The sequence below is a fragment of the Azolla caroliniana genome, unplaced genomic scaffold (assembly GCF_043228905.1).
Source record: "Azolla caroliniana isolate FFs.n. ecotype wild unplaced genomic scaffold, voAzoCaro1.0.p SCAF_20, whole genome shotgun sequence".
In the NCBI taxonomy this organism is placed as follows: Eukaryota; Viridiplantae; Streptophyta; class Polypodiopsida; order Salviniales; family Salviniaceae; genus Azolla; species Azolla caroliniana.
The window spans coordinates 902,285-1,046,463 of record NW_028230455.1 but is presented as its reverse complement, the minus strand read 5'-3'; the positions used below and the strand labels follow the sequence as shown (position 1 = coordinate 1,046,463).

At 38.0% G+C, this 144,179-nt stretch overlaps 46 non-coding genes across 46 annotated transcripts; all 46 read right to left on the bottom strand.

The window, feature by feature from the left end:
- Positions 1–15,324: 15,324 nt before the first annotated feature.
- Positions 15,325–15,396, bottom strand: TRNAG-UCC (transfer RNA glycine (anticodon UCC)). Its single transcript has one exon. It is a non-coding gene; the product is annotated as a tRNA-Gly (tRNA).
- Positions 15,397–30,128: 14,732 nt separating this feature from the next.
- On the bottom strand, positions 30,129–30,200 carry TRNAG-UCC (transfer RNA glycine (anticodon UCC)). The gene has a single exon. It is a non-coding gene; the product is annotated as a tRNA-Gly (tRNA).
- A 1,052-nt stretch (positions 30,201–31,252) lies between these two features.
- Positions 31,253–31,324, bottom strand: TRNAG-UCC (transfer RNA glycine (anticodon UCC)). The gene has a single exon. It is a non-coding gene; the product is annotated as a tRNA-Gly (tRNA).
- Positions 31,325–47,636: 16,312 nt separating this feature from the next.
- On the bottom strand, positions 47,637–47,708 carry TRNAG-UCC (transfer RNA glycine (anticodon UCC)). Its single transcript has one exon. It is a non-coding gene; the product is annotated as a tRNA-Gly (tRNA).
- Positions 47,709–49,061: 1,353 nt separating this feature from the next.
- On the bottom strand, positions 49,062–49,133 carry TRNAG-UCC (transfer RNA glycine (anticodon UCC)). The gene has a single exon. It is a non-coding gene; the product is annotated as a tRNA-Gly (tRNA).
- Positions 49,134–51,199: 2,066 nt separating this feature from the next.
- On the bottom strand, positions 51,200–51,271 carry TRNAG-UCC (transfer RNA glycine (anticodon UCC)). The gene has a single exon. It is a non-coding gene; the product is annotated as a tRNA-Gly (tRNA).
- Positions 51,272–52,051: 780 nt separating this feature from the next.
- On the bottom strand, positions 52,052–52,123 carry TRNAG-UCC (transfer RNA glycine (anticodon UCC)). The gene has a single exon. It is a non-coding gene; the product is annotated as a tRNA-Gly (tRNA).
- A 641-nt stretch (positions 52,124–52,764) lies between these two features.
- TRNAG-UCC (transfer RNA glycine (anticodon UCC)) lies at positions 52,765–52,836 on the bottom strand. The gene has a single exon. It is a non-coding gene; the product is annotated as a tRNA-Gly (tRNA).
- A 641-nt stretch (positions 52,837–53,477) lies between these two features.
- Positions 53,478–53,549, bottom strand: TRNAG-UCC (transfer RNA glycine (anticodon UCC)). Its single transcript has one exon. It is a non-coding gene; the product is annotated as a tRNA-Gly (tRNA).
- A 624-nt stretch (positions 53,550–54,173) lies between these two features.
- On the bottom strand, positions 54,174–54,245 carry TRNAG-UCC (transfer RNA glycine (anticodon UCC)). The gene has a single exon. It is a non-coding gene; the product is annotated as a tRNA-Gly (tRNA).
- Positions 54,246–56,705: 2,460 nt separating this feature from the next.
- TRNAG-UCC (transfer RNA glycine (anticodon UCC)) lies at positions 56,706–56,777 on the bottom strand. The gene has a single exon. It is a non-coding gene; the product is annotated as a tRNA-Gly (tRNA).
- Positions 56,778–57,829: 1,052 nt separating this feature from the next.
- Positions 57,830–57,901, bottom strand: TRNAG-UCC (transfer RNA glycine (anticodon UCC)). The gene has a single exon. It is a non-coding gene; the product is annotated as a tRNA-Gly (tRNA).
- Positions 57,902–74,213: 16,312 nt separating this feature from the next.
- TRNAG-UCC (transfer RNA glycine (anticodon UCC)) lies at positions 74,214–74,285 on the bottom strand. Its single transcript has one exon. It is a non-coding gene; the product is annotated as a tRNA-Gly (tRNA).
- A 640-nt stretch (positions 74,286–74,925) lies between these two features.
- TRNAG-UCC (transfer RNA glycine (anticodon UCC)) lies at positions 74,926–74,997 on the bottom strand. Its single transcript has one exon. It is a non-coding gene; the product is annotated as a tRNA-Gly (tRNA).
- Positions 74,998–75,638: 641 nt separating this feature from the next.
- On the bottom strand, positions 75,639–75,710 carry TRNAG-UCC (transfer RNA glycine (anticodon UCC)). Its single transcript has one exon. It is a non-coding gene; the product is annotated as a tRNA-Gly (tRNA).
- A 2,066-nt stretch (positions 75,711–77,776) lies between these two features.
- Positions 77,777–77,848, bottom strand: TRNAG-UCC (transfer RNA glycine (anticodon UCC)). Its single transcript has one exon. It is a non-coding gene; the product is annotated as a tRNA-Gly (tRNA).
- Positions 77,849–78,628: 780 nt separating this feature from the next.
- On the bottom strand, positions 78,629–78,700 carry TRNAG-UCC (transfer RNA glycine (anticodon UCC)). The gene has a single exon. It is a non-coding gene; the product is annotated as a tRNA-Gly (tRNA).
- A 641-nt stretch (positions 78,701–79,341) lies between these two features.
- TRNAG-UCC (transfer RNA glycine (anticodon UCC)) lies at positions 79,342–79,413 on the bottom strand. The gene has a single exon. It is a non-coding gene; the product is annotated as a tRNA-Gly (tRNA).
- A 641-nt stretch (positions 79,414–80,054) lies between these two features.
- Positions 80,055–80,126, bottom strand: TRNAG-UCC (transfer RNA glycine (anticodon UCC)). Its single transcript has one exon. It is a non-coding gene; the product is annotated as a tRNA-Gly (tRNA).
- Positions 80,127–80,750: 624 nt separating this feature from the next.
- Positions 80,751–80,822, bottom strand: TRNAG-UCC (transfer RNA glycine (anticodon UCC)). Its single transcript has one exon. It is a non-coding gene; the product is annotated as a tRNA-Gly (tRNA).
- Positions 80,823–81,463: 641 nt separating this feature from the next.
- On the bottom strand, positions 81,464–81,535 carry TRNAG-UCC (transfer RNA glycine (anticodon UCC)). The gene has a single exon. It is a non-coding gene; the product is annotated as a tRNA-Gly (tRNA).
- A 624-nt stretch (positions 81,536–82,159) lies between these two features.
- On the bottom strand, positions 82,160–82,231 carry TRNAG-UCC (transfer RNA glycine (anticodon UCC)). Its single transcript has one exon. It is a non-coding gene; the product is annotated as a tRNA-Gly (tRNA).
- A 641-nt stretch (positions 82,232–82,872) lies between these two features.
- Positions 82,873–82,944, bottom strand: TRNAG-UCC (transfer RNA glycine (anticodon UCC)). The gene has a single exon. It is a non-coding gene; the product is annotated as a tRNA-Gly (tRNA).
- Positions 82,945–83,568: 624 nt separating this feature from the next.
- TRNAG-UCC (transfer RNA glycine (anticodon UCC)) lies at positions 83,569–83,640 on the bottom strand. The gene has a single exon. It is a non-coding gene; the product is annotated as a tRNA-Gly (tRNA).
- A 641-nt stretch (positions 83,641–84,281) lies between these two features.
- Positions 84,282–84,353, bottom strand: TRNAG-UCC (transfer RNA glycine (anticodon UCC)). Its single transcript has one exon. It is a non-coding gene; the product is annotated as a tRNA-Gly (tRNA).
- Positions 84,354–84,977: 624 nt separating this feature from the next.
- Positions 84,978–85,049, bottom strand: TRNAG-UCC (transfer RNA glycine (anticodon UCC)). Its single transcript has one exon. It is a non-coding gene; the product is annotated as a tRNA-Gly (tRNA).
- A 641-nt stretch (positions 85,050–85,690) lies between these two features.
- TRNAG-UCC (transfer RNA glycine (anticodon UCC)) lies at positions 85,691–85,762 on the bottom strand. The gene has a single exon. It is a non-coding gene; the product is annotated as a tRNA-Gly (tRNA).
- Positions 85,763–86,386: 624 nt separating this feature from the next.
- Positions 86,387–86,458, bottom strand: TRNAG-UCC (transfer RNA glycine (anticodon UCC)). The gene has a single exon. It is a non-coding gene; the product is annotated as a tRNA-Gly (tRNA).
- Positions 86,459–87,099: 641 nt separating this feature from the next.
- On the bottom strand, positions 87,100–87,171 carry TRNAG-UCC (transfer RNA glycine (anticodon UCC)). Its single transcript has one exon. It is a non-coding gene; the product is annotated as a tRNA-Gly (tRNA).
- A 624-nt stretch (positions 87,172–87,795) lies between these two features.
- Positions 87,796–87,867, bottom strand: TRNAG-UCC (transfer RNA glycine (anticodon UCC)). The gene has a single exon. It is a non-coding gene; the product is annotated as a tRNA-Gly (tRNA).
- A 641-nt stretch (positions 87,868–88,508) lies between these two features.
- TRNAG-UCC (transfer RNA glycine (anticodon UCC)) lies at positions 88,509–88,580 on the bottom strand. The gene has a single exon. It is a non-coding gene; the product is annotated as a tRNA-Gly (tRNA).
- Positions 88,581–89,204: 624 nt separating this feature from the next.
- On the bottom strand, positions 89,205–89,276 carry TRNAG-UCC (transfer RNA glycine (anticodon UCC)). Its single transcript has one exon. It is a non-coding gene; the product is annotated as a tRNA-Gly (tRNA).
- Positions 89,277–89,917: 641 nt separating this feature from the next.
- Positions 89,918–89,989, bottom strand: TRNAG-UCC (transfer RNA glycine (anticodon UCC)). The gene has a single exon. It is a non-coding gene; the product is annotated as a tRNA-Gly (tRNA).
- A 624-nt stretch (positions 89,990–90,613) lies between these two features.
- On the bottom strand, positions 90,614–90,685 carry TRNAG-UCC (transfer RNA glycine (anticodon UCC)). The gene has a single exon. It is a non-coding gene; the product is annotated as a tRNA-Gly (tRNA).
- Positions 90,686–91,326: 641 nt separating this feature from the next.
- TRNAG-UCC (transfer RNA glycine (anticodon UCC)) lies at positions 91,327–91,398 on the bottom strand. The gene has a single exon. It is a non-coding gene; the product is annotated as a tRNA-Gly (tRNA).
- A 624-nt stretch (positions 91,399–92,022) lies between these two features.
- Positions 92,023–92,094, bottom strand: TRNAG-UCC (transfer RNA glycine (anticodon UCC)). The gene has a single exon. It is a non-coding gene; the product is annotated as a tRNA-Gly (tRNA).
- A 623-nt stretch (positions 92,095–92,717) lies between these two features.
- On the bottom strand, positions 92,718–92,789 carry TRNAG-UCC (transfer RNA glycine (anticodon UCC)). The gene has a single exon. It is a non-coding gene; the product is annotated as a tRNA-Gly (tRNA).
- A 30,826-nt stretch (positions 92,790–123,615) lies between these two features.
- Positions 123,616–123,687, bottom strand: TRNAG-UCC (transfer RNA glycine (anticodon UCC)). Its single transcript has one exon. It is a non-coding gene; the product is annotated as a tRNA-Gly (tRNA).
- Positions 123,688–124,327: 640 nt separating this feature from the next.
- TRNAG-UCC (transfer RNA glycine (anticodon UCC)) lies at positions 124,328–124,399 on the bottom strand. The gene has a single exon. It is a non-coding gene; the product is annotated as a tRNA-Gly (tRNA).
- A 641-nt stretch (positions 124,400–125,040) lies between these two features.
- TRNAG-UCC (transfer RNA glycine (anticodon UCC)) lies at positions 125,041–125,112 on the bottom strand. Its single transcript has one exon. It is a non-coding gene; the product is annotated as a tRNA-Gly (tRNA).
- A 779-nt stretch (positions 125,113–125,891) lies between these two features.
- Positions 125,892–125,963, bottom strand: TRNAG-UCC (transfer RNA glycine (anticodon UCC)). Its single transcript has one exon. It is a non-coding gene; the product is annotated as a tRNA-Gly (tRNA).
- Positions 125,964–126,604: 641 nt separating this feature from the next.
- On the bottom strand, positions 126,605–126,676 carry TRNAG-UCC (transfer RNA glycine (anticodon UCC)). Its single transcript has one exon. It is a non-coding gene; the product is annotated as a tRNA-Gly (tRNA).
- Positions 126,677–127,456: 780 nt separating this feature from the next.
- TRNAG-UCC (transfer RNA glycine (anticodon UCC)) lies at positions 127,457–127,528 on the bottom strand. The gene has a single exon. It is a non-coding gene; the product is annotated as a tRNA-Gly (tRNA).
- A 779-nt stretch (positions 127,529–128,307) lies between these two features.
- On the bottom strand, positions 128,308–128,379 carry TRNAG-UCC (transfer RNA glycine (anticodon UCC)). Its single transcript has one exon. It is a non-coding gene; the product is annotated as a tRNA-Gly (tRNA).
- A 641-nt stretch (positions 128,380–129,020) lies between these two features.
- On the bottom strand, positions 129,021–129,092 carry TRNAG-UCC (transfer RNA glycine (anticodon UCC)). The gene has a single exon. It is a non-coding gene; the product is annotated as a tRNA-Gly (tRNA).
- Positions 129,093–129,872: 780 nt separating this feature from the next.
- TRNAG-UCC (transfer RNA glycine (anticodon UCC)) lies at positions 129,873–129,944 on the bottom strand. Its single transcript has one exon. It is a non-coding gene; the product is annotated as a tRNA-Gly (tRNA).
- Between the last annotated feature and the right edge of the window lie 14,235 nt (positions 129,945–144,179).

Genomic DNA, 144,179 nt, shown 5'->3' with positions numbered 1-144,179 from the left:
TCCCCTTGATCATCAATCGTTTCTCGATTTTGCCAAGTATTAGATCGATCAAACTGTCATCTACATGATCCAGCCGAGCATCGACTCGGCTCGATTCGGTAGTTGGATACTTTTCTTGTTCTCCAAAACAATCATTGTCTTCTCTTCCATGAAGACAATGTCTCGGCTCCTAATCACCTTCTTCTCGGCTAAGTTCCATAGCCGATAGCCGAACTCATCATCGCCGTAATCGAGAAATATGCATGAACGAGATTTTGGGTCTAATTTCCCCCTCTGGTCCTTTGCCACATGCACAAAAGGAAGACAACCAAACACCCTCAAATGTCGGTACGACACATCTTTGCCGCTCCACACCCATTGTGGAATATCACCGTCCAAGGGTACTGAAGGTCATCGGTTCATCACATATGTTGCTGTCATTAGCGCCTCAACCCAGAACGTTTTTGGTAATTTCGCATGTGCAAGCATGTTTCAGACTCTCTCCACTATGTTCTGATTCATTCTCTTGGCCAACCCATTCAACTCTAGAATTTTTGGCACAATATACTCAAGCCGGATTCCTTCTTTTCGGCAATATTCTTCGAACTGTCCGCGGTACTCTCCGCCATTGTCCGCTCGGACTGCCTTCAACTTATGACCGGTTTCTCTCTCGGCCCTCGCTTGGAACTCTTTGAACACTTGATCCTTCATCTTCAGCATGGAAACCCACAACTTCCGGCTATAGTCTTCTATAAAGGTCATGAAATATTGTGAACCACTATGCGACTTCGTGTCCACGTAGCATACATCCGTATGCAGGAGTTCCAACGGTATTTTCTTCCTCATTAGGGGCCTTGTTCAGAAGGATGTTCGATTTTTCTTACCAACCAAGCAATCCGTGCATTTCTCAAGTTGCATGTTCTTCACCTCCGGAATGAGGTTGTCCTCGGAAAGCTTCCACATCCCTTTTTGGCTCATGTGGCACAACCTCCTGTGCCACAGTTCACCGAATTTTTCAGCTGCCACATTCACTTCCCCACGGCATAATTGAGCATGCATTATGTACATTGTGTTCGTTTTCCATGCTCGAGCCACGATTAGGATCCCCTTGCAGAACTCATCACACCATTCTGGATGCTACCCGTGTAGACTTCATCATCCAGCCGACCAGCTGATATCAAGTTCAATCGAACCTCCGGAATGTGTCGAATACCTCTCAACACGAATCTGCAGCCTGTCGGCATGCTCCTTCATTTCCCATCTTTACGAATCCGAGATCAATGACTCTGTACAATGATAAGAATTTCTGGTCAGGGATTTGGTGAAATGATGCACCCGAATCAACCACCCATGTCGATTCATCGTCGAAAAGGTTCACTTCGTTCTGCTCACTAATGAGCAACAACTTCTCGTCACTTGTCGCGATCGCCGAGGTGTTCCTACTTTCCGATAAATTTTTTTTCCGTTTGCACACTATTGGCTCCCCCATTTTCCTTTCGGAAATGTTGGCAATTCTTTTGAAAGTGCCCCGACTTCCCGCAATAGAAGCACGTGGGCCTTCCTCTCGACTTTGACCTCGTCCCTGATTTGTCCCGGTTTTGGGGACTCGGATACCGGCCTCTTCCCAAGTTGTGGTCATCTTCCGTAACCAAGACCTTCAGATTGGTTCCGGACTCCTGGTCCTTTCGGTGAGCTTTTTCATCTAGCAAGCTTGAGTTGACTCTTGCTAGGGACAACTGTATTCCTTCCGGCTTGGCGTTGCCCAACGTGACAACTAGCATCTCCCAACTGTCCGAGAGGGAACCAAGCAGGAGTAATGCGAGTACCTCATCGGCGAGAGGTACTTCCAACGAGGTTGCCTGGTTTATCAGTCCTTGGAAGGCATTCATGTGCTCTGCCATACTAGAGTTGTCTTGGTACTGGAGCCTCACTAGCTTCCGAAATACTGAAACCCGATTAACAACATTCTTGTTCTGGAACATGATGCCGATCTTCTCCCAAAGTTCATGAGCCTTACTTTCTTCATTGAAACTGTTGTACATGCTCATGTTGATGAAGCACCAGATGTATGCCGTCGTCTTCATGTCCATCACCTCCCACACTGTGGCGTCGATCTTATCCGGTCTCTTGTCCTTGAACTTAACAGGAAACCAAAGATCTTTAACCATCAACATATCCCATATCTTCGACTTCCACACTAAGTAGTTGGAGCCAGTGAGCTTGAACATGCCGTCGAACGATTCTTCCATTTCCTGTGTTGTTCACTCTAATACCACTTTGTCGACAATCGTGACCGGCCACAACCGGCTTCTCATTCGAATGTTCAGGTGCAAGGAACATAAAATAGAATGCACTTAGACAGAGTACGAAAAACAGAAATAGCACAAGAGACAGAAACACACGATTTTAACGTGGAAACCCGAAATGGGAAAAACCACGGGGGTCTACAAACCCTGAGAAACAGAATCACTATGCTAAAAGGAGGAGTACAACTAGAAGTGCCGAGGCAACGACCTCGAGATTCAACTTCATCAACAGACAGCTACAGAGTTACACATGCTGTTGTCCATAGGCCAGAAATATAAATACATTATGTAAACTCGCTGGTAGGTAGAATAGTAGGTGAGGAATGACAGGGGCTCAAACGATCCCTATACGCAACGCTCGGCCACAACCGAGCTTAGAATCATACACAGAAAACGGGAAGTAAATGCACGACACAAAGGAGAGAAAAGGTACACCAGATGTTTACGTGGAAAACCCAAAGAGGGAAAAACCACGGCAGCCCACAGGCTGCAAACTATCACTATGCTAGATTGTACAACAGTGAGTTCACGGAGGCAACGACCTCGTGCTCACGATCCTCGCCACAGGCGGCGGTTACAACAGAGGCAACGACCTCTTTCTCTCTCTCTCTCTCTCTGTACACTATTACGCGGTCACTCTATTCTTGCACCAACAAGAATGACAACCACTATTCCAACAGTCATCTAAAAGTTTGCCCTAAGTCATATTTATACTAATATGACTTTTCGGCTATTTACAAATATAGCCTCGATGGACTCTCAGAAACATATTTACGAATATGTCTCTTCATCCGGTTCATACCAGGTCTGCACCATCCGGCTCTCCGTAGCCGGGTACTCCTCATCCAGTCTTCACCGGGTGTGCACCATCCGGCTCTCCGTAGTCGGGTACTCCTCATCCGGTCTTCACCGGGTCTGTACCATCCAGCTCTCCGTAGCCGGGTACTCCTTATCCGGTCTTCACCGGGTCTATATCATCCGGCTCTCCGTAGCCAGGTACTCTTCATCCGGTTTGTTCATAAGCACTACTCTTCTCCCTTCCCATCCGGAGGGACCTGTCTGCCATCAAACTCCCCCTTCACTCCGGCATGGGGTGTCTTACTAGTCCGATCCTTTTCCGGCATGCATCTAGCTTGTCGGGTATCAACGCTTTAGTCAGCATATCTGACCCGTTCTCCGCCGTATGGATCTTCATCAGCGCGAACTCCTGGTCATCTACTCTTTCCCGGATCCAGTGATACCTCCGCTGGATATGCTTCGTCCGGGAATGGTAGGCCGCATTCTTAGCAAGGTGGATGGCACTTTGACTGTCGCAATAGAGCCGGTATTCATCTTGCCGAATACTGAGCTCTCCGATGAAGTCCTTCATCCATAATATTTCCTTGCCGGCTTCCACAGCTGCCATGTACTCCGCCTCCGTGGTTGACAATGCAACCGTCTTCTGTAGCCTCGACTGTCACGACACAACTCCCCCTGCATATGTCATTACATACCCGGATGTAGACCGGCTGGTATCCACATCAGCCGACATGTCCAAATCGGTGAAACCATCATGTTGGGGTCTTCTGGAGCCGAATCAGAGACACATATTTGAAGTTCCCTTCAAATACCGGAGTATCCATTTGACCGCGTTCCAGTGCTCCTTGCCGGGATTACTCATGAACCGGCTCACCACTCCGACTGCGTATCCTATATCCGGTCGGGTACAAACCATTGCGTACATTAAGCTCCCGACGGCAGAGGCATATGGAATCTTCATCATATCCGCCTTCTCTGCTTTCGTCTTCGGGCTTTGCTTACCGGATAACCTACAGTTTGCCGGAAGTGTCGATTCGACCGGTTTCGCATCTGACACGTTGAACCGGTGAAGCACCATTGTCACGTACTTTTCCTGTGACAACCATAATTGCTTCTTTGACCGGTTCCGGATAATATGCATCCCCAACATCTGTCTTGCCGGACCCAAGTCTTTCATTGAGAAGGTCCGGTTGAGAGCCTTCTTCAGCATCCGTATTTTGACTTGGTCCCGTCCGACGATCAACATGTCGTCCACGTACAGGAGGAGTATCAGGAAGTCGCCTCCTTCGAACTTCTTCACAAACACGCAGTGATCGGCCTACGTCTTGTGGTACCCTTGATTGGTCATGAAGGAGTCGAACTTCCGGTACCATTGTCGGGGAGCCTGCTTTAGTTCATACAGGCTCTTCTTCAACCGGCATACCAGGTGCTCCTTCCCTTTCTCCACGAATCCTTCCGGTTGCTGCATGTAGATCTCCTCTTCGAGGTCGCCGTGAAGGAATGTCGTCTTCACGTCCAGCTGCTCTACCTCGAGGTCCATGCTTGCCGCTATACTAAGCACCGTCCGGATGGAGGTCATCTTTACTACCGGGGCAAATATCTCGTCGAAGTCCACGCCCTTCTTCTGCTGGAACCCCTTCACCACGATCCTGGCTTTGTATCTCGGGGGGTTGCCGGCATCTCCCGGTTTCAACTTGTACACCCACTTGTTTCGGAGTGCCCGCTTTCCTTTCGGCATCTCCACCAATTCGTACGTATGGTTCTCATGCAGGGAATCCATCTCGTCCTGCATGGCACTTAACCATTTTCGGCTGTGGGTGTCATCCTTCGCTTCTTCGAAGCTTTCCGGCTCCCCCTCATCAGTCAGCAAAACATGCTCTGCATCCGGAAATCTCTGGGGGGCCCTTCTCTCTCTGAGAGTATATCTCCGTCTTCGGGCTTCGGTAACCGGCTCCTCCATTTGCTCTTTATCCGAATCTGATTCAGTGTCTTGGCCGGTTCCGGTTTCAGCTTCCTCTACTTCTTCTTCTGCCGGTTCGATATCCTCACCGTAACCGGTTGGTTCCTCGAGTGCTAACCGGTCTCTTGCCGGTTGGGTCTGCTCATCGTAGAGTCTATCCTTCCCGGTCGACTCAGAGTTCATTATCTTCTTCGCCGACTCCCAGTCGGCGAGTGTCTTGTCCTCCATGAAGATAATATCTCGACTCCGGAATACCTTCTTGTCGACCAGGTCCCACACTCGGTAGCCGAACTCATCGTCACCGTAACCGAGGAATATGCATGGCCGGGTCTTTGGATCTAACTTTCCTCTCCGGTCCTTAGCTACATGCACATACGCGAGACACCCGAACACCTTCAGATGCCGGTAGGATACTTCCTTACCAGTCCACACTCTCTGTGGCGTGTCTCCGTCCAAGGGTACTGACTATTTATCACATATGTCGCCGTCGACAGTGCCTCAACCCAAAACTTCTTGGGTAGTTTTGCATGCACCAGCATACTCCAGACCCTCTCCATTATGGTCCGGTTCATCCTCTCGGCCAGTCCGTTTAGTTTCGGCGTCTTTGGCACGGTAAATTCGAGCCGGATTCCCTTCGAGCGGCATTACTCCTCGAACTGCCGCCGGTATTCTCCTCCGTGGTCTGCTCGAACCACCTTCAGCTTCCGGCCGGTTTCTCTTTCCACTCTCGCGTGGAGCTCTTTGAAGACGGATAGCACCTGATCCTTCGTCTTCAACGGTGTGGCCCACAGCTTCCGGCTGTGGTCATCTATGAACGTCACGAAATACTGCGCTCCGGCATGTGACTTCGTGTCTACTTGACACACATCCGTATGCACCAACTCCAGTGGTGCATTACGTCTCATCGGTGGCCTTGGTCGGAAGGAGGTCCGGTTTTGCTTACTAGCCAGACAATCAGTGCACTTCTCCAAGTGCACGTTCTTCATTGGAATGAGGTTGTCGTCTGCAAGCCTCTTCATCCCCTTCTCGCTCATATGACACAACCTCTTGTGCCACAGCTCACCGGCAGTGTCGGATGCCAGGTTCACTTCTTCCGGACATAACCGGGCATTCATCAGGTACAGTGTGTTGACCTTCCGGGCCCGAGCCACAATCAGGCTCCCTTTGCTGAACTTCATGACACCGTTCCGGATGCTGCCCGTGTAGCCTTCATCATCTAGCCGACCGGCGGATATCAGGTTCAGAAGAACCTCCAGAACGTGTCGGACATCCTTCAGCAGCAACTTGCATCCGGTTGGTGTTGACAGCCACACGTCTCCTATGCCGACAATTCGGCATGTACCTTCATTCCCCATCCGGACATAGCCGTGATCACCGGCTGAGTAGGATGAGAAGCACTTCCGGTCCAGGGTAAGGTGGAACGATGCTCCGGAGTCTACCACCTAGGTCATCTCGTCGCTGGCAAGGTTTATCTCACTCTCCTCGGTTATGAGCATCAACTCCTCTTCACTTGCCGCGATTGCCGTCGTTTCCTTCTGGTCCGGTCCACTACGGTCTTTACCGTTTCGGTCCGGTGTCCGCTTCGAATCGGTGCCGTCTGTTTCCTTGTCTTTACGGAAATGCCGACAGTTCTTCTGGAAGTGTCCCGGCTTGCCGCAATAGAAGCAGGTGGGTCTTCCCCTTGACTTTGACCGTGTCCCCGACTTCTCCCGGTTCTGGGGACTACGGTTTCTATGTCTTCCGCATTCCGATTCGGTAAGGAGCGCTTTCGAGTCGGAGCTCGTATCTTTATCCTTCCGACACGCCTCCTCATCTAGCAAGCTCAACTTTACTCTTGCTAGGGATAACCGCTTTCCTTCCGGCCCGGTGTTGCCCAAAGTGACAACCAACGTCTCCCAGCTATCCGGGAGGGAACCAAGCAGGAGGAGCGCTAGTACCTCGTCGGCGAGAGGTACTTCCAATGATGTTGCCTGGTGTATCAACCCCTGGAAGGCATTCATGTGCTCCGCCATGCTGGAGCCATCTTGGTACCGGAGTCTTACTAGCTTCCGGAATACCGAAACCTGATTAACAACATTTTTGTTTTGAAACTTTATGCCGATCTTCTCCCAGAGCTCATGAGCCTTGCTCTCCTCATTGAAGTTGTTGTATAGGCTCATGTCGATGAACACCGTCTGTACGTCGTTGTCTTCATGTGCATCACCTCCCATATCGCGGCGTCGATTTTGTCCGGTCTCTTGTCCCCAAACTGAACCGGCAGCCAAAGGTCTTTAACCACGAGCATGTCCCTCATCTTCGACTTCCACACTGAATAGTTGGAGCCGGTGAGCTTGAACATGCCGCCAAACGATTCGTCCATTTTCTGTGTTGTTTCGCTCTGATACCACTTGACAAGGGCTCAAACGCTCCCTATACGCAACGCTCGGCCAAAACCGAGCTTAGAATCATACACAGAAAACAGGAAGTAAATGCACGACACAAAGCAGAGAAAAGGTACACAAGATGTTTACGTGGAAAACCCAAAGAGGGAAAAACCACGGCAGCCCACAGGCTGCAAACTATCACTATGCTAGATTGTACAACAGTGAGTTCACGGAGGCAACGACCTCGTGCTCACGATCCTTGCCACAGGTGACGGTTACAACAGAGGCAACGATCTCTTTCTCTCTCTCTCTCTCTCTACACTGTTACGCGCTCACTCTATTCTTGCACCAACAAGAATGACAACCACTATTCCAACAGTCATCTAAAAGTTTGCCCTAAGTCATATTTATACTAATATGAATTTTCGGCTATTTATAAATATAGCCTCGATGGACTCTCAAAAACATATTTACGAATATGTCTCTTCATCCGGTTCATACCGGGTCTGCACCATCCGGCTCTCCGTAGCCGGGTACTCCTCATCCGGTCTTCACCGGGTCTGCACCATCCGGCTCTCTGTAGCTGGGTACTCCTCATCCGGTCTTCACCGGGTCTGTACCATCCGGCTCTCCGTAGCCGGGTACTCCTCATCCGGTCTTCACCGGGTCTGTACCATCCGGCTCTCCGTAGCCGGGTACTCCTTATCCGGTTCATACCGGGTCTGCACCATCCGGCTCTCCGTAGCCGGGTACTCCTCATCCGGTCTTCACCGGGTCTGCACCATCCGGCTCTCTGTAGCTGGGTACTCCTCATCCGGTCTTCACCGGGTCTGTACCATCCGGCTCTCCGTAGCCGGGTACTCCTTATCCGGTCTTCACCGGGTCTGTATCATCCGGCTCTCCGTAGCCAGGTACTCTTCATCCGGTTTGTTCATAAGCACTATTCTTCTCCCTTCCCATCCGGAGGGACTTGTCTCCCAACAAGGAAATAGGTAGAACTAGAAATAGTCAAGTCTTTATCCCTCACAATCAGCCGATGGCTCGGCTCTGTCTGAAGAGGAAAACTATATAACCTGAGATATGCGTACCTCAAAGGGAGATGCTATAGATTATTTAGGAAGTTTAGTATTGTAGCATTGAGGTCTGCACAACCTGTTTCCGGCCGAGCGCCGGGTACTATAATCGTTGTGAGCTTTTCATTTAATATAGAACTCGCTCTTACTATTCCTTCATTGGTGTGTTCTCCCCGGTACTCGCAACCAAGCTACGTCTATGCTTAACGGGTTGTAGCCCATGCACGCTCCTCGTTCTCATATCGTCTTCTCAGTGTAAAAGAGGCTTCCACGTAACACGATCCCTTCATACCGATAGCCTGTGGGCTCATCGAAGGTGTTTCCCCAGAAACAGTTAACACAATTTGGCATGCTCGGTTACAACTGTAAGGTCACAACGAACTACGTAGGAGGCAAACCCCAACCGCCATTACGGCGCCCAATCGCATCATGCGGTTTCGGCCACCTGCCCGATGCCCTAAGCCAGTCGAAGGAACTTCCGACTCGGCGGTTATAGAACAATCTTTCGAGGAACTATTAGAGGCTCACCGGTTGCAATCCTCGCCACCCGATACCCAGTCGCGAGTTGATTTTGCACCGACCTCCCCGCCAAGCCCTCTAGAGGTCACCCAACCTAACCCTAACCCTTTTCCGGCTTTACTTGAAGACCCGGATCTCGATACTATGCCTTACCCTTTCCCACAATATACAGACGGCCCTGATGCGGAATCACACATCGGTGCTTTCGTGTCCACATGGCAGGCCAACCACTCGACGCAGTGGTTATCGGCTGCCGAAATCGAGTCCTCCAAAATCTCGGAATTTGCTCTATCCCTCGATGGACCGGTTGCTCGATGGTATTCCCGCTTTGACGTGGGGGAGGTCACAATGTTCCAGGACGTCCAAACAAAGTTTCTAGAATTATTTCACCGTGAAGTTCTTTTCCATGAGCCAAGAACCTCACGAGACGGTCAACCAATTCACGATCCGGTTTCAGGATCTCTACCGACAACTGGACGATGATGTCTCTGCTCATCACATTCCGGATACCTTCCTTTCCAGTCTACGGGAGCCTCTACGGACAACTCTCGCACTTACCAATTTCTCGAACCAAACAATCGAGCAAGTCATCGCACGCGTCCTTGCCATTGATCGGACACAGCATACCACGACTTTCTCCATGGGCTCTTTTGCAAAGCACTATTCCTCAGGAGGACAACCAGTTTCGACATACCCTCCAATGCATAGCCTATTCGAGCTTAGGCCATTTGGCTCTCAAGTGCCCTCACCAGCCACATTGTCCAATCTGTAACTCTCAATCCCACACGGTCGAACAATGCGAATAAAACATGCTCAACCACACAACAACGGCTCTGGTTTGCTAGATCGAGCCTCGAAATACTTACTCATGGCAAGAAGAACGTCAATCATACCGACATCGGGAGAACGAGTGACCACGATCCCCAGATCGTTGGCGTCGTGACTACAACTACCGCCGCGACGACGACCGCAGGAGATCGAACGACCGCCGTGACCAAGACCACGATGACCAATATAGAGCAAACAATGAGTATGACCGGTACGACGACAACTGGGATGACCGGTAGTCACGAAACGATAGAAGAAACTCTTACAGAGGTTCGCGAAACAATCGACGGCAGAACGACAATCGTCATTGGGACCCCCCTCCAAACATCATGCACAATGCGCCACGGGCCAACACGCTTACAGAAGCGGCCGAGAACCACTCACAACCTTTCCCTCACATGGAGCACGGTGACACCAGCAACTTGGCATCCGTTACCTGCTTTAAGTGTAACCAACCCGGCCACTACGCTACCCAATGCCCAACCACGGACCGCGCCAAGGCCCCAGTTGTGAATACTATTATGGCCGACGTTCAACACGTCACTACATGTAGCAAGACCCAAGCTAGCCAATGGCAAGAACAAGATGACGTCTAACAAGCAGCCAAGGAATGGATTGAAACCGCCAATAAAAGCAATGTGGAACGGATGCACATAGAGATGTAGGGCGTGACCATCGGCGCACCACCGCAAGTGCATCCACTCTGACAGAAGATGACCATCTGTGGGAAGCCCTTACTAGTTCTCGTGCATAAGCTTTTACCGCTCAGGCCGCGCTTTCGGGATACCTTGGCTACGCTCATGACTAATGACAAATCGGTCGCACCCCCTATTAACCTGACAGAACCAGAGACATGCCCACCCATCATGGATTCCTAGAATGTAGCCGTGAAAATCATGATTAAAGGACGCAACCTTCATGGATGCATAATTGACGGTGGCTCCGGCGTGAATGTCATCAGCGAGGCCACATGTCACACACTCGGTCTGAACCAATGGGAACCTTGCCCCTTTTGGCTTCGGATGGCCGATATGCGATCGGTTCACCCCATCGGGTTAATCCGCCACCTTGATTTCATGTTAGGCGGCCACATGTTCACTATCTCGGCAGTCGTGTTATGCCTTGAAGCTCTGTGCGCTTACCCAATGCTGCTTGCCCGACCCTAGCTACGCACAACAAATATTAAACAACATTGGCAATGGAATATGATCTCTTTCCGTCGGGGGGAGACCAAGGAACGGGTAATAACAGAAGAACGCCTAATCACGCTCCACAACACCACACCCTTATACGCGGAAGGGGTACACATGCTCGACGGCTTAGCTGATGAGGAGGTGGATGACTTCCTAGAAGATCATCCCACTATCATACCACTCTTTGAAATAAACGCCCTCTCGGGTTTCAGTACACCACCAGATGAGGATGTCACGATAGATTCATTTCCCTAGGACGAGGCCGATTCCACAACTATCGCAGAATTACGACAAGCTCGGGACGCGTTTGAACGAGAACTCGCCATCTCCCAACGAGTCAAAGCATCAATGCTTGAGTCACTGAACCTCAGCTCCGATGAGAACCCACGTACACTACAAATCGCTAATAACTTACCAGCCGACGAACGGTTAGCCTTGATACGCCTGCTCACGGAGTATCAGGATGTATTCGCATGGTCTTACATTGATATGAAGGGATTGGATCCCCAATTTTACCAACACCAAGTACACCTCTTGCCGGACACTCGGCCGATTCAACAATGACGGTACTGTAAGAACCCCAACTACGCGGCTAAGGTCAAAGAGGAAATCGACAAACTCCTTCGAGTAGGCTTTATACGCACAGTAAAAAGAGCCACATGGTTAAGCCCAATCGTCATCGTCCCCAAGGAAAATAGGAAAATCCGCGTTTGAGTTGATTACCGCAAACTCAATGCCGCGACAGTCATGGGTGGGTTTCCTCTTCCGTTCACGGATAGTGTCCTCGACACGGTGGCTGGTCATGAATGCTACAGTTTCCTCGATGGGTTCAGTGGCTATAATCAAATCAGAATGCACCCGGACGATCAGGAGAAAACGACGTTTGTCACGGAATGGGGTGTCTTCGTGGCCTAGGTAATGATGTTCGGATTAAAAACGGCACCGACCACATTCCAACGCATCATCACAGAGATTTTCAATGAGTATATCCCAACGTTCATGCAAGTGTTCCTCGACGACTTTGCCGTGTATGGCCAGCGGCTAGAGCATATGACCCAGCTACGCCTCTGTCTCGAGCGATGTCGACAAGCTCGGTTGAGCTCAAATCTGGCAAAATGCACGTTTTTGGTGACAAGCGGCAACCTACTCGGGCACATTGTCAGCCAGGAAGGTATCGCCATGGACCCAGATAAAGTGCATGCCATTCTGAATGCTCCCACACCCTCTACCGTGAAGGCTCTGAGTCGATTCGTGGGCCAGATCAGATGGCATAGCCGAATGTTACAACACCTGGCCGATTTCACGACTCCATTACACGTGGTGGTGCAACGACTTCCATTCCAGTGGTCTTCAATAGAAGACGAGGCATACCAAGACTTGAAGTTAATGCTCACCCACACCCCTGTTGTACATCCACCAGTCTGGGTGGAACCTTTCACGTCTTCGTAGACGCATCAGATATAGCCATAGGCAACGCGCTCATGCAGTGGACACCACCAAAATGGTACCGGCTAGTGTATTACGCTAGCCAACGACTCTCGGCCGTAGAGAAGAACTACTCAACAACGGAACGTGAGGCCCTCGGTATGGTCTACAACATCAACACGTTCCGGCATTCCCTCTTGGGCCGGAAGTTCACATTCCACGTCGATCACTTGGCTCTCCTCTTCTTGGTTGATAAGCAGGCTCTCATAGGTCATCTGGCCCGATGGATGCTCTTGCTACAAGAGTTTGATTTTCAGATCCAGCACCGGCCCGGAGTCCAACATGTCGTAGCTGACTACCTGAGCCGTCTCGAGTCAGGAGAACATTTCGTTTATCCAATTCAAGAACAACTCTAAAGGCCATAGCTTGCGCTTGCGGAATATTGAAACGTTGGTTATTGCTTTCAAGAAAAATATCCAAATTGTACGGCTAAAGCCGCACAAATATCTCATATCAAACATGAGTCCTTAATGTTTTCTATGTTCTATGTGAGCGACTAAAATGTGACCCTAAGTTTCTTATAAGATAAAAACAAACCTAGTTTCTAAAATCCGTTTTCGGACAAAATATTTATAGGACTTAAATTTGTTGGACACTTTTTAACCTCTGCTAACGAAAGTCTCAAAGAACCTGACATTATCAAAGGGACTTGAATAGATTTCTCTTTTATATCGTAAGTATTGCTTGAAATAACATGGTATGCGCTTGCCGAGAGTTGAACTCGGATCTATTGCTTGGAAGGCAATTATCCTAACCGTTGGACTACAAGTGCAATTTCCATCTACTTCTAGTGGAAGCTTATGAAAAACTTAAAATACGCAAGGTAAAATTATTGTTGAGTAGTTGCATAATTATGGGAGTCCTATACCTGTGCGAATAAAAACTGAACCTTACTTTCTTTTCGGATACAAATAAAAGAAATCCACGAAAACAATCTATATAAGCTAATCATCAGATTAATTCAATTTGATCTTGTGTTCTTACAATCTACTTATGAAAGTCATTGAACAATTTTATATTCTCGAATCTATCCAATACATTTTGTCTATCCAATTCGACTACCGCTCTAAAGGACATAGCTTGCGCTTGCGGAATATTGAAACGTTGGTTATTGGTTTCAAGAAAAATATCCTAATGGTACGGCTAAAGCCGCACAAATATCTCATATCAAACCTGAGTCCTTAATGTTTTCTATGTTTTATCAGAGCGACCAAAAGGTGACCCTAAGTTTCATTATTAAAATCGTTTTTGCACAAAATATTTATAGGACATCAATTTGTTGGAGACATTTTAACCTCTGCTAATGAAACTCTCGAAGAACGTAACATTACGAAAGGGACTTGAATAGATTTCTCTTTTAGATCGTGAGTACTGGTTGAAATAACATGGTATGCGCTTGCCAAGAGTTGAACTCGGGTCTATTGCTTGGAAGGCAATTATCCTAATCGTTGGACTACAAGCGCAATTTCCATCTACTTCTGTGGAAGCTTATTAAAAACTTAAAATAGGCAAGATAAAATTATTGTTGAGTAGTTGCATAATTATGGGACTCCTATACCTGTGCGAATAAAAACTGAACGTTACTTTCTTCTCGCATACAAATGAAAGAAATGCACCAAAACAACCTATGTAAGCTAATCATCAGATTAATTCAATTTGATCTCGTGTTCTTACAATCTACTTATGAAAGTCATCCAACAATTTTAGATTCTCCAATGTCATCGAATAGATTTTACGTATTCATTTCGAGTACCGCTCTAAAGGACAAAACATGCACTTGCGGAATATTGAAACGTTGGTTATTGGTTTCAAAAAAAATATCCAAAGTGTACGGCTAAAGCCGCACAAATATCTCATATGAAACATGAAGCCTTAATGTTTTCTATGTTCTATGTGAGCAACCAAAATGTGACCCTAAGTTTCCTATAAGATAAAAACAAACCTAGTTTCTAAAAGCCGTTTTTGGACCAAATATTTATAGGACTTCAATTTGTTGGAGACTTTTTAACCTCTGCTAATGAAAGTCTCGAAGAACCTGACAGTATCAAAGGGACTTGAATAGATTTCTCTTTTATATCGTAAGTACTGGTTGAAATAACATGGTATGCGCTTGCCGAGAGTTGAACTCGGGTCTATTGCTTGGAAGGGAATTATCCTAACCGTTGAACTACAAGCGCAATTTCCATCTACTTTCAATGGAAGCTTATTAAAAACTTAAAATACGCAAGATAAAATTATTGTTGAGTAGTCGCATAATTATGGGAGTTGTATACCTGTGCGAATAAAAACTGAACCTTACTTTCTTCTCGCATACAAATGAAAGAAATGCACCAAAACAACCTATGTAAGCTAATCATCAGATTAATTCAATTTGATCTCGTGTTCTTACAATCTACTTATGAAAGTCATCCAACAATTTTAGATTCTCCAATGTCATCGAATAGATTTTACGTATTCATTTCGAGTACCGCTCTAAAGGACAAAACATGCGCTTGCGGAATATTGAAACGTTGGTTATTGGTTTCAAAAAAAATATCCAAAGTGTACGGCTAAAGCCGCACAAATATCTCATATGAAACATGAAGCCTTAATGTTTTCTATGTTCTATGTGAGCGACCAAAATGTGAACCTAAGTTTCTTACAAGATAAAAACAAACCTAGTTTCTAAAGGCCGTTTTTGGACCAAATATTTATAGGACTTAAATTTGTTGGACACTTTTTAACCTCTGCTAACGAAAGTCTCGAAGAACCTGACATTATCAAAGGGACTTGAATAGATTTCTCTTTTATATCGTTAGTACTGGTTGAAATAACATGGTATGCGCTTGCCGAGAGTTGAACTCGGGTCTATTGCTTGGAAGGCAATTATCCTAACCGTTGGACTACAAGCGCAATTTCCATCTACTTCTGTGGAAGCTTATCAGAAACTTAAAATAGGCAAGATAAAATTATTGTTGAGTAGTCACATAATTATGGGAGTCCTATACCTGTGCGAATAAAAACTGAACCTTACTTTCTTCTCGCATACAAATGAAGGAAATCCTCAAAAATAACCTATGTAAGCTACTCATCAAATTAATTCAATATGATTCATGTTCTTACAATCAACTTATGAAAGCCATTGAACAATTTTATATTCTCGTATCTATCGAATGCATTTTGTTTATCCAATTCGATTACCGCTCTAAACGATAGAGCTTGCGCTTGCGGAATATTGAAACGTTGGTTATTGCTTTAAAAATAATAATCCTAATTGTACGGCTAAAGCTACACAAATATCTCATATCAAACCTGAGTCCTTAATGTTTTCTATGATCTATGTGAGCGACCAAAAGTTGACCCTAATTTTCTTATAAGATAAAATCGAATCTAGTTTATTAAAACCGTTTCTGGACCAAATATTTATAGGACTTCAATTTATTGGAGACTTTTTAACCTGTGCTAATGAAACTCTCGAAGACCGTGACATTATCAAAAGGACTTGAATAGATTTGTCTTTTAAATTGTGAGTACTAGTTAAACTAAGATGGTATGCGCTTGCCGAGAGTTGAACTCGGGTCTATTGTTTGGAAGGCAATTATCCTAACCATTGGGCTACAAGCGCCATTTCCACTTGTTTCCAATGGAAGTTCATCGAAAACAAAAAAATATACAAGATAAAATTATGATTGAGTAGTCGCATAATTATGGGAGTCCTATACCTGTGCGAATAAATACTGAGCCTTACTTTCTTCTCGCATACAAATCAAGAAACTCCACAACAATAGCTTGTTTAAGCTAGGCATCAGATTAACTCAATTTGATCTTGTGTTCCTACAATCTATTTATGAAACTCATAGAGCAATTTTATATTCTCGAATCGAATCGAATAGATTTAGTTTATCCAATTGAAATACCGCTCTAAAGGACATAGCTTGCGCTTGCAGCATATTGAAACGTTGGTTATTGTTTTTGAGAAAAATATCCTAATTGTAGGGCTAAAGCCGCACAAATATCTCATATCAAACATGAGTTCTTAATCTTTACCATGTTTTATGTGAGCGAGCAAGAGGTCACCCGAATTTTCTTATCAGATAAAAACGAATCTAGTTTAGTCAAACCGTTTTTGGAGCAAATATTTATAGGAATTCAATTTGTTGGAGACTTTTTACTTCTGCTTGTGAAATTCTCGAAGAACGTGACATTATCAAAGGGACTTGAATAGATTTCTCTTTTAGCTCGTGAGTACTGGTTGAAATAATATGGTATGGACTTACCAAGAGTTGAAATCTGGTCTATTGCTTCGAAGCAAAGTATCCTAACCGTTGGACTACAAGCGCAATATAACCTTGTTTCAAAGGGAAGTTTGTTAAAAACAAGAAATATACAAGATAAAATTATTGTTGAGGAGTCGCATATAAAATTGTATCCTATACATGTGCGAATAAACAAAATATAGAGAAGATAAAATTATTGTTGAGTTGTGGCATTTAAAATTGTGTCCTATCTACAAAAACAACTTGTTTAAGCTAAGCATCAGATTAATTCAATTTGTTCTCGAGTTCTTACAATCTACTTATAAAACTCATCCAGCAGTTTTATATTTTCGAATCTAATCGAATAGATTTTGTTTATCCAATTGAAATACCGCTCTAAAGGACATAGCGTGGTCTTGCGGAATATTAAAATGTGGGCTATGGCTTTCAAGGAAAATAGCCTAATTGTAGGGCTATAGCCGCACAAATATCTCATATCAACGTGAGTCCAATATCTCATACCATGTTTTATGTAAGCGAGGAAAAGGTGACCGTAAGTTTCATATAAGATAAAAACGAAACTAGTTTAGAGAAACTGTATTTGAACCAAATACCGTTTTCTACTAATGAAACTCTCTTATAGCTCGTGAGTACTGGTTGAAATAACACGGTATGCGCTTGCCCAGTGTTCAACTCGGGTCTATTGCTTCGAAGGGAATTATCCTAACCGTTGGACTATAAGCACAATTAAAACCTGCTTCCAAGGGAAGTTTATCCAATAAGAAAAATCTACACGATAAAATTATTGTTGAGTAGTCGCATATAAATGTGAGTCCTATAATGGAGTTAACAGATAGTGAGCCTTACTTTCTTCTCGCATAGAAATGAAAAAAGTCCACAAAAACAATTTGTTTGACCTAAGCATCAGATTAATTCCATTTGTTCTCGTGTTCTTACAATCTAGTTATGAAACTCATCTAGCAATTTTATATTCTCGAACCGAATGGAATAGATTTTCTTTATCCTATTGAAGTACCGCTCTAAAGGACATAACGTGCGCTTGCAGAATATTGAAACGTGGGCTTTTACTCTGAATGAAATTATCCTAATTCTAGGGCTAAAGCCACACAAATATCTCATATCAAACCTGAGTTCATAATCTTTACCATGTTTTGTGTGAGCGAGCAAAAGGTGAACCTAACATTCTAATAAGATAAAAATGAAAGTAGTTTAGAGAAACCGTTGTTGGACCAAATATTTCTAGGAATTCAATTTGTTCGTGACTTTTTAGACTCTGTTAATGAAACTCTCAAAGAACGTGATATTATCAAAGGGACTTGAATAGATTTCTCTTTTAGATCGTGAGTACTGGTTGAAATAACATGGTATGCGCTTGCTGAGAGTTGAACTCGGGTCTATTCCTTGCAATTTGAACCTACTTCCAATGGAAGTTTGTCAAAAACAAAAAATATACTAGATAAAATTATTGTTGAGTAGTCGCATATAAATGTTAGTCCTATACATGAGCGAACAATCTAGTTACGAAACTCATTCAGCGAATTTATATTCTCGAATCTAATCGAATATATTTTGTTTATCCACTTGAAATACTGCTCTAAAGGACATAGCGTGGTCTTGTGGAATATTAAAATGTGGGCTATTGCTTTCAAGGAAAATAGCCTAATTGTAGGGCTATAGCCGCACAAATATCTCATATCAACCTGAGTCCAATATCTCATACCATGTTTTATAGTGAGCCAACAAAAGGTCACCGTAACTTTCTTATAAGATAAAAATGAAACTAGTTTAGAGAAACCGTTTTTGGAACAAATATTTATAGGAATTCAATTTGTTCGAGACTTTTTAGACTCGACTAATGAAACTCTCTTTTAGATCGTGAGTACTGTTTGAAATAACACGGTATGCGATTGTCGAGAGTTGAACTCGGGTCTATTGCTTCAAAAGGAATTATCCTAACCGTTGGACTCCAAGGGAACTTTATCCAATAAATAAATATACACGATAAAATTATTGTTGAGTAGTCACATATAAATGTGAGTCCTATACGTGAGCGAACAAATAGTGAGCCTTACTTTCTTCTCGCATACAAATGAAACAAGTCTGAAAAAACAACTTGTTTGACCTAAGCATCAAATTAATTCAATTTGTTCACTTGTTCTTACAATCTAGTTATGAAACTCATCCAACAATTTTATATTCTCGAATTTAATTGAATAGATTTTCTTTATCCAATTGAAATTCTACTCTAAAGGACATACCGTGCGATTGCAGAATATTGAAACGTGAGTTATTGCTTTCAAGGAAAATATCCCAATTGTCGAGCTTCCGCCTTCGGCCACAACCGAGGAACAGGATCGATTCACAGAAAACGGGAAATACACCAATGCACGAAAACAATAGAGAGAAGGGCACACTGGATGTTTTACGTGGAAAACCCTAAATGGGAAAAACCACGGGAGTGCAAGACTCCAACTATCACTATACGCGGGAATGTACAATGGCGAGCTGCAAGGCGACGACCTTGAGCTCGCTGTCCTCGCCACATGCGGCGGTATTACACAGAGGCGTCGACCTCTTCCTTCCTCCTTCTCTCTCACTCTCTCTCGGCTGCTCTCACTTCGCTCCCTCTTAGTGGAAAACAGAAAATGAGCAACAACAGTTAAACTGTTTGCCCTAAGTCATATTTATACACATATGACTTTCGGGCTATTTACAAATAAAGCCTCAAGGGCTCTTGGAAAACATATTCACAAATATGTCCCCGCATCCGGATCTCTCTCCGGGTACATTCATCATCCGGCTCCGTAGCCGGGGTCTTCAGCATCCGGCTCCGTAGCCGGGGTCTTCAGCATCCGGCTCCGTAGCCGGGGTCTCTTCATCCGGCTTCATGCCGGGTACTCTTCATCATCCGGTTCCGTAACCGGGGTTCTTCAGCATCCGGCTCCGTAGCCGGGGTCTTCAGCATCCGGCTCCGTAGCCGGGGTCTCTTCATCCGGCTTCATGCCGGGTACTCTTCATCATCCGGTTCCGTAACCGCAACCGGGCTTGCCGTCATTCATCTCCGGACATCCCATCCGGAGGGACCGAAATCCCAACAAACTCCCCCTTCACTTCGGCATGGGATGTCTCTCCAACCCGATCCTCTTCCGGCATCCTTCCAGCTTGTCGGTTGTGAGCACCTTGGTCAGCATATCCGACCCGTTGTCGTCCGTGTGGATCTTCGTCAGCACGAACTCCTTGTCTTCTATCCTTTCCCGGATCCAGTGGTATCTACGCTGGATGTGTTTCGTCCGGGAATGGTAGGCCGCGTTCTTTGCAAGGTGGATGGCACTCTGACTATCGCAGTAGAGTCGATACTCCTCCTGCCGGATACCGAGCTCTCTAATGAAGTCCTTCATCCATATTATTTCCTTGCCGGCTTCAACAGCCGCCATGTACTCCGCCTCCGTGGTTGATAACGCAACCGTCTTCTGCAGCCTCGACTGCCATGAAACAGCTCCTCCTGCATACGTCATCACATACCCTGATGTGGACCGGCTGGTATCTGCATCAGCCGACATATCCGAATCTGTAAAGCCGTCGAGTTCGGGCTTACCGGAGCCGAATCGGAGGCACACGTTTGCCGTGCCCTTCAGGTATCGGAGTATCCACTTGACCGCGTTCCAGTGCTCTTTGCCGGGATTGCTCATGTACCGGCTCACCACTCCGACTGCATATCCGATGTCCGGTCTCGTACACACCATGGCGTACATCAAGCTCCCGACGGCTGAGGCATACGGCACTTTCATCATATCCTCCTTTTCAGCCTTTGTCTTGGGACTTTGCTTGCTGGACAGCTTGCAGTTTGTCGGGAGGGTCGATCCGACCGGTCTTGCTTCCGACATGTTGAACCGTTTAAGCACCTTTGTCACGTACTTCTCCTGTGACAGCCACAACTGCTTCTTCTTCTGGTCCCGGATGATGTGCATCCCTAGTATTTGCCTCGCCGGACCCAAGTCCTTCATTGAGAAGGTTCGGTGAAGAGCCTTCTTCAGCACCCGTATCTTGACCTGGTCCCGTCCGACGATCAACATGTCGTCCACGTACAGGAGGAGTATTAGAGAGTCTCCTCCTTCGAACTTCTTCACAAACACGCAGTGATCTGACTGCGTTTTGTGGTACCCTTCGTCGGTCATGAAGGAGTCGAACTTCCGGTACCATTGCCGGGGAGCCTGCTTCAGTCCGTAAAGGCTCTTCTTCAACCGGCATACCAGGTGCTCCTTCCCTTTCTTCTCGAATCCTTCCGGTTGCTGCATGTAGATCTCTTCTTCGAGGTCGCCGTGAAGGAATGCCGTCTTCACGTCCATCTGTTCTACCTCGAGGTCCATGCTTGCCACTATGCTCAGCACCGTCCGGATGGAGGTCATCTTCACTACCGGGGCAAATATTTCGTCGAAGTCGACGCCCTTCTTCTGCTGAAACCCCTTCACCACGATCCTGGCTTTGTATCTCGGGGGGTTTCCGGCATCTCCCGGTTTCAGCTTGAACACCCACTTGTTTCGAAGTGCCCGCTTTCCATTCGGCAACTCCACAAGTTCGTATGTGTGGTTTTCATGCAGGGAATCCATCTCGTCCTGCATGGCACTCAACCACCTGCGGCTCTGGGTGTCATGCTTTGCTTCTTCAAAGCTCTCCGGCTCCCCCTCGTCGGTTAGCAGCACGTGCTCTGGTTCCGGAAATCTCCGGGGGGCCCTCCTCTCTCTTAGAGGATATCTCCGTTCGGGAGCTTCGGTAACCGGTTCTTCCGATTCTTCTTCTTCATCCGAATCCATTTCGGGATCGGGGCCGGTTCCGGTATCATTTTCATCTTCTTCGGCCGGTTCTGTTTCTTCACCGTCTTCGGCCGGGTCCTCGAGTGCTAACCGGTCCCTTGCCGGTCGGGACTGCTCCTCGTAGAGTTGATCCTCACCGGTCGACTTGGAGCTCTTCATCTTCTTCTCCGACTCCCAGTCGGCGAGTGTCTTGTCCTCCATGAAGATGATGTCTCGACTCCTGAATATCTTCTTGTCGACCGGGTCCCATACTCGGTAGCCGAACTCGTCGTCGCCGTAACCGAGGAATATGCATGGCCGGGTCTTTGGATCTAGCTTTCCTCTCCGGTCCTTTGCCACATGCACGTATGCGAGACACCCGAACACCTTCAGATGCCGGTAGGACACTTCCTTACCGGTCCACACTTTCTGCGGCGTGTCTCCGTCCAAAGGTACTGAGGGTGATCTATTTATCACATACGTCGCCGTCGACATTGCCTCGGCCCAAAATCCCTTGGGTAATTTCGCATGCGCCAGCATACTCCGGACCCTCTCCATTATGGTCCGGTTCATCCTCTCGGCCAGCCCGTTCAGTTCCGGCGTCTTCGGCACAGTAAACTCGAGCCGGATTCCCTTCGAGCGACAGTACTCCTGGAACTGCCCCCGGTATTCCCCTCCGTTATCCGCTCGTATCGCTTTCAGCTTCTTGCCGGATTCTCTTTCCACTCTCGCGTGGAGTTCTTTGAAGACGGACAATACTCGGTCCTTTGTCTTCAACGGTGCCGTCCACAGCTTCCGGCTGTGGTCATCAATGAATGTCACGAAGTACTGGGCTCCGCCATGTGACTTCGTTTCTACCTGACACACACATCAGTGTGCACCAACTCCAATGGTGCGCTACGTCTCGTCGGTGGCCTTGAGTGGAAGGAGGTCCGGTTTTGCTTACCGGCCAGACAGTCGGTGCACTTCTCCAGGTGCACATGCTTCACTGGAATAAGGTTGTCTTCTGCAAGCCTCTTCATCCCCTTCTCACTCATGTGGCACAGTCTCTTGTGCCACAGCTCACCGGCAGTGTCGGCTGCCACATTCAGCTCTTCCGGACATAACCGGGCATTCATCAGGTACAGTGTGTTGTCTTTCCGGGCCCGAGCCACTATCAGGCTCCCTTTGCTGAACTTCATGACACCGTTCCGGATGCTACCCGTGTAGCCTTCATCATCTAGCCTCCCGGCCGAGATCAGGTTCAATCGGACCTCCGGAACGTGTCGCACATCCTTCAACAGCATCTTGCATCCGGTTGATGTCAACAGCCACACGTCTCCTATGCCGGCAATCCGGCATGTGCCTTCATTTCCCATCCGGACACAGCCGTGCTCACCGGCTGTGTAGGATGAGAAGTATTTCTTCTCCGGGGTCAGGTGGAACGACGCTCCGGAATCGACCACCCAGGTCATCTCTTCACCGGCAAGGTTCAGCTCCCTCTCTTCGGTAATGAGCATTATCTCTTCTTCACTTGCCGCGAGTGCCGTCGTTCCTTTCCGGTCCTGCCCTCGCCGATCCGGACCTCTCCGGTCCGTGGCTCCCCGGTATGCACCGTTTCTCTCCGGTGACTTCTTCGAATCGGTGTCGTCGGCTCCGTTGTCCTTTCGGTAATGCCGACAATTCTTCCGGAAGTGCCCCGGCTTCCCACAGTGGAAGCATGTGGGTCTTCCTCTTGACTGCGACCGGGTCCCCGACTTCTCCCGTCTTTGCGGACTCCGGTTCCATTGTCTTCCCCGTTCCGATTCGGTAAGCAGCACCTTCGAGTCGGAGACCGGTTCTTTATCTCTCCGACGCGCTTCTTCGTTCAAAATACTTGTCTTTACCGTTTGTAGGGACAAGTTATCTTCGGCGCAGGAGGTGCTGAGAGTCACCACCAAGTTCTCCCAGCTGTCCGGCAATGTACACATCAGGATGATGGCTTGCATTGCATCCTCCAACGGGAACTTGATCGCCGCAAGCTGGTTCACGAATCCCATGAACGTGCTTACGTGTTCCACCATACTCTCGCCGTCCCGGTACTTGAGGTTCACTATCTTTCTCATCAGGGAGGTCCGGTTCAACGCATTCTTCCTCTCGTAGAGGCCCGACAGCTTCCTCCACATCTCATATGCGTTGGTGTCGTTCGCCACGTGTTGTAGAACGCTCACGTCGACGTATTGCCGAATGGTTGCAACGGCTTTCCGGTTCAGAAGCCTCCACTCCGTCTCAAGTACCCCCTTGGGTATTTCCGACCTGTCGATCGGTTCATACAGGTCCCGAACAATGAGCAGATCCTCCATCTTTATCTTCCAGTCGGCGTAGTTCTGCGCATTCAGCACCATCATCCCCGGCTGCCCGCTGCTGCCGCCTTCCATTTTCTGTGTTACCGTCGCTCTGATACCACTTTGTCGAGCTTCCGCCTTCGGCCACAACCGAGGAACAGGATCGATTCACAGAAAACGGGAAATACACCAATGCACGAAAACAATAGAGAGAAGGGCACACTGGATGTTTTACGTGGAAAACCCTAAATGGGAAAAACCACGGGAGTGCAAGACTCCAACTATCACTATACGCGGGAATGTACAATGGCGAGCTGCAAGGCGACGACCTTGAGCTCGCTGTCCTCGCCACAGGCGGCGGTATTACACAGAGGCGTCGACCTCTTCCTTCCTCCTTCTCTCTCACTCTCTCTCGGCTGCTCTCACTTCGCTCCCTCTTAGTGGAAAACAGAAAATGAGCAACAACAGTTAAACTGTTTGCCCTAAGTCATATTTATACACATATGACTTTCGGGCTATTTACAAATAAAGCCTCAAGGGCTCTTGGAAAACATATTCACAAATATGTCCCCGCATCCGGATCTCTCTCCGGGTACATTCATCATCCGGCTCCGTAGCCGGGGTCTTCAGCATCCGGCTCCGTAGCCGGGGTCTCTTCATCCGGCTTCATGCCGGGTACTCTTCATCATTCGGTTCCGTAACCGGGGTTCTTCAGCATCCGGCTCCGTAGCCGGGGTCTTCAGCATCCGGCTCCGTAGCCGGGGTCTCTTCATCCGGCTTCATGCCGGGTACTCTTCATCATCCGGTTCCGTAACTGCAACCGGGCTTGCCGTCATTCATCTCCGGACATCCCATACGGAGGGATCGAAATCCCAACACCAATTGTAGGGCTAAAGCCGCACAAATATCTCATATCAAATCTAATTCCTTAATCTTTACCATGTTTTATGTGAGTGAGCCAAAGGTGACCCTAACTTCTAGGAAAATATCCTAACTCTAGGGATGTAGCGGCATAGATATCTCATATGAAGCTAGTGTACTGCTTTCCAGTAAAGCACTTCCGGAATGTCAAAGCCTCTTCTATTACTTTCCAGAGAAATATCCTAATTGTAGGGCTACAAGGGCATAGATATCGCATCTGAACCTGAGTCCTTAATCTTTACCATTTTTTATGTGAACGAGCAAAAGTTGACCCTAACATACTTATAAGATAAAAATGAAACTAGTTTCGAGAAACCGTTTTTTGACCAAATATTTATTGCAATTAAATTTGTTGGAGTGTTTTTAGACTCTGTTACTGAAACTCTTGAACACTGTGACATAGTCAAAGGGAATTGAATGGATTTCTCTTTTTGATCGTAAGTTGTGGTTGAAATAACATGGTGTGCGCTTTTCGAGAGTTGAACTCGGGTTTATTGCTCGGAAGGCCATTATCCTTGCTGTTGGACTACAAGCGTAATTTGAGCCCACTTCCAATGGAATTTCATCACAAACAAAAAATATACAAGATCAAAGTATTGTCGAAGAACGTGACGTTATCAAAGCGACCTGAATAGATTTCTCTTTTAGATCGTGAGTACTGGTTGAAATATCATGGTATGCGCTTGCCGAGAGTTGAACTTGGATCTATTGCTTGGAAGGCAATTATGCTAACCGTTGGGATACAAGCGCAATTTAAACTTGCTTCCAAGGGATGTTTGACAAAAACAAAAAATATACGAGAGAAAATTATTGTTGAATAGTCGCATATAAATGTTAGTCCTATACCTGAGCGAACAAATAGTGAGCCTTACTTTCTTCTCGCATCAATCTTTTCCCATGTTCTTGCAATCTAGTTATGAAACTCGTCCAACAACGTTATATTCTCGAATCAAATCGTATAGATTTTGCATGTCCAATTGAAGTACTGCTCTAAAACACATAGCGTGTGCTTGAGGAATGTTCAAACATGGTCTATTTCTTAGAAGAAAAATATCCTAAAATTAGGCCTATAGGCGCACAAATATCTCATATGAACTTGATTCCTTGATCTTTACCTTTTTTTATGAGAGAGAGCTAAGGGTGACTCTAACAGTCTTATAAGATAAAAACGAAACTAGTTTAGAGAGATCGTTTTATGACCAAATATTTATAAGAATTCAATTTGTTGGAGAATTTTTAAACTCTGCTAATGAAACTCTCCAACAACGTGAAATTGTCGAAGGGAATTGAATATATTTCTCTTTTCGATAGTAAGTAGTGCTTGAAATAACATGGTGTGCGCTTGCCGAGAGTTGAACTCAGGTTTATTATGGACTACAAGCATAATTTGAGCCTACTTCCAATGTAATTTCATCGCAAACAAAACACATACATGGTAAAAGTATTGTGGAGTACTTGCATATCAATGTTAGTCCTTAACCTTTACCAATTGTTACTTAAGTGAAGGAATAATAAGCCATACATTCTTCTAGCATACAAGTGAAAGAAGTCCTTAAAAATAGCTTGTTTGAGCTAAATATTTGATTAATTCAATTTTTTCCCGTGTTCTTAGAATCTAGTTATGAAACGTAGTCTATAGCTTTCAAGAAAAATATCGTAAATGTAGGGCTAGAGGCTCACAAGTAGCTAGGGCTAGAGTTGAACTCGGATCTATTGCTTGGAAGGCAATTATCCTAACCGTTGGACTACAAGCACAATTTAACCTTGCTTCGAAGGGAAGTTTGTCAAAAACAAAAAATATAGGAGAGAAAATTATTGTTGAGTAGTCGCATATAAATGTTAGTCCTATACCTGAGCGAACAAATAGTGAGGCTTACTTTCTTCTCGCATACACATGAAACAAGTCCACAAAAATAGCCTTTTAAAGCTAAACATCAGATTAATTTAATTTGATCTCTTGTTCCTACAATCTAGTTATGAAACTTATCCAGCAATTTTATATTCTCGAATCTAATTGAATAGATTTTGTTTATCCAATTGAAGTACCGCTCTCAACGACATAGCGTCCGCTTGTGGAATATTGAAACGTGGGGTATTCCTCTCAACAAAAATATCCTAATTATAGGGCTAAAGCCGCACAAATACCTCATACCAATCCTGAGTCCTTAATCTTCACCATAGTTTATAGGAGCGAGCAAATCTTCTTATAAGATAAAAACGAAACAAGTTTAGAGAAACCGTTTTTTGACCAAATATTTATAGGAATTCAATTTGTTGGAGACTTTTTAGACTCTACTAATAAAACTCTTGAAAAACGTGACATTGTCGAAAAGACTTCAATAGATTTCTCTTGTAGATCGTGAGTATTGGTTGAAATAACATGGTATCCGCTTGCCGAGAGTTGAACTCGGGTCTATTGCTTGGAAGGCAATTATCCTAACCGTTGCACTACAAGTGCAATTTGAGCCTACTTCGAATGGAAGTTTCTCAAAAACAAAAAATATACAAGACAAAATTATTGTTGAGTAGTCGCATATAAATGTCTGTCCTATACCTGAGCGATAAAATGGTGAGCCTTACTTTCTTCTCGCAAACAAATGAAATAAGTCCACAAAAACACCTTGTTTAAGCTAAACATGAGATTAATTCAATTCGATCTTGTGTTCTTACAATTTAGTTATGGAAATCATCCAGCAAATTTATATTCTCAAATCTAATGGAATAGATTTTGTTTATCCAATTGAAGTACCGCTCTAAAGGACATAGCGTGCGCTTGCGGAATATTGAAACGTGGGGTATTCCTTTCAAGAAAAATATCCTAATTATAGGGCTAAAGCCTCACAAATATCTCAGATCAAACCTAAATTGTTAATCTTTACCATGTTTTATGTGAGCGAGCAAAACATGACACTAACTTTCTTAAAAGATAAAAATGAAACTAGTTTAGAGAAATATTTTTGACCATTTGTTGGAGACTTTTTAGACTCTACTAATGAAACTGTCGAAGAATGAGACATTATTACAGGGACTTCAATAGATTTCTCTTTTAGATCGTAAGTAGTGGTTGAAATAACATGGTATGCGCTTGCCGAGAGTTGAACTCGGGTCTATTGCTTGGAAGGCAAATATCCTAACCGTGGGACTACAAGCGCAATTTGAACTTGCTTTCTATGGAAGTTTATCAAAAACATAAAATAGACAAGAGAAAATTAATGGTGAGTAGTCGCATATAAATGTGAGTCCTATACCTGAGGGATAAAATAGTGAGCCTTACTTTCTTCTCGCATACAAATGAAACAAGTCCACAATAACAACTTGTTTAAGCTAAACATCATATCAATTCAATTAGATCTCGTGTTATTACAATTTAGTTATGAAACTCATCCAGCAATTCTGTATTCTCGTATCTAATCGAATAGATTTTGTTTATCCAATTGAAGTACCGCTCTAAAGGACATAACGTATGCTTGCGGAATATTAGAACGTGGACTATTACTTTCAAGAAAAATATCCTAATTGTAGGGCTAACATGGTATGCTCTTGCCGAGAATTGAACTCAAGTCTATTGTTTGTAAGGCAATTATCCTAACCGTTGGACTACAAGTGCAATTTGAACATACATTCAATCGAAATTTATCAAAAATTAAAAATATACAAGAAAAAATTATTTTTGAGTAATTGCATATCTATGTGCGTCCTTAACCTTTACCAAATGTTACATGAGCGCACGAATATTGACCGTTACTTTCCTTGAGCATACTAATGAAGCAAGCCTACAAAAACAACTTGTTTGAGCTAAACATCAGATTAATTCAATTATCCTAACTGTTGGTCTACAAGCAAAATTTAAACATGCTTCCAAGGGAAGTTTATCAAAAACAAAAAATATACGAGATAAAATTATTGTTGAGTAGCTGCATATAAATGTGAGTCCTATACCTGAGCGAACAAATAGTGAGCCTTACTTTCTTCTTGCATACAAATGAAACAAGTCCACAAAATTAGTTTGTTTGAGCTAAGCATCAGACTAATTCAATTTGTTCTAGTGTTCTTACAATCTAGTTATCAAACTCATGTAGCAATTTTATATTCTCAAATCGAATCGAATAGATGTTGTTTATCGAATTGAAGTGTCACTCTACAGGACATATCGTGCCCTTGTGGATTGTTGAAACGTGGGCTATTGCTTTCAAGAAAAATATCCTAATTGTAGGGCTAAACGCGCACAAATATCTCATATCAAACCTGAGTACTTAATCTTCACCATGTTTTACGTGAGCGAGCAAAAGGTGACCTTAACTTTCTTATAAGATAAAAACGAAACTAGTTTAGACAAAATGTTTTTTGACCAAATATTTATAGGAATTCAATTAGTTGGAGAGTTTTTAGACTCTCCTAATGACACTCTCGAAGAACTTTACATTTTCGAAGGGACTTGAATAGATTTCTCTTTTATATCATGAGTAATTGTTGAAATAACATGGTATGCCCTTGCTGAGAGTTGAACTCGGGTCTATTGCTTGGAAGGCAGTTATCCTAACCGTTGGACTACAAGCGCAATTTGACCCTGCCCTGAATGGAAATTTATCAAAAACAAAAAATATCCTAATTGTAGGGCTAACATAGTATCCGCTTGCTGAGAGTTGAACTCGGATCTATTGCATAGAAGGAAAGTATCCTAATCATTGGACTACAACAGCAATTTGAACCTACATTCAATCGAAGTTTATCAGAATAAATAAAAAAATATACAAGATAAAATTATTTTTGAGTAGTTGCATATTAATGTGAGTCCTTAACCTTCACGAATTGTTACCTGAGCGAACGAATATTGAGCGTTACTTTCTTCTAGCATACAAATGAAGCATGCCTACAAAAAAAACTTGTTTGAGCTAAACATCATATTAATTCAATTTGTTCCCATGTTCTTACAATCTAGTTACCAAACTCATCCACCAATGTCATATTGTCGAATCCAATCGGATAGAGTTCGTTTATCCAATGCAAGTACTGCTCTAAGGCACATAGCGTGCACTTGCGGAATGTTGAAATGTGGTCTATTGCATTCAAGAAAAATATCCTAATTGTAGGGCAATAGGCACACACATATCTCATATCAAGGTGAGTCCATAATCTATACCATTTTGTATGTCAGTGAGCAAAAGGTGACCCTTACATGATAAAAACGAAACTAGTTTAGAGAAACCATTTTTGGACTAAATATTTATAGCAATTCAATTTGTTGGAGAGTTTTTAGACTCTGGTAATGAAACCCTCGAAGAACGTGAGAATGTCGAACGGACTTGAATAGATTTCTCTTTTAGATCGTAAGTAGTGGTTCAAATAATATGGTATGCGCTTGCTGAGAGTTGAACTCGGGTCTATTGCTTGGAAGGCAATTATCCTAACCATTGGACTACAAGCGCAATTTGACCCTACTTCGAATGGGAAGTTTATCAATAACAAAAAAGATACAACATAAAATTATTGTTGACTAAATATTTATAGGAATTCAGTTTCTTGGAGAGTTCTTAAACCTTGCTTATGAAACTCTTGAAGAACGTGCCATTGTCGAAGGGACTTGAATAGATTTCTCTTTTAGATTGTGAGTAGTGGTTGAAATAACATGGTATGTGCTTGCCGAGAGTTGAACTTGGGTCTATTGCTTGGAAGGCAGCTACCCTAATCGTTGGACTACAAGCGCAATTTGAACCTACATTCAATCGATCTTTACCAAAAATAAAAAATTTACAAGATAAAATTATTGTTGAGTAGTTGCATATGAATGTCAGTCCTTAACCTTTACCAATTGTTACCTAAACGAACAAATACTGAGTCTTTCTTTCTTCTAGCATACAAATGAAAAAGTCCAACAAAACAGCTTGTTTTAGCTAAACATCAAATTAATTCAATTTGTTTTCGTGTTCTTACAATCTAGTTATGAAACTCAGACACCAAATTTCTATTCTCGAATCGAATCGAATAGATTTTGTTTATCCCATTGAAGTACCGCTCTAAAGGACATAGCATGTGCTTGTAGAATTTTATATTGTAGTTATGAAAGTTATTGAACAATTTTATATTCTCGAATCTATCAAATACATTTTGTTTATCCAATTCGAGTACAGCTCTAAAGCCCATAGCTTGAGCTTGCGGAATATTGAAACGTTTGTTATTGCTTTCAACAAAAATATCCTAATTGTACGGCTAAAGCCGCACAAATATCTCATATCAAACCTGAGTCTTGAATGTTTTCTGTGTTTTATGTGAGCGACCAAAAGGTGACCCTAAGTTTCTTATAAGATAAAAAGGAATCTAATTTATTAAAACCGTTTCTGCACAAAATATTTATAGGACATCAATTTGTTGGAGACATTTTAACCTCTGCTAATGAAACTCTCGAAGAACGTAACATTACGAAAGGGACTTGAATAGATTTCTGTTTTAGATCATGAGTACTAGTTGAAATAACATGGTATGCGCTTGCCGAGAGTTGAACTCGGGTCTATTGCTTGGAAGGCAATTATCCTAACCGTTGGACTATAAGCGCAATTTCCATCTACTTCTGTGGAAGCTTATCAGAAACTTAAAATAGGCAAGAAAAAATTATTGTTGAGTAGTCGCATAATTATGGGAGTCCTATACCTGTGCGAATAAAAACTGAACCTTACTTTCTTCTCGCATACAAATGAAAGAAATCCACAAAAACAACCTATGTAAGCTAATCATCAGATTAATTCAATTTGATCTCGTGTTATTACAATCTAGTTATGAAAGTCATCCAACAATTTTAGATTCTCCAATGTCATCGAATAGATTTTGTTTATCCAATTCGAGTACCACACTAAAGGAAAAAAGATGAGCTTGCGGAATATTGAAACGTTGGTTATTGCTTTCAATAGGACTTCAATTTATAGGACTTCAATTTGTTGGAGACATTTTAACCTCCGCTAATGAAACTCTCAAAGAACATAACATTATAAAAGGGACTTCAATAGATTTGTCTTTTATATCGTGAGTACTGGTTGAAATAACATGGTATGCACTTCCCGAGAGTTGAACTCGGGTGTATTGCTTGGAAGGGAATTATCCTAACGGTTGGCCTACAAGCGCAATTTCCACCTACTTCTAGTGGAACATTATCAAAAACATAAAATACGCCAGATAAAATTATTGTTCAGTAGTCGCATAATTATGGGAGTCGTATACCTGTACGAATACAAACTGAACCTTACTTTCTTCTCTCATAAAAATGAAAGAAATCTACTTAAACAACCTATGTAAGCTACTCATCAGATTAATTCAATTTGATCTCGTGTTCTTACAATCTTCTTATGAAAGTTAGTGAACAATATTATATTCTCATATTAGTTCAATTTGTTCCCATATTCTTACAATCTAGTTACCAAACTCATCCACCAATGTCATATTGTCAAATCGAATCGGATAGAGTTCGTTTATCTGATGCAAGTACTGCGCTAAGGCACATAGTGTGCACTTGCGGAATGTTGAAATGTGGTCTATTGCATTCAAGAAAAATATCCTAATTGTAGGGCAATAGGCACACAAATATCTCATATCAAGCTGAGTCCATAATGTGTACCATTTTTTATGTTAGCGAGCAAAAGGTGACCCTTACATTCTTATACGATAAAAACGAAACTAGTTTAGAGAAACCGTTTTTTGACTAAATATTTATAGCAATTCAATTTGTTGGAGAGTTTTTAGACTCTGGTAATGAAACCCTCGAAGAACGTGAGAATGTCGAAGGGACTTGAATAGATTTCTCTTATAGATCGTAAGTAGGGACTACAAGTGCAATTTGACCCTACTTTGAATGGGAAGTTTATCAATAACAAAAAAGATACAACATAAAATTATTGTTGACTAAATATTTATAGGAATTCAATTTGTTGGAGAGTTCTTAAACCTTGCTTATGAAACTCTTGAAGAACATGCCATTGTCGAAGGGACTTGAATAGATTTCTGTTTTAGATTGTGAATAGTGGTTAAAATAACATGGTATGCGCTTGCCGAGAGTTGAACTTGGGTCTATTGCTTGGAAGACAGTTAGCCTAACGGTTGGACTACAAGCGCAATTTGAATTTACATTCAATCGATCTTTACCAAAATTAAAAAACTTACAAGATAAAATTATTTTTGAGTAGTTGCATATGAATGTCAGTCCTTAACCTTTACCAATTGTTACCTGAGCGAACAAATACTAAGTCTTACTTTCTTCTAGTATACAAATGAAACAAGTCCAACAAAACAACTTCTTTCAGCTAAACATCAAATTAATTCAATTTGTTCTCGTGTTCTTACAATCTAGTTATGAAACTCATCCACCAATTTTATATTCTCGACTCAAATCGAATAGATTTTGTTTATCCAATTGAAGTACCGCTCTAAAGGACATAGCTTGTGCTTGTGGAATGTTGAAATGTAGGCTATTGCTTTATAGAAAAATATCCTAATTGTAGGGCTAAAGGTGCACATATATGTCATATCAAACCTGAGTCCTTAATCTTTACCATGTTTTTTGTGAGTGAGCAAAGGGCGACCCTAACTTTCTTATAGGATAAAACCGAAAGTAGTTTTGAGAAACTGTTTTTTGTTAGGAAACATGTCCCTCCGGATGGGAAGTGATAAGGAACAGTACTGATAAGCAAACCAGATGTGGAAGACCCGGCTACGGAAGACCCGGTGAGAACCGGATGACAAGTACCTGGCAACAGAAGACCCGGTGAGAACCGGATGACGAGTACCCGGCAAGAGCCGGAAGGTGAAGACCCGGTGAGAACCGGATGACATGTGCCCGGCAAGTGCCGGATGATGCAAGCCCGGTGAGGAGTGCTCACCGGATGAAGGGACATATTCGTAAATATGTTTATGAGAGTCCATCGGGGCTATATTTGTAAATAGCCGGAAAGTCATATTAGTATAAATATGACTTAGGGCAAACTCTTTTATTTTGTTGTTGTCATTCTTGTTGGCGCTAGATCAGAGAGCGCGTAACAGTGTACAGAGAGAGAGAGAGAGAGAGAGGAAGAGGTCGTTGCCTCTGTTGTAACCGCCGCTTGTGGCGAAGATCGTGAGCGCGAGGTCGCTGCCTCCGTGAGCTCACTGTTGTAATCATTGTGATATAGTGATAGTTTGCAGTCTGTGGGCTGCCGTGGTTTTTCCCTCTTAGGGTTTTCCACATTAACCATCCTATGCACTCTTCTCTTCTCTGTGTCGTGCATTTCATTCCCATTTTTTCTCTGTTTGATCCTAGACTCGGTTGTGACTGAGCATTGATTTAGCAGAGCGTGTAGTACTTAGTGATTTTGTTTCGGTTGTTTCCGGAGATTAATGCGTGTAGTTCCTGTCATTTTTTGACCAAATATTTATAGGAATTCAATTTGCTGGAGAGTTTTTACACTCCGCTAATGAAATTCTCCAACAACGTGACTTTGTCGAAGGGAATTGGAATTTTTTTTGCTTTTCCATCTAAAGTAGTGTTGTAAATAACATGGTGTGCGCTTGCTGAGAGTTGAAATCAGTTCTATTCCTTGGAAGGAGATTATCCTAACCGTTGGATTACAAGCACAATATGAACGTACGCACAAGGGAGTTTTATCACAAACAAACAATATACAAGATAAAGTTATTGTTGAGTAGTTGGATATCAATTTTAGTCCTTAACCTTTACCTATCATTACATGAGTGAACGAAAAGTGAGCCTTACCTTCTTGTAGCATACAAATGAAAAAAGTCCACAAAAACAACTTGTTTCAACTAAACATCAGATTAATTCAATTTGTTCCCATGTTCTTGAAATCTAGTTATGAAACTCATCGAACAATGTCATATTCTTGAATCCAATCGAATAGATTTTGTTTATCCAATTGAAGTACTGCACTAAAGTAAATAGAGTGCGCTTGCGGAATGTTGAAATGTGGTCTATTGTAGGACTACAGGCGCACAAATATTTCATATGAACCTAAGTCCTTAATCTTTACCATTTTTAATGTGAGCGAGCATAAGGTGACCGTAACATTCTTATAAGATAAAATGAAGCTAGTTTTAGGAACCGTTTTTGACCAAATATTTATCAGAACTTAATTTGTTGGAGAGTTTCTAGACTCTACTAATGAAACTCTCGAACAACGTGACATTGTCGAAGGGAATTAAATAGATTTCTCTTCTCGATCGTAAGTAGTGGTTGAAATAAGATGATGTGCGCTTACCGAGAGTTGAACTCAGGTCTATTTCATGTAAGGAAATTATACTAACCATTGGAATACAAGCGCAATATGAGCCTCCTTCCAATGGATTTTTATCACAAACAAAAAATATACAAGATAAAATTATTGTATACGAGTTATATATCAATGTGAGTCCTTAACCTTTACCAATTGTTACCTGAGCGAAGAAATAGTGAGCCTTACTTTCTTCTAGCATACAAATGAATCACGTCCACAAAAACAGCTTGTTTGACCTAAACATCAAATTAATTCAATCTATTCCCGTGTTCTTGCAATTTAGTTATGAAACTCGTCCAACAACGTTATAGTCTCGAATCAAATCGTATAGATTTTGCGTGTCCAATTGAAGTACTGCTCTAAAGCACATAACGTGCGCTTCCGGTCTGTTCAAACGTGGTCTATTGCTTTTTAAACGTGGTATAGATTTTTAAACTCTGCTAATGAAACTCTCCAACAACGTGACATTATCGAAAGGAATTGAATCGATAATAAGTAGTGCTTGAAATAACATGGTGTGCGCTTGCCGAGAGTTGAACTCGGTTTTATTGTTTGGAAGGCAATTATCCTTACCGTTGGACCTGAAGCGTAATTTGAGCCTACTTCCAGTGGAATTTCATCACAAACAAAAAATATACAAGATAAAAGTATTCTAGAGAACTTGCATATCAATGTGAGTCCTTAACCTTTACCAATTGTTACCTGAGCGAACGAATAGTGAGGCTTACTTTCTTCTAGCATACAAATGAAACGAGTCCATAAAAACAGCTTGTTTGAGCTAAATATTAGATTAATTCAATTTGTTTCCGTGTTCTTACCCTAAAACCGAAAGTAGTTTTGAGAAACCATTTTAAGACCAAATATTTATAGGAATTCAATTTGTTGGAGAGTTTTTAGACTCTGTTACTGAAACTCTTGAACAATGTCACATTCTCAAAGGGATTTGAATGGAGTTCTCTTTCCAATCATAGGTTGTGGTTGAAATAACATGGTGTGCGCTTGTCGAGAGTTGAACTCGGGTTTATTGCTTGGAAGGCAATTATCCTAACCGTTAGACTACAAGCGTAATTTGAGCCCACTTCCAGTGGAGTTTCATCACAAACAAAAAATATAGAAGATAAAAGTATTGTGGACTACTTGCATATCAATGTGAGTCCTTAACCGTTACCAATTGTTACCTAAGAGAACGAATAGTGAGCCCTACTGTATTCTAGCATACAAATGAAACAAGTCCACAAAAACAACTTGTTTGAGCTTCTTGAGAGATCAAGCTAAACTTACTTTAGTTAGTTATTCAACCATGTAACTTCGTAGTTACCTAGACAGAATCTAGTTAGAAGTGTTGACTATAACGCCTTAAATAATACGTTGTACATAAGTGGGATATTCTAGATCCTCCACTCCCAAGTACATTTAATATAGGACTTACACGTTTGTACGTATATTATCCTCACACATGTGCACCCTTGCACATGAGATCTATATATACCTCATTGTAGGTATTTTTGTATTTGATGATGATGTTGATGCTAATCTAATATAGTTACTCATCCCCCATCTTGTGTTGTTCATAAGCGTATCTCGGTCTCTCTATCTCTATCTCTCTCTCTCTCTCTTTCTCTCTTTCTCTCTCTTCTTTTCACACACATAAACACACACATATCACTTAATCTTCCGTCTATCAACTAATCACATAATTAGGTACTAATTAGCCCTTGCTTAATTAATCACCTAATTCTTAACATGGTATCAGAGCGTGTGGTTTACAAAATCCCCTAAGCCCACCCAACTCTGTGATTGTGTATTCGAGACGCTAACGACAAAATTCGGATATCGACTACCGTAGTGCCGCTACGTAGCACGTGTACATGATCGAAGGAAGAAAAGCAAAAGAAGAGAAGACACTACAATCAACATGACCACACAAATGCGTAGCTTGCTCCCTAGTGAAAAGCAAGATTGCAGCAATTATTCATCTTGGGAGTACAAGATGACCCAATACCTCGTTAGCCATGGGTATTGGAGCTACATCAACGGCGCTCAAGACAATTGACCCGACAACATCGGAGCAAGCGGCGAGTCGAGTCATGTATTGGTTGGCAACATGTGTCCACGACCACATGCTTAGCCACATTCCAGACACCAAGACGCCCAAAGATGCGTGGGAGAACTTAAAGAAAATATTCGCCGCCAACACGACCTCCCGCAAGCTTCAACTCCGACAAGAGTTGAATAACATTCTACAAAAAGACATGTCCCTGTTGGACTAAACCGCCCAGATTAAGAGCATTTGTAACCCATTTGGCTCCATCAACATAAACATCGACGAAGACGAGATGGTCCAAGTATGGTTGGGCGGCCTCGCACAACGATTCGATCCATTACGGACGACAATCTTGGCGAGAGAAAACCCTTCTTCATTCTTCGAACTCCTATCAATGTTCTTCTCGAATTCGGACGGTGATCGAGGACGAGGTTGCGGCAGTAGAAGAGGTCAATTGGACCTATCACACGAAGCTAAACATAAGATTAATTCCATTTGATCTCATGTTCTTACAATCTAGTTATGAAACTCATCCAACAATTTTATATTCCCGAATAAAATTGAATAGATTTTGTTTATCCAATTGAAATACCGTTGTAAAGGACATAGGGTGGGTGCGCTTGCGAAATATTGAAACGTCGGTTATTGCTTTCAAGAAAAATAACCTAGTTATACGACAAAAGCCGCACAAATATCTCATATAAAACCTGAGTCCTTAATCTTTTCCATGTTTTATGTGAGCGAGCAAAAGCTGACCCTAAGTTTCTAACAGGAACTTGTCGTTCCTTATGCGCAAGACTCGGCCACAACCGAGATTCTTTTCATACACAGAAAAACAGGTAATGAAACGCGACACAAAGAAGAGAAATGGTACACAGGAGGTTTACGTGGAAAACCCCAAACTAGAGGAAAAACCACGGCAGCCCACAGGCTGCAAACTGTCACTATGTATGAATGTACAAAACAGTGAGTTCACGGAGGCAACGACCTCGGACTCACGCTCTTCGCCACAGGCGGCGGTTACAACAGAGGCAGCGACCTCTTTCTCTCTCTCTCTTTTTGTGTACAACGTTACGCACACTAATATCGTGTAATACAGAAAAATTGACAACAACCCAATATTAGTTTGCCCTAAGTCATATTTATACTAATATGACTTTTCGGCTATTTACAAATATAGCCAGAATGGGCTCTCCGAAACATATTTACGAATATGTCTCTTCCTCCGGTTCATACCGGGTCTGCACCATCCGGCTCTCCGTAGCGGGGTACTCCTCATCCGGTTCATACCGGGCCTGCACCATCCGGCTCTCCGTAGCCGGGTACTCCTCATCCGGTTCATACCGGGCCTGCACCATCCGGCTCTCCGTAGCCGGGTACTCCTCATCCGGTTCACACCGGGTCTGTATCATCCGGCTCTCCGTAGCCAGGTACTCCTCATCCGGTCTTCACCGGGTTTGTTCATCGTCACTGATCTTCTTCCTTCCCATCCGGAGGGACCTGTTTCCCAACAGTTTCTTATAAAGATAAATATGAATCTAGTTTATTGAAACCGTTTTTGGAGCAAATATTTAGAGGAATTCAATTTGTTGGAGACTTTTTAACCTTTTCTAATGAAACTCTCGAAGAACGTGACATTATCAAAGGGACTTGAATAGATTTCTCTCTTAGATCGTGAGTACTGGATGAAATAACATGGTATGCGCGTGCCGAAAGTTGAACTCGGGTCTATCGCTTGGATGGCAATTATTCTAACCGTTGGACTACAAGCAAAATTTCAACCTACTTTTAAGGGAAGTTTGTTAAGAACAAAAAATACAGAAGATAAAATTATGGTTGAGTAGTCACATATAAATGTGACTCTTATACCTATGTTCTTACAATCTAGTTATGAAACTCATCCAACAATTTTATATTCTCGAATAAAATTAAATAGATTTTGTTTATCCAATTGAAATACCGTTGTAAAGGACATATGGTGCGCTTGCGAAATATTGAAACGTGGGTTATTGTTTTCAAGAAAAATAACCTAATTGTACGGCTAAAGCCGCACAAATATCTCATATAAAACCTGAGTCCTTAATCTTTTCCATGTTGTATGTTAGCGCGCAAAAGTTGACCCTACGTTTCCTATAAGATAAAAACGAATCTAGTTTATTGAAACCGTTTTTGGACCAAATATTTATAGGAATTCAATTTTTTGGAGAGTTTTTAGACTCTGTTACTGAAACTCTTGAACAATGTCACATTGTCAAAGGGATTTGAATGGAGTTCTCTTTCCAATCATAGGTTGTGGTTGAATTAACATGGTGTGCACTTGTCGAGAGTTGAACTCGGGTTTATTGCTTGGAAGGTAATTATCCTAACCGTTAGACTACAAGCGTAATTTGAGCCCACTTCCAGTGGAATTTCATCACAAACAAAAAATATAGAAGATAAAAGTATTGTGGACTACTTGCATATCAATGTGAGTCCTTAACCGTTACCAATTGTTACCTAAGCGAACGAATAGTGAGCCCTACTGTATTCTAGCATACAAATGAAACAAGTCCACAAAAACAACTTGTTTGAGCTTCTTGAGAGATCAAGCTAAACTTACTTTAGTTAGTTATTCAACCATGTAACTTCGTAGTTACCTAGACAGAATCGAGTTAGAAGTGTTGACTATAACGCCTTAAATAATACGTTGTACATAAGTGGGATATTCTAGATCCTCCACTCCCAAGTACATTTAATATAGGACTTACACGTTTGTACGTATATTATCCTCACACATGTGCACCCTTGCACATGAGATCTATATATACCTCATTGTAGGTATTTTTGTATTTGATGATGATGTTAATGCTAATCTAATATAGTTACTCATCCCCCATCTTGTGTTGTTCATAAGCGTATCTCGGTCTCTCTCTCTCTATCTCTCTCTCTCTCTCTTTCTCTCTCTCTCTCTCTTCTTTTCACACACATAAACACACACATATCACTTAATCTTCCGTCTATCAACTAATCACATAATTAGGTACTAATTAGCCCTTGCTTAATTAATCACCTAATTCTTAACATGGTATCAGAGCGTGTGGTTTACAAAATCCCCTAAGCCCACCCAACTCTGTGATTGTGTATTCGAGACGCTAACGACAAAATTCGGATATCGACTACCGTAGTGCCGCTACGTAGCACGTGTACATGATCGAAGGAAGAAAAGCAAAAGAAGAGAAGACACTACAATCAACATGACCACACAAATGCGTAGCTTGCTCCCTAGTGAAAAGCAAGACTGCAGCAATTATTCATCTTGGGAGTACAAGATGACCCAATACCTCGTTAGCCATGGGTATTGGAGCTACATCAACGGCGTTCAAGACAATTGACCCGACAACATCGGAGCAAGCGGCGAGTCAAGTCATGTATTGGTTGGCAACATGTGTCCACGACCACATGCTTAGCAACATTCCAGACACCAAGACGCCCAAAGATGCGTGGGAGAACTTAAAGAAAATGTTCGCCGCCAACACGACCTCCCGCAAGCTTCAACTCCGACAAGAGTTGAATAACATTCTACAAAAAGACATGTCCCTGTTGGACTAAACCGCCCAAATTAAGAGCATTTGCAACTCACTTGGCTCCATCAACATAAACATCGACGAAGACGAGATGGTCCAAGTATGGTTGGGCGGCCTCGCAGAACAATTCGATCCATTCCAGACGACAATCTTGGCGAGAGAAAACCATTCTTCATTCTTTGAACTCCAATCAATGTTCTTCTTGAGTTCGGAAGGACAAATGTTCTTCTCGAATTCGGACGGTGATCGAGGACGAGGTCGCGGCGGTAGAAGAGGTCAATTGGCCCTATCACACGAAGCTAAACATCAGATTAATTCCATTTGATCTCATGTTCTTACAATCTAGTTATGAAACTCATCCAACAATTTTATATTCTCGAATAAACTTGAATAGATTTTGTTTATCCAATTGAAATACCGTTGTAAAGCACATAGGGTGCGCTTGCGAAATATTGAAACGTGGGTTATTGCTTTCAAGAAAAATAACCTAATTATACGGCAATAGCCGCACAAATATCTCATATAAAACCTGAGTCCTTAATCTTTTCCATGTTTTATGTGAGCGAGCAAAAGCTAACCCGAAGTTTCTTATAAAGATAAAAACGAATCTAGTTTATTGAAACCGTTTTTGGACCAAATATTTAGAGGAATTCAATTTGTTGGAGACTTTTTAACCTGTGGTAATGAAACTCTCAAAGAACGTAACATTATCAAAGGGACTTGACGAGATTTCTCTCTTAGATCGTGAGTATTGGATGAAATAACATGGTATGGGCTTGCCGAGAGTTGAACTCGGGTGTGTGACTTGGAAGGCAATTATTCTAACCGTTGGACTACAAGCAAAATTTAAACCTACTTCCAAGGGAAGTTTGTTAAAAATAAAAAATATACAAAATAAAATTATGGTTGAGTAGTCACATATAAATGTGACTCCTATACCTGTGTTCTTATAATCTAGTTATGAAACTTATCCAACAATTTTATATTCTCGTATCTAATCGAATAGATTTTGTTTATCCAATTGAAATACCGCTCTAAAGGATATAGCTTGCGCTTGCGGAATATTGAAACGTTGGTTATTGCTTTCAAGAAAAATATCTTAATTGTATGACTAAAGCTACACAAATATCTCATATCAAACTTGAGTCCTTAATGTTTTCTATGTTTTATGTGAGCGACCAAAAGGTGACCCTAAGTTTCTGATAAGATAAAAACGAATCTAATTTATTAAAACCGTTTTTGGACCAAATATTTATAGGACTTCAATTTGTTGGAGACTTTTTAACCTCTGCTAATGAAACTCTCGAAGAACGTGACATTATCAACGAGACTTGAATAGATTTCTCTTTTAGATCGTGAGTACTGGTTGCAATAAGGTGGTATCCGCCTGCAGAGAGTTGAACTCGGGTCTATTGCTTGGAAGGCAATTATCCTAACCGTTGGACTACAAGCACAATTTCAACCTGATTGTTGATTGGAAGTTTATCAAAAACAAAAAATACACAAGATAAAATTATTGTTGAGTAGTCGCATATAAATGTGAGTGCTATACCTGAGCGAATAAATAGTGAACCTTACTTTATTCTTGCATACAAATGAAACAAGTCCATAAAAACAGCTTGTTTAAGCTAAACATCATATTAATTCAATTTGATCTCGTGTTCTTACAATCTAGTAATGCAAATCATCCAGCAATTTTATATTCTCGAATCTAATCGAATAGATTTTGTTTATCCAATTAAAATACCGCTCTAAAGGATATAGCTTAGGCTTGCGAAATATTGAAACGTTAGTTATTGCTTTCAAGAAAAATATCCTAATTGTAGGGCTATAGCCGCACAAATATCTCATATCAAACCTGAGTCCTAAATCTTCTGCATGTTTTATGTGACCAACTAAAAGGTGACTGTAAGTTTCGTATAAGATAAAAATGAATTTAGTTTAGTAAAACCATTTTTGGAGCAAATATTTATAGGAATTTAATTTGTTGGAGACTTTTTAACCTCTACTAGTGAAACTTTGAAAGAACGTGACATTCTCAAAGGAACTTGAATAGATTTCTATTTTAGATCCCCAGTACTGTTTGAAATAACATGGTATACGCTTGTCGACAGTTGAACTCAGGTCTATTGCTTGGAAGGCAATTATCTTAACTATTGGACTACAGGCGCAATTTAAACTTGCTTCCGAGGGAAGTTTATCAAAAGCAAAAAATGGACAAGATAAAATTATAGTTGATTAGTCGCATATAAATGTGTCCTATACATGTGCGAATAAGTAGCTTGTTTAAGAGAAACATCAGATTAACTCAATTTGATCTTGTCTTCTTACAATCAAGTTATGAAACTTATAGAGCACTTTTATATTCTCGAATCGAATTGAATAGATTTTTTTTATCGAATTGAAATACCGCTCGATAGGACATAGCTTGCGCTTGGAATATTGAAACGTTGGTTATTGCTTTCAACAAAAATATCCTAATTGTACGGCTAAAGCCGCACAAATATCTCATATCAAACCTAAGTCCTTAATCTTTACCATGTTTTATGTGAGCGAGCAAGAGGTGACCCGAACTTTCTTATCAGATAAAAACGAATCTAGTTTAGTGAAACCCTTTTTCGACCAAATATTTATAGGAATTCAATTTGTTGGAGACTTTTTAGCCTCTACTTGTGAAACTCTCGAAGAACGTGACATTATCAAATGGACTTGAATAGTCAAGATAAAATTATCAAAGGGACTTGAATAGACAAGCGCCATTTCCACCTGCTTCCAATGGAAGTTTATTAAAAACAAAAAATAGAAAAGATAAAATTATTGTTGAGTAGTTGCATATAAATGTGTGTCCTACACATATGCGAATAAATATTGAGCCTTACTTTCTTCTCGCATATAAATCAAACAATTCCACAAAAACAACTTCTTTGACTTAAACATAAGATTAATTCAATCTTTTCCCATGTTCTTGCAATCTAGTTATGAAACTCGTCCAACAATGTTATATTCTCGAATCAAATCGTATAGATTTTGCATGTCCAATTGAAGTACTACTCTAAAACACATAGCGTGTTGTTGAGGAATGTTCAAACATGGTCTATTTCTTGGAAGAAAAATATCCTAAAATTAGGCGTACAGGCGCACAAATATCTCACATGAACTTGAGTCCTTGATCTTTACCTTTTTTTATGAGAGAGAGCTAAGGGTGACTCTAACATTCTTTATAAGATAAGAACGAAACTAGTTTAGAGAGACCGTTTTATGACCAAATATTTATAAGAATTCAATTTGTTGGAGAGTTTTTAAACTCTGCTAATGAAACTCTCCAACAACGTGAAATTGTCGAAGGGAATTGAATATATTTCTCTTTTCGATAGTAAGTAGTGCTTGAAATAACATGGTGTGCGCTTGCCGAGAGTTGAACTCACGATTATTATGGACTACAAGCATAATTTGAGCCTACTTCCAACGTAATTTCATCGCAAACAAAACACATACATGGTAAAAGTATTGTGGAGTACTTGCATATCAATGTTAGTCCTTAACCTTTACCAATTGTTACTTAAGTGAACGAATAGTAAGCCTTACATTCTTCTAGCATACAAATGAAAGAAGTCCTTAAAAATAGCTTATTTGAGCAATATATCTTATTAATTCAATTTTTTCCCGTGTTCTTAGAATCTAGTTATGAAACGTAGTCTATTGCTTTCAAGAAAAATATCGTAAATGTAGGGCTAGAGGCTCACAAGTAGCTAGGGCTAGAGTTGAACTCGGATCTATTGCTTGGAAGGCAATTATCCTAACCGTTGGACTACAAGCACAATTTAACCTTGCTTCGAAGGGAAGTTTGTCAAAAACAAAAAATATAGGAGAGAAAATTATTGTTGAGTAGTCGCATGTAAATGTTAGTCCTATACCTGAGCGAACAAATAGTGAGGCTTACTTTCTTCTCGCATACACATGAAACAAGTCCACAAAAATAGCCTTTTTAAGCTAAACATCAGAATAATTTAATTTGATCTCTTGTTTCTACAATGTAGTTATGAAACTCATCCAACAATTTTATATTCTCGAATCTAATCGAATAGATTTTGTTTATCCAATTGAAGTACCGCTCTAAAGGACATAGCGTGCGCCTTCGGAATATTGAAACTCTCTAATTATGAAAGTCATCGAATAGATTTTGTTTATCCAATTCGAGTACCGCTCTAAAGGACAAAACATGCATTTGCGGAATATTCAAACGTTGGTTATTGCTTTCAATTTGAACTTCAATTTATAGGACTTTAATTTATTGCTAATGAAACTATTGAAGAACATAACATTATAAAACGGATTTCAATAGATTTCTCTTTTATATCCTGAGTACTGATTGAAATAACATGGCATGCACTTGTCGAGAGTTGAACTCGTGTCTATTGCTTGGAAGGGAATTAACCTAACCGTTGGCCTACAAGCGCAATTTCCACCTACTTCCAGTGGAACATTATCAAAAACATAAAATACACAAGATAAAATTATTGTTGAGTAGTCGCATAATTATGGGAGTCGTATACCTATACGAATAAAACCTGAACCTTACTTTCTTCTCGCATAAAAATGCAAGAAATCCACTTAAACAACATATGTAAGCTACTCATCAGATTAATTCAATTTGATCTCCTGTTCTTACAATCTACTTATGAATGTTAGTGAACAATTTTATATTCTCGAATCTATCGAATACATTTTTTTTATCCAATTTGAGTACCGCTCTAAAGGACATAGCATGCGCTTGCGGAATATTGAAACGTTGCTTATTGCATTGAAAAAAAATATTCTAATTATACTTCTAAAGTCGCACAAATATCTCATATCAAACCTGAGTGCTTAATGTTTTCTATGATTTATGTGAGTGACCAAAAGGTGATTCTAAGTTTCTTATAAGATAAAAACGTATCTAGTTTATTAAAACAGTTTTTGGACAAATTATTTATAGGACTTCAATTTGTTGGAAACAGTTTAACCTCTGCCAATGAAACTCTGCAAGAACTGCAAGAACGTAACATTACGAAGGGGACTTGAATAGATTTCTGTTTTAGATCGTGAGTACTGGTTGAAATAACATGGTATACACTTGCCGAGAGTTGAACTCGGGTCTATTGCCTAGAAGGCAATTATCCTAACCGTTAGACTACAAGCGCGATACTTCTAGTGCTTATGTGAAACATAAAATAGGCAAGATAAAATTATTGTTGAGTAGTCGCATATTTATGGGAGTCCTATACCTGTACGAATAAAAACTGAACCTTACTTTCTTTTCGCATACAAATGAAAGAAATCCACAAAACCAAGCTATGTAAGCTAATCAACAGATTAATTCATTTTTATCTCTTGTTCTTATAATCTAATTATGAAAATCATTCAACAATTTTATATTCTCGAATCTATCGAATACGTTTTGTCTATCCAATTCGAGTATCGCACTAAAGGACATAACATTCGCTTGCGGAATATTGAAACGTTGGTAATTGCTTTCAATCTGTACTTCAATTTGTTGGAGACGTTTTAACCTCTTCTAGTGAAACTTTCGAAGAACGTAACATTACGAAAGGGTTGAAATAACATGGTATGCACTTGCCGAGAGTTGAACTCGGGTCTATTGCTTGGAAGCCAATTATCCTAACCGTTGGACTACAAGCGCAATTTCAATCTACTACTTTGGAAGCTTATCAGAAACTTAAAATAGGCAAGATAAAATTATTGTTGGGTGGTCATATAATTATGGGAGTCCTATACTTTCCCCTCGCATACAAATGAAAGAAATCCACAAAACCAAGCTATGTAGGCTATTCAACAGATTAAATCATTTTTATCTCTTGTTCTTACAATCTAATTATGAAAGTCATTCAACAATTTTATATTCTCGAATCTATGGAATACATTTTGTCTATCCAATTCGAGTATCACTTTAAAGGTCATAGCTTGCCCTTGCGGAATATTGAAACGTTGGTTAATGCTTTCAAGAAAAATATCCTAATTGTACGGCTAAAGCCGCACAAATATCTAATATCAAACCCAAGTCGTTAATGTTTTCTATGTTTTATGTCAGCGACAAGAAGGTGACGTTATGTTTCTTATAAGATAAGAAGGAATCTAGTTTATTATAACCGTTTTTGCACAAAATATTTATAGGACATCAATTTGTTGGAGACATTAAAACCTCTGCTAATGAAACTGTCGAAGAACGTAACATTACGACAGGGACTTCAATAGATTTCTATTGTAGATTGTGAGTACTGGTTGAAATAACATGGTATGCGCTTGCCGAGAGTTGAAGTCGGGTCTATTACTTGGAAGGCAATTATCCTAACCGTTGGACTACAAGCGCAATTTCCATCTTCTTGAGTCGAAGCTTATGAGAAACTTAAAATAGGCAAGATAAAATTATTGTTGAGTAGTCGCATAATTATGGGAGTCCTATACCTGTACGAATAAAAACTGAACCTTACTTTCTTCTCGCATACAAATGAAAGAAATCAACAAAACCAAGCTATGTAAGCTAATCAACAGATTAATTCATTTTTATCTCTTGTTCTTACAATCTAATTATGAGAGTCATTCAACAATTTTATATTCTCGAATCTTTCGAATACATTTTGTCTATCCAATTCGAATATCGTTGTAAAGGACATAGCTTACGCTTGCGGAATATTGAAACGTTGGTTATTGCTTTCAAGAAAAATATCCTGTTTGTACGGCTAAAGCCGCACAAATATCGCATATCAAACCTGACTCCATGATATTTTCTATGGTTTATGTGAGCGACCAAAAGGTGACGCTATGTTTCTTATAAGATAAAAAGGGAACTAGTTTATTAAAACGGGTTTTGCACAAAATATTTATAGGACATCAATTTGTTGGAGACATTTAAACTTCTGCTAATGAAACTGTCGAAGAACGTAACATTACGACAGGGACTTCAACAAATTACTATTTTAGATTGTGAGTACTGGTTGAAATAACATGGTATGCGCTTGCCGAGAGTTGAACTCGGGTCTATTACTTGGAAGGCAATTATCCTAACCGTTGGACTACAAGCGCAATTTCCATCTTTTTGAGTCGAAGCTTATGAGAAACTTAAAATAGGCAAGATAAAATTATTGTTGAGTAGTCGCATAATTATGGGAGTCCTATACCTGTACGAATAAAAACTGAACCTTACTTTCTTCTCGCATACAAATGAAAGAAATCAACAAAACCAAGCTATGTAAGCTAGTCAACAGATTAATTCATTTTTATCTCTTGTTCTTACAATCTAATTATGAAAGTCATTCAACAATTTTATATTCTCGAATCTTTCGAATACATTTTGTCTATCCAATTCGAGTATCGCTGTAAAGGACATAGCTTGCGCTTGCGGAATATTGAAACGTTGGTTATTGCTTTCAAGAAAATATCCTATTTGTACGGCTAAAGCCACACAAATATCTCATATCAAACTTGACTCCTTGATGTTTTCTATGTTCTATGTGAGCGACCAGAAGGTGACGCTATGTTTCTTATAAGATAAAAAGGAATCTAGTTTATTCAAACGGTTTTTGCACAAAATATTTCTAGGACATGAATTTGTTGGAGACATTTAAACCTCTGCTAATGAAACTGTCGAAGAACGTAACATTACGACAGGGACTTCAATAAATTTCTGTTGTAGATCGTGAGTACTGGTTGAAATAACATGGTATGCGCTTGCCGAAAATTGAACTCTGGTCTATTGCTTGGAAGGCAATTATCCTAACCGTTGGACTACAAGCGCAATTTCCATCTACTTCTGTGGTATCTTATGAGAAACTTGAAATAGGCAAGATAAAATTATTGTTGAGTAGTCGCATAATTGAGGGAGTCCTATACCTGTACGGATAAAAATTGCACCTTACTTTCTTCTCGCATACAAATGAAAGAAATCCACAAAACCAAGCTTTGTAAGCTAATCAACATATTAATTCATTTTTATCTCTTGTTCTTACAATCTAATTATGAAAGTCATTCAACAATCTTATATTCTCGAATCTATCGAATACATTTTCTCTATCCAATTCGATAATCGCTCTAAAGGACATAGCTTGCACTTGCGGAATATTGAAACATTGGTTATTGCATTCAAGGAAAATATCCTGATTGTACGGCTAAAGCCGTACAAATACCTCAAATCAAACCTGACTCCTTAATATTATAAATGTATTATGTGAGCGACGAGAAGGTGACGCTATGTTTCTTATAAGATTAAAAGGAATCTAGTTTATTCAAACCGTTTTTGCACAAAATATTTATAGGACATCAATTTGTTGGAGACATTTAAACCTCTGCTAATGAAACTCTCGAAGAACGTAAAATTACGACAGGGACTTCAACAAATTTCTGTTGTAGATCGTGAGTACTGGTTGAAATAACATGGTATGCGCTTGCCGAGAGTTGAACTCGGGTCTATTGCTTGGAAGGCAATTATCCTAACCGTTGGACTACAAGCGCAATTTTCATCTACTTCTGTGGAATTTGATGAGAAACTTAAAATAGGCAAGATAAAATTATTGTTGAGTAGTCGCATAATTAAGGGAGTCCTATACCTGTACGAATAAAAACTGCAACTTACTTTCTTCTCGCATACAAATGAAAGAAATCCACAAAACCAAGCTATGTAGGCTATTCAACAGATTAAATCATTTTTATCTCTTGTTCTTACAATCTAATTATGAAAGTCATTCAACAATTTTATATTCTCGAATCTATGGAATACATTTTTTCTATCCAATTCGAGTATCACTTTAAAGGTCATAGCTTGCCCTTGCGGAATATTGAAACGTTGGTTAATGCTTTCAAGAAAAATATCCTAATTGTACGGCTAAAGCCGCACAAATATCTAATATCAAACCCAAGTCGTTAATGTTTTCTATGTTTTATGTCAGCGACAAGAAGGTGACGTTATGTTTCTTATAAGATAAGAAGGAATCTAGTTTATTATAACCGTTTTTGCACAAAATATTTATAGGACATCAATTTGTTGGAGACATTTAAACCTCTGCTAATGAAACTGTCGAAGAACGTAACATTACGACAGGGACTTCAACAAATTTCTATTTTAGATCGTGAGTACTGGTTGAAATAACATGGTATGCGCTTGCGGAGAGTTGAACTCGGGTCCATTGCTTGGAAGGCAATTATCCTAGCCGTTGGACTACAAGCGTAATTTCCATCTTCTTGAGTCGAAGCTTATGAGAAACTTAAAATACGCAAGATAAAATTATTGTTGAGTAGTCGCATAATTATGGGAGTCCTATACCTGTACGAACAAAAACTGAACCTTACTTTTTTCTCGCATACAAATGAAAGAAATCAACAAAACCAAGCTACGTAAGCTAATCAACAGATTAATTCATTTTTATCTCTTGTTCTTATAATCTAATTATGAGAGTCATTCAACAATTTTATATTCTCGAATCTATCGAATACATTTTGTCTATCCAATTCGAGTATCGCTGTAAAGGACATAGCTTGCGCTTGCGGAATATTGAAACGTTGGTTATTGCTTTCAAGAAAAATATCCTATTTGTACGACTAAAGCCGCACAAATATCTCATATCAATCCTGACTCCATGATGTTTTCTATGTTTTATGTGAGCGACCATAAGGTGACGCTATGTTTATTATAAGATAAAAGGGAATCTAGTTTATTAAAACCGTTTTTACACAAAATATTTATAGGACATGAATTTGTTGGACACATTTAAACCTCTGCTAATGAAACTGTCGATGAACGTAACATTACGACAGGGACTTCAATAGATTTCTATTTTAGATTGTGAGTACTGGTTGAAATAACATGGTATGCGCTTGCCGAGAGTTGAAGCCGGGTCTATTACTTGGAAGGCAATTATCCTAACCGTTGAACTACAAGCGCAATTTCCATCTTCTTCAGTCGAAGCTTATGAGAAACTTAAAATACGCAAGATAAAATTATTGTTGAGTAGTCGCATAATTATGGGAGTCCTATACCTGTACGAATAAAAACTGAACCTTACTTTCTTCTCGCATACAAATGAAAGAAATCAACAAAACCAAGCTATGTAAGCTAGTCAACAGATTAATTCATTTTTATCTCTTGTTCTTACAATCTAATTATGAGAGTCATTCAACAATTTTATATTCTCGAATCTTTCGAATACATTTTGTCTATCCAATTCGAGTATCGCTGTAAAGGACATAGCTTGCGCTTGTGGAATATTGAAACGTTGGTTATTGATTTCAAAAAAATATCCTATTTGTACGGCTAAAGCCACACAAATATCTCATATCAAACCTGACTCCTTGATGTTTTCTATGTTTTATGTGAGCGACCAGAAGGTGACGCTATGTTTCTTATAAGATAAAAAGGAATCTAGTTTATTCAAACGGTTTTTGCACAAAATATTTATCGGACATGAATTTGTTGGAGACATTTAAACCTCTGCTAATGAAACTGTCGAAGAACGTAACATTACGACAGGGACTTCAATAAATTTCTGTTGTAGATCGTGAGTACTGGTTGAAATAACATGGTATGCGCTTGCCGAAAATTGAACTCGGGTCTATTGCTTGGAAGGCAATTATCCTAACCGTTGGACTACAAGCGCAATTTCCATCTACTTCTGTGGTATCTTATGAGAAACTTGAAATAGGCAAGATAAAATTATTGTTGAGTAGTCGCATAATTGAGGGAGTCCTATACCTGTACGAATAAAAACTGCACCTTACTTTCTTCTCGCATACAAATGAAAGAAATCCACAAAACCAAGCTTTGTAAGCTAATCAACAAATTAATTCATTTTTATCTCTTGTTCTTACAATCTAATTATGAAAGTCATTCAACAATCGAATAAAAACTGAACCTTACTTTCTTCTCGCATACAAATGAAAGAAATCAAGAAAACCAAGCTATGTAATCTAATCAACAGATTAATTCATTTTTATCTCTTATTCTTACAATCTAATTATGAGAGTCATTCAACAATTTTATATTCTCGAATCTTTCGAATACATTTTGTCTATCCAATTCGAGTATCGCTGTAAAGGACATAGCTTGCGCTTGCGGAATATTGAAACGTTGGTTATTGCTTTCCAGAAAAATATCCTATTTGTACGGCTAAAGCCGCACAAATATCTCATATCAAACCTGACTCCTTGATGTTTTCTATGTATTATGTGAGCGACCAGAAGGTGACGCTATGTTTCTTATAAGATAAAAAGGAATCTAGTTTATTCAGACGGTTTTTGCACAAAATATTTATAGGACATGAATTTGTTGGAGACATTTAAACCTCTGCTAATGAAACTGTCGAAGAAAGTAACATTACGACAGGGTCTTCAATAGATTTCTATTGTAGATCGTGAGTCCTGGTTGAAATAACATGGTATGCGCTTGCCGAGAGTTGAACTCGGGTCTATTGCTTGGAAGGCAATTATCCTAACCGTTGGACTACAAGCGCAATTTCCATCTTCTTGAGTCGAAGCTTATGAGAAACTTGAAATAGGAAAAATAAAATTATTGTTGAGTAGTCGCATAATTATAGGAGTCCTATACCTGTACGAATAAAAACTGAACCTTACTTTTCTCTCACATACAAATGAAAGAAATCAACAAAACCAAGCTATGTAAGCTAATCAACAGATTAATTCATTTTTATCTCTTGTTCTTACAATCTAATTATGAAATTCATTCAACAATTTTATATTCTCGAATCTATCGAATACATTTTGTCTATCCAATTCGATAATCGCTCTAAAGGACATAGCTTGCACTTGCGGAATATTGAAACATTGGTTATTGCATTCAAGAAAAATATCCTAATTGTACGGCGAAAGCCGTACAAATATCTCATATCAAACCTGACTCCTTAATATTATAAATGTATTATGTGAGCAACCAGAAGGTGACGCTATGTTTCTTATAAGATAAAAAGGAATCTAGTTTATTCAAACCGTTTTTGCACAAAATATTTATAGGACATCAATTTGTTGGAGACATTTAAACTTCTGCTAATGAAACTCTCGAAGAACGTAAAATTACGATAGGGACTTCAACAAATTTCTATTTTAGATCGTGAGTACTGGTTGAAATAACATGGTATGCGCTTGCCGAGAGTTGAACTCGGGTCCATTGCTTGGAAGGCAATTATCCTAACCGTTGGACTACAAGCGCAATTTCCATCTTCTTGAGTCGAAGCTTATGAGAAACTTACAATAGGCAAGATAAAATTATTGTTGAGTAGTCGCATAATTATGGGAGTCCTATACCTGTACGAATAAAAACTGAACCTTAGTTTCTTCTCGCATACAAATGAAAGAAATCAACAAAACCAAGCTATGTAAGCTAATCAACAGATTAATTTATTTTTATCTCTTGTTCTTAATAACTAATTATGAGAGTCATTCAACAATTTTATATTCTCGAATCTTTCGAATACATTTTGTCTATCCAATTCGAGTATCGCTGTAAAGGACATAGCTTGCGCTTGCGGAATATTGAAATGTTGGTTATTGCTTTCAAGAAAAATATCCTATTTGTAAGGCTAAAGCCGCACAAATATCTCATATCAAACCTGACTCCTTGATGTTTTCTATGTTCTATGTGAGCGACCAGACGGTGACGCTTTGTTTCTTATAAGATAAAAAGGAATCTTGTTTATTCAAACGGTTTTTGCACAAAATATTTATAGGACATCAATTAGTTGGAGACATTTAAACCTCTGCTAATGAAATTGTCGAAGAACGTAACATTACGATAGGGACTTCAACAAATTTCTGTTGTAGATCGTGAGTACTGGTTGAAATAACATGGTATGCGCTTGCCGAGAGTTGAACTCAGGTCTATTGCTTGGAAAGCAATTATCCTAACCGTTGGACTACAAGCGCAATTTCCATCCACTTCTGTGGAATCTTATGAGAAACATAAAATAGGCAAGATAAAATTATTGTTGAGTAGTCGCATAATTATGGGAGTCCTATACTTGTACGAATAAAAACTGCACCTTACTTCCTTCTCGCATACAAATGAAAGAAATCCACAAAACCAAGCTTTGTAAGCTAATCAACAAATTAATTCATTTTTATCTCTTGTTCTTACAATCTAATTATGAAAATCATTCAACAATCTTATATTCTCGAATCTATCGAATACATTTTCTCTATCCAATTCGATAATCGCTCTAAAGGACATAGCTTGCACTTGCGGAATATTGAAATATTGGTTATTGCATTGAAGGAAAATATCCTGATTTGTACGGCTCATATCAAACCTGAGTCATTAATGTTTTCAATGTTTTATGTGAGCGACCAAAAGGTGACACTATGTTTCGTATAAGATAAAAAGGAAACTAGTTTATTAAAACGGTTTTTGCACAAAATATTTATAGGACATCAATTTGTTGGAGACATTTAAACCTTTGCTAATGAAACTGTCGAAGAACGTAACATTACGACAGGGACTTCAATAGATTTCTATTGTAGATCGTGAGTACTGGTTGAAATAACATGGTATGCGCTTGCCGAGAGTTGAACTCGGGTCTATTGCTTGGAAGGCAATTATCCTAACCGTTGGACTACAAGCGCAATTTCCATCCACTTCTGTGGAATCTTATGAGAAACATAAAATAGGCAAGATAAAATTATTGTTGAGTAGTCGCATAATTATGGGAGTCCTATACCTGTACGAATAAAAACTGAACCTTAGTTTCTTCTCGCATACAAATGAAAGAAATCAACAAAACCAAGCTATGTAAGCTAATCAACAGATTAATTTATTTTTATCTCTTGTTCTTAATAACTAATTATGAGAGTCATTCAACAATTTTATATTCTCGAATCTTTCGAATACATTTTGTCTATCCAATTCGAGTATCGCTGTAAAGGACATAGCTTGCGCTTGCGGAATATTGAAATGTTGGTTATTGCTTTCAAGAAAAATATCCTATTTGTAAGGCTAAAGCCGCACAAATATCTCATATCAAACCTGACTCCTTGATGTTTTCTATGTTCTATGTGAGCGACCAGACGGTGACGCTTTGTTTCTTATAAGATAAAAAGGAATCTTGTTTATTCAAACGGTTTTTGCACAAAATATTTATAGGACATCAATTAGTTGGAGACATTTAAACCTCTGCTAATGAAATTGTCGAAGAACGTAACATTACGATAGAAACTTCAACAAATTTCTGTTGTAGATCGTGAGTACTGGTTGAAATAACATGGTATGCGCTTGCCGAGAGTTGAACTCAGGTCTATTGTTTGTAAGGCAATTATCCTAACCGTTGGACTACAAGTGCAATTTGAACATACATTCAATCGAAATTTATCAAAAATTAAAAATATACAAGAAAAAATTATTTTTGAGTAATTGCATATCTATGTGCGTCCTTAACCTTTACCAAATGTTACATGAGCGCACGAATATTGACCGTTACTTTCCTTGAGCATACTAATGAAGCAAGCCTACAAAAACAACTTGTTTGAGCTAAACATCAGATTAATTCAATTATCCTAACTGTTGGTCTACAAGCAAAATTTAAACATGCTTCCAAGGGAAGTTTATCAAAAACAAAAAATATACGAGATAAAATTATTGTTGAGTAGCTGCATATAAATGTGAATCCTATACCTGAGCGAACAAATAGTGAGCCTTACTTTCTTCTTGCATACAAATGAAACAAGTCCACAAAATTAGTTTGTTTGAGCTAAGCATCAGACTAATTCAATTTGTTCTAGTGTTCTTACAATCTAGTTATCAAACTCATGTAGCAATTTTATATTCTCAAATCGAATCGAATAGATGTTGTTTATCGAATTGAAGTGTCACTCTACAGGACGTATCGTGCCCTTGTGGATTGTTGAAACGTGGGCTATTGCTTTCAAGAAAAATATCCTAATTGTAGGGCTAAACGCGCACAAATATCTCATATCAAACCTGAGTACTTAATCTTCACCATGTTTTACGTGAGCGAGCAAAAGGTGACCTTAACTTTCTTATAAGATAAAAACGAAACTAGTTTAGACAAAATGTTTTTTGACCAAATATTTATAGGAATTCAATTAGTTGGAGAGTTTTTAGACTCTCCTAATGACACTCTCGAAGAACTTTACATTTTCGAAGGGACTTGAATAGATTTCTCTTTTATATCATGAGTAATTGTTGAAATAACATGGTATGCCCTTGCTGAGAGTTGAACTCGGGTCTATTGCTTGGAAGGCAGTTATCCTAACCGTTGGACTACAAGCGCAATTTGACCCTGCCCTGAATGGAAATTTATCAAAAACAAAAAATATCCTAATTGTAGGGCTAACATAGTATCCGCTTGCTGAGAGTTGAACTCGGATCTATTGCATAGAAGGAAAGTATCCTAATCATTGGACTACAACAGCAATTTGAACCTACATTCAATCGAAGTTTATCAGAATAAATAAAAAAATATACAAGATAAAATTATTTTTGAGTAGTTGCATATTAATGTGAGTCCTTAACCTTCACGAATTGTTACCTGAGCGAACGAATATTGAGCGTTACTTTCTTCTAGCATACAAATGAAGCATGCCTACAAAAAAAACTTGTTTGAGCTAAACATCATATTAATTCAATTTGTTCCCATGTTCTTACAATCTAGTTACCAAACTCATCCACCAATGTCATATTGTCGAATCCAATCGGATAGAGTTCGTTTATCCAATGCAAGTACTGCTCTAAGGCACATAGCGTGCACTTGCGGAATGTTGAAATGTGGTCTATTGCATTCAAGAAAAATATCCTAATTGTAGGGCAATAGGCACACACATATCTCATATCAAGGTGAGTCCATAATCTATACCATTTTGTATGTCAGTGAGCAAAAGGTGACCCTTACATGATAAAAACGAAACTAGTTTAGAGAAACCATTTTTGGACTAAATATTTATAGCAATTCAATTTGTTGGAGAGTTTTTAGACTCTGGTAATGAAACCCTCGAAGAACGTGAGAATGTCGAACGGACTTGAATAGATTTCTCTTTTAGATCGTAAGTAGTGGTTCAAATAATATGGTATGCGCTTGCTGAGAGTTGAACTCGGGTCTATTGCTTGGAAGGCAATTATCCTAACCATTGGACTACAAGCGCAATTTGACCCTACTTCGAATGGGAAGTTTATCAATAACAAAAAAGATACAACATAAAATTATTGTTGACTAAATATTTATAGGAATTCAGTTTCTTGGAGAGTTCTTAAACCTTGCTTATGAAACTCTTGAAGAACGTGCCATTGTCGAAGGGACTTGAATAGATTTCTCTTTTAGATTGTGAGTAGTGGTTGAAATAACATGGTATGTGCTTGCCGAGAGTTGAACTTGGGTCTATTGCTTGGAAGGCAGCTACCCTAATCGTTGGACTACAAGCGCAATTTGAACCTACATTCAATCGATCTTTACCAAAAATAAAAAATTTACAAGATAAAATTATTGTTGAGTAGTTGCATATGAATGTCAGTCCTTAACCTTTACCAATTGTTACCTAAACGAACAAATACTGAGTCTTTCTTTCTTCTAGCATACAAATGAAAAAGTCCAACAAAACAGCTTGTTTTAGCTAAACATCAAATTAATTCAATTTGTTTTCGTGTTCTTACAATCTAGTTATGAAACTCAGACACCAAATTTCTATTCTCGAATCGAATCGAATAGATTTTGTTTATCCCATTGAAGTACCGCTCTAAAGGACATAGCATGTGCTTGTAGAATTTTATATTGTAGTTATGAAAGTTATTGAACAATTTTATATTCTCGAATCTATCAAATACATTTTGTTTATCCAATTCGAGTACAGCTCTAAAGCCCATAGCTTGAGCTTGCGGAATATTGAAACGTTTGTTATTGCTTTCAACAAAAATATCCTAATTGTACGGCTAAAGCCGCACAAATATCTCATATCAAACCTGAGTCTTGAATGTTTTCTATGTTTTATGTGAGCGACCAAAAGGTGACCCTAAGTTTCTTATAAGATAAAAAGGAATCTAGTTTATTAAAACCGTTTCTGCACAAAATATTTATAGGACATCAATTTGTTGGAGACATTTTAACCTCTGCTAATGAAACTCTCGAAGAACGTAACATTACGAAAGGGACTTGAATAGATTTCTGTTTTAGATCATGAGTACTAGTTGAAATAACATGGTATGCGCTTGCCGAGAGTTGAACTCGGGTCTATTGCTTGGAAGGCAATTATCCTAACCGTTGGACTATAAGCGCAATTTCCATCTACTTCTGTGGAAGCTTATCAGAAACTTAAAATAGGCAAGAAAAAATTATTGTTGAGTAGTCGCATAATTATGGGAGTCCTATACCTGTGCGAATAAAAACTGAACCTTACTTTCTTCTCGCATACAAATGAAAGAAATCCACAAAAACAACCTATGTAAGCTAATCATCAGATTAATTCAATTTGATCTCGTGTTATTACAATCTAGTTATGAAAGTCATCCAACAATTTTAGATTCTCCAATGTCATCGAATAGATTTTGTTTATCCAATTCGAGTACCACACTAAAGGAAAAAAGATGAGCTTGCGGAATATTGAAACGTTGGTTATTGCTTTCAATAGGACTTCAATTTATAGGACTTCAATTTGTTGGAGACATTTTAACCTCCGCTAATGAAACTCTCAAAGAACATAACATTATAAAAGGGACTTCAATAGATTTGTCTTTTATATCGTGAGTACTGGTTGAAATAACATGGTATGCACTTCCCGAGAGTTGAACTCGGGTGTATTGCTTGGAAGGGAATTATCCTAACGGTTGGCCTACAAGCGCAATTTCCACCTACTTCTAGTGGAACATTATCAAAAACATAAAATACGCCAGATAAAATTATTGTTCAGTAGTCGCATAATTATGGGAGTCGTATACCTGTACGAATACAAACTGAACCTTACTTTCTTCTCTCATAAAAATGAAAGAAATCTACTTAAACAACCTATGTAAGCTACTCATCAGATTAATTCAATTTGATCTCGTGTTCTTACAATCTTCTTATGAAAGTCAGTGAACAATATTATATTCTCATATTAGTTCAATTTGTTCCCATATTCTTACAATCTAGTTACCAAACTCATCCACCAATGTCATATTGTCAAATCGAATCGGATAGAGTTCGTTTATCTGATGCAAGTACTGCGCTAAGGCACATAGTGTGCACTTGCGGAATGTTGAAATGTGGTCTATTGCATTCAAGAAAAATATCCTAATTGTAGGGCAATAGGCACACAAATATCTCATATCAAGCTGAGTCCATAATGTGTACCATTTTTTATGTTAGCGAGCAAAAGGTGACCCTTACATTCTTATACGATAAAAACGAAACTAGTTTAGAGAAACCGTTTTTTGACTAAATATTTATAGCAATTCAATTTGTTGGAGAGTTTTTAGACTCTGGTAATGAAACCCTCGAAGAACGTGAGAATGTCGAAGGGACTTGAATAGATTTCTCTTATAGATCGTAAGTAGGGACTACAAGTGCAATTTGACCCTACTTTGAATGGGAAGTTTATCAATAACAAAAAAGATACAACATAAAATTATTGTTGACTAAATATTTATAGGAATTCAATTTGTTGGAGAGTTCTTAAACCTTGCTTATGAAACTCTTGAAGAACATGCCATTGTCGAAGGGACTTGAATAGATTTCTGTTTTAGATTGTGAATAGTGGTTAAAATAACATGGTATGCGCTTGCCGAGAGTTGAACTTGGGTCTATTGCTTGGAAGACAGTTAGCCTAACGGTTGGACTACAAGCGCAATTTGAATTTACATTCAATCGATCTTTACCAAAATTAAAAAACTTACAAGATAAAATTATTTTTGAGTAGTTGCATATGAATGTCAGTCCTTAACCTTTACCAATTGTTACCTGAGCGAACAAATACTAAGTCTTACTTTCTTCTAGTATACAAATGAAACAAGTCCAACAAAACAACTTCTTTCAGCTAAACATCAAATTAATTCAATTTGTTCTCGTGTTCTTACAATCTAGTTATGAAACTCATCCACCAATTTTATATTCTCGACTCAAATCGAATAGATTTTGTTTATCCAATTGAAGTACCGCTCTAAAGGACATAGCTTGTGCTTGTGGAATGTTGAAATGTAGGCTATTGCTTTATAGAAAAATATCCTAATTGTAGGGCTAAAGGTGCACATATATGTCATATCAAACCTGAGTCCTTAATCTTTACCATGTTTTTTGTGAGTGAGCAAAGGGCGACCCTAACTTTCTTATAGGATAAAACCGAAAGTAGTTTTGAGAAACTGTTTTTTGTTAGGAAACATGTCCCTCCGGATGGGAAGTGATAAGGAACAGTACTGATAAGCAAACCAGATGTGGAAGACCCGGCTACGGAAGACCCGGTGAGAACCGGATGACAAGTACCTGGCAACAGAAGACCCGGTGAGAACCGGATGACGAGTACCCGGCAAGAGCCGGAAGGTGAAGACCCGGTGAGAACCGGATGACATGTGCCCGGCAAGTGCCGGATGATGCAAGCCCGGTGAGGAGTGCTCACCGGATGAAGGGACATATTCGTAAATATGTTTATGAGAGTCCATCGGGGCTATATTTGTAAATAGCCGGAAAGTCATATTAGTATAAATATGACTTAGGGCAAACTCTTTTATTTTGTTGTTGTCATTCTTGTTGGCGCTAGATCAGAGAGCGCGTAACAGTGTACAGAGAGAGAGAGAGAGAGAGAGGAAGAGGTCGTTGCCTCTGTTGTAACCGCCGCTTGTGGCGAAGATCGTGAGCGCGAGGTCGCTGCCTCCGTGAGCTCACTGTTGTAATCATTGTGATATAGTGATAGTTTGCAGTCTGTGGGCTGCCGTGGTTTTTCCCTCTTAGGGTTTTCCACATTAACCATCCTATGCACTCTTCTCTTCTCTGTGTCGTGCATTTCATTCCCATTTTTTCTCTGTTTGATCCTAGACTCGGTTGTGACTGAGCATTGATTTAGCAGAGCGTGTAGTACTTAGTGATTTTGTTTCGGTTGTTTCCGGAGATTAATGCGTGTAGTTCCTGTCATTTTTTGACCAAATATTTATAGGAATTCAATTTGCTGGAGAGTTTTTACACTGCGCTAATGAAATTCTCCAACAACGTGACTTTGTCGAAGGGAATTGGAATTTTTTTTGCTTTTCCATCTAAAGTAGTGTTGTAAATAACATGGTGTGCGCTTGCTGAGAGTTGAAATCAGTTCTATTCCTTGGAAGGAGATTATCCTAACCGTTGGATTACAAGCACAATATGAACGTACGCACAAGGGAGTTTTATCACAAACAAACAATATACAAGATAAAGTTATTGTTGAGTAGTTGGATATCAATTTTAGTCCTTAACCTTTACCTATCATTACATGAGTGAACGAAAAGTGAGCCTTACCTTCTTGTAGCATACAAATGAAAAAAGTCCACAAAAACAACTTGTTTCAACTAAACATCAGATTAATTCAATTTGTTCCCATGTTCTTGAAATCTAGTTATGAAACTCATCGAACAATGTCATATTCTTGAATCCAATCGAATAGATTTTGTTTATCCAATTGAAGTACTGCACTAAAGTAAATAGAGTGCGCTTGCGGAATGTTGAAATGTGGTCTATTGTAGGACTACAGGCGCACAAATATTTCATATGAACCTAAGTCCTTAATCTTTACCATTTTTAATGTGAGCGAGCATAAGGTGACCGTAACATTCTTATAAGATAAAATGAAGCTAGTTTTAGGAACCGTTTTTGACCAAATATTTATCAGAACTTAATTTGTTGGAGAGTTTCTAGACTCTACTAATGAAACTCTCGAACAACGTGACATTGTCGAAGGGAATTAAATAGATTTCTCTTCTCGATCGTAAGTAGTGGTTGAAATAAGATGATGTGCGCTTACCGAGAGTTGAACTCAGGTCTATTTCATGTAAGGAAATTATACTAACCATTGGAATACAAGCGCAATATGAGCCTCCTTCCAATGGATTTTTATCACAAACAAAAAATATACAAGATAAAATTATTGTATACGAGTTATATATCAATGTGAGTCCTTAACCTTTACCAATTGTTACCTGAGCGAAGAAATAGTGAGCCTTACTTTCTTCTAGCATACAAATGAATCACGTCCACAAAAACAGCTTGTTTGACCTAAACATCAAATTAATTCAATCTATTCCCGTGTTCTTGCAATTTAGTTATGAAACTCGTCCAACAACGTTATAGTCTCGAATCAAATCGTATAGATTTTGCGTGTCCAATTGAAGTACTGCTCTAAAGCACATAACGTGCGCTTCCGGTCTGTTCAAACGTGGTCTATTGCTTTTTAAACGTGGTATAGATTTTTAAACTCTGCTAATGAAACTCTCCAACAACGTGACATTATCGAAAGGAATTGAATCGATAATAAGTAGTGCTTGAAATAACATGGTGTGCGCTTGCCGAGAGTTGAACTCGGTTTTATTGTTTGGAAGGCAATTATCCTTACCGTTGGACCTGAAGCGTAATTTGAGCCTACTTCCAGTGGAATTTCATCACAAACAAAAAATATACAAGATAAAAGTATTCTAGAGAACTTGCATATCAATGTGAGTCCTTAACCTTTACCAATTGTTACCTGAGCGAACGAATAGTGAGGCTTACTTTCTTCTAGCATACAAATGAAACGAGTCCATAAAAACAGCTTGTTTGAGCTAAATATTAGATTAATTCAATTTGTTTCCGTGTTCTTACCCTAAAACCGAAAGTAGTTTTGAGAAACCATTTTAAGACCAAATATTTATAGGAATTCAATTTGTTGGAGAGTTTTTAGACTCTGTTACTGAAACTCTTGAACAATGTCACATTCTCAAAGGGATTTGAATGGAGTTCTCTTTCCAATCATAGGTTGTGGTTGAAATAACATGGTGTGCGCTTGTCGAGAGTTGAACTCGGGTTTATTGCTTGGAAGGCAATTATCCTAACCGTTAGACTACAAGCGTAATTTGAGCCCACTTCCAGTGGAGTTTCATCACAAACAAAAAATATAGAAGATAAAAGTATTGTGGACTACTTGCATATCAATGTGAGTCCTTAACCGTTACCAATTGTTACCTAAGAGAACGAATAGTGAGCCCTACTGTATTCTAGCATACAAATGAAACAAGTCCACAAAAACAACTTGTTTGAGCTTCTTGAGAGATCAAGCTAAACTTACTTTAGTTAGTTATTCAACCATGTAACTTCGTAGTTACCTAGACAGAATCTAGTTAGAAGTGTTGACTATAACGCCTTAAATAATACGTTGTACATAAGTGGGATATTCTAGATCCTCCACTCCCAAGTACATTTAATATAGGACTTACACGTTTGTACGTATATTATCCTCACACATGTGCACCCTTGCACATGAGATCTATATATACCTCATTGTAGGTATTTTTGTATTTGATGATGATGTTGATGCTAATCTAATATAGTTACTCATCCCCCATCTTGTGTTGTTCATAAGCGTATCTCGGTCTCTCTATCTCTATCTCTCTCTCTCTCTCTTTCTCTCTTTCTCTCTCTTCTTTTCACACACATAAACACACACATATCACTTAATCTTCCGTCTATCAACTAATCACATAATTAGGTACTAATTAGCCCTTGCTTAATTAATCACCTAATTCTTAACATGGTATCAGAGCGTGTGGTTTACAAAATCCCCTAAGCCCACCCAACTCTGTGATTGTGTATTCGAGACGCTAACGACAAAATTCGGATATCGACTACCGTAGTGCCGCTACGTAGCACGTGTACATGATCGAAGGAAGAAAAGCAAAAGAAGAGAAGACACTACAATCAACATGACCACACAAATGCGTAGCTTGCTCCCTAGTGAAAAGCAAGATTGCAGCAATTATTCATCTTGGGAGTACAAGATGACCCAATACCTCGTTAGCCATGGGTATTGGAGCTACATCAACGGCGCTCAAGACAATTGACCCGACAACATCGGAGCAAGCGGCGAGTCGAGTCATGTATTGGTTGGCAACATGTGTCCACGACCACATGCTTAGCCACATTCCAGACACCAAGACGCCCAAAGATGCGTGGGAGAACTTAAAGAAAATATTCGCCGCCAACACGACCTCCCGCAAGCTTCAACTCCGACAAGAGTTGAATAACATTCTACAAAAAGACATGTCCCTGTTGGACTAAACCGCCCAGATTAAGAGCATTTGTAACCCATTTGGCTCCATCAACATAAACATCGACGAAGACGAGATGGTCCAAGTATGGTTGGGCGGCCTCGCACAACGATTCGATCCATTACGGACGACAATCTTGGCGAGAGAAAACCCTTCTTCATTCTTCGAACTCCTATCAATGTTCTTCTCGAATTCGGACGGTGATCGAGGACGAGGTTGCGGCAGTAGAAGAGGTCAATTGGACCTATCACACGAAGCTAAACATAAGATTAATTCCATTTGATCTCATGTTCTTACAATCTAGTTATGAAACTCATCCAACAATTTTATATTCCCGAATAAAATTGAATAGATTTTGTTTATCCAATTGAAATACCGTTGTAAAGGACATAGGGTGGGTGCGCTTGCGAAATATTGAAACGTCGGTTATTGCTTTCAAGAAAAATAACCTAGTTATACGACAAAAGCCGCACAAATATCTCATATAAAACCTGAGTCCTTAATCTTTTCCATGTTTTATGTGAGCGAGCAAAAGCTGACCCTAAGTTTCTAACAGGAACTTGTCGTTCCTTATGCGCAAGACTCGGCCACAACCGAGATTCTTTTCATACACAGAAAAACAGGTAATGAAACGCGACACAAAGAAGAGAAATGGTACACAGGAGGTTTACGTGGAAAACCCCAAACTAGAGGAAAAACCACGGCAGCCCACAGGCTGCAAACTGTCACTATGTATGAATGTACAAAACAGTGAGTTCACGGAGGCAACGACCTCGGACTCACGCTCTTCGCCACAGGCGGCGGTTACAACAGAGGCAGCGACCTCTTTCTCTCTCTCTCTTTTTGTGTACAACGTTACGCACACTAATATCGTGTAATACAGAAAAATTGACAACAACCCAATATTAGTTTGCCCTAAGTCATATTTATACTAATATGACTTTTCGGCTATTTACAAATATAGCCAGAATGGGCTCTCCGAAACATATTTACGAATATGTCTCTTCCTCCGGTTCATACCGGGTCTGCACCATCCGGCTCTCCGTAGCGGGGTACTCCTCATCCGGTTCATACCGGGCCTGCACCATCCGGCTCTCCGTAGCCGGGTACTCCTCATCCGGTTCATACTGGGCCTGCACCATCCGGCTCTCCGTAGCCGGGTACTCCTCATCCGGTTCACACCGGGTCTGTATCATCCGGCTCTCCGTAGCCAGGTACTCCTCATCCGGTCTTCACCGGGTTTGTTCATCGTCACTGATCTTCTTCCTTCCCATCCGGAGGGACCTGTTTCCCAACAGTTTCTTATAAAGATAAATATGAATCTAGTTTATTGAAACCGTTTTTGGAGCAAATATTTAGAGGAATTCAATTTGTTGGAGACTTTTTAACCTTTTCTAATGAAACTCTCGAAGAACGTGACATTATCAAAGGGACTTGAATAGATTTCTCTCTTAGATCGTGAGTACTGGATGAAATAACATGGTATGCGCGTGCCGAAAGTTGAACTCGGGTCTATCGCTTGGATGGCAATTATTCTAACCGTTGGACTACAAGCAAAATTTCAACCTACTTTTAAGGGAAGTTTGTTAAGAACAAAAAATACAGAAGATAAAATTATGGTTGAGTAGTCACATATAAATGTGACTCTTATACCTATGTTCTTACAATCTAGTTATGAAACTCATCCAACAATTTTATATTCTCGAATAAAATTAAATAGATTTTGTTTATCCAATTGAAATACCGTTGTAAAGGACATATGGTGCGCTTGCGAAATATTGAAACGTGGGTTATTGTTTTCAAGAAAAATAACCTAATTGTACGGCTAAAGCCGCACAAATATCTCATATAAAACCTGAGTCCTTAATCTTTTCCATGTTGTATGTTAGCGCGCAAAAGTTGACCCTACGTTTCCTATAAGATAAAAACGAATCTAGTTTATTGAAACCGTTTTTGGACCAAATATTTATAGGAATTCAATTTTTTGGAGAGTTTTTAGACTCTGTTACTGAAACTCTTGAACAATGTCACATTGTCAAAGGGATTTGAATGGAGTTCTCTTTCCAATCATAGGTTGTGGTTGAATTAACATGGTGTGCACTTGTCGAGAGTTGAACTCGGGTTTATTGCTTGGAAGGTAATTATCCTAACCGTTAGACTACAAGCGTAATTTGAGCCCACTTCCAGTGGAATTTCATCACAAACAAAAAATATAGAAGATAAAAGTATTGTGGACTACTTGCATATCAATGTGAGTCCTTAACCGTTACCAATTGTTACCTAAGCGAACGAATAGTGAGCCCTACTGTATTCTAGCATACAAATGAAACAAGTCCACAAAAACAACTTGTTTGAGCTTCTTGAGAGATCAAGCTAAACTTACTTTAGTTAGTTATTCAACCATGTAACTTCGTAGTTACCTAGACAGAATCGAGTTAGAAGTGTTGACTATAACGCCTTAAATAATACGTTGTACATAAGTGGGATATTCTAGATCCTCCACTCCCAAGTACATTTAATATAGGACTTACACGTTTGTACGTATATTATCCTCACACATGTGCACCCTTGCACATGAGATCTATATATACCTCATTGTAGGTATTTTTGTATTTGATGATGATGTTAATGCTAATCTAATATAGTTACTCATCCCCCATCTTGTGTTGTTCATAAGCGTATCTCGGTCTCTCTCTCTCTATCTCTCTCTCTCTCTCTTTCTCTCTCTCTCTCTCTTCTTTTCACACACATAAACACACACATATCACTTAATCTTCCGTCTATCAACTAATCACATAATTAGGTACTAATTAGCCCTTGCTTAATTAATCACCTAATTCTTAACATGGTATCAGAGCGTGTGGTTTACAAAATCCCCTAAGCCCACCCAACTCTGTGATTGTGTATTCGAGACGCTAACGACAAAATTCGGATATCGACTACCGTAGTGCCGCTACGTAGCACGTGTACATGATCGAAGGAAGAAAAGCAAAAGAAGAGAAGACACTACAATCAACATGACCACACAAATGCGTAGCTTGCTCCCTAGTGAAAAGCAAGACTGCAGCAATTATTCATCTTGGGAGTACAAGATGACCCAATACCTCGTTAGCCATGGGTATTGGAGCTACATCAACGGCGTTCAAGACAATTGACCCGACAACATCGGAGCAAGCGGCGAGTCAAGTCATGTATTGGTTGGCAACATGTGTCCACGACCACATGCTTAGCAACATTCCAGACACCAAGACGCCCAAAGATGCGTGGGAGAACTTAAAGAAAATGTTCGCCGCCAACACGACCTCCCGCAAGCTTCAACTCCGACAAGAGTTGAATAACATTCTACAAAAAGACATGTCCCTGTTGGACTAAACCGCCCAAATTAAGAGCATTTGCAACTCACTTGGCTCCATCAACATAAACATCGACGAAGACGAGATGGTCCAAGTATGGTTGGGCGGCCTCGCAGAACAATTCGATCCATTCCAGACGACAATCTTGGCGAGAGAAAACCATTCTTCATTCTTTGAACTCCAATCAATGTTCTTCTTGAGTTCGGAAGGACAAATGTTCTTCTCGAATTCGGACGGTGATCGAGGACGAGGTCGCGGCGGTAGAAGAGGTCAATTGGCCCTATCACACGAAGCTAAACATCAGATTAATTCCATTTGATCTCATGTTCTTACAATCTAGTTATGAAACTCATCCAACAATTTTATATTCTCGAATAAACTTGAATAGATTTTGTTTATCCAATTGAAATACCGTTGTAAAGCACATAGGGTGCGCTTGCGAAATATTGAAACGTGGGTTATTGCTTTCAAGAAAAATAACCTAATTATACGGCAATAGCCGCACAAATATCTCATATAAAACCTGAGTCCTTAATCTTTTCCATGTTTTATGTGAGCGAGCAAAAGCTAACCCGAAGTTTCTTATAAAGATAAAAACGAATCTAGTTTATTGAAACCGTTTTTGGACCAAATATTTAGAGGAATTCAATTTGTTGGAGACTTTTTAACCTGTGGTAATGAAACTCTCAAAGAACGTAACATTATCAAAGGGACTTGACGAGATTTCTCTCTTAGATCGTGAGTATTGGATGAAATAACATGGTATGGGCTTGCCGAGAGTTGAACTCGGGTGTGTGACTTGGAAGGCAATTATTCTAACCGTTGGACTACAAGCAAAATTTAAACCTACTTCCAAGGGAAGTTTGTTAAAAATAAAAAATATACAAAATAAAATTATGGTTGAGTAGTCACATATAAATGTGACTCCTATACCTGTGTTCTTATAATCTAGTTATGAAACTTATCCAACAATTTTATATTCTCGTATCTAATCGAATAGATTTTGTTTATCCAATTGAAATACCGCTCTAAAGGATATAGCTTGCGCTTGCGGAATATTGAAACGTTGGTTATTGCTTTCAAGAAAAATATCTTAATTGTATGACTAAAGCTACACAAATATCTCATATCAAACTTGAGTCCTTAATGTTTTCTATGTTTTATGTGAGCGACCAAAAGGTGACCCTAAGTTTCTGATAAGATAAAAACGAATCTAATTTATTAAAACCGTTTTTGGACCAAATATTTATAGGACTTCAATTTGTTGGAGACTTTTTAACCTCTGCTAATGAAACTCTCGAAGAACGTGACATTATCAACGAGACTTGAATAGATTTCTCTTTTAGATCGTGAGTACTGGTTGCAATAAGGTGGTATCCGCCTGCAGAGAGTTGAACTCGGGTCTATTGCTTGGAAGGCAATTATCCTAACCGTTGGACTACAAGCACAATTTCAACCTGATTGTTGATTGGAAGTTTATCAAAAACAAAAAATACACAAGATAAAATTATTGTTGAGTAGTCGCATATAAATGTGAGTGCTATACCTGAGCGAATAAATAGTGAACCTTACTTTATTCTTGCATACAAATGAAACAAGTCCATAAAAACAGCTTGTTTAAGCTAAACATCATATTAATTCAATTTGATCTCGTGTTCTTACAATCTAGTAATGCAAATCATCCAGCAATTTTATATTCTCGAATCTAATCGAATAGATTTTGTTTATCCAATTAAAATACCGCTCTAAAGGATATAGCTTAGGCTTGCGAAATATTGAAACGTTAGTTATTGCTTTCAAGAAAAATATCCTAATTGTAGGGCTATAGCCGCACAAATATCTCATATCAAACCTGAGTCCTAAATCTTCTGCATGTTTTATGTGACCAACTAAAAGGTGACTGTAAGTTTCGTATAAGATAAAAATGAATTTAGTTTAGTAAAACCATTTTTGGAGCAAATATTTATAGGAATTTAATTTGTTGGAGACTTTTTAACCTCTACTAGTGAAACTTTGAAAGAACGTGACATTCTCAAAGGAACTTGAATAGATTTCTATTTTAGATCCCCAGTACTGTTTGAAATAACATGGTATACGCTTGTCGACAGTTGAACTCAGGTCTATTGCTTGGAAGGCAATTATCTTAACTATTGGACTACAGGCGCAATTTAAACTTGCTTCCGAGGGAAGTTTATCAAAAGCAAAAAATGGACAAGATAAAATTATAGTTGATTAGTCGCATATAAATGTGTCCTATACATGTGCGAATAAGTAGCTTGTTTAAGAGAAACATCAGATTAACTCAATTTGATCTTGTCTTCTTACAATCAAGTTATGAAACTTATAGAGCACTTTTATATTCTCGAATCGAATTGAATAGATTTTTTTTATCGAATTGAAATACCGCTCGATAGGACATAGCTTGCGCTTGGAATATTGAAACGTTGGTTATTGCTTTCAACAAAAATATCCTAATTGTACGGCTAAAGCCGCACAAATATCTCATATCAAACCTAAGTCCTTAATCTTTACCATGTTTTATGTGAGCGAGCAAGAAGTGACCCGAACTTTCTTATCAGATAAAAACGAATCTAGTTTAGTGAAACCCTTTTTCGACCAAATATTTATAGGAATTCAATTTGTTGGAGACTTTTTAGCCTCTACTTGTGAAACTCTCGAAGAACGTGACATTATCAAATGGACTTGAATAGTCAAGATAAAATTATCAAAGGGACTTGAATAGACAAGCGCCATTTCCACCTGCTTCCAATGGAAGTTTATTAAAAACAAAAAATAGAAAAGATAAAATTATTGTTGAGTAGTTGCATATAAATGTGTGTCCTACACATATGCGAATAAATATTGAGCCTTACTTTCTTCTCGCATATAAATCAAACAATTCCACAAAAACAACTTCTTTGACTTAAACATAAGATTAATTCAATCTTTTCCCATGTTCTTGCAATCTAGTTATGAAACTCGTCCAACAATGTTATATTCTCGAATCAAATCGTATAGATTTTGCATGTCCAATTGAAGTACTACTCTAAAACACATAGCGTGTTGTTGAGGAATGTTCAAACATGGTCTATTTCTTGGAAGAAAAATATCCTAAAATTAGGCCTACAGGCGCACAAATATCTCACATGAACTTGAGTCCTTGATCTTTACCTTTTTTTATGAGAGAGAGCTAAGGGTGACTCTAACATTCTTTATAAGATAAGAACGAAACTAGTTTAGAGAGACCGTTTTATGACCAAATATTTATAAGAATTCAATTTGTTGGAGAGTTTTTAAACTCTGCTAATGAAACTCTCCAACAACGTGAAATTGTCGAAGGGAATTGAATATATTTCTCTTTTCGATAGTAAGTAGTGCTTGAAATAACATGGTGTGCGCTTGCCGAGAGTTGAACTCACGATTATTATGGACTACAAGCATAATTTGAGCCTACTTCCAACGTAATTTCATCGCAAACAAAACACATACATGGTAAAAGTATTGTGGAGTACTTGCATATCAATGTTAGTCCTTAACCTTTACCAATTGTTACTTAAGTGAACGAATAGTAAGCCTTACATTCTTCTAGCATACAAATGAAAGAAGTCCTTAAAAATAGCTTATTTGAGCAATATATCTTATTAATTCAATTTTTTCCCGTGTTCTTAGAATCTAGTTATGAAACGTAGTCTATTGCTTTCAAGAAAAATATCGTAAATGTAGGGCTAGAGGCTCACAAGTAGCTAGGGCTAGAGTTGAACTCGGATCTATTGCTTGGAAGGCAATTATCCTAACCGTTGGACTACAAGCACAATTTAACCTTGCTTCGAAGGGAAGTTTGTCAAAAACAAAAAATATAGGAGAGAAAATTATTGTTGAGTAGTCGCATGTAAATGTTAGTCCTATACCTGAGCGAACAAATAGTGAGGCTTACTTTCTTCTCGCATACACATGAAACAAGTCCACAAAAATAGCCTTTTTAAGCTAAACATCAGAATAATTTAATTTGATCTCTTGTTTCTACAATGTAGTTATGAAACTCATCCAACAATTTTATATTCTCGAATCTAATCGAATAGATTTTGTTTATCCAATTGAAGTACCGCTCTAAAGGACATAGCGTGCGCCTTCGGAATATTGAAACTCTCTAATTATGAAAGTCATCGAATAGATTTTGTTTATCCAATTCGAGTACCGCTCTAAAGGACAAAACATGCATTTGCGGAATATTCAAACGTTGGTTATTGCTTTCAATTTGAACTTCAATTTATAGGACTTTAATTTATTGCTAATGAAACTATTGAAGAACATAACATTATAAAACGGATTTCAATAGATTTCTCTTTTATATCCTGAGTACTGATTGAAATAACATGGCATGCACTTGTCGAGAGTTGAACTCGTGTCTATTGCTTGGAAGGGAATTAACCTAACCGTTGGCCTACAAGCGCAATTTCCACCTACTTCCAGTGGAACATTATCAAAAACATAAAATACACAAGATAAAATTATTGTTGAGTAGTCGCATAATTATGGGAGTCGTATACCTATACGAATAAAACCTGAACCTTACTTTCTTCTCGCATAAAAATGCAAGAAATCCACTTAAACAACATATGTAAGCTACTCATCAGATTAATTCAATTTGATCTCCTGTTCTTACAATCTACTTATGAATGTTAGTGAACAATTTTATATTCTCGAATCTATCGAATACATTTTTTTTATCCAATTTGAGTACCGCTCTAAAGGACATAGCATGCGCTTGCGGAATATTGAAACGTTGCTTATTGCATTGAAAAAAAATATTCTAATTATACTTCTAAAGTCGCACAAATATCTCATATCAAACCTGAGTGCTTAATGTTTTCTATGATTTATGTGAGTGACCAAAAGGTGATTCTAAGTTTCTTATAAGATAAAAACGTATCTAGTTTATTAAAACAGTTTTTGGACAAATTATTTATAGGACTTCAATTTGTTGGAAACAGTTTAACCTCTGCCAATGAAACTCTGCAAGAACTGCAAGAACGTAACATTACGAAGGGGACTTGAATAGATTTCTGTTTTAGATCGTGAGTACTGGTTGAAATAACATGGTATACACTTGCCGAGAGTTGAACTCGGGTCTATTGCCTAGAAGGCAATTATCCTAACCGTTAGACTACAAGCGCGATACTTCTAGTGCTTATGTGAAACATAAAATAGGCAAGATAAAATTATTGTTGAGTAGTCGCATATTTATGGGAGTCCTATACCTGTACGAATAAAAACTGAACCTTACTTTCTTTTCGCATACAAATGAAAGAAATCCACAAAACCAAGCTATGTAAGCTAATCAACAGATTAATTCATTTTTATCTCTTGTTCTTATAATCTAATTATGAAAATCATTCAACAATTTTATATTCTCGAATCTATCGAATACGTTTTGTCTATCCAATTCGAGTATCGCACTAAAGGACATAACATTCGCTTGCGGAATATTGAAACGTTGGTAATTGCTTTCAATCTGTACTTCAATTTGTTGGAGACGTTTTAACCTCTTCTAGTGAAACTTTCGAAGAACGTAACATTACGAAAGGGTTGAAATAACATGGTATGCACTTGCCGAGAGTTGAACTCGGGTCTATTGCTTGGAAGCCAATTATCCTAACCGTTGGACTACAAGCGCAATTTCAATCTACTACTTTGGAAGCTTATCAGAAACTTAAAATAGGCAAGATAAAATTATTGTTGGGTGGTCATATAATTATGGGAGTCCTATACTTTCCCCTCGCATACAAATGAAAGAAATCCACAAAACCAAGCTATGTAGGCTATTCAACAGATTAAATCATTTTTATCTCTTGTTCTTACAATCTAATTATGAAAGTCATTCAACAATTTTATATTCTCGAATCTATGGAATACATTTTGTCTATCCAATTCGAGTATCACTTTAAAGGTCATAGCTTGCCCTTGCGGAATATTGAAACGTTGGTTAATGCTTTCAAGAAAAATATCCTAATTGTACGGCTAAAGCCGCACAAATATCTAATATCAAACCCAAGTCGTTAATGTTTTCTATGTTTTATGTCAGCGACAAGAAGGTGACGTTATGTTTCTTATAAGATAAGAAGGAATCTAGTTTATTATAACCGTTTTTGCACAAAATATTTATAGGACATCAATTTGTTGGAGACATTAAAACCTCTGCTAATGAAACTGTCGAAGAACGTAACATTACGACAGGGACTTCAATAGATTTCTATTGTAGATTGTGAGTACTGGTTGAAATAACATGGTATGCGCTTGCCGAGAGTTGAAGTCGGGTCTATTACTTGGAAGGCAATTATCCTAACCGTTGGACTACAAGCGCAATTTCCATCTTCTTGAGTCGAAGCTTATGAGAAACTTAAAATAGGCAAGATAAAATTATTGTTGAGTAGTCGCATAATTATGGGAGTCCTATACCTGTACGAATAAAAACTGAACCTTACTTTCTTCTCGCATACAAATGAAAGAAATCAACAAAACCAAGCTATGTAAGCTAATCAACAGATTAATTCATTTTTATCTCTTGTTCTTACAATCTAATTATGAGAGTCATTCAACAATTTTATATTCTCGAATCTTTCGAATACATTTTGTCTATCCAATTCGAATATCGTTTTAAAGGACATAGCTTACGCTTGCGGAATATTGAAACGTTGGTTATTGCTTTCAAGAAAAATATCCTGTTTGTACGGCTAAAGCCGCACAAATATCGCATATCAGACCTGACTCCATGATATTTTCTATGGTTTATGTGAGCGACCAAAAGGTGACGCTATGTTTCTTATAAGATAAAAAGGGAACTAGTTTATTAAAACGGGTTTTGCACAAAATATTTATAGGACATCAATTTGTTGGAGACATTTAAACTTCTGCTAATGAAACTGTCGAAGAACGTAACATTACGACAGGGACTTCAACAAATTACTATTTTAGATTGTGAGTACTGGTTGAAATAACATGGTATGCGCTTGCCGAGAGTTGAACTCGGGTCTATTACTTGGAAGGCAATTATCCTAACCGTTGGACTACAAGCGCAATTTCCATCTTTTTGAGTCGAAACTTATGAGAAACTTAAAATAGGCAAGATAAAATTATTGTTGAGTAGTCACATAATTATGGGAGTCCTATACCTGTACGAATAAAAACTGAACCTTACTTTCTTCTCGCATACAAATGAAAGAAATCAACAAAACCAAGCTATGTAAGCTAGTCAACAGATTAATTCATTTTTATCTCTTGTTCTTACAATCTAATTATGAAAGTCATTCAACAATTTTATATTCTCGAATCTTTCGAATACATTTTGTCTATCCAATTCGAGTATCGCTGTAAAGGACATAGCTTGCGCTTGCGGAATATTGAAACGTTGGTTATTGCTTTCAAGAAAATATCCTATTTGTACGGCTAAAGCCACACAAATATCTCATATCAAACTTGACTCCTTGATGTTTTCTATGTTCTATGTGAGCGACCAGAAGGTGACGCTATGTTTCTTATAAGATAAAAAGGAATCTAGTTTATTCAAACGGTTTTTGCACAAAATATTTCTAGGACATGAATTTGTTGGAGACATTTAAACCTCTGCTAATGAAACTGTCGAAGAACGTAACATTACGACAGGGACTTCAATAAATTTCTGTTGTAGATCGTGAGTACTGGTTGAAATAACATGGTATGCGCTTGCCGAGAATTGAACTCTGGTCTATTGCTTGGAAGGCAATTATCCTAACCGTTGGACTACAAGCGCAATTTCCATCTACTTCTGTGGTATCTTATGAGAAACTTGAAATAGGCAAGATAAAATTATTGTTGAGTAGTCGCATAATTGAGGGAGTCCTATACCTGTACGGATAAAAATTGCACCTTACTTTCTTCTCGCATACAAATGAAAGAAATCCACAAAACCAAGCTTTGTAAGCTAATCAACATATTAATTCATTTTTATCTCTTGTTCTTACAATCTAATTATGAAAGTCATTCAACAATCTTATATTCTCGAATCTATCGAATACATTTTCTCTATCCAATTCGATAATCGCTCTAAAGGACATAGCTTGCACTTGCGGAATATTGAAACATTGGTTATTGCATTCAAGGAAAATATCCTGATTGTACGGCTAAAGCCGTACAAATACCTCAATTCAAACCTGACTCCTTAATATTATAAATGTATTATGTGAGCGACGAGAAGGTGACGCTATGTTTCTTATAAGATTAAAAGGAATCTAGTTTATTCAAACGGTTTTTGCACAAAATATTTATAGGACATCAATTTGTTGGAGACATTTAAACCTCTGCTAATGAAACTCTCGAAGAACGTAAAATTACGACAGGGACTTCAACAAATTTCTGTTGTAGATCGTGAGTACTGGTTGAAATAACATGGTATGCGCTTGCCGAGAGTTGAACTCGGGTCTATTGCTTGGAAGGCAATTATCCTAACCGTTGGACTACAAGCGCAATTTTCATCTACTTCTGTGGAATTTGATGAGAAACTTAAAATAGGCAAGATAAAATTATTGTTGAGTAGTCGCATAATTAAGGGAGTCCTATACCTGTACGAATAAAAACTGCAACTTACTTTCTTCTCGCATACAAATGAAAGAAATCCACAAAACCAAGCTATGTAGGCTATTCAACAGATTAAATCATTTTTATCTCTTGTTCTTACAATCTAATTATGAAAGTCATTCAACAATTTTATATTCTCGAATCTATGGAATACATTTTTTCTATCCAATTCGAGTATCACTTTAAAGGTCATAGCTTGCCCTTGCGGAATATTGAAACGTTGGTTAATGCTTTCAAGAAAAATATCCTAATTGTACGGCTAAAGCCGCACAAATATCTAATATCAAACCCAAGTCGTTAATGTTTTCTATGTTTTATGTCAGCGACAAGAAGGTGACGTTATGTTTCTTATAAGATAAGAAGGAATCTAGTTTATTATAACCGTTTTTGCACAAAATATTTATAGGACATCAATTTGTTGGAGACATTTAAACCTCTGCTAATGAAACTGTCGAAGAACGTAACATTACGACAGGGACTTCAACAAATTTCTATTTTAGATCGTGAGTACTGGTTGAAATAACATGGTATGCGCTTGCGGAGAGTTGAACTCGGGTCCATTGCTTGGAAGGCAATTATCCTAGCCGTTGGACTACAAGCGTAATTTCCATCTTCTTGAGTCGAAGCTTATGAGAAACTTAAAATACGCAAGATAAAATTATTGTTGAGTAGTCGCATAATTATGGGAGTCCTATACCTGTACGAACAAAAACTGAACCTTACTTTTTTCTCGCATACAAATGAAAGAAATCAACAAAACCAAGCTACGTAAGCTAATCAACAGATTAATTCATTTTTATCTCTTGTTCTTATAATCTAATTATGAGAGTCATTCAACAATTTTATATTCTCGAATCTATCGAATACATTTTGTCTATCCAATTCGAGTATCGCTGTAAAGGACATAGCTTGCGCTTGCGGAATATTGAAACGTTGGTTATTGCTTTCAAGAAAAATATCCTATTTGTACGACTAAAGCCGCACAAATATCTCATATCAATCCTGACTCCATGATGTTTTCTATGTTTTATGTGAGCGACCATAAGGTGACGCTATGTTTATTATAAGATAAAAGGGAATCTAGTTTATTAAAACCGTTTTTACACAAAATATTTATAGGACATGAATTTGTTGGACACATTTAAACCTCTGCTAATGAAACTGTCGATGAACGTAACATTACGACAGGGACTTCAATAGATTTCTATTTTAGATTGTGAGTACTGGTTGAAATAACATGGTATGCGCTTGCCGAGAGTTGAAGTCGGGTCTATTACTTGGAAGGCAATTATCCTAACCGTTGAACTACAAGCGCAATTTCCATCTTCTTCAGTCGAAGCTTATGAGAAACTTAAAATACGCAAGATAAAATTATTGTTGAGTAGTCGCATAATTATGGGAGTCCTATACCTGTACGAATAAAAACTGAACCTTACTTTCTTCTCGCATACAAATGAAAGAAATCAACAAAACCAAGCTATGTAAGCTAGTCAACAGATTAATTCATTTTTATCTCTTGTTCTTACAATCTAATTATGAGAGTCATTCAACAATTTTATATTCTCGAATCTTTCGAATACATTTTGTCTATCCAATTCGAGTATCGCTGTAAAGGACATAGCTTGCGCTTGCGGAATATTGAAACGTTGGTTATTGATTTCAAAAAAATATCCTATTTGTACGGCTAAAGCCACACAAATATCTCATATCAAACCTGACTCCTTGATGTTTTCTATGTTTTATGTGAGCGACCAGAAGGTGACGCTATGTTTCTTATAAGATAAAAAGGAATCTAGTTTATTCAAACGGTTTTTGCACAAAATATTTATCGGACATGAATTTGTTGGAGACATTTAAACCTCTGCTAATGAAACTGTCGAAGAACGTAACATTACGACAGGGACTTCAATAAATTTCTGTTGTAGATCGTGAGTACTGGTTGAAATAACATGGTATGCGCTTGCCGAAAATTGAACTCGGGTCTATTGCTTGGAAGGCAATTATCCTAACCGTTGGACTACAAGCGCAATTTCCATCTACTTCTGTGGTATCTTATGAGAAACTTGAAATAGGCAAGATAAAATTATTGTTGAGTAGTCGCATAATTGAGGGAGTCCTATACCTGTACGAATAAAAACTGCACCTTACTTTCTTCTCGCATACAAATGAAAGAAATCCACAAAACCAAGCTTTGTAAGCTAATCAACAAATTAATTCATTTTTATCTCTTGTTCTTACAATCTAATTATGAAAGTCATTCAACAATCGAATAAAAACTGAACCTTACTTTCTTCTCGCATACAAATGAAAGAAATCAAGAAAACCAAGCTATGTAATCTAATCAACAGATTAATTCATTTTTATCTCTTATTCTTACAATCTAATTATGAGAGTCATTCAACAATTTTATATTCTCGAATCTTTCGAATACATTTTGTCTATCCAATTCGAGTATCGCTGTAAAGGACATAGCTTGCGCTTGCGGAATATTGAAACGTTGGATATTGCTTTCCAGAAAAATATCCTATTTGTACGGCTAAAGCCGCACAAATATCTCATATCAAACCTGACTCCTTGATGTTTTCTATGTATTATGTGAGCGACCAGAAGGTGACGCTATGTTTCTTATAAGATAAAAAGGAATCTAGTTTATTCAGACGGTTTTTGCACAAAATATTTATAGGACATGAATTTGTTGGAGACATTTAAACCTCTGCTAATGAAACTGTCGAAGAAAGTAACATTACGACAGGGTCTTCAATAGATTTCTATTGTAGATCGTGAGTCCTGGTTGAAATAACATGGTATGCGCTTGCCGAGAGTTGAACTCGGGTCTATTGCTTGGAAGGCAATTATCCTAACCGTTGGACTACAAGCGCAATTTCCATCTTCTTGAGTCGAAGCTTATGAGAAACTTGAAATAGGAAAAATAAAATTATTGTTGAGTAGTCGCATAATTATAGGAGTCCTATACCTGTACGAATAAAAACTGAACCTTACTTTTCTCTCACATACAAATGAAAGAAATCAACAAAACCAAGCTATGTAAGCTAATCAACAGATTAATTCATTTTTATCTCTTGTTCTTACAATCTAATTATGAAATTCATTCAACAATTTTATATTCTCGAATCTATCGAATACATTTTGTCTATCCAATTCGATAATCGCTCTAAAGGACATAGCTTGCACTTGCGGAATATTGAAACATTGGTTATTGCATTCAAGAAAAATATCCTAATTGTACGGCGAAAGCCGTACAAATATCTCATATCAAACCTGACTCCTTAATATTATAAATGTATTATGTGAGCAACCAGAAGGTGACGCTATGTTTCTTATAAGATAAAAAGGAATCTAGTTTATTCAAACCGTTTTTGCACAAAATATTTATAGGACATCAATTTGTTGGAGACATTTAAACTTCTGCTAATGAAACTCTCGAAGAACGTAAAATTACGATAGGGACTTCAACAAATTTCTATTTTAGATCGTGAGTACTGGTTGAAATAACATGATATGCGCTTGCCGAGAGTTGAACTCGGGTCCATTGCTTGGAAGGCAATTATCCTAACCGTTGGACTACAAGCGCAATTTCCATCTTCTTGAGTCGAAGCTTATGAGAAACTTACAATAGGCAAGATAAAATTATTGTTGAGTAGTCGCATAATTATGGGAGTCCTATACCTGTACGAATAAAAACTGAACCTTAGTTTCTTCTCGCATACAAATGAAAGAAATCAACAAAACCAAGCTATGTAAGCTAATCAACAGATTAATTTATTTTTATCTCTTGTTCTTAATAACTAATTATGAGAGTCATTCAACAATTTTATATTCTCGAATCTTTCGAATACATTTTGTCTATCCAATTCGAGTATCGCTGTAAAGGACATAGCTTGCCCTTGCGGAATATTGAAATGTTGGTTATTGCTTTCAAGAAAAATATCCTATTTGTAAGGCTAAAGCCGCACAAATATCTCATATCAAACCTGACTCCTTGATGTTTTCTATGTTCTATGTGAGCGACCAGACGGTGACGCTTTGTTTCTTATAAGATAAAAAGGAATCTTGTTTATTCAAACGGTTTTTGCACAAAATATTTATAGGACATCAATTAGTTGGAGACATTTAAACCTCTGCTAATGAAATTGTCGAAGAACGTAACATTACGATAGGGACTTCAACAAATTTCTGTTGTAGATCGTGAGTACTGGTTGAAATAACATGGTATGCGCTTGCCGAGAGTTGAACTCAGGTCTATTGCTTGGAAAGCAATTATCCTAACCGTTGGACTACAAGCGCAATTTCCATCCACTTCTGTGGAATCTTATGAGAAACATAAAATAGGCAAGATAAAATTATTGTTGAGTAGTCGCATAATTATGGGAGTCCTATACTTGTACGAATAAAAACTGCACCTTACTTCCTTCTCGCATACAAATGAAAGAAATCCACAAAACCAAGCTTTGTAAGCTAATCAACAAATTAATTCATTTTTATCTCTTGTTCTTACAATCTAATTATGAAAATCATTCAACAATCTTATATTCTCGAATCTATCGAATACATTTTCTCTATCCAATTCGATAATCGCTCTAAAGGACATAGCTTGCACTTGCGGAATATTGAAATATTGGTTATTGCATTGAAGGAAAATATCCTGATTTGTACGGCTCATATCAAACCTGAGTCATTAATGTTTTCAATGTTTTATGTGAGCGACCAAAAGGTGACACTATGTTTCGTATAAGATAAAAAGGAAACTAGTTTATTAAAACGGTTTTTGCACAAAATATTTATAGGACATCAATTTGTTGGAGACATTTAAACCTTTGCTAATGAAACTGTCGAAGAACGTAACATTACGACAGGGACTTCAATAGATTTCTATTGTAGATCGTGAGTACTGGTTGAAATAACATGGTATGCGCTTGCCGAGAGTTGAACTCGGGTCTATTGCTTGGAAGGCAATTATCCTAACCGTTGGACTACAAGCGCAATTTCCATCCACTTCTGTGGAATCTTATGAGAAACATAAAATAGGCAAGATAAAATTATTGTTGAGTAGTCGCATAATTATGGGAGTCCTATACCTGTACGAATAAAAACTGAACCTTAGTTTCTTCTCGCATACAAATGAAAGAAATCAACAAAACCAAGCTATGTAAGCTAATCAACAGATTAATTTATTTTTATCTCTTGTTCTTAATAACTAATTATGAGAGTCATTCAACAATTTTATATTCTCGAATCTTTCGAATACATTTTGTCTATCCAATTCGAGTATCGCTGTAAAGGACATAGCTTGCGCTTGCGGAATATTGAAATGTTGGTTATTGCTTTCAAGAAAAATATCCTATTTGTAAGGCTAAAGCCGCACAAATATCTCATATCAAACCTGACTCCTTGATGTTTTCTATGTTCTATGTGAGCGACCAGACGGTGACGCTTTGTTTCTTATAAGATAAAAAGGAATCTTGTTTATTCAAACGGTTTTTGCACAAAATATTTATAGGACATCAATTAGTTGGAGACATTTAAACCTCTGCTAATGAAATTGTCGAAGAACGTAACATTACGATAGGGACTTCAACAAATTTCTGTTGTAGATCGTGAGTACTGGTTGAAATAACATGGTATGCGCTTGCCGAGAGTTGAACTCAGGTCTATTGCTTGGAAAGCAATTATCCTAACCGTTGGACTACAAGCGCAATTTCCATCCACTTCTGTGGAATCTTATGAGAAACATAAAATAGGCAAGATAAAATTATTGTTGAGTAGTCGCATAATTATGGGAGTCCTATACTTGTACGAATAAAAACTGCACCTTACTTCCTTCTCGCATACAAATGAAAGAAATCCACAAAACCAAGCTTTGTAAGCTAATCAACAAATTAATTCATTTTTATCTCTTGTTCTTACAATCTAATTATGAAAATCATTCAACAATCTTATATTCTCGAATCTATCGAATACATTTTCTCTATCCAATTCGATAATCGCTCTAAAGGACATAGCTTGCACTTGCGGAATATTGAAATATTGGTTATTGCATTGAAGGAAAATATCCTGATTTGTACGGCTCATATCAAACCTGAGTCATTAATGTTTTCAATGTTTTATGTGAGCGACCAAAAGGTGACACTATGTTTCGTATAAGATAAAAAGGAAACTAGTTTATTAAAACGGTTTTTGCACAAAATATTTATAGGACATCAATTTGTTGGAGACATTTAAACCTTTGCTAATGAAACTGTCGAAGAACGTAACATTACGACAGGGACTTCAATAGATTTCTATTGTAGATCGTGAGTACTGGTTGAAATAACATGGTATGCGCTTGCCGAGAGTTGAACTCGGGTCTATTGCTTGGAAGGCAATTATCCTAACCGTTGGACTACAAGCGCAATTTCCATCCACTTCTGTGGAATCTTATGAGAAACATAAAATAGGCAAGATAAAATTATTGTTGAGTAGTCGCATAATTATGGGAGTCCTATACCTGTACGAATAAAAACTGAACCTTAGTTTCTTCTCGCATACAAATGAAAGAAATCAACAAAACCAAGCTATGTAAGCTAATCAACAGATTAATTTATTTTTATCTCTTGTTCTTAATAACTAATTATGAGAGTCATTCAACAATTTTATATTCTCGAATCTTTCGAATACATTTTGTCTATCCAATTCGAGTATCGCTGTAAAGGACATAGCTTGCGCTTGCGGAATATTGAAATGTTGGTTATTGCTTTCAAGAAAAATATCCTATTTGTAAGGCTAAAGCCGCACAAATATCTCATATCAAACCTGACTCCTTGATGTTTTCTATGTTCTATGTGAGCGACCAGACGGTGACGCTTTGTTTCTTATAAGATAAAAAGGAATCTTGTTTATTCAAACGGTTTTTGCACAAAATATTTATAGGACATCAATTAGTTGGAGACATTTAAACCTCTGCTAATGAAATTGTCGAAGAACGTAACATTACGATAGGGACTTCAACAAATTTCTGTTGTAGATCGTGAGTACTGGTTGAAATAACATGGTATGCGCTTGCCGAGAGTTGAACTCAGGTCTATTGCTTGGAAAGCAATTATCCTAACCGTTGGACTACAAGCGCAATTTCCATCCACTTCTGTGGAATCTTATGAGAAACATAAAATAGGCAAGATAAAATTATTGTTGAGTAGTCGCATAATTATGGGAGTCCTATACTTGTACGAATAAAAACTGCACCTTACTTCCTTCTCGCATACAAATGAAAGAAATCCACAAAACCAAGCTTTGTAAGCTAATCAACAAATTAATTCATTTTTATCTCTTGTTCTTACAATCTAATTATGAAAATCATTCAACAATCTTATATTCTCGAATCTATCGAATACATTTTCTCTATCCAATTCGATAATCGCTCTAAAGGACATAGCTTGCACTTGCGGAATATTGAAATATTGGTTATTGCATTGAAGGAAAATATCCTGATTTGTACGGCTCATATCAAACCTGAGTCATTAATGTTTTCAATGTTTTATGTGAGCGACCAAAAGGTGACACTATGTTTCGTATAAGATAAAAAGGAAACTAGTTTATTAAAACGGTTTTTGCACAAAATATTTATAGGACATCAATTTGTTGGAGACATTTAAACCTTTGCTAATGAAACTGTCGAAGAACGTAACATTACGACAGGGACTTCAATAGATTTCTATTGTAGATCGTGAGTACTGGTTGAAATAACATGGTATGCGCTTGCCGAGAGTTGAACTCGGGTCTATTGCTTGGAAGGCAATTATCCTAACCGTTGGACTACAAGCGCAATTTCCATCCACTTCTGTGGAATCTTATGAGAAACATAAAATAGGCAAGATAAAATTATTGTTGAGTAGTCGCATAATTATGGGAGTCCTATACCTGTACGAATAAAAACTGAACCTTAGTTTCTTCTCGCATACAAATGAAAGAAATCAACAAAACCAAGCTATGTAAGCTAATCAACAGATTAATTTATTTTTATCTCTTGTTCTTAATAACTAATTATGAGAGTCATTCAACAATTTTATATTCTCGAATCTTTCGAATACATTTTGTCTATCCAATTCGAGTATCGCTGTAAAGGACATAGCTTGCGCTTGCGGAATATTGAAATGTTGGTTATTGCTTTCAAGAAAAATATCCTATTTGTAAGGCTAAAGCCGCACAAATATCTCATATCAAACCTGACTCCTTGATGTTTTCTATGTTCTATGTGAGCGACCAGACGGTGACGCTTTGTTTCTTATAAGATAAAAAGGAATCTTGTTTATTCAAACGGTTTTTGCACAAAATATTTATAGGACATCAATTAGTTGGAGACATTTAAACCTCTGCTAATGAAATTGTCGAAGAACGTAACATTACGATAGGGACTTCAACAAATTTCTGTTGTAGATCGTGAGTACTGGTTGAAATAACATGGTATGCGCTTGCCGAGAGTTGAACTCAGGTCTATTGCTTGGAAAGCAATTATCCTAACCGTTGGACTACAAGCGCAATTTCCATCCACTTCTGTGGAATCTTATGAGAAACATAAAATAGGCAAGATAAAATTATTGTTGAGTAGTCGCATAATTATGGGAGTCCTATACTTGTACGAATAAAAACTGCACCTTACTTCCTTCTCGCATACAAATGAAAGAAATCCACAAAACCAAGCTTTGTAAGCTAATCAACAAATTAATTCATTTTTATCTCTTGTTCTTACAATCTAATTATGAAAATCATTCAACAATCTTATATTCTCGAATCTATCGAATACATTTTCTCTATCCAATTCGATAATCGCTCTAAAGGACATAGCTTGCACTTGCGGAATATTGAAATATTGGTTATTGCATTGAAGGAAAATATCCTGATTTGTACGGCTCATATCAAACCTGAGTCATTAATGTTTTCAATGTTTTATGTGAGCGACCAAAAGGTGACACTATGTTTCGTATAAGATAAAAAGGAAACTAGTTTATTAAAACGGTTTTTGCACAAAATATTTATAGGACATCAATTTGTTGGAGACATTTAAACCTTTGCTAATGAAACTGTCGAAGAACGTAACATTACGACAGGGACTTCAATAGATTTCTATTGTAGATCGTGAGTACTGGTTGAAATAACATGGTATGCGCTTGCCGAGAGTTGAACTCGGGTCTATTGCTTGGAAGGCAATTATCCTAACCGTTGGACTACAAGCGCAATTTCCATCCACTTCTGTGGAATCTTATGAGAAACATAAAATAGGCAAGATAAAATTATTGTTGAGTAGTCGCATAATTATGGGAGTCCTATACCTGTACGAATAAAAACTGAACCTTAGTTTCTTCTCGCATACAAATGAAAGAAATCAACAAAACCAAGCTATGTAAGCTAATCAACAGATTAATTTATTTTTATCTCTTGTTCTTAATAACTAATTATGAGAGTCATTCAACAATTTTATATTCTCGAATCTTTCGAATACATTTTGTCTATCCAATTCGAGTATCGCTGTAAAGGACATAGCTTGCGCTTGCGGAATATTGAAATGTTGGTTATTGCTTTCAAGAAAAATATCCTATTTGTAAGGCTAAAGCCGCACAAATATCTCATATCAAACCTGACTCCTTGATGTTTTCTATGTTCTATGTGAGCGACCAGACGGTGACGCTTTGTTTCTTATAAGATAAAAAGGAATCTTGTTTATTCAAACGGTTTTTGCACAAAATATTTATAGGACATCAATTAGTTGGAGACATTTAAACCTCTGCTAATGAAATTGTCGAAGAACGTAACATTACGATAGGGACTTCAACAAATTTCTGTTGTAGATCGTGAGTACTGGTTGAAATAACATGGTATGCGCTTGCCGAGAGTTGAACTCAGGTCTATTGCTTGGAAAGCAATTATCCTAACCGTTGGACTACAAGCGCAATTTCCATCCACTTCTGTGGAATCTTATGAGAAACATAAAATAGGCAAGATAAAATTATTGTTGAGTAGTCGCATAATTATGGGAGTCCTATACTTGTACGAATAAAAACTGCACCTTACTTCCTTCTCGCATACAAATGAAAGAAATCCACAAAACCAAGCTTTGTAAGCTAATCAACAAATTAATTCATTTTTATCTCTTGTTCTTACAATCTAATTATGAAAATCATTCAACAATCTTATATTCTCGAATCTATCGAATACATTTTCTCTATCCAATTCGATAATCGCTCTAAAGGACATAGCTTGCACTTGCGGAATATTGAAATATTGGTTATTGCATTGAAGGAAAATATCCTGATTTGTACGGCTCATATCAAACCTGAGTCATTAATGTTTTCAATGTTTTATGTGAGCGACCAAAAGGTGACACTATGTTTCGTATAAGATAAAAAGGAAACTAGTTTATTAAAACGGTTTTTGCACAAAATATTTATAGGACATCAATTTGTTGGAGACATTTAAACCTTTGCTAATGAAACTGTCGAAGAACGTAACATTATGACAGGGACTTCAATAGATTTCTATTGTAGATCGTGAGTACTGGTTGAAATAACATGGTATGCGCTTGCCGAGAGTTGAACTCGGGTCTATTGCTTGGAAGGCAATTATCCTAACCGTTGGACTACAAGCGCAATTTCCATCCACTTCTGTGGAATCTTATGAGAAACATAAAATAGGCAAGATAAAATTATTGTTGAGTAGTCGCATAATTATGGGAGTCCTATACCTGTACGAATAAAAACTGAACCTTACTTTCTTCTCGCATACAAATGAAAGAAATCCACAAAAACAATCCATGTAAGCTAATCATCAGATTAATTCAATTTGATCTCGTGTTCTTACAATCTACTTATGAAAGTCATTGAACAATTTTATATTCTCGAATCTTTCGAATACATTTTGTCTATCCAATTCGAGTATCGCTGTAAAGGACATAGCTTGCGCTTGCGGAATATTGAAATGTTGGTTATTGCTTTCAAGAAAAATATCCTATTTGTAAGGCTAAAGCCGCACAAATATCTCATATCAAACCTGACTCCTTGATGTTTTCTATGTTCTATGTGAGCGACCAGACGGTGACGCTTTGTTTCTTATAAGATAAAAAGGAATCTTGTTTATTCAAACGGTTTTTGCACAAAATATTTATAGGACATCAATTAGTTGGAGACATTTAAACCTCTGCTAATGAAATTGTCGAAGAACGTAACATTACGATAGGGACTTCAACAAATTTCTGTTGTAGATCGTGAGTACTGGTTGAAATAACATGGTATGCGCTTGCCGAGAGTTGAACTCAGGTCTATTGCTTGGAAAGCAATTATCCTAACCGTTGGACTACAAGCGCAATTTCCATCCACTTCTGTGGAATCTTATGAGAAACATAAAATAGGCAAGATAAAATTATTGTTGAGTAGTCGCATAATTATGGGAGTCCTATACTTGTACGAATAAAAACTGCACCTTACTTCCTTCTCGCATACAAATGAAAGAAATCCACAAAACCAAGCTTTGTAAGCTAATCAACAAATTAATTCATTTTTATCTCTTGTTCTTACAATCTAATTATGAAAATCATTCAACAATCTTATATTCTCGAATCTATCGAATACATTTTCTCTATCCAATTCGATAATCGCTCTAAAGGACATAGCTTGCACTTGCGGAATATTGAAATATTGGTTATTGCATTGAAGGAAAATATCCTGATTTGTACGGCTCATATCAAACCTGAGTCATTAATGTTTTCAATGTTTTATGTGAGCGACCAAAAGGTGACACTATGTTTCGTATAAGATAAAAAGGAAACTAGTTTATTAAAACGGTTTTTGCACAAAATATTTATAGGACATCAATTTGTTGGAGACATTTAAACCTTTGCTAATGAAACTGTCGAAGAACGTAACATTACGACAGGGACTTCAATAGATTTCTATTGTAGATCGTGAGTACTGGTTGAAATAACATGGTATGCGCTTGCCGAGAGTTGAACTCGGGTCTATTGCTTGGAAGGCAATTATCCTAACCGTTGGACTACAAGCGCAATTTCCATCCACTTCTGTGGAATCTTATGAGAAACATAAAATAGGCAAGATAAAATTATTGTTGAGTAGTCGCATAATTATGGGAGTCCTATACCTGTACGAATAAAAACTGAACCTTAGTTTCTTCTCGCATACAAATGAAAGAAATCAACAAAACCAAGCTATGTAAGCTAATCAACAGATTAATTTATTTTTATCTCTTGTTCTTAATAACTAATTATGAGAGTCATTCAACAATTTTATATTCTCGAATCTTTCGAATACATTTTGTCTATCCAATTCGAGTATCGCTGTAAAGGACATAGCTTGCGCTTGCGGAATATTGAAATGTTGGTTATTGCTTTCAAGAAAAATATCCTATTTGTAAGGCTAAAGCCGCACAAATATCTCATATCAAACCTGACTCCTTGATGTTTTCTATGTTCTATGTGAGCGACCAGACGGTGACGCTTTGTTTCTTATAAGATAAAAAGGAATCTTGTTTATTCAAACGGTTTTTGCACAAAATATTTATAGGACATCAATTAGTTGGAGACATTTAAACCTCTGCTAATGAAATTGTCGAAGAACGTAACATTACGATAGGGACTTCAACAAATTTCTGTTGTAGATCGTGAGTACTGGTTGAAATAACATGGTATGCGCTTGCCGAGAGTTGAACTCAGGTCTATTGCTTGGAAAGCAATTATCCTAACCGTTGGACTACAAGCGCAATTTCCATCCACTTCTGTGGAATCTTATGAGAAACATAAAATAGGCAAGATAAAATTATTGTTGAGTAGTCGCATAATTATGGGAGTCCTATACTTGTACGAATAAAAACTGCACCTTACTTCCTTCTCGCATACAAATGAAAGAAATCCACAAAACCAAGCTTTGTAAGCTAATCAACAAATTAATTCATTTTTATCTCTTGTTCTTACAATCTAATTATGAAAATCATTCAACAATCTTATATTCTCGAATCTATCGAATACATTTTCTCTATCCAATTCGATAATCGCTCTAAAGGACATAGCTTGCACTTGCGGAATATTGAAATATTGGTTATTGCATTGAAGGAAAATATCCTGATTTGTACGGCTCATATCAAACCTGAGTCATTAATGTTTTCAATGTTTTATGTGAGCGACCAAAAGGTGACACTATGTTTCGTATAAGATAAAAAGGAAACTAGTTTATTAAAACGGTTTTTGCACAAAATATTTATAGGACATCAATTTGTTGGAGACATTTAAACCTTTGCTAATGAAACTGTCGAAGAACGTAACATTATGACAGGGACTTCAATAGATTTCTATTGTAGATCGTGAGTACTGGTTGAAATAACATGGTATGCGCTTGCCGAGAGTTGAACTCGGGTCTATTGCTTGGAAGGCAATTATCCTAACCGTTGGACTACAAGCGCAATTTCCATCCACTTCTGTGGAATCTTATGAGAAACATAAAATAGGCAAGATAAAATTATTGTTGAGTAGTCGCATAATTATGGGAGTCCTATACCTGTACGAATAAAAACTGAACCTTACTTTCTTCTCGCATACAAATGAAAGAAATCCACAAAAACAATCCATGTAAGCTAATCATCAGATTAATTCAATTTGATCTCGTGTTCTTACAATCTACTTATGAAAGTCATTGAACAATTTTATATTCTCGAATCTTTCGAATACATTTTGTCTATCCAATTCGAGTATCGCTGTAAAGGACATAGCTTGCGCTTGCGGAATATTGAAATGTTGGTTATTGCTTTCAAGAAAAATATCCTATTTGTAAGGCTAAAGCCGCACAAATATCTCATATCAAACCTGACTCCTTGATGTTTTCTATGTTCTATGTGAGCGACCAGACGGTGACGCTTTGTTTCTTATAAGATAAAAAGGAATCTTGTTTATTCAAACGGTTTTTGCACAAAATATTTATAGGACATCAATTAGTTGGAGACATTTAAACCTCTGCTAATGAAATTGTCGAAGAACGTAACATTACGATAGGGACTTCAACAAATTTCTGTTGTAGATCGTGAGTACTGGTTGAAATAACATGGTATGCGCTTGCCGAGAGTTGAACTCAGGTCTATTGCTTGGAAAGCAATTATCCTAACCGTTGGACTACAAGCGCAATTTCCATCCACTTCTGTGGAATCTTATGAGAAACATAAAATAGGCAAGATAAAATTATTGTTGAGTAGTCGCATAATTATGGGAGTCCTATACTTGTACGAATAAAAACTGCACCTTACTTCCTTCTCGCATACAAATGAAAGAAATCCACAAAACCAAGCTTTGTAAGCTAATCAACAAATTAATTCATTTTTATCTCTTGTTCTTACAATCTAATTATGAAAATCATTCAACAATCTTATATTCTCGAATCTATCGAATACATTTTCTCTATCCAATTCGATAATCGCTCTAAAGGACATAGCTTGCACTTGCGGAATATTGAAATATTGGTTATTGCATTGAAGGAAAATATCCTGATTTGTACGGCTCATATCAAACCTGAGTCATTAATGTTTTCAATGTTTTATGTGAGCGACCAAAAGGTGACACTATGTTTCGTATAAGATAAAAAGGAAACTAGTTTATTAAAACGGTTTTTGCACAAAATATTTATAGGACATCAATTTGTTGGAGACATTTAAACCTTTGCTAATGAAACTGTCGAAGAACGTAACATTACGACAGGGACTTCAATAGATTTCTATTGTAGATCGTGAGTACTGGTTGAAATAACATGGTATGCGCTTGCCGAGAGTTGAACTCGGGTCTATTGCTTGGAAGGCAATTATCCTAACCGTTGGACTACAAGCGCAATTTCCATCCACTTCTGTGGAATCTTATGAGAAACATAAAATAGGCAAGATAAAATTATTGTTGAGTAGTCGCATAATTATGGGAGTCCTATACCTGTACGAATAAAAACTGAACCTTAGTTTCTTCTCGCATACAAATGAAAGAAATCAACAAAACCAAGCTATGTAAGCTAATCAACAGATTAATTTATTTTTATCTCTTGTTCTTAATAACTAATTATGAGAGTCATTCAACAATTTTATATTCTCGAATCTTTCGAATACATTTTGTCTATCCAATTCGAGTATCGCTGTAAAGGACATAGCTTGCGCTTGCGGAATATTGAAATGTTGGTTATTGCTTTCAAGAAAAATATCCTATTTGTAAGGCTAAAGCCGCACAAATATCTCATATCAAACCTGACTCCTTGATGTTTTCTATGTTCTATGTGAGCGACCAGACGGTGACGCTTTGTTTCTTATAAGATAAAAAGGAATCTTGTTTATTCAAACGGTTTTTGCACAAAATATTTATAGGACATCAATTAGTTGGAGACATTTAAACCTCTGCTAATGAAATTGTCGAAGAACGTAACATTACGATAGGGACTTCAACAAATTTCTGTTGTAGATCGTGAGTACTGGTTGAAATAACATGGTATGCGCTTGCCGAGAGTTGAACTCAGGTCTATTGCTTGGAAAGCAATTATCCTAACCGTTGGACTACAAGCGCAATTTCCATCCACTTCTGTGGAATCTTATGAGAAACATAAAATAGGCAAGATAAAATTATTGTTGAGTAGTCGCATAATTATGGGAGTCCTATACTTGTACGAATAAAAACTGCACCTTACTTCCTTCTCGCATACAAATGAAAGAAATCCACAAAACCAAGCTTTGTAAGCTAATCAACAAATTAATTCATTTTTATCTCTTGTTCTTACAATCTAATTATGAAAATCATTCAACAATCTTATATTCTCGAATCTATCGAATACATTTTCTCTATCCAATTCGATAATCGCTCTAAAGGACATAGCTTGCACTTGCGGAATATTGAAATATTGGTTATTGCATTGAAGGAAAATATCCTGATTTGTACGGCTCATATCAAACCTGAGTCATTAATGTTTTCAATGTTTTATGTGAGCGACCAAAAGGTGACACTATGTTTCGTATAAGATAAAAAGGAAACTAGTTTATTAAAACGGTTTTTGCACAAAATATTTATAGGACATCAATTTGTTGGAGACATTTAAACCTTTGCTAATGAAACTGTCGAAGAACGTAACATTACGACAGGGACTTCAATAGATTTCTATTGTAGATCGTGAGTACTGGTTGAAATAACATGGTATGCGCTTGCCGAGAGTTGAACTCGGGTCTACTGCTTGGAAGGCAATTATCCTAACCGTTGGACTACAAGCGCAATTTCCATCCACTTCTGTGGAATCTTATGAGAAACATAAAATAGGCAAGATAAAATTATTGTTGAGTAGTCGCATAATTATGGGAGTCCTATACCTGTACGAATAAAAACTGAACCTTACTTTCTTCTCGCATACAAATGAAAGAAATCCACAAAAACAATCCAGGTAAGCTAATCATCAGATTAATTCAATTTGATCTCGTGTTCTTACAATCTACTTATGAAAGTCATTGAACAATTTTATATTCTCAAATCTATCTTATTCGAGTACCGCTCTAAAGGACATAGCTTATGCTTGCGTAATATTCAAACGTTGGTTATTGCTTTCAAGAAAAATATGCTAATTGTGCGGCTAAAGCCGCACAAATATCTCATATCAAACCTGAGTTCTTAATGTTTTCTATGTTTTATGTGAGCGACCAAATAGTGACTCTAAGTTTCTTATAAGATAAAAAGGAACCTAGTTTATTAAAACCGTTTTTGCACAAAATATGTATAGGACTTTAATTTGTTGGATACATTTTAATCTCTGGTAATCAAACTCTCGAAGAACGTAACATTAGGAACGGGACTTGAATAGATTTCTATTTTAGATCATGAGTACTAGTTAAAATAACATGGTATGCGCTTGCCGAGAGTTGAACTCGGGTCTATTGCTTGGAAGGCAATTATCCTAACCGTTGGGCTACAAGCGCAATTTCCTCCTCTTTTATGGAAGCTTATCAGAAACTTAAAATCGGCAAGATAAAATTATTGTTGAGTAGTCGCATAATTATGGGAGTCCTATACCTATGCGAATAAAAACTGAACCTTACTTTTCTTCTCGCATACAAATGAAAGAAATCCACTTAAACAACCTATGTAAGCTAATCTACATATTAATTCATTTTTATCTTGTGTTCGTACAATCTAATTATGAAAGTCATTCAATAATGATATATTCTCGAATCTATCGAATACATTTTGTTTATCCAATTCGAGTACTGCTCTAAAGGACATTGGTTGCGCTTGCAGAATATTGAAATGTTGGTGATTGCTTTCAAGAAAAATATCCTAATTGTACGGCTAAAGCCGCACAAATATGTCATATAAAACCCGAGTCCTTAATGTTTTCTATGTTTTATATGAGAGACCAAAACGTAACCCTAAGTTTCTGATAACATAAAAACGAATCAAGTTTATTAAAACCGTTTTTGGACCAAATATTTATAGGACTTCAATTTGTTGGAGACTTTTCAACATCTACTAATGAAACTCTCGAAGAACATGACATTATGAACGGGAGTTGAATAGATTTCTCTTTTAGATAGTGAGTACTGGTTGCAATAACATGGTATGCGCATGCCGAAAGTTAAACTCGGGTCTATTCCTTGGAAGGCAATTATCCTAACCGTTAGACTACAAGCGCAATTTCAACCTGATTCGAATGGAAGTTTATCAAAAACATAAAATACACAAAATAAATTTATTGTTGTGTAGTCGCATATAAATGTGAGTCTCTTAAAACGTAAAACGAATCTAGTTTTTAAAACTCGTTTTTGGGCTAAATATTTATGGGACTTTAATTTGTTGGAGACATTTTAACCTCTTCTACTGAAACTCTGGAAGAACGTAACATTATGAACGGGGCTTGAATAGATTTCTCTTTTAGATCGTGAGTATTGGTTGAATAACATGGTATGCGTTTGCCGAGAGTTGAACTCGGGTCTATTCCTTGGAAGGGAATTATCCTAACCGTTGGACTACAACCGCAATTTCCATCTAGTTTCAGTGGAAGCTTATCAAACACCTAACATACGCAAGATAAAATTATTGTTGGGTAATCGCATAATTATGGGCGTCCTATACATGTGCGAATAAAAACTGAACAATACTTTCTTCTCGCATACAAATGAAAGAAATCCACAAAAACAACCTATGTAAGCTAATCATCAAATTAATTCAATTTGATCTCATGTTCTTACAATCTACTAATGAAAGTGATTGAATAATTTTATATTCTCGAATCTATCGAATACTCTTTGTTTATCCAATTAGAGTACCGCTGTAAAGGACATAGTTTGCGCGTGCGGAATATTGAAACGTTGGTTATTTCTTTCACGAAAAAATATCCTAATTGTACGGCTAAAGCCACACAAATATCTCATATCGAACCTGAGTCCTTAATGTTTTTTCTACGTTTTATGTGAGCTACCAGAAGGTGATCCTATGTATCTTATAAGATAAAAACGTATCTACTTTATTAAAAACGTTTTTGAGCAAAACATTGATGGGACTTCAATTTGTTGGAGACATTTTAATTAAAACCGTTTTTGGACAAAATATTTATGGGACTTCAATTTGTTGGAGACATTTTAACCTCTGCTAATGAAACTCTGGAAGAACGTAACATTATGAACGGACTTGAATATATTTTTCTTTTGGATCGTTAGTACTAGTTGAAATAACATTGTATGCGCTTGCGGAGAGTTGAAGTCGGGTCTATTTCGTGGAAGGAAATTATCCTAACCGTTGGACTACAAGCGCAATTTCCATCTACTTCCAGTGGAAGCTTATCAGAAACTTAAAATAGGGAAGATAAAATTATTATTGGGTAGTCGCATATTTACGGGAGTCCTATCGAATACATTTTGTTTATCCAGTTCGAGTACCGCTGTAAAGGACATTGGTTGCGCTTGCGGAATATTGAAATGTTGGTGATTGCTTTCAAGAAAAATATCCTAATTGTACGGCTAAAGCCGTACAAATATCTCATATCAAATCCGAGTCCTTAATGTTTTCTACGTTTTATGTGAGCGACCAAAACGTAACCCTAAGTTTCTGAAATGATAAAAACGAATCTAGTTTATTAAAACTGTTTTTTGACCAAATATTTATAGGACTTCAATTTGTTGGATACTTTTTAACCTCTGCTAATGAAACTCTCGAAGAACGTGACATTATAAACGGGACTTGAATAGATTTCTCTTTTAGATCGTGAGTACTGGTTGCAATAACATGGTATGCGCATGCCGAGAGTTGAACTCGGGTTTATTCCTTGGAAGGCAATTACCCTAACCGTTAGACTACAAGCGCAATTTCAACTTGATTCTAATGGAAGTTTATCAAAAACATAAAATACACAAAATAAATTTATTGTTGTGTAGTCGCATATAAATGTGAGTCTCTTAAAACATAAAAAGGAATCTAGTTTCTAAAACCCGTTGGACTACAAGCGCAATTATCCTAACCGTTGGACTACAAGCGCAATTTCCATCTACTTCCAGTAGAAGCTTATTAGAAACTTGAAATAGGGAAGATAAAATTATTGTAGGGTGGTCGCATAATTATGGGAGTCCTATAGCTGTGTGAATAAAAACTGAACATTACTTTCTTCTCGCATACAAATGAAAGAAATCCATAAAACCAAGCTATGTAAGCTAATCAATAGATTAATTCATTTTTATCTCGTGTTCTTACAATCTAATTATGAAAGTAATTCAATTACGATATATTCTCGAATCTATCGAATACATTTTGTTTATCCAATTCGAGTACCGCTCTAAAGGACATTGGTTGTGCTTGCGGAATATTGAAATGTTGGTGATTGCTTTCAAGAAAAATATCCTAATTGTACGGCTAAAGCCGCACAAATATCTCATATCAAACCCGACTGCTTAATGTTTTCTATGTTTTGACTACAAGCAATTTCAACCTTATTCTAATGGAAGTTTATCAAAAACATAAAATACAGAAGATAAATTTATTGGTTAGTAGTCCCATATAAATTTGAGTCTCTTATAAGATAAAAACGAATCTAGTTTCTAAAAACGGTTTTTGGGCCACATATTTATGGGACTTCAATTTGTTGGAGACATTTTAACCTCTTCTATTGAAACTATGGATGAACGTAACGAAACACTCATAGAACATAACATTATGAAAGCGACTTGAATAGATTTCTCTTTTAGATCGTGAGTAATGGTTGAATAACATGGTATGCGCTTGGTTAGAATTGAACTCGGGTCTATTGCTTGGAAGCCAAATATCATAACCATTGGACTACAAGCACAATTTCCATCTACTTCCAGTGGAAGCTTATCAGAAACTTAAAATACGCAAGATAATATTATTGTTGAGTAATCGCATAATTATGGGAGTCCTATACTTGTGCAAATAAAGGGTGAACAATACTTTCTTCTCGCAAACAAATGAAAGAATACCACAAAAACAACATATGTAAGCTAATCATCAGATTAATTCAATTTGATCTCCTGTTCTTACAATCTACTTATGAAAGTGATTGAATAATTTTATATTCTTGAATCTATCGAATACGTTTTGTTTATCCAATTCGAGTACCGCTCTACAGGACATAGTTTGCGCGTGCGGAATATTGAAACGTTGGTGATTCCTTTCAAGAAAAATATTCTAATTGTACGGGTAAAGCCGCACAAATATCTCATATCAAACTTGAGTCCTGAATGTTTTCTATGTTTTATGTGAGCGACCAAAACGTTGTCGTAGTGTATTTCGTACACTACGTGAAAAAGTAAAAATAATATAAACGATTTAATTACATATAAATAAATAAAATAAGAATATCAAAGTATTTATCACGTGCATAGGGCAAGATTCAAACCTTGTACCTCCACGTAGCCAAACCTCAACTTTACCATTATGCTACCTTATCTTTAATGCTCTATAAATAGATTTAATAACTATAAGTGCTTTATTTGCGCCTACCTTTATTAAAAGGTAAACCATGCATTTTTAGAGTGCGTGAATATTTTATAGAAAAACGCAAGCAACTAAAAAGTGACTCATGCACATCTAGCGTGCATGAGCACTATATTTAGCAAATAAAAGCAAGGATTAGAAAAGCATCACATGCACATTTAGTGTGCATGAACATATTAGAAAAAAAGCATGTAGCTATGCTTAGTCTCTCCCATCACTACATAAGGATGGGGAGCACAATGTAATAGGTGTGTGAAATATTTGGGAAATTGGATATATTTCCTAAAACACCAATTAACAAACTATACTCGTGGGATTCACGAGATTTCTATATCTTTCTCTATCAATCTAAATACATATTCTTACATAAATATTAATCAATAAAATACATTATACTTGTGGGATTCACAAGTTTCTAATAATCTACTCATAATTATAATAGTCTCAAATTCTTCCTCCTCCTAGTCCAAAACCCCGGTGGTTCCCACCCGACTCACGCAAACGATCCGGAGCCGAAAGGCACGACACAGTTGGTGAACCCGACGTGAAGGCGGGTGGCAAGGAGATGGAGAATCAACAAGAGGCAATGAGCATAACGATGATGATGATGTTCGAGCGGATGCTACAAGAACAACGAGTGATGTCGGAGATCACGGGGGCAGTAAAGCGGCTCGTACAACGAAACGGACAATTCAACGGAAACGATGTGTCACGCTATCTACGTGACTACAAGGCGGAGATGATACGATGTGGGATACCGGAAGGATTGCAAGTGACATCCTTCAATCGGGTGGCCACGGATGAGCTACAAGAGAGAATCCACAAGATACGGCAACAAAACTCGACATGGGGGTCATTCGAAGAAGCTTTACGAGAGGCATATGATTACAAGAGATCGAAGGGAAAAGATCGGCGAGAATTCGACGAATGGGTGGCATCGGAGAAGACCCACCGAAGTGCAACACAAGCATTCCTAGAGTTCGAGAATCGTTTTGCTCGACTCTTGGAGCGAGAACAACGGTTGGTGGGGGAGGATAAAGTCCTAATGTTCGTAAAATCGATCGATCGAAAAGAAAGGATGGACATCGGGATCGAACTCGAAGACGATGAAGGTACGAATGGTCTTACCGAAGATTGGGCCAAAGTCCAAAGGGTATGCCGGAGACATGATGAGAGGAAGATGAGAATCTTGTCAACGACATGGCCAATGAAGGATGGTCGATTGAAGACAAATGATGGAGCCGATATGAAGGCCGAAATACAACATGATGGTGCGACGGAAGAGGGTGTAAAACAAGCTACCCTCTTGTCTTGCGAAAGAACAACGACGAAGGATAAGGCCGATAACCCAAGTGTAGAAGAAGATTTCAGAATACAAGTGTCTGAAACATCGGGTGAAAAAGGGGTAAGCATAATTGATGCAATGAAAGAGAGCACAGAGGACTTGATTGAGGAGGTCACCACGAAAGATGACATCGAATTGAAGGTGGCTATGGACGAATCAACGACGGATGGCCATATCGAGACTTCCCCACCACTAATTCCAGAGACTCCGGCGGTTGCGTTCGAAAGGCAACGTGAGACCGAAGAGACGGAAGGTGGCGGAGAGAAAACAAAGGTCGAAGTCGATGCATACGACAGAGAGATAGCCGAGAATATGGCTATGGGTGAAACAATGGAGGATGATAATACTGAGGATTCCTGCCCACTAATCCTAGAGACTTCGGCGGTTGTGTCTGAGAACCAACGTGAGACCGGAGAGACGGGAGGTGGCAGCAAGAAAGGTAAAGTCGGAAGCCGGTTTGGATGGAAGGTGATCCGGACGGGATTCCGATCCGAAAGAAAGCCGAACCGGGTAAAAGAGGATTCGACCAAAAGTCGACCCGAAAGAAAGCCGAACCGAAAGGAAGAGAATTCGGCCGAAAGACGATACAAACGAAAGCCGAACCAGGCAAATGAGGATTCAGCCGAAAGACGACCCAAAAGAAAGCCGACCCGAAAAGGGGTCGACTCGGCCAAAACCGATCGACTGAGTCTGACTTGGCCGAACGCGAATATGGATGGAAGCCGACCTAGCCGAAAGCCGATCGGACGAAACCGATCCGAAAAGAAGCTAATCCGACTCAACCGGAGGTTGGACCGGTCGAGGCTGGTGAAAACGAGGAAAAGAAAGCCAACCAAAACCGAAACCGATAGATCGAAACCGGGCCGGAAGGAGACCGACTCAATCGAAACCGAACAACCGATTCCGATTCAGCCGAGTACGAATCCGATCGGAAGCCGATCAAACCGAAAGTCGATCGGACGAGAGCGATTCGGAAAAAAGTCAAGGTTGATGAAGACAAGAAAGAGGTCAGTAAAAGACACTACCACGAATGACAAGGGCCAAGAATATGACGAGAGAGAACAAAGAATATGGTGGATCGGATGGCGACAATGGTTCGGGTGGAAAGAATGGGTCTACTCAAAATGGAGAGACAAAGTTGACATAGCGGGACAAACGGAGGATGAAGGGGAGACAACAAGCATCGGCAACTTCGGCACATACCGGAGGATGTGCGGGTTCGGAGGGGGCGAGTGTCGTAGTGTATTTCGTACACTACGTGAAAAAGTAAAAATAATATAAACGATTTAATTACATATAAATAAATAAAATAAGAATATCAAAGTATTTATCACGTGCATAGGGCAAGATTCAAACCTTGTACCTCCACGTAGCCAAACCTCAACTTTACCATTATGCTACCTTATCTTTAGTGCTCTATAAATAGATTTAATAACTATAAGTGCTTTATTTGCGCCTACCTTTATTAAAAGGTAAACCATGCATTTTTAGAGTGCGTGAATATTTTATAGAAAAACGCAAGCAACTAAAAAGTGACTCATGCACATCTAGCGTGCATGAGCACTATATTTAGCAAATAAAAGCAAGGATTAGAAAAGCATCACATGCACATTTAGTGTGCATGAACATATTAGAAAAAAAGCATGTAGCTATGCTTAGTCTCTCCCATCACTACATAAGGATGGGGAGCACAATGTAATAGGTGTGTGAAATATTTGGGAAATTGGATATATTTCCTAAAACACCAATTAACAAACTATACTCGTGGGATTCACGAGATTTCTATATCTTTCTCTATCAATCTAAATACATATTCTTACATAAATATTAATCAATAAAATACATTATACTTGTGGGATTCACAAGTTTCTAATAATCTACTCATAATTATAATAGTCTCAAATTCTTCCTCCTCCTAGTCCAAAACCCCGGTGGTTCCCACCCGACTCACGCAAACGATCCGGAGCCGAAAGGCACGACAACGTGAGGCCAAGTTTCTGATAAGATAAAAACGAATCACATTTATTAAAATTGTCTTTGGACGAAATATTTATAGCACTTCAATTTTTGGAGAATTTTTAACCTTTGCTAATGAAACTCTCGAAGAACGTGACATTATGAACGGGAGTTGAATAGATTTCTCTTTTAGATTGTGAGTACTGGTTGCAATAACATGGTATGCGCCTGCCGAGAGTTGAACTCAAGGCTATTGCTTGGAAGGCAATTATCCTAACTATTGAACTCCAAGCGCAATTTCAACCTGATTCTAATGGAAGTTTATCAAAAACAAAAAATACACAAGATAAACTTATTGTTGAGTAGTCGCATATAAATGTGAGTCTCTTATAAGATAAAAACGAATCTAGTTTCTAAAAACGGTTTTTGGGCCAAATATTTATGGGACATCAATTTGGTGGAGACATTTTAACCTCTTCTAATGAAACTCTCGAAGAACGTAACGAAACTCTCGAGAACGTAACATTATGAATGTGACTTGAATAGATTTCTCTTTTAGATGAGTACTGGTTGGAATAACATGGTATGCGCCTGCCGAGAGTTGAACTCGGGTATATTGCATGGAAGGCAATTATCCTAACCGTTGGACTACAAGCGCAATTTTAACTTGATTCTAATGGAAGTTTATCAAAAACTAAAAATACACAAGATAAAATTATTGTTGAGTAGTCGCATATAAATGTGAGTCTCTTATAAGATAAAAACGAATCTAGTTTCTAAAAACCGTTTTTGGGCCAAATATTTATGGGACTTCAATTTGTCGGAGACGTTTTAACCTTTTCTAATGAAACTCTCGAAGAACGTAACGAAGCTCTCGAAGAACGTAACATTATGAAAGGGACTTGAATAGATTTCTCTTTTAGATCGTGAGTACTGGTTGAATAACATGGTATGCACTTGCCGAGAGTTGAACTCAGGTTTATTGCTTGGAAGACAATTATCCTAACCGTTGGACTACAAGCACAATTTCCATCTACTTCCAGTGGAAGCTTATTAGAAACTTAAAATACGCAAGATAAAATTATTGTTGAGTAGTCGCATAATTATGGGAGTCCCATACCTGTGTGAATAAAAACTGAACCTGACTTTCTTCTCGCATACAAATGAAAGAAATCCACAAAAACAACCTATGTAAGCTAATCATCAGATTAATTCAATTTGATCTCGTGTTCTTACAATCTACTTATGAAAGTCATTGAACAATTTTATATTCTCGAATCTATCGAATACATTTTGTTTATCCAATTCGTGTACCGCTCTAAAGGACATAGCTTGCGCTTGCGGAATATTGAAACGTTGGTTATTGCTTTCAAAAAAAATATCGTAAATGTAGGGCTAAAGCCGTACAAATATCTCTTATCAAACCTGAGTCCTTAATGTTTTCTATGATCTATGTGAGCGACCAAAAGTTGACCCTAAGTTTCTTATAAGATAAAATCTAATCTAGTTTATTAAAACTGTTTTTGGACCAAATATTTATAGGACTTCAATTTGTTGGAGAGTTTTTAACCTCTGCTAATGAAACTCTCGAAGACCATGACATTATCAAAGGGACTTGAATAGATTTTTCTTTTAGATTGTGAGTACTGGTTAAAATAAGATGGTATGCGCTTGCCGAGAGGTGAACTCGGGTCTATTGCTTGGAAGGCAATTATCCTAACAATTGAACTACAAGCGCCATTTCCAGTTGGTTACAATGGAAGTTCATTGAAAACAAAAAATATATAAGATAAAATTATTATGGAGTAGTCGCATATAAATGTGTGTTTTATACCTGTGCGAATAAATACTGAGCCTTTTCTGTTATTAACCGTTCCGTTGTAGCAAGGAGTGCATGCGACTTTGTGAGATAGTAGATAATGTAATAGTAAAAGAAGAGATTCTAAGCGCGCACACACACACACACACACAGACTCAAGAAGTTTTCATTAAAATGAAAGGAAAGACCTTATGCAGCAAACTAGTTTCGCTCGCTTAGAGCTCATCAGTGCAAAAGGTCATGGAAATACAAATGGTGGTTTATATAGGATGTTGAGAATGGGGAAGGGAGGAGAAAGAGGGAAAGTATAATCATAGTGAGTGGGGTGTAATAAGAGTGTAAATAGACGGAAGGCTATAAGGATTTAAGGTGGAAGATCTTGATGATAGGGGGGGTGGTGATAAAGGGGGAAATGAGTTGGTGATAGGAAGATTGATGTCATGATATGGCAAGACTCGAAGCCATGACCTTATGCTACATGGGTCGAGCTCTTGACCATTAGACTATACGTTGTAATACGTAGAATATTATTTTCATTTATGTTTTATTATAGAAAATCTATGTATATTCTAGATTTCTCTAGAACATTCTAGAAACTTCAGGAGTATTCCTTAGAACACTATAAAAGGAGGCACAATGCATTATTTCGAACCAAATCGTTTCAATGCCAGTCTTAAGCCTCCTAGCTACTGTACATTTTCTTCACATAATATATATCTTTTCTTATCATCACTCTCTCTCTCTCACTCACTCTCCCTCTCTCTCACTCACTCTTTCCTTCTCTCGAGAGTTCTTCAACTCTCTTAGTACTAATACTTCTTTTAGTACTAATTCCTTCTTTTACTTTCTTCTCTCATACAACTGAAACAAGTCCACAATAACAACTTGTTTAAGCTAAACATCATATTAATTCAATTAGATCTCGTGTTATTACAATCTAGTTATGAAACTCCTCCAGCAATTCTGTATTCTCGTATCTAATCGAATAGATTTTGTTTATCCAATTGAAGTACCGCTCTAAAGGACATAACGTACGCTTGCAGAATATTACAACGTGGGCTATTACTTTCAAAAAAAATATCCTTATTGTAGGGCTAACATGGTATGCGCTTGCCGAGAATTGAAGTCGGGTCTATTGTTTGCAATTATCCTAACCGTTGGACTACAAGTGCAATTTGAACATACATATAATCGAAATTTGTCAAAAATAAAAAATATACAAGATAAAATTATTGTTGAGTAATGGCATATCTATGTGAGTCCTTCACGTTTACCAAATGTTACATGAGCGCACGAATACTGACCGTTACTTTCTTTTAGCATAATAATGAAGCAAGCCTACAAAAACAATTTGTTTGAGCTAAACATCAGATTAATTCAATTATCCTAACCATTGGACTACAAGCAAAATTTAAACATGCTTCCAAGGGAAGTTTATCAAAAACAAAAAATATATGAGATAAAATTATTGTTGAGTAGCTGCATATAAATGTGACTCCTATACCTAAGCGACCAAATAGTGAGCCTTACTTTCTTCTTGCATACAAATGAAACAAGTCCACAAAATTAGTTTGTTTGAGCTAAGCATCAGACTAATTCAAATTGTTCTCGTGTTCTTACAATCTAGTTATCAAACTCATGTAGCAATTTTATATTCTCAAATCGAATCGAATAGATGTTGTTTATCCAATTGAAGTACCACTCTACAGGACATATCGTGCCCTTGTGGATTGTTGAAATGTGGGCTATTGCTTTCAAGAAAAATATCCTAATTTTAGGGCTAAACACGCACAAATATCTCATATCAAACCTGAGTACTTAATCTTCACCATGTTTTACGTGAGCGGGCAAAAGGTGACCCTAACTTTCTTATAAGATAAAAACGAAACTAGTTTAGACAAAACGTTTTTTGACCAAATATTTATAGGAATTCAATTAGTTGGAGAGTTTTTAGACTCTCCTAATGAAACTCTCGAAGAACTTTACATTGTCGAAGGGACTTGAATAGATTTCTCTTTTATATCATGAGTAATTTTTGAAATAACATGGTGTGCGCTTGCGGAGTGTTGAACTCGGGTCTATTTCTTGGAAGGTAGTTATCCTATCTGTTGGACTATAAGCGCAATTTGACCCTGCCTCGAATGGAAATTTATCAAAAACAAAAAATATCCTAATTGTAGGGCTAACATGGTATCCGCGTGCCGAGAGTTGAACTCGGGTCTATTGCTTGTAAGGCAATTATCCTAATCGTTGGACTACAAGAGCAATTTGAACCTACATTCGATCGAAGTTTATCAAAAACAAAAAAATATACAAGATAAAATTATTTTTGAGTAGTTGCATATTAATGTGAGTCCTTAACCTTTACCAATTGTTACATGAGTGAACGAATATTGAGTGTTACTTTCTTCTAGCATACAAATGAAGCAAGCCTACAAAAATAGCTTGTTTGAGCTAAACATCATATTAATTCAATTTGTTCCCATATTCTTACAATCTACTTACCAAACTCATCGACCAATGTCATATTGTCGAATCGAATCGGATAGACTTCTTTATCCAATGCAAGTACTGCTCTAAGGCACATAGCGTGCACTTGCGGAATGTTGAAATGTGGTCTATTGCATTCAAGAAAAATATCCTAATTGTAGGGCAATAGGCACACAAATATCTCATATTAAGCTAAGTCCATAATGTGTACCATTTTTTATGTCAGCGAGCAAAAGGTGACCCTTACATGATAAAAACGAAACTAGTTTAGAGAAACAGTTTTTTGACTAAATATTTATAGGAATTCAATTTGTTGGATAGTTTTTAGACTCTGCTAATAAAACCCTCGAAGAACGTGAGAATGTCGAAGGGACTTGAATAGATTTCTCTTTTAGATCGTTAGTAGTGGTTGAAATAATATGGTATGCGCTTGCCAAGAGTTGAACTCGGGTCTATTGCTTGGAAAGCAATTATCCTAACCGTTGGACTACAAGCGCAATTTGACCCTACTTCGAATGGGAAGTTTATCAATAACAAAAAAGTTACAACATTAAATTATTGTTGACTAAATATTTATAGGAATTCAATTTGTTGTAGAGTTCTTAAACCTTGCTTATGAAACTCTTGAAGAACGTGCCATTGTCGAAGGGACTTGACTAGATTTCTCTTTTAGATTGTAAGTAGTGATTGAAATAACATGGTATGCGCTTGCCAAGAGTTGAACTTGGGTCCATTGCTTGGAAGGCAATTACCCTAACCGTTGGACTACAAGCGCAATTTGAACCTACATTCAATCGATCTTTACCAAAAATAAAAAATTTACCAGATAAAATTATTTCTGAGTAGTTGCATATGAATGTCAGTCCTTAACCTTTACCAATTGTGACCTGAGCGAACAAATACTGAGTCTTACTTTCTTCTAGCATACAAATGAAACAAGTCCAACAAAACAGCTTCTTTTAGCTAAACATCAAATTAATTCAATGTGTTCTCGTGTTCTTACAATCTAGTTATGAAACTCATCCACCAAATTTCTATTCTCGAATCGAATCGAATAGATTTTGTTTATCCAATTGAAGTACCGCTCTAAAGGACATAGCATGTGCTTGCAGAATTTTATAATGTAGTTATGAAAGTTATTGAACAATTTTATATTCTCGAATCTATGAAATACATTTTGTTTATCCAATTTGAGTACCACTCTATAGCCCATAGCTTGAGATTGCGGAATATTGAAACGTTAGTTATTGCTTTCAACAAAAATATCCTAATTGTACAGCTAAAGCCACACAAATATCTCATATCAAACCTGAGTCCTTAATATTTTCTATGTTCTATGTCAGCAACCAAAAGGTAACCCTAAGTTTCCTATAAGATGAAAACGAATCTAGTTTATTAAAACAGTTTTTGGAGAAAATATTTATAGGACTTCAATTTGTTGGAGACTCTGTAACCTCTGCTAATGAAACCCACGAAGAACGTAACATTATCAAAGGGACTTGAATAGAATTCCCTTTTAGATCGTGTGTAAGATGGTATGCGCTTCTAGAGAGTTGAACTCGGGTCTATTGCTTGGAAGGCAATTATCCTAACCATTGGACTACAAGTGCCATTTCCAGTTGCTTCCAATGGAAGTTTGTCAAAAACAAAAAATAGACAAGATAAAATTATTGCTTGAAATAACATGGTATGCGCTTGCCGAGAGTTGAACTCGGGTCTATTGCTTGGACCCTAACCATTGGACTACAAGCGCAATTTGAACCTACATTCAATCGATGTTTACCAAAAATAAAAAATTTACAAGATAAAATTATTTCTCAGTAGTTGCATATGAATGTCATTCCTTAACCTTTACCAATTGTGACCTGAGCGAACAAATACTGAGTCTTACTTTCTTCTAGCATACAAATGAAACAAGTCCAACAAAACAGCTTCTTTCAGCTAAACATCAAATTAATTCAATGTGTTCTCGTGTTCTTACAATCTAGTTATGAAACTCATCCACCAATTTTATATTCTCGAATCAAATCGAATAGATTTTGTTTATCCAATTGAAGTACCGCTCTAAAGGACATAGTGTGTGCTTGCGGAATGTTGAAATGTAGGCTATTGATTTATAGAAAAATATCCTAATTGTAGGGCTAAAGGCGCACATATATGTCATATCAAACCTGAGCCCTTAATCTTTACCATGTTTTCTGTGAGTGAGCAAAAGGCGACCCTAACCTTCTTATAAGATAAAACCGAAAGTAGTTTTGAGAAACTGTTTTTTGACCAAATATTTATAGGAATTCAATTTGCTGGAGAGTTGCTTTCAAGAAAAATATCCTAAAATTTGGGCTACAGGCACACAAATATTTGATATGAACCTGAGTTCTTAATCTTTACCTTTTTTTATGTGAGTGAACAAAGGGTTACTTAACATTCTTATAAGATAAAAATGAAATTGGTTTTGAGAAACCGAAAGGGTGACCAAATATTTATAGGAATTCATTTTGTTGGAGAGTTTTGATACTCTGCTAATGAAACTGTTGAGTAACGTGACATTATCGAAGGGAATTGAATATATTTCTCTTTTCAATAGTAAGTAATGGTTGAAATAACATGGTGTGTTCTTGCCGTGAGTTGAACTGGGGTGTATTGATTGGATGACAATTATCCTAACCGTTGAATTACAAGCACAATTTGAGCCTGCTTCCAATAAAATTTTATCACAAACAAAAAATATACAAGATAAAATTATTGTGGAGTAGATGCATACCAATGTGAGTCCTTAACCTTTACCAATTGTTACTTGCGCAAAGGAACAGTGAGCCTTACTTTCTTCTAGCATACAAATGAAACATGTCCACAAAAACAACTTCTTTGACTTAAACATAAGATTAACTCAATCTATTCCCGTGTTCTTGCAATCTAGCTATGAAACTCGTCCAACAATGTTATATTCTCGAATCAAATCGTATAGATTTTCTATGTCCAAATGAAGTACTGCTCTAAAGCACATAGCGTGCGTTTGCGGAATGTTCAAACGTGGTCTATTGCTTTGAAGAAAAATATCCTAAAATTAGGCCTACAGGCGCACAAATATCTCATACGAGCTCAGTCCTTAATCTTTACCTTTTTCTATGAGAGCGAGAAAAGGGTGACCCAAACATTCTTATAAGATAAAAACGAAACTAGTTTAGAGAAACCGTTTTATGACAAAATATTTATAAGAATTCAATTTCTTGGAGAGTTTTTAAACTCTACTAATGAAACTCTCCAACAACGTGAAATTGTTGAAGGGAATCAAATAGATTTCTCTTTTCGATAGTAAGTAGTGGTTGAAAGAACATAGTGTGTAGTTGCCGAGAGTTGAACTAGAGTTTATTGCTTGGAAGGCAATTATCCAAACCGTTGGAATACAACCATAATTTGAGCCTACTTCCAATAGAATTTCATCACAAACAAAAAATATACAAGATAAAAGTATTGTGGAGTACTTGCATATCAATCTCAGTCCTTAACCTTTACCAATTGTTACCTGAGCGAACTAATAGTGAGCCTTACTTTCTTCTAGCATACAAATAAAACAAGTTCTTCAAAATAGCTTGTTTGAGCTAAACATCTGATTAATTCAATTTGTTCCCATGTTCTTAGAATCTAGTTATGAAACGTGGTCTATTGCTTTCAAGAAAAATATCCTAAATGTAGGGCTACAGCCTCACAAATATCTCATATCAACCTAAGTCCATAATCTTTAACATTTTTTATGTGAGCGAGCAAAAGGTGCCCATAACGTTCTTATAAGATACAAACGAAACTAGTTTATAGAAACGATTGTTTGACGAAAGATTTATCGGAATTCAATTTGTTGGAGACTTTTTACACTCCGTGTAAGGGAATTGTAAAGTTTTCACTTTTGCATCTTAAGTAGTGGTTATCTGAAGTAGTGGTGTAAATAACATGGTGTGTGCTTGCCGAGAGTTGAACTCGGGTCTATTGCATGGAAGGCAATTATCCTGACTGGTGGACTACAAGTGCAATCTGAGCCTACTTACAAGGGAATTTTATCACAAACAACAAATATACAAGATATAATTATTGTGGAACAGTTGCATATCAATGTGAATCCTGAACCTTTACCAATTGTTACCTGAGCGAACGAATAGTCAGCCTTACTTTCTTCTAGCATACAAATGAAACAAGTCCAAAAAACTGCTTGTTTGAGCTAAACATCAGATTAATTCAATTTGTTTGTGTGTTCTTACAATCTAGTTATTAAACTCGTCATGCAATGTCATATTCTTGAATCGAATCGTATATATATTTCTTGTCCAATTGAAGTACTACACTAAAGCATATAGCGTGGTCGAAGCCTACTCTATTGCAGAATGTTGAAGCCTGGTCTATTGCTTTCCAGAAAAATATCCTAACTGTAGAGATATAGGGGCATAGATATCTTATACGAACCTAGTCTATTGCTTTCCACAAAAAGCGCTTGCGGAATGTCGAAGCCTGGCCTATTGCTTTCTAGAGAAATATCCTAATTGTAGGGGTACAAGGGCATAGATATCTCATTTGAACCTGAGTCCTTAATCTTTACCATGTTTTATCTGAGCGAGCAAAAGTTGACCCTAACATACTTATAAGATAAAAATGAAACTAGTTTCGAGAAACCGTTTTTTGACCAAATATTTATAGGAATTCAATTTGTTGGAGAGTTTTTAGACGCTGTTACTGAAACTCTTGAACAATGTCACATTGTCAAAGGGAATTGAATGGATTTCTCTTTCTGATCGTAGGTTGTGGTTGAAATAACATGGTGTGCGCTTGTCGAGAGTCGAACTCGGGTTTATTGCTTGGAAGGCAATTATCCTAACCGTTAGACTACAAACGTAATTTGAGCCCACATCCAATGGAATTTCATCACAAACAAAAAATATACAAGATAAAAGTATTGTGGACTACTTGCATATCAATGTGAGTCCTTAACCGTTACCAATTGTTACCTAAGCGAACGAATAGTGAGCCCTACTGTATTCTAGCATACAAATGAAAAAGTCCACAAAAACAACTTGTTTGAGCTTCTTGAGAGATCAAGCTCAACTTACTTTAGTTAGTTAGTCAACCATGTAACTTCATAGTTACCTAGATAGAATCTAGTTAGAAGTGTTGACTATAACTCCTTAAATAGTACCTTGTACATAAGTGGGATATTCTAGATCCTCCACTCCCAAGTACATTTAATATAGGACTTACACGTTTGTACGTATATTATCCTCACACATGTGCACCCTTGCACATGAGATCTATATATACCTCATTGTAGGTATTTTTGTATTTGATGATGATGTTGATGCTAATCTAATATAGTTACTCATCCCCCATCTTGTGTTGTTCATAAGCGTATCTCGGTCTCTCTCTCTCTATCTCTCTCTCTCTCTCTCTTTCTCTCTCTCTCTCTCTTCTTTTCACACACATAAACACACACATATCACTTAATCTTCCGTCTATCAACTAATCACATAATTAGGTACTAATTAGCCCTTGCTTAATTAATCACCTAATTCTTAACATGGTATCAGAGCGTGTGGTTTACAAAATCCCCTAAGCCCACCCAACTCTGTGATTGTGTATTCGAGACGCTAACGACAAAATTCGGATATCGACTACCGTAGTGCCGCTACGTAGCACGTGTACATGATCGAAGGAAGAAAAGCAAAAGAAGAGAAGACACTACAATCAACATGACCACACAAATGCGTAGCTTGCTCCCTAGTGAAAAGCAAGACTGCAGCAATTATTCATCTTGGGAGTACAAGATGACCCAATACCTCGTTAGCCATGGGTATTGGAGCTACATCAACGGCGTTCAAGACAATTGACCCGACAACATCGGAGCAAGCGGCGAGTCAAGTCATGTATTGGTTGGCAACATGTGTCCACGACCACATGCTTAGCAACATTCCAGACACCAAGACGCCCAAAGATGCGTGGGAGAACTTAAAGAAAATGTTCGCCGCCAACACGACCTCCCGCAAGCTTCAACTCCGACAAGAGTTGAATAACATTCTACAAAAAGACATGTCCCTGTTGGACTAAACCGCCCAGATTAAGAGCATTTGCAACTCACTTGGCTCCATCAACATAAACATCGACGAAGACGAGATGGTCCAAGTATGGTTGGGCGGCCTCGCACAACAATTCGATCCATTCCAGACGACAATCTTGGCGAGAGAAAACCATTCTTCATTCTTTGAACTCCAATCAATGTTCTTCTTGAATTCGGAAGGACAAATGTTCTTCTCGAATTCGGACGGTGATCGAGGACGAGGTCGCGGCGGTAGAAGAGGTCAATTGAACCTATCACACGAAGCTAAACATCAGATTAATTCCATTTGATCTCATGTTCTTACAATCTAGTTATGAAACTCATCCAACAATTTTATATTCTCGAATAAACTTGAATAGATTTTGTTTATCCAATTGAAATACCGTTGTAAAGCACATAGGGTGCGCTTGCGAAATATTGAAACGTGGGTTATTGCTTTCAAGAAAAATAACCTAATTATACGGCAATAGCCGCACAAATATCTCATATAAAACCTGAGTCCTTAATCTTTTCCATGTTTTATGTGAGTGAGCAAAAGCTAACCCGAAGTTTCTTATAAAGATAAAAACGAATCTAGTTTATTGAAACCGTTTTTGGACCAAATATTTAGAGGAATTCAATTTGTTGGAGACTTGTTAACATCTGGTAATGAAACTCTCAAAGAACGTGACATTATCAAAGGGACTTGACGAGATTTCTCTCTTAGATCGTGAGTATTGGATGAAATAACATGGTATGGGCTTGCCGAGAGTTGAACTCGGGTGTGTGGCTTGGAAGGCAATTATCCTAACCGTTGGACTACAAGCAAAATTTAAACCTACTTCCAAGGGAAGTTTGTTAAAAATAAAAAATATACAAAATAAAATTATGGTTGAGTAGTCACATATAAATGTGACTCCTATACCTGTGTTCTTATAATCTAGTTATGAAACTTATCCAACAATTCTATATTCTCGTATCTAATCGAATAGATTTTGTTTATCCAATTGAAATACCGCTCTAAAGGATATAGCTTGCGCTTGCGGAATATTGAAACGTTGGTTATTGCTTTCAAGAAAAATATCTTAATTGTATGACTAAAGCTACACAAATATCTCATATCAAACTTGAGTCCTTAATGTTTTCTATGTTTTATGTGAGCGACCAAAAGGTGACCCTAAGTTTCTGATAAGATAAAAACGAATCTAATTTATTAAAACCGTTTTTGGACCAAATATTTATAGGACTTCAATTTGTTGGAGACTTTTTAACCTCTGCTAATGAAACTCTCGAAGAACGTGACATTATCAACGAGACTTGAATAGATTTCTCTTTTAGATCGTGAGTACTGGTTGCAATAAGGTGGTATCCGCCTGCAGAGAGTTGAACTCGGGTCTATTGCTTGGAAGGCAATTATCCTAACCGTTGGACTACAAGCACAATTTCAACCTGATTGTTGATTGGAAGTTTATCAAAAACAAAAAATACACAAGATAAAATTATTGTTGAGTAGTCGCATATAAATGTGAGTGCTATACCTGAGCGAATAAATAGTGAACCTTACTTTATTCTTGCATACAAATGAAACAAGTACATAAAAACAGCTTGTTTAAGCTAAACATCATATTAATTCAATTTGATCTCGTGTTCTTACAATCTAGTAATGCAAATCATCCAACAATTTTATATTCTCGAATCTAATCGAATAGATTTTGTTTATCCAATTAAAATACCGCTCTAAAGGATATAGCTTAGGCTTGCGAAATATTGAAACGTTAGTTATTGCTTTCAAGAAAAATATCCTAATTGTAGGGCTATAGCCGCACAAATATCTCATATCAAACCTGAGTCTTAAATCTTCTGCATGTTTTATGTGACCAACTAAAAGGTGACTGTAAGTTTCGTATAAGATAAAAATGAATTTAGTTTAGTAAAACCATTTTTGGAGCAAATATTTATAGGAATTTAATTTGTTGGAGACTTTTTAACCTCTACTAGTGAAACTTTGAAAGAACGTGACATTCTCAAAGGAACTTGAATAGATTTCTATTTTAGATCCCCAGTACTGTTTGAAATAACATGGTATACGCTTGTCGACAGTTGAACTCAGGTCTATTGCTTGGAAGGCAATTATCTTAACTATTGGACTACAGGCGCAATTTAAACTTGCTTCCGAGGGAAGTTTATCAAAAGCAAAAAATGGACAAGATAAAATTATAGTTGATTAGTCGCATATAAATGTGTCCTATACATGTGCGAATAAGTAGCTTGTTTAAGAGAAACATCAGATTAACTCAATTTGATCTTGTCTTCTTACAATCAAGTTATGAAACTTATAGAGCACTTTTATATTCTCGAATCGAATTGAATAGATTTTTTTTATCGAATTGAAATACCGCTCGATAGGACATAGCTTGCGCTTGGAATATTGAAACGTTGGTTATTGCTTTCAACAAAAATATCCTAATTGTACGGCTAAAGCCGCACAAATATCTCATATCAAACCTAAGTCCTTAATCTTTACCATGTTTTATGTGAGCGAGCAAGAGGTGACCCGAACTTTCTTATCAGATAAAAACGAATCTAGTTTAGTGAAACCCTTTTTCGACCAAATATTTATAGGAATTCAATTTGTTGGAGACTTTTTAGCCTCTACTTGTGAAACTCTCGAAGAACGTGACATTATCAAATGGACTTGAATAGTCAAGATAAAATTATCAAAGGGACTTGAATAGACAAGCGCCATTTCCACCTGCTTCCAATGGAAGTTTATTAAAAACAAAAAATAGAAAAGATAAAATTATTGTTGAGTAGTTGCATATAAATGTGTGTCCTACACATATGCGAATAAATATTGAGCCTTACTTTCTTCTCGCATATAAATCAAACAATTCCACAAAAACAACTTCTTTGACTTAAACATAAGATTAATTCAATCTTTTCCCATGTTCTTGCAATCTAGTTATGAAACTCGTCCAACAATGTTATATTCTCGAATCAAATCGTATAGATTTTGCATGTCCAATTGAAGTACTACTCTAAAACACATAGCGTGTTGTTGAGGAATGTTCAAACATGGTCTATTTCTTGGAAGAAAAATATCCTAAAATTAGGCCTACAGGCGCACAAATATCTCACATGAACTTGAGTCCTTGATCTTTACCTTTTTTTATGAGAGAGAGCTAAGGGTGACTCTAACATTCTTTATAAGATAAGAACGAAACTAGTTTAGAGAGACCGTTTTATGACCAAATATTTATAAGAATTCAATTTGTTGGAGAGTTTTTAAACTCTGCTAATGAAACTCTCCAATAACGTGAAATTGTCGAAGGGAATTGAATATATTTCTCTTTTCGATAGTAAGTAGTGCTTGAAATAACATGGTGTGCGCTTGCCGAGAGTTGAACTCACGATTATTATGGACTACAAGCATAATTTGAGCCTACTTCCAACGTAATTTCATCGCAAACAAAACACATACATGGTAAAAGTATTGTGGAGTACTTGCATATCAATGTTAGTCCTTAACCTTTACCAATTGTTACTTAAGTGAACGAATAGTAAGCCTTACATTCTTCTAGCATACAAATGAAAGAAGTCCTTAAAAATAGCTTATTTGAGCAATATATCTTATTAATTCAATTTTTTCCCGTGTTCTTAGAATCTAGTTATGAAACGTAGTCTATTGCTTTCAAGAAAAATATCGTAAATGTAGGGCTAGAGTTGAACTCGGATCTATTGCTTGGAAGGCAATTATCCTAACCGTTGGACTACAAGCACAATTTAACCTTGCTTCGAAGGGAAGTTTGTCAAAAACAAAAAATATAGGAGAGAAAATTATTGTTGAGTAGTCGCATGTAAATGTTAGTCCTATACCTGAGCGAACAAATAGTGAGGCTTACTTTCTTCTCGCATACACATGAAACAAGTCCACAAAAATAGCCTTTTTAAGCTAAACATCAGAATAATTTAATTTGATCTCTTGTTCCTACAATGTAGTTATGAAACTCATCCAACAATTTTATATTCTCGAATCTAATCGAATAGATTTTGTTTATCCAATTGAAGTACCGCTCTAAAGGACATAGCGTGCGCCTTCGGAATATTGAAACTCTCTAATTATGAAAGTCATCGAATAGATTTTGTTTATCCAATTCGAGTACCGCTCTAAAGGACAAAACATGCATTTGCGGAATATTCAAACGTTGGTTATTGCTTTCAATTTGAACTTCAATTTATAGGACTTTAATTTATTGCTAATGAAACTATTGAAGAACATAACATTATAAAACGGATTTCAATAGATTTCTCTTTTATATCCTGAGTACTGATTGAAATAACATGGCATGCACTTGTCGAGAGTTGAACTCGTGTCTATTGCTTGGAAGGGAATTAACCTAACCGTTGGCCTACAAGCGCAATTTCCACCTACTTCCAGTGGAACATTATCAAAAACATAAAATACACAAGATAAAATTATTGTTGAGTAGTCGCATAATTATGGGAGTCGTATACCTATACGAATAAAACCTGAACCTTACTTTCTTCTCGCATAAAAATGCAAGAAATCCACTTAAACAACATATGTAAGCTACTCATCAGATTAATTCAATTTGATCTCCTGTTCTTACAATCTACTTATGAATGTTAGTGAACAATTTTATATTCTCGAATCTATCGAATACATTTTTTTTATCCAATTTGAGTACCGCTCTAAAGGACATAGCATGCGCTTGCGGAATATTGAAACGTTGCTTATTGCATTGAAAAAAAATATTCTAATTATACTTCTAAAGTCGCACAAATATCTCATATCAAACCTGAGTGCTTAATGTTTTCTATGATTTATGTGAGTGACCAAAAGGTGATTCTAAGTTTCTTATAAGATAAAAACGTATCTAGTTTATTAAAACAGTTTCTGGACAAATTATTTATAGGACTTCAATTTGTTGGAAACAGTTTAACCTCTGCCAATGAAACTCTGCAAGAACTGCAAGAACGTAACATTACGAAGGGGACTTGAATAGATTTCTGTTTTAGATCGTGAGTACTGGTTGAAATAACATGGTATACACTTGCCGAGAGTTGAACTCGGGTCTATTGCCTAGAAGGCAATTATCCTAACCGTTAGACTACAAGCGCGATACTTCTAGTGCTTATGTGAAACATAAAATAGGCAAGATAAAATTATTGTTGAGTAGTCGCATATTTATGGGAGTCCTATACCTGTACGAATAAAAACTGAACCTTACTTTCTTTTCGCATACAAATGAAAGAAATCCACAAAACCAAGCTATGTAAGCTAATCAACAGATTAATTCATTTTTATCTCTTGTTCTTATAATCTAATTATGAAAATCATTCAACAATTTTATATTCTCGAATCTATCGAATACGTTTTGTCTATCCAATTCGAGTATCGCACTAAAGGACATAACATTCGCTTGCGGAATATTGAAACGTTGGTAATTGCTTTCAATCTGTACTTCAATTTGTTGGAGACGTTTTAACCTCTTCTAGTGAAACTTTCGAAGAACGTAACATTACGAAAGGGTTGAAATAACATGGTATGCACTTGCCGAGAGTTGAACTCGGGTCTATTGCTTGGAAGCCAATTATCCTAACCGTTGGACTACAAGCGCAATTTCAATCTACTACTTTGGAAGCTTATCAGAAACTTAAAATAGGCAAGATAAAATTATTGTTGGGTGGTCATATAATTATGGGAGTCCTATACTTTCCTCTCGCATACAAATGAAAGAAATCCACAAAACCAAGCTATGTAGGCTATTCAACAGATTAAATCATTTTTATCTCTTGTTCTTACAATCTAATTATGAAAGTCATTCAACAATTTTATATTCTCGAATCTATGGAATACATTTTGTCTATCCAATTCGAGTATCACTTTAAAGGTCATAGCTTGCCCTTGCAGAATATTGAAACGTTGGTTAATGCTTTCAAGAAAAATATCCTAATTGTACGGCTAAAGCCGCACAAATATCTAATATCAAACCCAAGTCGTTAATGTTTTCTATGTTTTATGTCAGCGACAAGAAGGTGACGTTATGTTTCTTATAAGATAAGAAGGAATCTAGTTTATTATAACCGTTTTTGCACAAAATATTTATAGGACATCAATTTGTTGGAGACATTAAAACCTCTGCTAATGAAACTGTCGAAGAACGTAACATTACGACAGGGACTTCAATAGATTTCTATTGTAGATTGTGAGTACTGGTTGAAATAACATGGTATGCGCTTGCCGAGAGTTGAAGTCGGGTCTATTACTTGGAAGGCAATTATCCTAACCGTTGGACTACAAGCGCAATTTCCATCTTCTTGAGTCGAAGCTTATGAGAAACTTAAAATAGGCAAGATAAAATTATTGTTGAGTAGTCGCATAATTATGGGAGTCCTATACCTGTACGAATAAAAACTGAACCTTACTTTCTTCTCGCATACAAATGAAAGAAATCAACAAAACCAAGCTATGTAAGCTAATCAACAGATTAATTCATTTTTATCTCTTGTTCTTACAATCTAATTATGAGAGTCATTCAACAATTTTATATTCTCGAATCTTTCGAATACATTTTGTCTATCCAATTCGAATATCGTTGTAAAGGACATAGCTTACGCTTGCGGAATATTGAAACGTTGGTTATTGCTTTCAAGAAAAATATCCTGTTTGTACGGCTAAAGCCGCACAAATATCGCATATCAAACCTGACTCCATGATATTTTCTATGGTTTATGTGAGCGACCAAAAGGTGACGCTATGTTTCTTATAAGATAAAAAGGGAACTAGTTTATTAAAACGGGTTTTGCACAAAATATTTATAGGACATCAATTTGTTGGAGACATTTAAACTTCTGCTAATGAAACTGTCGAAGAACGTAACATTACGACAGGGACTTCAACAAATTACTATTTTAGATTGTGAGTACTGGTTGAAATAACATGGTATGCGCTTGCCGAGAGTTGAACTCGGTGTTGGGATTTCGGTCCCTCCGGATGGGATGTCCGGAGATGAATGACGGCAAGCCCGGTTGCGGTTACGGAACCGGATGATGAAGAGTACCCGGCATGAAGCCGGATGAAGAGACCCCGGCTACGGAGCCGGATGCTGAAGAACCCCGGTTACGGAGCCGAATGATGAATGTACCCGGAGAGAGATCCGGATGCGGGGACATATTTGTGAATATGTTTTCCAAGAGCCCTTGAGGCTTTATTTGTAAATAGCCCGAAAGTCATATGTGTATAAATATGACTTAGGGCAAACAGTTTAACTGTTGTTGCTCATTTTCTGTTTTCCACTAAGAGGGAGCGAAGTGAGTGCAGCCGAGAGAGAGTGAGAGAGAAGGAGGAAGGAAGAGGTCGACGCCTCTGTGTAATACCGCCGCCTGTGGCGAGGACAGCGAGCTCAAGGTCGTCGCCTTGCAGCTCGCCATTGTACATTCCCGCGTATAGTGATAGTTGGAGTCTTGCACTCCCGTGGTTTTTCCCATTTAGGGTTTTCCACGTAAAACATCTAGTGTGCCCTTCTCTCTATTGTTTTCGTGCATTGGTGTATTTCCCGTTTTCTGTGAATCGATCCTGTTCCTCGGTTGTGGCCGGAGGCGGAAGCCCGACAAAGTGGTATCAGAGCGACGGTAACATAGAAAATGGAAGGCGGCAGCAGCGGGCAGCCGGGGATGATGGTGCTGAATGCGCAGAACTACGCCGACTGGAAGATAAAGATGGAGGATCTGCTCATTGTTCGGGACCTGTATGAACCGATCGACAGGTCGGAAATACCCAAGGGGGTACTTGAGACGGAGTGGAGGCTTCTGAACCGGAAAGCCGTTGCAACCATTCGGCAATACGTCGACGTGAGCGTTCTACAACACGTGGCGAACGACACCAACGCATATGAGATGTGGAGGAAGCTGTCGGGCCTCTACGAGAGGAAGAATGCGTTGAACCGGACCTCCCTGATGAGAAAGATAGTGAACCTCAAGTACCGGGACGGCGAGAGTATGGTGGAACACGTAAGCACGTTCATGGGATTCGTGAACCAGCTTGCGGCGATCAAGTTCCCGTTGGAGGATGCAATGCAAGCCATCATCCTGATGTGTACATTGCCGGACAGCTGGGAGAACTTGGTGGTGACTCTCAGCACCTCCTGCGCCGAAGATAACTTGTCCCTACAAACGGTAAAGACAAGTATTTTGAACGAAGAAGCGCGTCGGAGAGATAAAGAACCGGTCTCCGACTCGAAGGCGCTGCTTACCGAATCGGAACGGGGAAGACATGGGAACCGGAGTCCGCAAAGACGGGAGAAGTCGGGGACCCGGTCGCAGTCAAGAGGAAGACCCACATGCTTCCACTGTGGGAAGCCGGGGCACTTCCGGAAGAATTGTCGGCATTACCGAAAGGACAACGGAGCCGACGACACCGATTCGAAGAAGTCACCGGAGAGAAACGGTGCATACCGGGGAGCCACGGACCGGAGAGGTCCGGATCGGCGAGGGCAGGACCGGAAAGGAACGACGGCACTCGCGGCAAGTGAAGAAGAGATAATGCTCATTACCGAAGAGAGGGAGCTGAACCTTGCCGGTGAAGAGATGACCTGGGTGGTCGATTCCGGAGCGTCGTTCCACCTGACCCCGGAGAAGAAATACTTCTCATCCTACACAGCCGGTGAGCACGGCTGTGTCCGGATGGGAAATGAAGGCACATGCCGGATTGCCGGCATAGGAGACGTGTGGCTGTTGACATCAACCGGATGCAAGATGCTGTTGAAGGATGTGCGACACGTTCCGGAGGTCCGATTGAACCTGATCTCAGCCGGGAGGCTAGATGATGAAGGCTACACGGGTAGCATCCGGAACGGTGTCATGAAGTTCAGCAAAGGGAGCCTGATAGTGGCTCGGGCCCGGAAAGACAACACACTGTACCTGATGAATGCCCGGTTATGTCCGGAAGAGCTGAATGTGGCAGCCGACACTGCCGGTGAGCTGTGGCACAAGAGACTGTGCCACATGAGTGAGAAGGGGATGAAGAGGCTTGCAGAAGACAACCTTATTCCAGTGAAGCATGTGCACCTGGAGAAGTGCACCGATTGTCTGGCCGGTAAGCAAAACCGGACCTCCTTCCACTCAAGGCCACCGACGAGACGTAGCGCACCATTGGAGTTGGTGCACACTGATGTGTGTCAGGTAGAAACGAAGTCACATGGCGGAGCCCAGTACTTCGTGACATTCATTGATGACCACAGCCGGAAGCTGTGGACGGCACCGTTGAAGACAAAGGACCGAGTATTGTCCGTCTTCAAAGAACTCCACGCGAGAGTGGAAAGAGAATCCGGCAAGAAGCTGAAAGCGATACGAGCGGATAACGGAGGGGAATACCGGGGGCAGTTCCAGGAGTACTGTCGCTCGAAGGGAATCCGGCTCGAGTTTACTGTGCCGAAGACGCCGGAACTGAACGGGCTGGCCGAGAGGATGAACCGGACCATAATGGAGAGGGTCCGGAGTATGCTGGCGCATGCGAAATTACCCAAGGGATTTTGGGCCGAGGCAATGTCGACGGCGACGTATGTGATAAATAGATCACCCTCAGTACCTTTGGACGGAGACACGCCGCAGAAAGTGTGGACCGGTAAGGAAGTGTCCTACCGGCATCTGAAGGTGTTCGGGTGTCTCGCATACGTGCATGTGGCAAAGGACCGGAGAGGAAAGCTAGATCCAAAGACCCGGCCATGCATATTCCTCGGTTACGGCGACGACGAGTTCGGCTACCGAGTATGGGACCCGGTCGACAAGAAGATATTCAGGAGTCGAGACATCATCTTCATGGAGGACAAGACACTCGCCGACTGGGAGTCGGAGAAGAAGATGAAGAGCTCCAAGTCGACCGGTGAGGATCAACTCTACGAGGAGCAGTCCCGACCGGCAAGGGACCGGTTAGCACTCGAGGACCCGGCCGAAGACGGTGAAGAAACAGAACCGGCCGAAGAAGATGAAAATGATACCGGAACCGGCCCCGATCCCGAAATGGATTCGGATGAAGAAGAAGAATCGGAAGAACCGGTTACCGAAGCTCCCGAACGGAGATATCCTCTAAGAGAGAGGAGGGCCCCCCGGAGATTTCCGGAACCAGAGCACGTGCTGCTAACCGACGAGGGGGAGCCGGAGAGCTTTGAAGAAGCAAAGCATGACACCCAGAGCCGCAGGTGGTTGAGTGCCATGCAGGACGAGATGGATTCCCTGCATGAAAACCACACATACGAACTTGTGGAGTTGCCGAATGGAAAGCGGGCACTTCGAAACAAGTGGGTGTTCAAGCTGAAACCGGGAGATGCCGGAAACCCCCCGAGATACAAAGCCAGGATCGTGGTGAAGGGGTTTCAGCAGAAGAAGGGCGTCGACTTCGACGAAATATTTGCCCCGGTAGTGAAGATGACCTCCATCCGGACGGTGCTGAGCATAGCGGCAAGCATGGACCTCGAGGTAGAACAGATGGACGTGAAGACGGCATTCCTTCACGGCGACCTCGAAGAAGAGATCTACATGCAGCAACCGGAAGGATTCGAGAAGAAAGGGAAGGAGCACCTGGTATGCCGATTGAAGAAGAGCCTTTACGGACTGAAGCAGGCTCCCCGGCAATGGTACCGGAAGTTCGACTCCTTCATGACCGACGAAGGGTACCACAAAACGCAGTCAGATCACTGCATGTTTGTGAAGAAGTTCGAAGGAGGAGACTCTCTAATACTCCTCCTGTACGTGGACGACATGTTGATCGTCGGACGGGACCAGGTCAAGATACGGGTGCTGAAGAAGGCTCTTCACCGAACCTTCTCAATGAAGGACTTGGGTCCGGCGAGGCAAATACTAGGGATGCACATCATCCGGGACCGGAAGAAGAAGCAGTTGTGGCTGTCACAGGAGAAGTACGTGACAAAGGTGCTTAAACGGTTCAACATGTCGGAAGCAAGACCGGTCGGATCGACCCTCCCGGCAAACTGCAAGCTGTCCAGCAAGCAAAGTCCCAAGACAAAGGCTGAAAAGGAGGATATGATGAAAGTGTCGTATGCCTCAGCCGTCGGGAGCTTGATGTACGCCATGGTGTGTACGAGACCGGACATCGGATATGCAGTCGGAGTGGTGAGCCGGTACATGAGCAATCCCGGCAAAGAGCACTGGAACGCGGTCAAGTGGATACTCCGATACCTGAAGGGCACGACAAACGTGTGCCTCCGATTCGGCTCCGGTAAGCCCGAACTCGACGGCTTTACCGATTCGGATATGTCGGCTGATGCAGATACCAGCCGGTCCACATCAGGGTATGTGATGACGTATGCAGGAGGAGCTGTTTCATGGCAGTCGAGGCTGCAGAAGACGGTTGCGTTATCAACCACGGAGGCGGAGTACATGGCGGCTGTTGAAGCCGGCAAGGAAATAATATGGATGAAGGACTTCATTAGAGAGCTCGGTATCTGGCAGGAGGAGTATCGACTCTACTGCGATAGTCAGAGTGCCATCCACCTTGCAAAGAATGCGGACTACCATTCCCGGACGAAACACATCCAGCGTAGATACCACTGGATCCGGGAAAGGATAGAAGACAAGGAGTTCGTGCTGACGAAGATCCACACGGACGACAACGGGTCGGATATGCTGACCAAGGTGCTCACAACCGACAAGCTGGAAGGATGCCGGAAGAGGATCGGGTTGGAGAGACATCCCATGCCGAAGTGAAGGGGGAGTTTGTTGGGATTTCGGTCCCTCCGGATGGGATGTCCGGAGATGAATGACGGCAAGCCCGGTTGCGGTTACGGAACCGGATGATGAAGAGTACCCGGCATGAAGCCGGATGAAGAGACCCCGGCTACGGAGCCGGATGCTGAAGACCCCGGCTACGGAGCCGGATGCTGAAGAACCCCGGTTACGGAGCCGGATGATGAATGTACCCGGAGAGAGATCCGGATGCGGGGACATATTTGTGAATATGTTTTCGAAAGAGCCCTTGAGGCTTTATTTGTAAATAGCCCGAAAGTCATATGTGTATAAATATGACTTAGGGCAAACAGTTTAACTGTTGTTGCTCATTTTCTGTTTTCCACTAAGAGGGAGCGAAGTGAGAGCAGCCGAGAGAGAGTGAGAGAGAAGGAGGAAGGAAGAGGTCGACGCCTCTGTGTAATACCGCCGCCTGTGGCGAGGACAGCGAGCTCAAGGTCGTCGCCTTGCAGCTCGCCATTGTACATTCCCGCGTATAGTGATAGTTGGAGTCTTGCACTCCCGTGGTTTTTCCCATTTAGGGTTTTCCACGTAAAACATCCAGTGTGCCCTTCTCTCTATTGTTTTCGTGCATTGGTGTATTTCCCGTTTTCTGTGAATCGATCCTGTTCCTCGGTTGTGGCCGGAGGCGGAAGCCCGACACTCGGGTCTATTGCTTGGAAGGCAATTATCCTAACCGTTGGACTACAAGCGCAATTTCCATCTACTTCTGTGGTATCTTATGAGAAACTTGAAATAGGCAAGATAAAATTATTGTTGAGTAGTCGCATAATTGAGGCAGTCCTATACCTGTACGGATAAAAACTGCACCTTACTTTCTTCTCGCATACAAATGAAAGAAATCCACAAAACCAAGCTTTGTAAGCTAATCAACATATTAATTCATTTTTATCTCTTGTTCTTACAATCTAATTATGAAAGTCATTCAACAATCTTATATTCTCGAATCTATCGAATACATTTTCTCTATCCAATTCGATAATCGCTCTAAAGGACATAGCTTGCACTTGCGGAATATTGAAACATTGGTTATTGCATTCAAGGAAAATATCCTGATTGTACGGCTAAAGCCGTACAAATATCTCAAATCAAACCTGACTCCTTAATATTATAAATGTATTATGTGAGCGACCAGAAGGTGACGCTATGTTTCTTATAAGATAAAAAGGAATCTAGTTTATTCAAACCGTTTTTGCACAAAATATTTATAGGACATCAATTTGTTGGAGACATTTAAACCTCTGCTAATGAAACTCTCGAAGAACGTAAAATTACGACAGGGACTTCAACAAATTTCTGTTGTAGATCGTGAGTACTAGTTGAAATAACATGGTATGCGCTTGCCGAGAGTTGAACTCGGGTCTATTGCTTGGAAGGCAATTATCCTAACCGTTGGACTACAAGCGCAATTTCCCTCTACTTCTGTGGAATCTTATGAGAAACTTAAAATAGGCAAGATAAAATTATTGTTGAGTAGTCGCATAATTAAGGGAGTCCTATACCTGTACGAATAAAAACTGCAACTTACTTTCTTCTCCCATACAAATGAAAGAAATCAAGAAAACCAAGCTATGTAATCTAATCAACAGATTAATTCATTTTTATCTCTTATTCTTACAATCTAATTATGAGAGTCATTCAACAATTTTATATTCTCGAATCTTTCGAATACATTTTGTCTATCCAATTCGAGTATCGCTGTAAAGGACATAGCTTGCGCTTGCGGAATATTGAAACGTTGGTTATTGCTTTCAAGAAAATATCCTATTTGTACGGCTAAAGCCACACAAATATCTCATATCAAACCTGACTCCTTGATGTTTTCTATGTTTTATGTGAGCGACCAGAAGGTGACGCTATGTTTCTTATAAGATAAAAAGGAATCTAGTTTATTCAAACGGTTTTTGCACAAAATATTTATAGGACATGAATTTGTTGGAGACATTTAAACCTCTGCTAATGAAACTGTCGAAGAACGTAACATTCCGACAGGGACTTCAATAAATTTCTGTTGTAGATCGTGAGTACTGGTTGAAATAACATGGTATGCGCTTGCCGAGAATTGAACTCGGGTCTATTGCTTGGAAGGCAATTATCCTAACCGTTGGACTACAAGCGCAATTTCCATCTACTTCTGTGGTATCTTATGAGAAACTTGAAATAGGCAAGATAAAATTATTGTTGAGTAGTCGCATAATTGAGGGAGTCCTATACCTGTACAAATAAAAACTGCACCTTACTTTCTTCTCGCATACAAATGAAAGAAATCCACAAAACCAAGCTTTGTAAGCTAATCAACAAATTAATTCATTTTTATCTCTTGTTCTTACAATCTAATTATGAAAGTCATTCAACAATCTTATATTCTCGAATCTATCGAATACATTTTCTCTATCCAATTCGATAATCGCTCTAAAGGACATAGCTTGCACTTGCAGAATATTGAAACATTGGTTATTGCATTCAAGGAAAATATCCTGATTGTACGGCTAAAGCCGTACAAATATCTCAAATCAAACCTGACTCCTTAATATTATAAATGTATTATGTGAGCGACCAGAAGGTGACGCTATGTTTCTTATAAGATAAAAAGGAATCTAGTTTATTCAAACCGTTTTTGCACAAAATATTTATAGGACATCAATTTGTTGGAGACATTTAAACCTCTGCTAATGAAACTGTCGAAGAACGTAAAATTACGATAGGGACTTCAACAAATTTCTGTTGTAGATCGTGAGTACTGGTTGAAATAACATGGTATGCGCTTGCCGAGAATTGAACTCGGGTCTATTGCTTGGAAGGCAATTATCCTAACCGTTGGACTACAAGCGCAATTTCCATCTACTTCTGTGGTATCTTATGAGAAACTTGAAATAGGCAAGATAAAATTATTGTTGAGTAGTCGCATAATTGAGGGAGTCCTATACCTGTACGAATAAAAACTGCACCTTACTTTCTTCTCGCATACAAATGAAAGAAATCCACAAAACCAAGCTTTGTAAGCTAATCAACAAATTAATTCATTTTTATCTCTTGTTCTTACAATCTAATTATGAAAGTCATTCAGCAATCGAATAAAAACTGAACCTTACTTTCTTCTCGGATACAAATGAAAGAAATCAACAAAACCAAGCTATGTAAGCTAGTCAACAGATTAATTCATTTTTATCTCTTGTTCATACAATCTAATTATAAGAGTCATTCAACAATTTTATATTCTCGAATCTATCGAATACATTTTGTCTATCCAATTCGAGTATCGTTGTAGAGGACATAGCTTGCGCTTGCGGAATATTGAAACGTTGGTTATTGCTTTCAAGAAAATATCCTATTTGTACGGCTAAAGCCACACAAATATCTCATATCAAACCTGACTCCTTGATGTTTTCTATGTTTTATGTCAGCGACAAGAAGGTGACGTTATGTTTCTTATAAGATAAGAAGGAATCTAGTTTATTATAACCGTTTTTGCACAAAATATTTATAGGACATGAATTTGTTGGAGACATTTAAACCTCTGCTAATGAAACTCTCGAAGAACGTAACATTACGACAGGGACTTCAATAAATTTTTGTTGTAGATCGTGAGTACTGGTTGAAATAACATGGTATGCGCTTGCCGAGAATTGAACTCGGGTCTATTGCTTGGAAGGCAATTATCCTAACCGTTGGACTACAAGCGCAATTTCCATCTACTTCTGTGGTATCTTATGAGAAACTGGAAATAGGCAAGATAAAATTATTGTTGAGTAGTCGCATAATTGAGGGAGTCCTATACCTGTACAAATAAAAACTGCACCTTACTTTCTTCTCGCATACAAATGAAAGAAATCCACAAAAGCAAGCTTTGTAAGCTAATCAACAAATTAATTCATTTTTATCTCTTGTTCTTACAATCTAATTATGAAAGTCATTCAACAATCTTATATTCTCGAATCTATCGAATACATTTTCTCTATCCAATTCGATAATCGCTCTAAAGGACATAGCTTGCACTTGCGGAATATTGAAACATTGGTTATTGCATTCAAGGAAAATATCCTGATTGTACGGCTAAAGCCGTACAAATATCTCAAATCAAACCTGACTCCTTAATATTATAAATGTATTATGTGAGCGACCAGAAGGTGACGCTATGTTTCTTATAAGATAAAAAGGAATCTAGTTTATTCAAACCGTTTTTGCACAAAATATTTATAGGACATCAATTTGTTGGAGACATTTAAACCTCTGCTAATGAAACTGTCGAAGAACGTAAAATTACGATAGGGACTTCAACAAATTTCTGTTGTAGATCGTGAGTACTGGTTGAAATAACATAGTATGCGCTTGCCGAGAATTGAACTCGGGTCTATTGCTTGGAAGGCAATTATCCTAACCGTTGGACTACAAGCGCAATTTCCATCTACTTCTGTGGTATCTTATGAGAAACTTGAAATAGGAAAGATAAAATTATTGTTGAGTAGTCGCATAATTGAGGGAGTCCTATACCTGTACGAATAAAAACTGCACCTTACTTTCTTCTCGCATACAAATGAAAGAAATCCACAAAACCAAGCTTTGTAAGCTAATCAACAAATTAATTCATTTTTATCTTTTGTTCTTACAATCTAATTATGAAAGTCATTCAACAATCGAATAAAAACTGAACCTTACTTTCTTCTCGCATACAAATGAAAGAAATCAAGAAAACCAAGCTATGTAATCTAATCAACAGATTAATTCATTTTTATCTCTTATTCTTATAATCTAATTATGAGAGTCATTCAACAATTTTATATTTTCGAATCTTTCGAATACATTTTGTCTATCCAATTCGAGTATCGCTGTAAAGGACATAGCTTGCGCTTGCGGAATATTGAAACGTTGGTTATTGCTTTCCAGAAAAATATCCTATTTGTACGTCTAAAGCCGCACAAATATCTCATATCAAACCTGACTCCTTGATGTTTTCTATGTATTATGTGAGCGACCAGAAGGTGACGCTATGTTTCTTATAAGAAAAAAAGGAATCTAGTTAATTCAGACGGTTTTTGCACAAAATATTTATAGGACATGAATTTGTTGGAGACATTTAAACCTCTGCTAATGAAACTGTCGAAGAAAGTAACATTACGACAGGTTCTTCAATAGATTTCTATTGTAGATCGTGAGTACTGGTTGAAATAACATGGTATGCGCTTGCCGAGAGTTGAACTCGGGTCTATTGCTTGGAAGGCAATTATCCTAACCGTTGGACTACAAGCGCAATTTCCATCTTCTTGAGTCGAAGCTTATGAGAAACTTGAAATAGGAAAAATAAAATTATTGTTGAGTAGTCGCATAATTATGGGAGTCTTATACCTGTACGAATAAAAACTTCAACTTACTTTCTTCTCGCATACAAATGAAAGAAATCCACAAAACCAAGCTTTGTAAGCTAATCAACAAATTAATTCATTTTTATCTCTTGTTCTTACAATCTAATTATGAAAGTCATTCAGCAATCGAATAAAAACTGAACCTTACTTTCTTCTCGGATACAAATGAAAGAAATCAACAAAACCAAGCTATGTAAGCTAGTCAACAGATTAATTCATTTTTATCTCTTGTTCTTACAATCTAATTATAAGAGTCATTCAACAATTTTATATTCTCGAATCTATCGAATACATTTTGTCTATCCAATTCGAGTATCGCTGTAGAGGACATAGCTTGCGCTTGCGGAATATTGAAACGTTGGTTATTGCTTTCAAGAAAATATCCTATTTGTACGGCTAAAGCCACACAAATATCTCATATCAAACCTGACTCCTTGATGTTTTCTATGTTTTATGTCAGCGACAAGAAGGTGACGTTATGTTTCTTATAAGATAAGAAGGAATCTAGTTTATTATAACCGTTTTTGCACAAAATATTTATAGGACATGAATTTGTTGGAGACATTTAAACCTCTGCTAATGAAACTCTCGAAGAACGTAACATTAGGACAGGGACTTCAATAAATTTTTGTTGTAGATCGTGAGTACTGGTTGAAATAACATGGTATGCGCTTGCCGAGAATTGAACTCGGGTCTATTGCTTGGAAGGCAATTATCCTAACCGTTGGACTACAAGCGCAATTTCCATCTACTTCTGTGGTATCTTATGAGAAACTGGAAATAGGCAAGATAAAATTATTGTTGAGTAGTCGCATAATTGAGGGAGTCCTATACCTGTACAAATAAAAACTGCACCTTACTTTCTTCTCGCATACAAATGAAAGAAATCCACAAAAGCAAGCTTTGTAAGCTAATCAACAAATTAATTCATTTTTATCTCTTGTTCTTACAATCTAATTATGAAAGTCATTCAACAATCTTATATTCTCGAATCTATCGAATACATTTTCTCTATCCAATTCGATAATCGCTCTAAAGGACATAGCTTGCACTTGCGGAATATTGAAACATTGGTTATTGCATTCAAGGAAAATATCCTGATTGTACGGCTAAAGCCGTACAAATATCTCAAATCAAACCTGACTCCTTAATATTATAAATGTATTATGTGAGCGACCAGAAGGTGACGCTATGTTTCTTATAAGATAAAAAGGAATCTAGTTTATTCAAACCGTTTTTGCACAAAATATTTATAGGACATCAATTTGTTGGAGACATTTAAACCTCTGCTAATGAAACTGTCGAAGAACGTAAAATTACGATAGGGACTTCAACAAATTTCTGTTGTAGATCGTGAGTACTGGTTGAAATAACATAGTATGCGCTTGCCGAGAATTGAACTCGGGTCTATTGCTTGGAAGGCAATTATCCTAACCGTTGGACTACAAGCGCAATTTCCATCTACTTCTGTGGTATCTTATGAGAAACTTGAAATAGGAAAGATAAAATTATTGTTGAGTAGTCGCATAATTGAGGGAGTCCTATACCTGTACGAATAAAAACTGCACCTTACTTTCTTCTCGCATACAAATGAAAGAAATCCACAAAACCAAGCTTTGTAAGCTAATCAACAAATTAATTCATTTTTATCTTTTGTTCTTACAATCTAATTATGAAAGTCATTCAACAATCGAATAAAAACTGAACCTTACTTTCTTCTCGCATACAAATGAAAGAAATCAAGAAAACCAAGCTATGTAATCTAATCAACAGATTAATTCATTTTTATCTCTTATTCTTATAATCTAATTATGAGAGTCATTCAACAATTTTATATTTTCGAATCTTTCGAATACATTTTGTCTATCCAATTCGAGTATCGCTGTAAAGGACATAGCTTGCGCTTGCGGAATATTGAAACGTTGGTTATTGCTTTCCAGAAAAATATCCTATTTGTACGTCTAAAGCCGCACAAATATCTCATATCAAACCTGACTCCTTGATGTTTTCTATGTATTATGTGAGCGACCAGAAGGTGACGCTATGTTTCTTATAAGAAAAAAAGGAATCTAGTTAATTCAGACGGTTTTTGCACAAAATATTTATAGGACATGAATTTGTTGGAGACATTTAAACCTCTGCTAATGAAACTGTCGAAGAAAGTAACATTACGACAGGTTCTTCAATAGATTTCTATTGTAGATCGTGAGTACTGGTTGAAATAACATGGTATGCGCTTGCCGAGAGTTGAACTCGGGTCTATTGCTTGGAAGGCAATTATCCTAACCGTTGGACTACAAGCGCAATTTCCATCTTCTTGAGTCGAAGCTTATGAGAAACTTGAAATAGGAAAAATAAAATTATTGTTGAGTAGTCGCATAATTATGGGAGTCTTATACCTGTACGAATAAAAACTTCAACTTACTTTCTTCTCGCATACAAATGAAAGAAATCCACAAAACAAAGCTTTGTAAGCTAATCAACATATTAATTCAATTTTATCTCTTGTTCTTACAATCTAATTATGAAAGTCATTCAACAATCTTATATTCTCGAATCTATCGAATACATTTTGTCTATCCAATTCGATAATCGCTCTAAAGGACATACCTTGCACTTGCGGAATATTGAAACATTGGTTATTGCATTCAAGGAAAATATCCTGATTGTACGGCTAAAGCCGTACAAATATCTCATATCAAACCTGAGTCCTTAATATTATAAATGTATTATGTGAGCGACCAGAAGGTGACGCTATGTTTCTTATAAGATAAAAAGGAATCTAGTTTATTCAAATCGTTTTTGCACAAAATATTTAAAGGACATCAATTTGTTGGAGACATTTAAACCTCTGCTAATGAAACTGTCGAAGAACGTAACATTACGACAGGCAGTTCAATAGATTTCTATTATAGATCCTAGGTACTGGTTGAAATAACATGGTATGCGCTTGCCGAGAGTTGAACTCGGGTCCATTGCTTGGAAGGCAATTATCCTAACCGTTGGACTACAAGCCCAATTTCCATCTACTTGAGTCGAAGCTTATGAGAAACTTACAATAGGCAAGATAAAATTATTGTTGAGTAGTCGCATAATTATGGGAGTCCTATACCTGTACGAATAAAAACTGAACCTTACTTTCTTCTCGCATACAAATGAAAGAAATCAACAAAACCAAGCTATGTAAGCTAATCAACAGATTAATTTATTTTTATCTCTTGTTCTTAATAACTAATTATGAGAGTCATTCAACAATTTTATATTCTCGAATGTTTCGAATACATTTTCTCTATCCAATTCGAGTATCGATGTAAAGGACATAGCTTGCGCTTGCGGAATATTGAAATGTTGGTTATTGCTTTCAAGAAAAATATCCTATTTGTAAGGCTAAAGCCGCACAAATATCTCAGATCAAACTTGACTCCTTGATGTTTTCTATGTTCTATGTGAGCGACCAGACGGTGACGCTTTGTTTCTTATAAGATAAAAAGGAATCTTGTTTATTCAAACGGTTTTTGCACAAAATATTTATAGGACATCAATTAGTTGGAGACATTTAAACCTCTGCTAATGAAATTGTCGAAGAACGTAACATTACGATAGGGACTTCAACAAATTTCTGTTGTAGATCGTGAGTACTGGTTGAAATAACATGGTATGCGCTTGCCGAGAGTTGAACTCGGGTCTATTGCTTGGAAGGCAATTATCCTAACCGTTGGATGAAAGAAATCCACTTAAACAACCTATGTAAGCTAATCTACATATTAATTCATTTTTATCTTGTGTTCGTACAATCTAATTATGAAAGTCATTCAATAATGATATATTCTCGAATCTATCGAATACATTTTGTTTATCCAATTCGAGTACTGCTCTAAAGGACATTGGTTGCGCTTGCAGAATATTGAAATGTTGGTGATTGCTTTCAAGAAAAATATCCTAATTGTACGGCTAAAGCCGCACAAATATGTCATATAAAACCCGAGTCCTTAATGTTTTCTATGTTTTATATGAGAGACCAAAACGTAACCCTAAGTTTCTGATAACATAAAAACGAATCAAGTTTATTAAAACCGTTTTTGGACCAAATATTTATAGGACTTCAATTTGTTGGAGACTTTTCAACATCTACTAATGAAACTCTCGAAGAACATGACATTATGAACGGGAGTTGAATAGATTTCTCTTTTAGATAGTGAGTACTGGTTGCAATAACATGGTATGCGCATGCCGAAAGTTAAACTCGGGTCTATTCCTTGGAAGGCAATTATCCTAACCGTTAGACTACAAGCGCAATTTCAACCTGATTCGAATGGAAGTTTATCAAAAACATAAAATACACAAAATAAATTTATTGTTGTGTAGTCGCATATAAATGTGAGTCTCTTAAAACGTAAAACGAATCTAGTTTTTAAAACTCGTTTTTGGGCTAAATATTTATGGGACTTTAATTTGTTGGAGACATTTTAACCTCTTCTACTGAAACTCTGGAAGAACGTAACATTATGAACGGGGCTTGAATAGATTTCTCTTTTAGATCGTGAGTATTGGTTGAATAACATGGTATGCGTTTGCCGAGAGTTGAACTCGGGTCTATTCCTTGGAAGGGAATTATCCTAACCGTTGGACTACAACCGCAATTTCCATCTAGTTTCAGTGGAAGCTTATCAAACACCTAACATACGCAAGATAAAATTATTGTTGGGTAATCGCATAATTATGGGCGTCCTATACATGTGCGAATAAAAACTGAACAATACTTTCTTCTCGCATACAAATGAAAGAAATCCACAAAAACAACCTATGTAAGCTAATCATCAAATTAATTCAATTTGATCTCATGTTCTTACAATCTACTAATGAAAGTGATTGAATAATTTTATATTCTCGAATCTATCGAATACTCTTTGTTTATCCAATTAGAGTACCGCTGTAAAGGACATAGTTTGCGCGTGCGGAATATTGAAACGTTGGTTATTTCTTTCACGAAAAAATATCCTAATTGTACGGCTAAAGCCACACAAATATCTCATATCGAACCTGAGTCCTTAATGTTTTTTCTACGTTTTATGTGAGCTACCAGAAGGTGATCCTATGTATCTTATAAGATAAAAACGTATCTACTTTATTAAAAACGTTTTTGAGCAAAACATTGATGGGACTTCAATTTGTTGGAGACATTTTAATTAAAACCGTTTTTGGACAAAATATTTATGGGACTTCAATTTGTTGGAGACATTTTAACCTCTGCTAATGAAACTCTGGAAGAACGTAACATTATGAACGGACTTGAATATATTTTTCTTTTGGATCGTTAGTACTAGTTGAAATAACATTGTATGCGCTTGCGGAGAGTTGAAGTCGAGTCTATTTCGTGGAAGGAAATTATCCTAACCGTTGGACTACAAGCGCAATTTCCATCTACTTCCAGTGGAAGCTTATCAGAAACTTAAAATAGGGAAGATAAAATTATTATTGGGTAGTCGCATATTTACGGGAGTCCTATCGAATACATTTTGTTTATCCAGTTCGAGTACCGCTGTAAAGGACATTGGTTGCGCTTGCGGAATATTGAAATGTTGGTGATTGCTTTCAAGAAAAATATCCTAATTGTACGGCTAAAGCCGTACAAATATCTCATATCAAATCCGAGTCCTTAATGTTTTCTACGTTTTATGTGAGCGACCAAAACGTAACCCTAAGTTTCTGAAATGATAAAAACGAATCTATTTTATTAAAACTGTTTTTTGACCAAATATTTATAGGACTTCAATTTGTTGGATACTTTTTAACCTCTGCTAATGAAACTCTCGAAGAACGTGACATTATAAACGGGACTTGAATAGATTTCTCTTTTAGATCGTGAGTACTGGTTGCAATAACATGGTATGCGCATGCCGAGAGTTGAACTCGGGTTTATTCCTTGGAAGGCAATTACCCTAACCGTTAGACTACAAGCGCAATTTCAACTTGATTCTAATGGAAGTTTATCAAAAACATAAAATACACAAAATAAATTTATTGTTGTGTAGTCGCATATAAATGTGAGTCTCTTAAAACATAAAAAGGAATCTAGTTTCTAAAACCCGTTGGACTACAAGCGCAATTATCCTAACCGTTGGACTACAAGCGCAATTTCCATCTACTTCCAGTAGAAGCTTATTAGAAACTTGAAATAGGGAAGATAAAATTATTGTAGGGTGGTCGCATAATTATGGGAGTCCTATAGCTGTGTGAATAAAAACTGAACATTACTTTCTTCTCGCATACAAATGAAAGAAATCCATAAAACCAAGCTATGTAAGCTAATCAATAGATTAATTCATTTTTATCTCGTGTTCTTACAATCTAATTATGAAAGTAATTCAATTACGATATATTCTCGAATCTATCGAATACATTTTGTTTATCCAATTCGAGTACCGCTCTAAAGGACATTGGTTGTGCTTGCGGAATATTGAAATGTTGGTGATTGCTTTCAAGAAAAATATCCTAATTGTACGGCTAAAGCCGCACAAATATCTCATATCAAACCCGACTGCTTAATGTTTTCTATGTTTTGACTACAAGCAATTTCAACCTTATTCTAATGGAAGTTTATCAAAAACATAAAATACAGAAGATAAATTTATTGGTTAGTAGTCCCATATAAATTTGAGTCTCTTATAAGATAAAAACGAATCTAGTTTCTAAAAACGGTTTTTGGGCCACATATTTATGGGACTTCAATTTGTTGGAGACATTTTAACCTCTTCTATTGAAACTATGGATGAACGTAACGAAACACTCATAGAACATAACATTATGAAAGCGACTTGAATAGATTTCTCTTTTAGATCGTGAGTAATGGTTGAATAACATGGTATGCGCTTGGTTAGAATTGAACTCGGGTCTATTGCTTGGAAGCCAAATATCATAACCATTGGACTACAAGCACAATTTCCATCTACTTCCAGTGGAAGCTTATCAGAAACTTAAAATACGCAAGATAATATTATTGTTGAGTAATCGCATAATTATGGGAGTCCTATACTTGTGCAAATAAAGGGTGAACAATACTTTCTTCTCGCAAACAAATGAAAGAATACCACAAAAACAACATATGTAAGCTAATCATCAGATTAATTCAATTTGATCTCCTGTTCTTACAATCTACTTATGAAAGTGATTGAATAATTTTATATTCTTGAATCTATCGAATACGTTTTGTTTATCCAATTCGAGTACCGCTCTACAGGACATAGTTTGCGCGTGCGGAATATTGAAACGTTGGTGATTCCTTTCAAGAAAAATATTCTAATTGTACGGGTAAAGCCGCACAAATATCTCATATCAAACTTGAGTCCTGAATGTTTTCTATGTTTTATGTGAGCGACCAAAACGTGAGGCCAAGTTTCTGATAAGATAAAAACGAATCACATTTATTAAAATTGTCTTTGGACGAAATATTTATAGCACTTCAATTTTTGGAGAATTTTTAACCTTTGCTAATGAAACTCTCGAAGAACGTGACATTATGAACGGGAGTTGAATAGATTTCTCTTTTAGATTGTGAGTACTGGTTGCAATAACATGGTATGCGCCTGCCGAGAGTTGAACTCAAGGCTATTGCTTGGAAGGCAATTATCCTAACTATTGAACTCCAAGCGCAATTTCAACCTGATTCTAATGGAAGTTTATCAAAAACAAAAAATACACAAGATAAACTTATTGTTGAGTAGTCGCATATAAATGTGAGTCTCTTATAAGATAAAAACGAATCTAGTTTCTAAAAACGGTTTTTGGGCCAAATATTTATGGGACATCAATTTGGTGGAGACATTTTAACCTCTTCTAATGAAACTCTCGAAGAACGTAACGAAACTCTCGAGAACGTAACATTATGAATGTGACTTGAATAGATTTCTCTTTTAGATGAGTACTGGTTGGAATAACATGGTATGCGCCTGCCGAGAGTTGAACTCGGGTATATTGCATGGAAGGCAATTATCCTAACCGTTGGACTACAAGCGCAATTTTAACTTGATTCTAATGGAAGTTTATCAAAAACTAAAAATACACAAGATAAAATTATTGTTGAGTAGTCGCATATAAATGTGAGTCTCTTATAAGATAAAAACGAATCTAGTTTCTAAAAACCGTTTTTGGGCCAAATATTTATGGGACTTCAATTTGTCGGAGACGTTTTAACCTTTTCTAATGAAACTCTCGAAGAACGTAACGAAGCTCTCGAAGAACGTAACATTATGAAAGGGACTTGAATAGATTTCTCTTTTAGATCGTGAGTACTGGTTGAATAACATGGTATGCACTTGCCGAGAGTTGAACTCAGGTTTATTGCTTGGAAGACAATTATCCTAACCGTTGGACTACAAGCACAATTTCCATCTACTTCCAGTGGAAGCTTATTAGAAACTTAAAATACGCAAGATAAAATTATTGTTGAGTAGTCGCATAATTATGGGAGTCCCATACCTGTGTGAATAAAAACTGAACCTGACTTTCTTCTCGCATACAAATGAAAGAAATCCACAAAAACAACCTATGTAAGCTAATCATCAGATTAATTCAATTTGATCTCGTGTTCTTACAATCTACTTATGAAAGTCATTGAACAATTTTATATTCTCGAATCTATCGAATACATTTTGTTTATCCAATTCGTGTACCGCTCTAAAGGACATAGCTTGCGCTTGCGGAATATTGAAACGTTGGTTATTGCTTTCAAAAAAAATATCGTAATTGTAGGGCTAAAGCCGTACAAATATCTCTTATCAAACCTAAGTCCTTAATGTTTTCTATGATCTATGTGAGCGACCAAAAGTTGACCCTAAGTTTCTTATAAGATAAAATCTAATCTAGTTTATTAAAACTGTTTTTGGACCAAATATTTATAGGACTTCAATTTGTTGGAGAGTTTTTAACCTCTGCTAATGAAACTCTCGAAGACCATGACATTATCAAAGGGACTTGAATAGATTTTTCTTTTAGATTGTGAGTACTGGTTAAAATAAGATGGTATGCGCTTGCCGAGAGGTGAACTCGGGTCTATTGCTTGGAAGGCAATTATCCTAACAATTGAACTACAAGCGCCATTTCCAGTTGGTTACAATGGAAGTTCATTGAAAACAAAAAATATATAAGATAAAATTATTATGGAGTAGTCGCATATAAATGTGTGTTTTATACCTGTGCGAATAAATACTGAGCCTTTTCTGTTATTAACCGTTCCGTTGTAGCAAGGAGTGCGTGCGACTTTGTGAGATAGTAGATAATGTAATAGTAAAAGAAGAGATTCTAAGCGCGCGCGCACACACACACACACAGACTCAAGAAGTTTTCATTAAAATGAAAGGAAAGACCTTATGCAGCAAACTAGTTTCGCTCGCTTAGAGCTCATCAGTGCAAAAGGTCATGGAAATACAAATGGTGGTTTATATAGGATGTTGAGAATGGGGAAGGGAGGAGAAAGAGGGAAAGTATAATCATAGTGAGTGGGGTGTAATAAGAGTGTAAATAGACGGAAGGCTATAAGGATTTAAGGTGGAAGATCTTGATGATAGGGGGGGTGGTGATAAAGGGGGAAATGAGTTGGTGATAGGAAGATTGATGTCATGATATGGCAAGACTCGAAGCCATGACCTTATGCTACATGGGTCGAGCTCTTGACCATTAGACTATACGTTGTAATACGTAGAATATTATTTTCATTTATGTTTTATTATAGAAAATCTATGTATATTCTAGATTTCTCTAGAACATTCTAGAAACTTCAGGAGTATTCCTTAGAACACTATAAAAGGAGGCACAATGCATTATTTCGAACCAAATCGTTTCAATGCCAGTCTTAAGCCTCCTAGCTACTGTACATTTTCTTCACATAATATATATCTTTTCTTATCATCACTCTCTCTCTCTCACTCACTCTCCCTCTCTCTCACTCACTCTTTCCTTCTCTCGAGAGTTCTTCAACTCTCTTAGTACTAATACTTCTTTTAGTACTAATTCCTTCTTTTACTTTCTTCTCTCATACAACTGAAACAAGTCCACAATAACAACTTGTTTAAGCTAAACATCATATTAATTCAATTAGATCTCGTGTTATTACAATCTAGTTATGAAACTCCTCCAGCAATTCTGTATTCTCGTATCTAATCGAATAGATTTTGTTTATCCAATTGAAGTACCGCTCTAAAGGACATAACGTACGCTTGCAGAATATTACAACGTGGGCTATTACTTTCAAAAAAAATATCCTTATTGTAGGGCTAACATGGTATGCGCTTGCCGAGAATTGAAGTCGGGTCTATTGTTTGCAATTATCCTAACCGTTGGACTACAAGTGCAATTTGAACATACATATAATCGAAATTTGTCAAAAATAAAAAATATACAAGATAAAATTATTGTTGAGTAATGGCATATCTATGTGAGTCCTTCACGTTTACCAAATGTTACATGAGCGCACGAATACTGACCGTTACTTTCTTTTAGCATAATAATGAAGCAAGCCTACAAAAACAATTTGTTTGAGCTAAACATCAGATTAATTCAATTATCCTAACCATTGGACTACAAGCAAAATTTAAACATGCTTCCAAGAGAAGTTTATCAAAAACAAAAAATATATGAGATAAAATTATTGTTGAGTAGCTGCATATAAATGTGACTCCTATACCTAAGCGACCAAATAGTGAGCCTTACTTTCTTCTTGCATACAAATGAAACAAGTCCACAAAATTAGTTTGTTTGAGCTAAGCATCAAACTAATTCAAATTGTTCTCGTGTTCTTACAATCTAGTTATCAAACTCATGTAGCAATTTTATATTCTCAAATCGAATCGAATAGATGTTGTTTATCCAATTGAAGTACCACTCTACAGGACATATCATGCCCTTGTGGATTGTTGAAATGTGGGCTATTGCTTTCAAGAAAAATATCCTAATTTTAGGGCTAAACACACACAAATATCTCATATCAAACCTGAGTACTTAATCTTCACCATGTTTTACGTGAGCGGGCAAAAGGTGACCCTAACTTTCTTATAAGATAAAAACGAAACTAGTTTAGACAAAACGTTTTTTGACCAAATATTTATAGGAATTCAATTAGTTGGAGAGTTTTTAGACTCTCCTAATGAAACTCTCGAAGAACTTTACATTGTCGAAGGGACTTGAATAGATTTCTCTTTTATATCATGAGTAATTTTTGAAATAACATGGTGTGCGCTTGCGGAGTGTTGAACTCGGGTCTATTTCTTGGAAGGTAGTTATCCTATCTGTTGGACTATAAGCGCAATTTGACCCTGCCTCGAATGGAAATTTATCAAAAACAAAAAATATCCTAATTGTAGGGCTAACATGGTATCCGCGTGCCGAGAGTTGAACTCGGGTCTATTGCTTGTAAGGCAATTATCCTAATCGTTGGACTACAAGAGCAATTTGAACCTACATTCGATCGAAGTTTATCAAAAACAAAAAAATATACAAGATAAAATTATTTTTGAGTAGTTGCATATTAATGTGAGTCCTTAACCTTTACCAATTGTTACATGAGTGAACGAATATTGAGTGTTACTTTCTTCTAGCATACAAATGAAGCAAGCCTACAAAAATAGCTTGTTTGAGCTAAACATCATATTAATTCAATTTGTTCCCATATTCTTACAATCTACTTACCAAACTCATCGACCAATGTCATATTGTCGAATCGAATCGGATAGACTTCTTTATCCAATGCAAGTACTGCTCTAAGGCACATAGCGTGCACTTGCGGAATGTTGAAATGTGGTCTATTGCATTCAAGAAAAATATCCTAATTGTAGGGCAATAGGCACACAAATATCTCATATTAAGCTAAGTCCATAATGTGTACCATTTTTTATGTCAGCGAGCAAAAGGTGACCCTTACATGATAAAAACGAAACTAGTTTAGAGAAACAGTTTTTTGACTAAATATTTATAGGAATTCAATTTGTTGGATAGTTTTTAGACTCTGCTAATAAAACCCTCGAAGAACGTGAGAATGTCGAAGGGACTTGAATAGATTTCTCTTTTAGATCGTTAGTAGTGGTTGAAATAATATGGTATGCGCTTGCCAAGAGTTGAACTCGGGTCTATTGCTTGGAAAGCAATTATCCTAACCGTTGGACTACAAGCGCAATTTGACCCTACTTCGAATGGGAAGTTTATCAATAACAAAAAAGTTACAACATTAAATTATTGTTGACTAAATATTTATAGGAATTCAATTTGTTGTAGAGTTCTTAAACCTTGCTTATGAAACTCTTGAAGAACGTGCCATTGTCGAAGGGACTTGACTAGATTTCTCTTTTAGATTGTAAGTAGTGATTGAAATAACATGGTATGCGCTTGCCAAGAGTTGAACTTGGGTCCATTGCTTGGAAGGCAATTACCCTAACCGTTGGACTACAAGCGCAATTTGAACCTACATTCAATCGATCTTTACCAAAAATAAAAAATTTACCAGATAAAATTATTTCTGAGTAGTTGCATATGAATGTCAGTCCTTAACCTTTACCAATTGTGACCTCAGCGAACAAATACTGAGTCTTACTTTCTTCTAGCATACAAATGAAACAAGTCCAACAAAACAGCTTCTTTCAGCTAAACATCAAATTAATTCAATGTGTTCTCGTGTTCTTACAATCTAGTTATGAAACTCATCCACCAAATTTCTATTCTCGAATCGAATCGAATAGATTTTGTTTATCCAATTGAAGTACCGCTCTAAAGGACATAGCATGTGCTTGCAGAATTTTATAATGTAGTTATGAAAGTTATTGAACAATTTTATATTCTCGAATCTATGAAATACATTTTGTTTATCCAATTTGAGTACCACTCTATAGCCCATAGCTTGAGATTGCGGAATATTGAAACGTTAGTTATTGCTTTCAACAAAAATATCCTAATTGTACAGCTAAAGCCACACAAATATCTCATATCAAACCTGAGTCCTTAATATTTTCTATGTTCTATGTCAGCAACCAAAAGGTAACCCTAAGTTTCCTATAAGATGAAAACGAATCTAGTTTATTAAAACAGTTTTTGGAGAAAATATTTATAGGACTTCAATTTGTTGGAGACTCTGTAACCTCTGCTAATGAAACCCACGAAGAACGTAACATTATCAAAGGGACTTGAATAGAATTCCCTTTTAGATCGTGTGTAAGATGGTATGCGCTTCTAGAGAGTTGAACTCGGGTCTATTGCTTGGAAGGCAATTATCCTAACCATTGGACTACAAGTGCCATTTCCAGTTGCTTCCAATGGAAGTTTGTCAAAAACAAAAAATAGACAAGATAAAATTATTGCTTGAAATAACATGGTATGCGCTTGCCGAGAGTTGAACATGGTATGCAATTTGAACCTACATTCAATCGATCTTTACCAAAAATAAAAAATTTACCAGATAAAATTATTTCTGAGTAGTTGCATATGAATGTCAGTCCTTAACCTTTACCAATTGTGACCTGAGCGAACAAATACTGAGTCTTACTTTCTTCTAGCATACAAATGAAACAAGTCCAACAAAACAGCTTCTTTCAGCTAAACATCAAATTAATTCAATGTGTTCTCGTGTTCTTACAATCTAGTTATGAAACTCATCCACCAATTTTATATTCTCGAATCAAATCGAATAGATTTTGTTTATCCAATTGAAGTACCGCTCTAAAGGACATAGTGTGTGCTTGCGGAATGTTGAAATGTAGGCTATTGATTTATAGAAAAATATCCTAATTGTAGGGCTAAAGGCGCACATATATGTCATATCAAACCTGAGCCCTTAATCTTTACCATGTTTTCTGTGAGTGAGCAAAAGGCGACCCTAACCTTCTTATAAGATAAAACCGAAAGTAGTTTTGAGAAACTGTTTTTTGACCAAATATTTATAGGAATTCAATTTGCTGGAGAGTTGCTTTCAAGAAAAATATCCTAAAATTTGGGCTACAGGCACACAAATATTTGATATGAACCTGAGTTCTTAATCTTTACCTTTTTTTATGTGAGTGAACAAAGGGTTACTTAACATTCTTATAAGATAAAAATGAAATTGGTTTTGAGAAACCGAAAGGGTGACCAAATATTTATAGGAATTCATTTTGTTGGAGAGTTTTGATACTCTGCTAATGAAACTGTTGAGTAACGTGACATTATCGAAGGGAATTGAATATATTTCTCTTTTCAATAGTAAGTAATGGTTGAAATAACATGGTGTGTTCTTGCCGTGAGTTGAACTGGGGTGTATTGATTGGATGACAATTATCCTAACCGTTGAATTACAAGCACAATTTGAGCCTGCTTCCAATAAAATTTTATCACAAACAAAAAATATACAAGATAAAATTATTGTGGAGTAGATGCATACCAATGTGAGTCCTTAACCTTTACCAATTGTTACTTGCGCAAAGGAACAGTGAGCCTTACTTTCTTCTAGCATACAAATGAAACATGTCCACAAAAACAACTTCTTTGACTTAAACATAAGATTAACTCAATCTATTCCCGTGTTCTTGCAATCTAGCTATGAAACTCGTCCAACAATGTTATATTCTCGAATCAAATCGTATAGATTTTCTATGTCCAAATGAAGTACTGCTCTAAAGCACATAGCGTGCGTTTGCGGAATGTTCAAACGTGGTCTATTGCTTTGAAGAAAAATATCCTAAAATTAGGCCTACAGGCGCACAAATATCTCATACGAGCTCAGTCCTTAATCTTTACCTTTTTCTATGAGAGCGAGAAAAGGGTGACCCAAACATTCTTATAAGATAAAAACGAAACTAGTTTAGAGAAACCGTTTTATGACAAAATATTTATAAGAATTCAATTTCTTGGAGAGTTTTTAAACTCTACTAATGAAACTCTCCAACAACGTGAAATTGTTGAAGGGAATCAAATAGATTTCTCTTTTCGATAGTAAGTAGTGGTTGAAAGAACATAGTGTGTAGTTGCCGAGAGTTGAACTAGAGTTTATTGCTTGGAAGGCAATTATCCAAACCGTTGGAATACAACCATAATTTGAGCCTACTTCCAATAGAATTTCATCACAAACAAAAAATATACAAGATAAAAGTATTGTGGAGTACTTGCATATCAATCTCAGTCCTTAACCTTTACCAATTGTTACCTGAGCGAACTAATAGTGAGCCTTACTTTCTTCTAGCATACAAATAAAACAAGTTCTTCAAAATAGCTTGTTTGAGCTAAACATCTGATTAATTCAATTTGTTCCCATGTTCTTAGAATCTAGTTATGAAACGTGGTCTATTGCTTTCAAGAAAAATATCCTAAATGTAGGGCTACAGCCTCACAAATATCTCATATCAACCTAAGTCCATAATCTTTAACATTTTTTATGTGAGCGAGCAAAAGGTGCCCATAACGTTCTTATAAGATACAAACGAAACTAGTTTATAGAAACGATTGTTTGACGAAAGATTTATCGGAATTCAATTTGTTGGAGACTTTTTACACTCCGTGTAAGGGAATTGTAAAGTTTTCACTTTTGCATCTTAAGTAGTGGTTATCTGAAGTAGTGGTGTAAATAACATGGTGTGTGCTTGCCGAGAGTTGAACTCGGGTCTATTGCATGGAAGGCAATTATCCTGACTGGTGGACTACAAGTGCAATCTGAGCCTACTTACAAGGGAATTTTATCACAAAAAACAAATATACAAGATATAATTATTGTGGAACAGTTGCATATCAATGTGAATCCTGAACCTTTACCAATTGTTACCTGAGCGAACGAATAGTCAGCCTTACTTTCTTCTAGCATACAAATGAAACAAGTCCAAAAAACTGCTTGTTTGAGCTAAACATCAGATTAATTCAATTTGTTTGTGTGTTCTTACAATCTAGTTATTAAACTCGTCATGCAATGTCATATTCTTGAATCGAATCGTATATATATTTCTTGTCCAATTGAAGTACTACACTAAAGCATATAGCGTGGTCGAAGCCTGCTCTATTGCACAATGTTGAAGCCTGGTCTATTGCTTTCCAGAAAAATATCCTAACTGTAGAGATATAGGGGCATAGATATCTTATACGAACCTAGTCTATTGCTTTCCACAAAAAGCGCTTGCGGAATGTCGAAGCCTGGCCTATTGCTTTCTAGAGAAATATCCTAATTGTAGGGGTACAAGGGCATAGATATCTCATCTGAACCTGAGTCCTTAATCTTTACCATGTTTTATCTGAGCGAGCAAAAGTTGACCCTAACATACTTATAAGATAAAAATGAAACTAGTTTCGAGAAACCGTTTTTTGACCAAATATTTATAGGAATTCAATTTGTTGGAGAGTTTTTAGACGTTGTTACTGAAACTCTTGAACAATGTCACATTGTCAAAGGGAATTGAATGGATTTCTCTTTCTGATCGTAGGTTGTGGTTGAAATAACATGGTGTGCGCTTGTCGAGAGTCGAACTCGGGTTTATTGCTTGGAAGGCAATTATCCTAACCGTTAGACTACAAACGTAATTTGAGCCCACATCCAATGGAATTTCA